At 27.7% G+C, this 131,244-nt stretch overlaps 4 protein-coding genes and 4 long non-coding RNA genes across 10 annotated transcripts; 3 read left to right on the forward strand and 5 right to left on the reverse strand.

Annotated features, from left to right (window-relative positions):
• Nucleotides 1–5,017: 5,017 nt before the first annotated feature.
• LOC135927257 (uncharacterized) lies at nt 5,018–9,998 on the forward strand. The gene is made up of 4 exons (XM_065463212.1): nt 5,018–5,143; nt 6,049–6,743; nt 9,247–9,407; nt 9,716–9,998. The coding sequence occupies exons 1-4, from the start codon at nt 5,030–5,032 to the stop codon at nt 9,820–9,822; spliced, it is 1,077 nt and encodes a 358-aa protein (XP_065319284.1). The 5' UTR covers nt 5,018–5,029; the 3' UTR covers nt 9,823–9,998.
• Nucleotides 9,999–36,364: 26,366 nt separating this feature from the next.
• On the forward strand, nt 36,365–69,172 carry LOC135925946 (periodic tryptophan protein 1 homolog). Of its 2 annotated transcripts, none has more exons than XM_065461541.1 (12): nt 36,365–36,481; nt 36,523–36,572; nt 36,615–36,849; nt 36,895–37,003; nt 53,351–53,542; nt 64,642–64,757; nt 65,070–65,213; nt 65,572–65,633; nt 67,847–67,994; nt 68,104–68,218; nt 68,372–68,740; nt 68,876–69,172. In XM_065461541.1, exons 1-12 carry the CDS (start codon nt 36,419–36,421, stop codon nt 69,010–69,012), a joined length of 1,740 nt encoding a protein of 579 aa, XP_065317613.1. In that variant the 5' UTR covers nt 36,365–36,418; the 3' UTR covers nt 69,013–69,172. The 2 variants fall into 2 exon arrangements, with proteins under 2 accessions (XP_065317613.1, XP_065317614.1); XM_065461542.1 differs by having other exon boundaries at nt 68,891–69,158.
• On the reverse strand, nt 41,483–41,916 carry LOC135927351 (uncharacterized). 2 transcript variants are annotated; one of them, XR_010572055.1, is made up of 3 exons: nt 41,865–41,916; nt 41,713–41,765; nt 41,483–41,669 (listed from the first exon to the last, which is right to left on the reverse strand). It is a non-coding gene; the product is annotated as an uncharacterized LOC135927351 (long non-coding RNA). The 2 variants fall into 2 exon arrangements; XR_010572056.1 differs by having other exon boundaries at nt 41,713–41,778.
• Nucleotides 42,336–42,822, reverse strand: LOC135925947 (uncharacterized). Its single transcript, XR_010571764.1, has 3 exons — nt 42,795–42,822; nt 42,637–42,747; nt 42,336–42,596 (listed from the first exon to the last, which is right to left on the reverse strand). It is a non-coding gene; the product is annotated as an uncharacterized LOC135925947 (long non-coding RNA).
• On the reverse strand, nt 49,850–50,163 carry LOC135925948 (uncharacterized). The gene is made up of 3 exons (XR_010571765.1): nt 50,101–50,163; nt 50,006–50,060; nt 49,850–49,963 (listed from the first exon to the last, which is right to left on the reverse strand). It is a non-coding gene; the product is annotated as an uncharacterized LOC135925948 (long non-coding RNA).
• A 468-nt stretch (nt 69,173–69,640) lies between the features above and the next one.
• LOC135926335 (uncharacterized) lies at nt 69,641–82,544 on the reverse strand. The gene is made up of 7 exons (XM_065462174.1): nt 82,436–82,544; nt 73,400–73,772; nt 72,994–73,124; nt 71,536–72,769; nt 70,754–70,868; nt 70,170–70,667; nt 69,641–70,005 (listed from the first exon to the last, which is right to left on the reverse strand). Exons 4-7 carry the CDS (start codon nt 72,226–72,228, stop codon nt 69,725–69,727), a joined length of 1,587 nt encoding a protein of 528 aa, XP_065318246.1. The 5' UTR covers nt 72,229–72,769; nt 72,994–73,124; nt 73,400–73,772; nt 82,436–82,544; the 3' UTR covers nt 69,641–69,724.
• An 11,357-nt stretch (nt 82,545–93,901) lies between these two features.
• Nucleotides 93,902–98,781, reverse strand: LOC135927342 (uncharacterized). The gene is made up of 4 exons (XR_010572049.1): nt 98,762–98,781; nt 97,566–97,625; nt 95,184–95,305; nt 93,902–94,112 (listed from the first exon to the last, which is right to left on the reverse strand). It is a non-coding gene; the product is annotated as an uncharacterized LOC135927342 (long non-coding RNA).
• Nucleotides 98,782–105,178: 6,397 nt separating this feature from the next.
• LOC135926442 (pyruvate kinase PKM-like) lies at nt 105,179–116,474 on the forward strand. The gene is made up of 12 exons (XM_065462326.1): nt 105,179–105,274; nt 105,477–105,630; nt 105,740–105,831; nt 106,054–106,176; nt 106,452–106,613; nt 109,757–109,918; nt 110,263–110,390; nt 110,843–110,993; nt 112,341–112,493; nt 114,128–114,294; nt 115,664–115,782; nt 115,993–116,474. The coding sequence occupies exons 1-12, from the start codon at nt 105,233–105,235 to the stop codon at nt 116,178–116,180; spliced, it is 1,641 nt and encodes a 546-aa protein (XP_065318398.1). The 5' UTR covers nt 105,179–105,232; the 3' UTR covers nt 116,181–116,474.
• Nucleotides 116,475–131,244: the final 14,770 nt, after the last annotated feature.

The following is a 131,244-nucleotide window of genomic DNA, read 5'->3' on the forward strand; positions in this document are numbered from 1 at the left end:
ATAGCAGCTCAAATTTGAAAGAAACTAGGATATTTTTCACCAGGTGCCTGAAGATTGAGCCGACATTTAGCCATTACCCAATATATATATGTCGAATATTTTTTTATCCAGTAATAATAATGTTATAAGAGTTATTACTTATTGAAATCAAACTTTTTTAAAATATTCAACAAAAATCAGGGATCACCAGAACCCTATGAATCTGTATCATTTTTAAAATGTAAGAGTAAAAGTATAAAAAAATTTTAGAATTTCTTAAAATAATAAACTTTATAAAAAAATTTATTAAAAATAAATAAAAAGATTGTCATTTTCTTTGCATTTTTCAAATTTTCAATTTTTGCCTCTATTTTATAGGTAAAATTTATTATAAATAAAAATTTAATATATTATTATAAATAATAATATAATAAGATGTGCTTATCTTGTTTTTAAATTCAATTTATTTTTAATTAAAATACTAGCAGTTATGTAAATATAAATATAAATTTTGTCAATAGTTAATTTAAATCAGTATATATCATGCCTTTCCTTCCTTGAAATACATATCAGATTTGCTTGGATATCTTAGAGGATATTTTGGAACATAAAATGTTTTTTATAGTAAAACATTTAATAAAATCAAGGACATGCAGAAATACCATTTGCACATCCCTGCTTTATTTTTTTTTTTAAATTTATACATCCAGCCAAGATTTTTTTTTTCAGGCCCAGCCCATATTTTTTTAAAATATATTTTTTAATTTTTATAGCTAATAATGACGATTTAAAATATTTGGTTTTAAAATATAAGGCCTGGCCAGGTATTTTTTTGAAAAATTTTCTGGCCTAGCCCGGATATATTTTAAAAATTAAAACTGCATATCTATTAAAGTATAAATTCATTTTATAATTTTTTGGTAAACAATGTTTTTGGAATATATATGACCTATGAACAAAAAATTTGTATCATTTTATTAATATTCGATTAATGTTACTTTATGCTTTTCAAACACTGAACCAAAATCTTTATTTGTTGAAGGGTTCACACCCCTGTTAAAAATTATTTTAACATAAAAATCTTTATTTATTTTATTAATTAAAAAGTAAAACGATTTCTAACTCAAAATACCCATTGATATTTAAATTATAGCAATTTAAAAAATATTAAGCTGGTCAAAATTGATACCTCACCAAGCATTCATCAGAAATAAAATAAATTTTGCATACATGTTTAACCTAAATTTTTAAAACTACTGAAAAATCCAGACTGATAAGGTTTTTTCTCTAGAATCTCAAATGTTCTCAAGGATTACATTATATAAGATTCAAATGGGGCTAATTGGTCACATCACATTCACTTGTTAAACTTTCATTCTGAATTCACTACATACATTTTTATAAATAATCCTAAATTAATATATGCTTTTTTTATAAAAAATATATATTTAATATTACAAAATAATTCGAAAGTTCTCACTTAACAAAGAGGGCCTAAAGAAGAAATTATTATTGTCACTCCATGATTACAAAAAAATTTTGTCAAATATCAAGTTGATTATCAAAAATGACGCCGATAGCACAGGGATCGATTATTTTGAAGCCTGCGGGTCATATTTCGAAACCTCGTCGCCACCTCCCTTAGGATCTAAGAGTTTTTAATCTATTGATTGATCATTACAAATATCTTTAAAGGATGAATAAGGTGAGGGGAAAGAAAGATTGAACTAAGAAAATCTATTTTAAATTATCATTTTTCTTATTCCCTTCCGGAGTTCACAGAATTCGTCACTTTAGAATGTAAAATTATTGGAACAAATTTTAAAGGAACGGGAAGGGGAGGCTAAAAAATTTAATGTATTCTAAGTTCCTAATTATTTTCATAAATTATAATATTTTAGTCATTCAGTAATCAGTATTCCGTTAATTTTGACCAATCAATATAAATGTGAGCGAATGAGAGCTTGATAAATTATGCCAAAATTGTTCTTATTTATTATTATTAATTCATATTATAAAAATTTTTAGGCCTAAAAAATTCTAAGATCACTCAAAACGATCATCTGGTAAACAATGTACTGAAAAATTGCTTGAAGTACCACATCGAATCCGAGCAAAAATATAAACGCAAGTAAATGACGTTTCGTACCTTTGCCTTGATAAGCAATTTTTAAAGAAACTATTTGTATAATATGAGTAAACGAATCAATATAAATGAATGGTTGAGTATAGGCTTATAAAAACATATGTGAATTTGTTTATAATGCCATCTATCGTATTTAAACAATGCTTGTGTTGAGCTACATGATACTACAAACAAAATAGAGTGAATGAAACAAGGCACGAGTGGAATATAACAGCTGATCGAAATTTTTTAAGATTTTTTTATAATGAGACCAATATTTATTCATTAATATTGATAATTCTTGTATTATCATGATGATTGGAATCGAAGATAAAAATAATATTAATAAAGAAATATTGATCTCATTAAAAGATTTTTATAAGTCGATCAGCTGTTAAGTCGCATTGCATTTTTTATAACCGTTATCTTAACCCGGATTTTTGTAGTTTCTCCCATCCAACATACATTTTATTGGAAGACTAAGTCTGCAATTGAATAAATCAGTTTATTGGAAGAATTAATTTCCTATTCGAATTAGAGGTGGGCTTGGGCCTAACTTTTTATTCACGACCCGTTCGCTCATGCTTACACTAAAATAAATTCACGCCGGGTCGGCCCACCCACTTACGAAATGCAAATTTTCATGGATTTTTTTTAAAAATATAATTTTGCTTTATTTATTTCCATAATTTTACATGAAATATAATCGTCTTAAACATCCTCGCGCGAATAAAGAATTTATTAATCAAGTTACATTTATAAATCAAAATCTTAAATTAAAAGTTTAAAAATGCCAATATTTTATTTTAGTTGCGTTCATTTTTCCTCTAGTAAACGATTATTGGCTATAGAAAATAATCGTCGTTCACTGGAAGCCGAACTGGCTGGGACTGACAACATTTTATTGCTTAAAGGAAAAGATCGAAATTTAATATATTTTTAAAACTTTAATAGTAATAATTTATAAAATTTGTGATCTCGTTTTGAATTTAGGAAAAAAAATACGGTTATAGAATGTAAAGAAGGCTGTCAGATTTTTAAAATTTTCCATGATTCATGCAAAATTTTTGATCACGCCCAGCGATGATTTTTTAGAAAAGTCAGTCGCGCTCAATCACCGTTCCAAATGAAATTTATTCACAGTTACAGCGTGACCCTATGGGTCACGGTGATTTTTACAGCCCGCGCCAAACTCTAATTTAAATTAATGGCGAAAAAAAAAATTAAAATTTTTGTTACAAATAACTTCATGATCGTGCTTTTATATTATTGAATAAACCAACATAACAATTTATACTAAAGTTTGGGCTCTGTGTCCTTAGAAAAAACCGAAATTATGGAAACCGCCAAACGAGAAATAGAACTTTTAAAGACTAAAAATACTAGCGTTTTGGCCGAATTGACTGACGTTACTGAGGCCTTGGCTAGACTGAAAATGCGATACGACGAAAGCAAGAAGGAGTGGGATCGGAAGTATTCACTTAAACGTTTTATTTAAATTGAAATCAGGGTTCGGGGGGATTCCTTATGAAAACTCGGGCCGGGCCTTTTATTCTTATTTATCCTTTTACTATCCATGTTTGATGATTTTTATTTTGAGCTGTAATACTTATTAATCGCACCTTCTTTATTATGATGTAATAATTAACATTTCTATCTTCTTTTTTATGCCTTTCTGCTATAAAGGATAAATGCTTTGAATCAAGAGCTCAATTCTAAATCCAAGACCCACAGGGAAGTCAGCAATCTCTTGGACAACTATTTCCTTAAGCAAAAAAAGCCTATCCCAACCGATTTTGAGACGCCACCCCAATTCTTCCTACCCCGAATGTCTCAGTCCAAAAATGAAAGCTTATTTTACAATATAAGCAGTACGCCAGAGCAAAAAGTAGAACGATTGATTCAACACTTACGATCGACAGAAAATATGAACCAAGATTTGAAGGAAAAAAAAGAAGGATTAAGTCTAGAACTCGGTAGGGCTTCTGGCCTATTGGAATCCATAATTCTCAATTACTATCACCCACCTAGCGCCACCAATGGGCCAAACATAATTTCTAGCGATAATGAAACCTCTTCTTCCCGCGATTTAAACGAATCACTCTGTTCTCAATGCAGTACTGGAGAGGCGAAGAACAAATCTGGAAAATCTCAATTTCCTAAGACTGATTCTAAGTTCGACGATTTCAATCCATCTAGCATATCAACCCCGAATGGTTCTTATATTATTTCCACTGGTAATTGGCTTAAATCACCAAAAAAAATTTCCGATTTTAACCTACCCACAGCTAAGGAAGAGGATCCGGGTGGCAAAGCTGACGATTCCGGTAAATTTTCCCGTTTACTGAAGAAGGCGCCCATGATTGATAAGATAACAGCTCTTTCCAGGATAATGGATGCTTTGATCAATGATGTAAGGAACACCAAACTAGATGCCAAGGTTTAATATTTAAATATATTTATTTTATCTCTCCAAATTATTGATTAGGAAGAAGTGCTCTCTCCAAATTATTGCTTAGGAAGAAGTGCTTTGATGAGGCGTTTGTCTTAGGGTTATGATATTTTAATTCTAAAAATAATCGAAAAATCACGTTATATCATGTTTACGATCGCTTGCATTTTTTTTTTGTTTTTACTTAAGTAAAGGAAATAATTGAAAATATTTACCGAAGACGATAACCTCTGTTACTATTATATTTCATTCATCGAAGATCAGTTTTTAATTTCTTTTTTAAAAAAATATTTTTTTAGGAAAAATTATCCAAATACAAATCAAATTTAGAACGACATTCGAAATCGCAGACGAATTATCGCGAGTTGAGCACGCGATATAAGACTCTCAAATCTTACCTAAACAATATGCAGCAGACTATAATACTGTTAGCGGAAGATTTTAAAAATCTTGGAATCAAATTTAATGTAAGAATGGATATCCTGAACCCCGAAAATATGCCCGAAGAAATTAAGGCCATATTTATTTTGCCTGACCCCGATCCTGATCGGAATTTTGTGGATAACACGAGTTATCGCCTTAGAGAGGTTAATAGAATTATTTATATATCATTATAAATACCTTCTTGGAATCTTTTATATAAATAGTAAATACTGATTTTGAGGCATATAATTAGTACTCACACTTTTAAGTTTCAAGAATCAAATCTAGAGTTGAAAAAAAACATATTTAGTTTTTTTTTTAAATAAAAAATTTATTACCACTGCAATCTCTATGGAAAATACAATCTACCAAAAATTATAATCATATTAAATATAATCTACCAATATTTTACTACAAATTTTTCTTATCACGATCATTTTATAATTGGTCATATTTTGTTAAATTGTGTTATTTTTTTTAAAAAATTTTTACTTTACTTTTTTAAAAAATTTGGCTAAATTTTTATCTTTTTTTTCTTTGAAAAAAAATCATTTATTTTTTATGCTCTTTTCAATGTTATTTGAAGTTACTAATAATTCATTATTTTCAAAATATATTTAATCTATAAGAAGCAAATATATATTTTAAATCTTTTTTTAAAAAATCCTAAATGAAAAATTAAAGCTGGATTCATAGTGGGACCCGATCCGGTACGATTAAACAGCTGATCGATTTTTAAAATCTGGTTATGAGATCAATTTTTTTTTCATTAAAATTAATCATTCTTAAATTATCATCATGAATGGAATTAAGATGAAATAATATCAATAAAAATTGTTTCATGATCAGATTTTAAAATTGATCAGCTGATAAATCGTGTTGGTTAGGATCACACTATGAATCCAGCTTAATAATGAATAGAAGTTACTTATTATATTTTCTGAGACTCTATTATGTTTACTTTCGAGGGTAAAAGAAATATTGCCGTTTATTACATTTTTCCCTCTTCATTGATATTCTTAATATATTGAATATTTTTTTTACGATATACGCTTAAATGTTTATCCAGCACCTTTCCGATTCCGATCTTTCGACCAATAAGAATAGCAAAACATGGGCCCTTAGCGAATCAAAATACCTTTACGGTAGGGAATCTGTAGAAAGGGGTAAAGGAATTACGCAGAATTCAAAGAGCATGCAAGTTTCTCAAAATAGTATAGACGGATCGTATGACATAGTAACTAAGACTAAGACGAGCGGATATCATTCCGACAGTTTTACATACCTTCCGCCACCGCCTCCGCCTTCTATACCTATATTGCCCCCATCTCTTCCACCTACATCCCCCCTCACCCTGAAGCCCAGTAAAAATAGTTTCGAAATAGGTACTAAAAAATACCACGAGGACGGATATGAATTAATTATAACAAACGCCGACCTTGAAGGGTATATTACTAACTCCATTGCTCCCAATAAAACTTCCGCTCATTCCCTTCCAAAATCGTCTGCTATTACTGCGTCTCAATGTTTGGCCGATTTTAGCGCCTCTCAAAAGGCTGCTTTTATCGATCGAAAATTATCACCGCTTTACCAGCCTATGGAAGACCATTATTTTGATAGCGATAAAACTCCGGACGGCTATTACTCAATCGATATAAAAAAATCGGCCGTTAAATTTTTTTCTCCCGTCACGATGTTCTCACCGCCTAACTCTCCAGTCAAGCAGGGTAGCAAGCCCACCGGGGTCCTACTTTCATTATATGAGTAATTATCAAAATAATATTTAATTTCAACATAAATAAAAAAATTAAAATAGGTACGAACACAAATTAAATTAAAGCAATTAATTATAAGTTGGTTAGAATATATGTATAAGATTGAATGTAAAAAGTATTATACTATACGTGAGTAGATTTATAATGACCTGGTTACAAATGTATATATCTTAGAATTGGACAAGATTAGCAGCTAATTTTTATGCATAAATATCGTGGAATATTGATAGAACATTTAAACTCGTTATAAGACAAAGGAGACGTTGTAATCGGCCTCTTCAAAATTGGTTCGAAATCGAATCGGCAAAAAATTGTCCAAACTGGTCCAAAAACATAGTCTAATTTCATTTACTGATGTGGGCCTCTCTTTATAATAATTTTGTTGATAACTTATTTTAAAGTTTTATTAACATCCCGCGATAGTTATGCGTTAAAAATTAATAGCCAATTACAATCATGTACCAATTCGGACATAAAAACATTTTTAAACAAGTCATTTCAATATATAAAAATATCCTTGCGGCCCATAAATATTTTGTATTAAAAAATTTATATTTCATTTATCTGTGCCCATATGAACCCTAAATAGGTAAATAGAACCATAGCTGTAAAATCAATGTGTAATATTTTTTTGTTCAAACTTTTTATTTTTTTTTAAAAAATTTACATATTATAAACTATATTAAATTTAAAAGGATAGCATTATTAAAAGTTTTCGGCTATCATAAGTTGACATGAATCTTTGAATAATTTAAAATTAAACCGGATTTCCTCAAAACATTTTTTTTTGTTTATTTGAAAATGACATTGAGATTGTGAATAGGGATTCTTTGACTTAGAAGTGAAAAGAAATTTGGTCTCATTTCCAAAAGAACGGGAAGCTGTTCTAATAATGGGGTGAATTTATTATTTACAGAAATGTGTGTATATTTTAAGCTTTTTTTCTTCTTTTTCTCAGAAATTTCAAGTCGATCATTATTGCTATGATAGGGGGCAAAAAAATCAATACAGATAAAGTCCCACATGGGATGAGTGCGAATGTTGTTAATGACTGAAGAATTAGGCTGTTGGAGTTATGTTGAAATATTAGCTCTATAGTGTGCTTTCTGAATAATTTTATATATATTATATCTTGATTATTGTTTTTTTAAATTAGATACAGAATTGAATGATACAATTGATAGGAGTAAAACAGTGCAGACCAAGGTCTCCGCATTTTGTGAAAAGAGTTATTTTTAACCATGTTTTCTGACAAAAAATTTTTTAGAAAATATACTCCAATATGGATTTGATTTTTAATTTCTTAATTTTGAAGAATATCTGGAAATAGGAATGATTCCTGATGATTTAAAGAATTTTGGAGATATTTAATAATTTTTTAGCATATAATAGGCCTAATCTTATTGGTAACAGGATATATATTTCGCCTTTGTCCTATTAGTAAATAGGTCTAGGATGAAAGAAGAGTATTTAGTTCTTGAATAAATTTGACAATTTTTATTATTTTATAAGTTTAGCTATGATAATATCGAGGATTTTATTCATTTCGTTTATGTGGCCTGAAAGTTAAGCTACACCCAAATACCAAACGTTCAAGTTAGGTTACATTTTAATATTCTGTATTATATTTATTGCTAAACAAAACAAAAGTCCTAGAGGATCGCCATGCTGGAGTCTCGCGCTGACAAAATTATGCATTTTTTTTGTAACGAAGTATTGGTGGTGTTCCATTTCTAGATTATATGTATATATTGGATTCTGGATACTTTTCAGGAAAACTGTTATTTGTTATGTCAAGCTTGATTAATAAATCATCTCATGGCAGATTCTCTAGAGTGATTCCAGCTGCATGGCTTGCAGTTTCTCACCCCCCTTAAATCTCCTCACCCAATTCCTAATTGGTTGGTTCCTAAAATATCAGATAAGGAATTTTTATTACAAATTATTTAAGAGGTAATCCTTCTGAATAAACCCCCTATAGATGGGCCAAATGCCCCTGATTTGGTTTATTTTTTTTCGCATAATATGACACCCGGCATTTGCTCCTTTGATGGACAGTATTCAGAAAAATTGAATCGAACTGGAGCTCAATTCAATGGTATAGTTTTTTTGGCTTTCATGCGAACTACTCAATTTTCCCTCTTGTTAATTACTGTTATAAAAAATTTGGGCACATTCCTTTTGTTTCTGGAAATCTAAGAGCTTCTATTACACAAAAACCTCGGATTTGGAGTGCTCTAATTGCCATTTGAGGAAAAATGAATAATTAAGTTAACTATATGTTATGACGATTATACTTTTATTTTAATTATTTTACATAAATACAAATATTTGTTAAATATCAGTATATTTTATTTAACTGTAGTTGAGAATTTTCTTTTTGTCTGTAGAAATCCCTGAATATAGCCTCTTCATGATATATTATTTTAAAGTTAACATTTTAAATCTACTTTTTGAATTTTATATTATTCTTTAAAAAAATGCATTTAAAGCCACACGGAGAAACATGGGTGCGATTGTTGCTTGAAATATCCGGAAATTAGAAAAATCTTAAATTTGAGTTATTTTGAGCAACCTAGCGATACCGAATGTATGAATCGTATGATATTAGATCAAAAGAAGGAAAAAAAAGAAAACGAAACTTCTAGATTAAGTTTTTAAAAAAATATATATATAATGAATATTTCATCAATCTAAAAAAAATATATATAAAATCAAAGATTTTGAGATATAAAACGCGTAAATTGAGTTCGATGAGAAAGAATAGAAATGACGAAAAAACAAGAAGATAATAATTGAATAAAATTCGATTGAAAAAAAGAAATAAAAAGATGAACAATAGTATATACGAGAAGATTTCATTCCTATCAAAATATTCTATCTTTTTTTTCTTTTTAGTTTTAAAAATATGTCTAAAAATATTTTTTGCTTGAAAAATAAATATATATCCTATTTTTACAGATGCTACACTTAACGATACCAAGCGAGGAAGCAAAATCAGAAGATACAGCGATATAGTGGAAGATATATTAGCACGACACATCAAAAATAGGCATAAAAGTGGATAAATCGAAGATTTTAATGTTTATATTCTTTAAATTATTTCCAATATTTTTTTTTATATAAACCTAATTTTATTAAAGAATATCTAATCATACTAACATCTATATTATAGTAGCCAACAAAATGCAATATATTTATAATTTATTAAATATAAATACTATTTATGAATTCCAGTCCAAGATGCCCCCTTAATGATTTATTTAAAATTGTGAATAATGATGAACTTTATATATTTTTTATAATGCAATACATTATTTATTTGGTTTTAAATGCGCGTGTGATTATCACTATTTGTGAAAAAAAAAATATTTACGATTTTATTGTGCTTGATTATTGAATAATGAAACCGTCTTCCAGACATTTATAATTTATTTTATTAGAAAAAGTATAGGATTTCCTATCTAAATAAAGTTTAATATATTGATGTTGTGTATTTTTATTTCAAAAAATTAATATAAGTAACATTCAAACGTGTAGCCGGCGCGGGTAATAGGGAGCCCCCAGATCCCGTAGCCAAAAAATTTACATTATTTATTAAATATTTGTCAAGAAACGTAAAGTCTTTCATTTTATTTAGACCATATTAAAGTGTATTTTAGAATTTAAATCTTAGTATGAAAAATTAATACTTATATATCTTACAAGAAATTCCATGGAAGCATTATATATTTTTCATATTAAAATAACAGAATATTTTGGGAAAAATACCAATAAATGAGAGAACATTTTCTACATTTCGGAATATAACACCTATCGTAAAAGTACGGAATCAAATAATCGATTGGATAGATTTGCTCTACTTATAAATAGAGACTTGATCCAGACTACAGCTCAACCTATTGACAAATTGGCGCAATCGCAAAGATGATTAAATTTCCATTTATAATGCTTAATAGTATCATTAATGAATGATCAGTGGCCCTTACACTCTCTGAACGAATGAAGCAGAATACCCACCTGAAAAGTACCCCCCCCCCCCCCCGAAAAAATGATAATTATTTTATGACCCCATAAATTTCAAAAATAGCATCAATTTTTAATATATAATATAAATAAAATGCAAAAAATATATGCTTTATAAATATTATTTTTAAATTAATAATTTAGATAAATTAGGGGAAGAGAAAGCGAAAGATTTTATAATTTCATCAATATTTAATAGTTTAAATAAATTTTTTTCCATTGATAATATGGTTAAATTATTGAGAAATGAATCTTTCATGGTCGAAGTCTTGTTTTAATTAATTTAATTTTACTCATGACTCTTTCGGCAGTACATGAGGTTGTAGGAATGGCTAATAAATATTTATATAAAATTATTAAATTAGGGAAAGCAGAAAAATTTAAAAGTAGACGATAAGGTAAAATAAATGAATAGTTTTTCCAATCTAAATCGTAAGTCCCTGAATTATCATATCAGAAGAAGCTAAATAATGTATTGGTAAAAATATTTTAAATAAATAAATTTACAATTCTCAGAATCTGATAAATCTTTAGATTCTTGAACCTCTAGGTTATCAGTATTCCCCATTTTGGTCATCTTATATATATTTCTAAACTTCTTCGAAAATTTGACTTGAATTTAAATTGTAAAATTCACAGATATCCTCGATATCTTCTTTAATAATTGATTTTTCTGCCACATTATTTGGCGTAAAAAATGATGTTTGATGTAAAAATTTCAGCTAATCATCATTAAATCTTTCGTTAAACTGCAATAATTAAATCGAGTGCAGCATAAAATAACCTATTTTAAAGCTAAAAAAATTCTATAATGGTGAAAGTATGTATACCTTTCCTTTTTGGATTGTAATGTTTGAAGTCTAGAATTTTCAAAATCAAAGTAGATTCCTTCAAAAAATCTTGTGCCTTTGAAAAAACATCCCAAAATTCAGTGTTATTATCTATTAGATTAAAAAATAATTAAAACAATAATTTATATTATACTTCTCAAATTAATCAAGCAATCTTTTGCCAATTGAATTTGATTTATTGCAAATAGTGATCTGCATCGGGCCTAATTTTCCAAGCCCGGCTTGGCCCGAAATTTTTTTTAAAAAAGTTTTACCGGCCCGGCCCGAACCCAAAAGTATTTTTTTAAAAATTTACCTACCCGGCCTGGCCCAAATTTATTTAAATATATAAATTAATTTTTATAATTACTCAAAATAAAAGACATATGTTATATGTCGTTTAGTTTCAATAAATAAAATCAAATATTTTTATTTTACATAAAAAATTCAATATAAAATTGATAAATTTAGATATATTTAAAAAAATTTCCAAGGTCCGATCCGACCCAGACCGAATTTTTTTTAGAAATATTCGGCCCGGCCCGGCCAGAATCCAATTATTTTAAATAGAGTTAGGCCCGAGCCCGACCCGAAGCCCGTTCGGGCCGGGCCGGACTCGGGCAGGGTACGGGCCGGGCCTAACTTTGCAAATCTCTAATTGCAAACCCTATATCTGGTTTGCAATTTTGTACAAGCCAAATTTGTTATCAACAATATTTTATCCAAAACACAAAGTGATAAGATAAAATCAAATGTTTCTATTTTAAAGACTATAACACTAGCCATAGTGGAAGTGGCAGGATCTTCAGAATCTTTTAAATTTGTTAAAGCTCAAGGCATCATAAAGTAGAAAAAAAATTTACAATAGCTTTATATGACGATAGCCATCTAAATAAAAAAAACATTTTAAATCTAAATAAATTAAGGTACTATTACCGAGTGGTATTCTTGATGCGTAGAAATCGTTGCGATTTTTTCAGATCATTACACTGACATTTTTTGAGTACCTCATATCTTTTTACACCATTAAAATAGATATAAATCTCATCTAGTATCCCTAGAACATGAAGTTCTTTAATTGATTGGCATAATTGAACAATGATTAAATTTAATCGATGACAATAACACCAAATAAAAGCTGCCTTTAGCGCCTCTGCTCTAATCAAGGCCTTGATTCTTCCACTCATGTTTGAGGCACCATCATAACTTTTCCAAACTAGAAATTCAAGGGGGAAATATATCGAGCCAGGTTTGGATATTATATTATGCTTAATATCGAGACTTGTGGTATTTCCCGATCAATATATGTCAATCAGACTTTCAACAGGCTTCGACGTCTCACTATTTTCAACATATCTTACTATCAAAGCTATTGCTTCTGATTTCGAAACATCATATGTTTCATCAACTATGACGGAAAACCACCTGTTAAATGTAATCTGGTGGGGGGGGGTCTTATTATTACATTTATAAACCAGAAATCACTTGATCATGATGGATGTAACAAAACAGTAAAAGAATTAAATAATAAAAAAAAATTTTCACTCAAATTTACTGAAGCAGTTGCTTCGAACCCCCCCCCCCCCGTTGTAGGGGCCACTGTGAATGATAGTGTCCTGGCTGGATATATTTTTGATAATTATATCTCTTTAGCCTAGGCTAAACAGTTTTTGAACTAGGACACCCTATTTTGGCTAGTTCTTGAGTGTTTGATGGCATAGCTTACTTTTCGTATTGTTGATTTTTTTAAAGGTTTTCTCATACTTTTTAGGCTTGTTTAGTCGAAGCTACATAGTCGGCTGCTTAGTAATAAGTCGAACCAGAACACACCTATAGAACATTTTAAGGTTCAAAACTGTTATAATTTATATAATTTTTAGATTTATTATTTTATGTCTGTAAAAATATGTACAAGAAAAATACGCCATGTAATTTTTTAAAGAAAAATTCATAATCTCTTTTCTTGTGTATTGAGTGCTACAGTTTACAGAGTGTTTTTTTTGGAAAACCTCTTTGTTCTTGCATACTCCAACATTGTTTTTAACCAAAGGATCTGCTAGGCTTTTAGCGTTTTTTGGAGGGTTCGGGGTTCAAAAATTTGAAATTGTTTTTTTATACATTTTATCACTCAAATCCGGGGTAATATGGGACCGGGGCAGGTTCTAATCTATTTTTGGAAAATCGACCACTATAACATATTTTTGGACATAATTTACTCTGCAAAACTTTTGAAATAAGGTACAAACCCCTATTTTCCTGGTATAGATATAATTATTTTAATTTGAATTAATAAAAAGAAAAAAATATTGTATATAATTATATCAATGATTTCACTCACAAAACTTAAAATAATTAATTTAGGGATATGAAATTGATTGGGATGCGGGATCTCTTAATTTAATTCATCTGGAGAACAATTTTTAACGCTAAATCATCTGTTTTGTCCGTAAATGTATTCCAACATGTATAGAGTACCCGCACTGCAGTTTTGCTTAGGACTGTCGAATTAATTTTTATTTAATATCCGTTTTTATGTAGTTTTTTTCATATTGAAATTTTAAAAAAATACACTAAAATTTATAGTGAAAGTTGTCTGAAATATTTATAGCGCAAGGTTAGACATGTTGAAAATACATTTCAGGTGAAATTAGATTTTCCAAATCTGAAAATCGCTTCAGTTAAATGATATAAAATTGAGAGATTACGAATCCCAATGTATTCCATATACTAATACAAAATATAGTGAGTGTATTATGACATCTGTAACCAGTTATATTTGCAAAATTTGTTATAAGATATGGATTATAGAACTTAAGACCTTGGGTAATTTTTGTTCTGGCCAATACTAAACTAAAATTATTTTCGATAATCATTCATCAATTCTTTTTTTTCTATATAGTAATTTTGAGTGCTAGGAATGAATCTGAGACAAAATAATTTGAGTTTATTTGTATTACGGAAAATTTTTCCCCAAAGCGTTTAATAAAAGGAATCAATAATTTTACAAGCCTTTGTAGGGTAGTTCAATTGGTAACCTTTAGACAATCAAACTTATTTTTAGTATTAGCAACAAAACCTGTCAATTTCTAAGGCTTTTTAAAAGAATTTTGCCAAAATTGTTAATTAGGAGTTTAGATATTTGAATTTCATTTTTTTTATAGGGAGGCTTATTTTAAGTTGAAAAGGTTTGAAATCACACCTTATAAATTTTTGCTATACCGATTTATTCTGCTTCTTCTAGAAAATAGAATAATTCTCCATTTTACATTTTATATGGAAAGTTATATATTTTGATTTCTCACTTCCACCCTTACCCCCTTTCTCAAATTATAATTTATAACTCTAGAAATGCAGTTTATATAAATTAATCATTTTTGAAGTTTGAATTTTAAATTTAATTCGTGAAAATTATAATGATAGGATATGCAATTACCTTAATTGATGAGTGTTTTAAAATGAAAAATTATCATATACCTACTTAACTAACAGAAGATTCAAAATCAGACTTGATTGGCAAGCTAATTATAATAAAATTTATATAGAATAAATATTTTACAAATTATTTAACTTACTTCATTACAATATTAATGAATAATAATAAGTAAAGGTGAGAGGATTTTTGTCTCCGAATCCCCTTAAATAAGAATTAAATTTTATAAAATTTTTTATTTGACTATAAGATAATTAATTTTTCATTTTGAATAAAATAAGTTAATAATTTACCATCGGGAATTTTATTTACAATATAGTTTTAAAATGCCTAATTAGTGTTAATCTATTGAGCTATTTCTTGTCACATCGTTTTTTCGTAAATAAGGCTTTTATTCGCATAAGCGTGATAACAGTAAAAAAAACGAATTAAATGGGGGAAAATATCACTTTGGACAATATTCTCAAGTGTATATCCATCATATTATGATATAACCTCTGCTTTTTCTTTTTTTTCCTCTAAAATAAAACGGCAATCAGACGATAAAATATAATTTAAAAAAATTATTTCAAAACTTTTTTTTCTTCAAAAAATATGATTCTCGCATTTATACATTATGCGTTCAAGTTCGATTTCGAAAATTTCAATAATAAATTTGTTTATTTTTTTTAGAAAATCCTAGATAGGCCTATAAAATTAGCAATTAATGTAAATTGGCTATGGTAGATACCCATTGAGAAGCCTAAATGACTTTCGCATATTAAGGTGCCTTACGCATGCACACTTTTCGTTCATTTAATGTATGTAAGAAATCAGTGTTGGTTAGTAGTAATCTCATTGGTCGAACGACATAATATACAATAACCGTAAACATTAAATTACACATTTATTAATTTTTATAACGAACATTACAATTTTTTTAAGGATTTTTTTCAAAATCATGATTATTTAAAAGAAACTTTAATGTTAAAGATACCATGCAAAATCTAATACCCCTTTTGGTGAGTATATTTATTTTATTAGATGGTGTCTCACAACATTTTACCTGTTATTCTTAAAGGTTCCAACAAACATGATTTTGACCTGTATTAATAGATGATTTCTGGCATCATTTTAAATAACCTTCTATTAAAGAGAATAAGTCCACTTTTACCGGTCATAACTATACTAATTGATTGCTTAAATTATGCCATTGTTCATTACTCAATGATTGTACACCACCAGGTTATAACGAGATGCCTAATAGGGTTTGATTCTATAATTACTTCTATTTATGACATTTATATTGATATTACTAATATTGACTCTTAGCATTTAATTTAATGTTTAATATTACTTTTTTTCACTCACCATTTATGTCCTCGTCATTTTGGATTCACCACCATATGTTTCATGGCCATGTGTGAATCACAGCCATTTGCTCTTTTCAACTATTTAGGATTCATAAAAATTTGTAATTCTCGTCATTTGTGACAGGCAAGCCAACTAGTATTGTATTATATTCTAGTTACCCTGCAATCACAGTTAGCGTGAATTTGCGGCGAAGTATAAATACACAGCATATATATTTTTAATTTTAAAAAAAATGATCTCAAAATTGATATTAAATAAATGTTATGTGTGTATATTAATTTTGGCCTAATATATTGATAATAAATTTTCTTCTTTTTAAAAAGTGACAATTTATTGAAACTCCCGAGGGAATGCTTTGGCTAAATATACGGTGAGTCTGAATATAAATTTAGCAAAAAAAAGGTAACAAAAAAACAGAAGCCAAATAAATTCTAAATATACTTATTTACATATATTTACTTTTTTTAAATTTCTAAATTTTTTAAAATTATTAATAAGTTTATTAATATATTTTATTTTTAAAAAGTCCCAAAAAGCAAGAAAGGTAAAATTTAACTATTCAAATGATAATGATATTAACTTCTTCTAAGCATCTTTCACCCATCTCTCACTCTCGATAATAATGATTGGTTGTTTAATAAATAGTAGAGAGAACACCCAATATATAGTAAAAGGTATGAATTCATGTAATTAAAATTAAATTGGATATAATTCTGTTGATACTTAATATTTTTAATTTTATTTAAAATCTTAAGTGAAATCATTTTTTTTAAAATCGAAATAGAAATAATTGTATTTTTTTTGAAGGGTGTTGAGGAGGGGGGAGGGGTGTGTTGTTGGACAAAATAGTTTATTAGCATAAAGGGATATAAAAACCCTGATAAATTTACGAATTATAATGTAATGTTAGGTGAAATGTTGTCACTCAAAAACGTCACATTTTATACCTTTTTACCAATAGATAACAAAATTAAATTATAAAAAAAACTAAATGAGAGTTACCCTCCTACCTTATCGATCTTCTATTATATCAATTTTCAATCACCTATCTAAATTTTAAAAAAATTTAAAACTTAATTATCCAATTTTCTTGAGCTAAATTTGGTTTATTCTTAAAATTACATTATTTAATAATAAAAATCATAAATAAAAAATTACATAATAATATTATTTTCCCCAGGTAATAATAACAATATGTTATAATATTTTATATAAGTCAATCATTTAAATTTTTTTTTATTATCTTTATAAATGAGAAAGATCATTTAATTACTAAAATCAATATATATAAAATATAGAATGATACATTATCGCGAATAAATATAATTTTCCTAAAATGTTTCATATAAATTTTAATTGGGTATCAAGGATGAATACCGGTTTATTATATTATACCTGTCATATTTAATTTATAATTAGTGTATTTGTATAAAATTTATATTTTAAATGTAAGGTTTAAAGAGAAAAAAAAATTGTAAATTGTTTTCTTAAAAATAAAATCTTTTTTTTTATTATAATCTAAGCGAGATGGACAGTTGATAAAAATTTATATTAATAATGTGATTGGTAGTAAAAAAATATATAAATAACATATCGATTTTGGAATTGAGCTAAAAATTTCAGTTCTAAATCTTTTCTTTTTTAAAAAAGAGTGGCTTTGGCTCCTAAAAACTTCTTTTTTTTAATGGTTCTAATACTGATTCTTTAATTTGACGGGTTTCAGAGGATTCGAAAATTCTCAAATTCTGTCAATATGCATAAAAAAAAGAATTTAAAGAAAAATAATAAACGCTTTAATGAATTTCACAATCTTTTTAAACAAAATAAATTATGTATTCTATAATTGTAAGCAGTATTTCTGGTTTCTAATTTAAAATGACTTCTGGCTCCAGTTCCTATAAAAAATTTTTTAAGAAGGTGGTTCCTGTTTAGCTTATATATGAATACAAGAGTCTAAGTCTATTTTATTTTATATTTTTTTCTATTCTTTTCCTTCCTATTCTTCTATTTTATTTTTTTGCTTTTCTTTCTTACAATTAAAACCTTAAAAGGCTATATATTTGAAATTTTTTAAAATTTTATTTATTAGCGATTTAGAAAATGAAGACGTTAAATAAAAAATACGCTTGCAAAAATATTCAAGTGATGCATTATACTATTTAATTTTTATAAATTATTTTTTCCAATCGAGTATATAAGGTACTCAGGTGTTAAAATTAAAAATATATAAATTTATTTATTTTATCAATTTTTAATTCAATTACATTTTTGTTATGGTGATAATTTATGAAATATATTATTATATAATTAACTTTTAAAACTCCAATATTAATAATGATATAATAGTATGAGCGGATAGTTTAAAAAAAAATCTAAATAATGTTATAAAATTAATGCTAGATTGGGTTATTTAAATAAAATGGTTAATTAATTTTTTATGTCAATTATTATTATAAAATAATGGGAGAAGAAGGGAATATAGTAAAAATTGGTTTAATTAATGATATATAATTATATTATTTGTTAGATGAATATTGTGTAGTGGGGATGGATTGATTCGATTCAGAGTCCAATACTTAATAGAACGTCGATTGGAACTAATTTATGAACAGAAACGCATTTGCTTTATAAGCTAGTGTTGTGTAAATAATTATTATTCAAAAATATGAACAATATTATTTCGACCCAAAATTTAAAAAATTACTAATTGTATTTTTTTTCTTAATCTTAATTATCCTTTTTATTTTAATTTTTAAATAAAAAGAGGGCACCATGATTTCCTCATATATTTTCTTAAGCATGAGTTCTAGGCTAGAACCTAATATGAGCGCTTTTATTTTAGTTTTGTCATTAACTTTTAAATATTTCTTTAAATTATCGCATACGTTTAATCACTATTATTTATTTTCCCATCCTAGCATGATAAGATATAAATGAATGAATAAATGAATGAATGAATGAATGAATGAAAGAAAGAAAGAAAGAAAGAAAGAAAGAAAGAAAGAAAGAAAGAAAGAAAGAAAGAAAGAAAGAAAGAAAGAAAGAAAGAAAGAAAGAAAGAAAGAAAGAAAGAAAGAAAGAAAGAAAGAAAGAAAGAAAGAAAGAAAGAAAGAAAGAAAGAAAGAAAGAAAGAAAGAAAGAAAGAAAGAAAGAAAGAAAGAAAGAAAGAAAGAAAGAAAGAAAGAAAGAAAGAAAGAAAGAAAGAAAGAAAGAAAGAAAGAAAGAAAGAAAGAAAGAAAGAAAGAAAGAAAGAAAGAAAGAAAGAAAGAAAGAAAGAAAGAAAGAAAGAAAGAAAGAAAGAAAGAAAGAAAGAAAGAAAGAAAGAAAGAAAGAAAGAAAGAAAGAAAGAAAGAAAGAAAGATTTTATTATTGGGGATTCGCATATCTTAAATCACCGGGTAAGATATTTCTATTACATTTAAATTTTAAAAATATATATAATAAAAAATTATCAGATAAATTTCAAAAGTGCGACAGTGACACTTAAAATTATAACTTATATTTTTAAATATTTTAATAATATTATTAGTATTGTAATAGTTAATTTGACTTATAAATAAATTATTTTTCAACCTGTTAACTCTTCATAGGTTGCCTCACATAATTAATTATATACCTTTTATATTATTATCAGACTTAAATAGATTAATTTGTATAATATCTATATAAAGATAGTGTTCTTTTGTTGGAGAAAGAGAGAGAGAGAGAACATTAAAATAATTATATTACAAATTGAAAAATCTAAATTAAATTGATATTATAATATTAATATGTTCAAACATATATAAACATTTTTAATAGTTCTAAATTCAACAACTTAATCTTATTATAGTATAATATTTAATATTTACACTTTATTATTATTATATTAAATTTTATTGTAATAGATTATAGATTATAATTCATTTGCAAAATTTAATGAATTTCAAAATATAATCTCTTTATTTAATTTAAATCCTTATAGTATATTAAAAAATATCGCGTATGTAAAAGATCTGATGGTTAAAAACTTTTTTAAAAAATCTAAATGAAGTTAGCGCTGTTTTTAGGCCTATATATTAATAAATAGTTTAACTAATTAATCGCTTTTTTAAAAAATTCCATTTTTAATTTTTATATTAAATTTTTATCAATGAGTAGTTTATCAATTTATAGGCCGTTTTTTAATCAAAATCATATTTCAAGATCGAGCTTGAATTTTTACTAGCCAGGCTTGCCCGCTGGCGGGCAGAGCCGGATCGAAAATAACTCTATTAAAATTTACTGAACGGGTTTAGTTAGTTAAAATTATATTAGAAAAAGGAATTTTTTCAAATTTAATATATAAAATTTATTCTAACAACACTTTGAGTCTCCTTTTTGCAATTTAATAGTATTCTTCTGATCAAATATCAAAATAATCTTTGATTGACGCAATTCTCATAGTTTTATAGAATAATAATAATTATCTTTATAAATTTATTTAATTTTTTCTTTTTCAATTTTTTTTATCTTTGTGTCCTATAAAATTAAAATTTATTTTTACGTTTTTTTTTAATAAAAAAAAAATATACAATCCTGTAAAATTGACAAAATCATATAAAGTACACATACACTAATCAGTTAAAATGATTATATAGTAATATCAAGCTAAATCCACACCTTTTAAATCAAAATGTGTCAATAAATTTTTAAAAAAAATGATTTTTAATAATTAAAAAAAATATATTTTTTTTGATAAGGTGATAATTATAAAAATTAAAATTGATACTATATTTTAAAGTTATAATAATACCTATATAATTAGCGAATTTGAACCGTTAATGAGATTTTTTTTAAAAATCGTTATCCACTTAACATTTTAAATTTTTGTTGTAATTTAAAAAATATATATATATTAAATTTGCTAAAATATACTTGTAATTTTTTTTTTAAAGTGTGCGAAATAGATATATATATACCTAATAATATTAAATTAATAAACTAGAAGGAAAAAATAATATTTATAAAAACATATTTTTTAAACAAAATTATTTTTTAAATGCGATTATAAAAGGTTTATAGAACACTTATAAAATTAAAATCACTTAATTTCGTCATAGCTAATTATATCAACAAAAATATATCTAATTTAAATCTTTTTTTAAAAAAAATAATTTTTTTTTGTTGTGCCAAAGCTATTTTTAAGAATGAATAATGAAATCGTGGATAGCTATAATTTGGCAAATTACTTATGTTCTACAGAAAATTCCTTTAAGCCCCAAGCTTCCACTAATTTTAAGATCGAGAATTTATTAGCTCCTATAAAGGCTAGCAATCTAAAAAATAATTTTACCATTTTAGAAAAGAAGGGGGATAAAAGGAAATCATCATTGAACAACAGTGACTTTCAAAATTATTATAAAAATTCATCCAAACTCCTTAAAACTTATGAAAATTCGACGATCAAAGACAAGATCATTAGAACTGGCTGGCTAAAAATGGGGGTTAGATTTAATGAATTAGCGCCATTAAAACGTTCCTACTCTGTATCAGATCTAAGAATTAATGTTAGCTCTTTAAACAATATTTATTCCTCAAATGCTATCAATGATGTGCCTACGAAAGAGAATATTCCCCCCAATAACACCAGTTCTTGCGATAATTCTTCTAATAATGATTCAAACAGCGTCAAGACAAATAATGTTGCAATCGATAATAATGTATTATTAGAAAATGACTGTTCGATGCGAAATATGATGACTTATCTCGAAGAACAACTTTGTTCCAAGACAGAGAGCAACGTTATAACCGCCCAAGAGATGCGAGGTTTTTATCCTGAGCTTCTTTAATAAAATATATAATATAGTTCAGATTTTTTATAAGATATAGAGTAGAATGGGGTTAGTCGAACCGATTTTTACAAAATTGGCTAGAGCTCCTGGTTTTTTTAGATATAAAAAATAATATATGATTAGATACCTAAAACTATATTCTATAAAAGAATGCCTTATAAAAAAATTTAAGAATATAATCATTTTTTTTTAAATTTTATTTTTTGTAAGTAAAAATTTTGTTCAACAAGCCCCAAAGGGGGTCACTTCAAGGGGCATCCTAAACCAATAAGATTTTGAAATTTTTTTTATTACTAACTGCCATAATTGACTAGTATGGTTTAGCAAACCCGCTAGCTCTAAATTGAGAGATCATGATTGAAATAATATCTAGATATAATAAATAATCATAAAACTTTACCAAATTATAGAAGAGTGTTTATGTTTATACTTTGCAATAAAATTTAATCTACATATAAATTATTATATATTAAGATTCTGTCATATAAAAATCTTTTGAAAATTTCATCAAAATATTAATTCTTTAATAAAATTTTTAATAATTAATTATCTCAAAAGATTTTTTGTCTATATATGTAAACTAATAGAAACTATTTTATGATAAAATTTTTACCTTCTGGTGTATTTAATTTTAAAATGAGGGTTTGCCAAACCCCGGGGTTTACCTAACCCCAGTCTCCCCTACTATCTTTTAAACAATAACGTTTTTTTTATAAAGGTAAGAAGTGTAGGTATATAATTATATAATATAACAGGCAATTTTGGAAATCAGTCAGTATCAGGGGTGTCCGCAGAAATTTTTCCAGGGTGGAATATTATTTATTTCAAGTGATTTTTAAAATTGAAAAATCTGATTTGATAAGAAATATATTCCAGGATAGAGTAACTACCCTACCCTGTGAATTTTTAAAACAATTTTTGTCATTACAGTTCCTGTATTTTATAATTTGTATGAAAAATTAAGATAAATTAAGCCAAGTTCCAAAGTTAGAGGCGAAATTATTTTGAAATTTGCAGTGTTGGTAACTCTCTTCACGCCAAAATACATTTCGGCTCAAATCAGATATTTGAAATCTCTTATAATTTATTATAAATTGATAGATTTCCCGAATCCCCATGAATTCCAAATCATCATGCAACTAGTGTTATATAAGTTGATCTATAATTATTCAAATAAAAATCTTGATTCAATCATTGTCATTTCAAAAATAAATCCGTTTCACCACTGAAATGTATGGTTGTCACCACTGCAAGACTACGTAAGTAAGCAATTTCAAAATATGTTTGTTAAATGGGTTAATCTATAAGCCAGCTATCATCTCCCAAAAAATCGTGTCTCAATAACCAATAAAAATTAGTTGTTTTTTTTTATCAAATAACAACCAAATATTTAAAAAGAAAAATAAACAACTCATCAAAACCTCGTAACTGATATTTTTTTTTCAAATGCTATCAAATTTTTAACATTATTAGAGCCTTTTTGTGTATACATTATAATAAAAAAAATTTAATCAAGGGAGGGGGGTGGGTTGAGAAGCGGTACTTCTTTTTTTGTAAGTTTAAATTCGGGAGCGCTTTCAAAAAAAAACTTACTTGCGGAAGAGGAAAGTTTTATTTTGAAATAGTATGAGCGGAAGCTAGTTTCTTTTGAAATGGTAAGCGCAGGAGCTGGCTCATTTTAAAAAGGGGCGTTAGCAACTCTGTCTTTACCAATATGAGTTCCAGAATTATCATTTTTAAATATTTTTTTTCATAACAGGAAACTAATATCCTAAAAGATATAAAATCAAATTTAAATGAAATTTGAAAAATATCGATAATTTTTTACGTGGTCACCGAATAGCCTTATACTTTTTACCGAAATATCATATTTGTAGTTTTTTCATCCACAAAAATTCATAAAGGCAATACTGCTTGGTTTCCAAACTTTCCTATAACATAATATATATTTTATATCATGATATCTTATCATATTATTATACTTAATAAACATATATAGTAATAATTATTATAAATGTTTTAAAAAATTTATTATTCCTTTTATATAGATCCTCATACACACATCGTCGCGAAAAAGCCAATAAGAAATGGTAACTTAACCGATGACATAGTAAAAGTACAGTACGATAAAATTCACAATTTCATCTGCCAGCACCACCCTTATCTATACAGCGAATTTCAAAGTCCATTAGATCCAGACGTAACCCCTGATAAAGTTTATAATCATATTAAGGATATATTTAGGAGCAATTATTCAAAGCAACTTACAGCGGATATGTGTAAGAAGATTATTAGCAACGATTATAATATAGCTCCCAAAAAAAATTTCCAACATTGTCCTAGGGATATTCAAAATTTGCACAACTTCTTCAACCTCAATAAAACGAGAGGACCTAAAAAGAATCTCCTTAATAAATGTATGAAGGATTTGGATAACCTCCAGACCATACCAATAAAACAGATGTTCAAAAAATCTTTAGAGAATAATGTCGAAACGTCAAGAAGGTTCCAGAAAGCAGTCACAGATCCTTACATTTTAAATTACTTGGATGAATGTTACTCCTACCTCGATCTAGAAATGCCCAACATAGAAAATGAGAAATTTAATTCTAATATCAAATTTCGCAAGGAATCAAATCTCAACGATTTTACGAATTGCAAACCGCAGTCGGAAACAGAGGGAGACAAGAAGATGGGATTGGACATAGAAAGTGTTGAAGAGGATTTGATTGAAGGTAAAAAGAAAAAATCTAGGACAGTATTCTCTAGGAATCAAATTCATTACCTGGAAAGCGCTTTCAACGACAAGCATTATTTATCGAGTACCGAAAGGAATTTACTGTCAAAATCTCTAAATTTATCGGAGACTCAAATTAAAATATGGTTCCAGAATAGGCGTAACAAAATTAAAAGGCTACAGATTTTGACGGGGAGTAGTATGCTCTCAACCTACTCTCCTATTCAAACCAATTATTCTGATGGACTAACATTTGATAAATTGAAAAGTGTGTTACTGGGGAAAGACTTACAAAGAAGTAAGACATTTCGTCAAGAAAAAGGTATTGTAAACAATCAACAATGTCTATGGCAGGAAGAAATATATAAGCAATATTCCCCAATCACATCCATTGATGATAATAATTACAGAATCCCAAACCCTAAAAGATGCCCTAATATAGAACCAATGATATTAGCTAGTAATAACCTTACGTCTCCCCAGGAGGAGAGTTATAACTCTTCTAGATCTTATAACGAAGCACCTTCTTTACAGAACGTGTATAAAACTCTAGCAGTGTCGATTCCACCTTCAAATACCGTGACAATGGCTCGGGTCGTTGATTATTATCGTTATTTATTTTCAAAATAATTTTTTTTTTTTAAATTTCTATTTAAATTAATTTTTCATGGTAAATCAGTCAAATCATATTAATATATATTGTGAATCATAAATGGTTATAAACTCCTTTAAATTTTATTCCATCGTAAAATAAAATTAAAGAAAACAAGGCCATTTTCACCAGTTAAAAATAAATAATTGTCAAATACACTCTAAAATCTTAGATCGGTTTTGAAGTCCAAAGTTATTTCTCTGACCAATATCTGGAAGAGTATCTTTCAAATCAATAAGTATAATTTCGGTATAATTTCTCTGAGTGCAACGATTACATGTTTATTTCTCTAGAACGACTCCTATTAGGCTTGAGTGGACTTCTCGTATTTTTAGTAATTTATTATTTCCTTCGCCAGTAGCTCATTCATGAGCTGCCTCTTTTCTACATGACCACTGAGAGATTATTAATATTTTTAAAAATGGCACATTATAATCAAATTATAAATATTTTTTTTGTATGATGAATTCTGATGTTAGTTTTATTTTTAATGTTTATTTAATAAATGTATGAAAATATTCTGTCTCTAGAATTTTAGTTATCACAAAACCAAAGAAATTTTAATTAGATTTTATAATATTAAAAAACAATTTTTTTTTCATCGCTATAAATAAAAAAAAAATAAAAAACAATCATGAAAGATAATCTAAAATTTCTAAATTATTTATTTATACAATTATATAATCAAGAGGGAAATGAGTTAATAAGAAAATGGAAATTTAATTTAAATTTATATCTTTAAAATTTATTCATTTAAAATTGATATTGATATAATTTTAAAAAGAAATGATAAAACACTAAAATATTAAAACAGCTATATAAAAATATGTAAAAATTTATAAAATGACTAAATAAAAATTTATAATTAAAGTATCGAAGACTATGAAAAGTGCTTAATTTTATAATGAAAATGTACCTAAAAAGCAAGTATAATTGTGTTTAAAAATTTCCAAATAAAGTTTTTGCTTAAGAAATAAAAATTCGCGGTTTTCATTTGTTATGCTAAAAAATTTTCGAGATAAAGTTTTTAAAAAAATATATGTAGACTGTGAAAAATTGCCGTTAGTTGAAATGACTATTGGCTGAAATATAAAGTTATTTAATTTTGAATATTTATTGATTTTTTTAATTTCCCCACAAGTAAGAGGGTATGTGTTAATTGATAAAGGAAAAGAATGACTTGGATTGCAAACCTCGACGAAGATATCTGGCCTTTGGGTCCTCTGTTTAGATCGAATTTATACGTCGGCTTGAGGAAAAAAGTTGTGAGAGTGATCATAGACTGGGAAACAAATAATATTGATATACATATCCGCGTATTTAGTTTATTTCAATTTTTCAGTAGCTAATAAATCTTGGTTTAAGTTTGATGAAACAAAAGAGTAGATGCAACAAAGATCCCAAGCTAGGCACTTGCCATCTTCTATGTAAAAGAAAGAAATCGGTTATCTGTTGTAGGAAAAAGGGTTTCATCGTTAAAAGAATCTCAGAAGGTATTCACAGTACAGAAGAATATAGAAACTTACAATTTATATATATATTTATAACCATAAAAAAAATGGAGTGTTTTTAATGCATAAATGTACAAATAGAAACCTACATAAAAATTTTTATTGAATGACCATATGATTATAAAAATAATAGCTAATTCTATTAATAGTTATATGATTTTTCTTAAATATTATATAAAATAATTATCTCTATTTAAGCTTTATTGAATTAGTTTTTAAAGTGAATCAGCTGTAATAACGCTGAGTTAAATAACGCAACATGATAATGAGTTTACTATAAATGCAGCATTTTCATTTTTAAAATTTTTTTTTTTTTAAATTTTAATTTAAAATATTCATGTCTTTATATCGAACCCGATTGTTGGATACAATGTATCACGTGCCCAACACCAAAATAAACTATTACATTTCAATCACAAATATTAATAAATAAAGGAATAATCTGGAGAGTTTAATATGATTTACTATAAAAAACAACGTTTAACCATGATCCCTACTAGCACATTACTTGAACTTTTTATGTATATTTTGTCTGAATATATTTTATATCAGTATCCTATTTATTATGCTTTTATCTAATTATGGCTATAATAAGATTATCTGATGCAGACCCCCCCCCCTCACCTCAGTCCCCAATCAGATAGACCTGGAGCCTACTTGTCGAATAATTTAGGCATAAAATTAATTTGCGCATAATTTTACAATCATGTTTAATTGGCGCTTAAATAATTCTTCTTTAAAGTTAAACTTAGAATATAACTAATTAAGTATGAAGGAATATTTAGGCATCCCCTCAGAATTTTATGTTGAAGATTATATATGGATTTGAAAATGGTTAAAAATGTCCTATCGCCATATAATAGGGAGTTAAAACAGGTTAAATTTTTTATACACTTCGATTTCTTTGTGAATAGCTAAGAATTATTTTCTTTGGCCTATATATATCTTTAATAATTCTTTATTATTTAAGAAAATGAAAATTGTAATTCTCAACAATTTTAAGTTAGTTATTTACGTCCATCTTAGATATCTTGTTTGAAAATTCTTTGAACAGAACAATGAATTAAGTTAATTTTACAATAGTCTCTCATGTCAATAATTTATTTCCATAAGAAGAGCTCGGGTGAAATTGGTGGAATGGAATATAAATTACTTATAAGCATCACTCAGGATTGGGAAAAATGTTCATATCTCAGTTTGGCAGTTATATCATTTTTCTACCTAATAAAATATAAAAATAGTGCCCATTTGTGTAATTCACCCTTTTTGATGTTATTAATTAAATCAACTTATGATTGTTGCAAAATCATTATCAACAAAAAAACAATAACTCAAAAAACCAATTATAAAAAAAACAATAAAAAGTCTAATATTAATAAATATCAAATATTTCTATGATATTTTATTCAAAGAAGTGTTGAAAATATTATGTCATCTAATTGGACCTATTTACCCTTCAACATATTTATGGAGGAGCACGAGCTGGGGTCTGAAGAATACAAAGATTACGATATAAATCCTTCTGATTTAGTTATATATGATCATATCCATAATCACGTGATTAATGTTGAACATTGGCTGATTGGATCCATAATATTATTCGCGATGCTCATTGCTCTCCTGCTGCTAGTACTTCTGCACATGGCTGTCAATCATCAAATCGAAAAATATAGAAGGCGGTACCCGGATATGGATGAATTTTGAAATTTTCTTAATATACTTTTCTCTTTTTTTTGCGTTAATGGTTTTTTGATTGGCAATAAAATAAAATATTATATAAATAATATGAATTCCTAACTATATAATAAATTGAAGGTCGCTCCCCCTTTTTTTGATTTGTCTTGTTTTAAATTTAGGAATATGAAAATGATTAGCACTTGCAACTAAAGTATAAAAGTTCAGTGTTAAGGTTCCAAGAAGAAAAAATTATAAAAATGTAGATTCAATTTAGGTTAAGACATTGAATTTATAAAGATTTAGGTTCAGTTCATTAATATTCTTTATCGAGAGTTATTAAAGGTTCAGTAAATATAATTTTTTTATATAGATTTTAATCTTATTTAATTATGAATATAGGGAAATAAGAACAAAACACAGTTTAAAGCTAACTCAAAATTTCTTTGATAATTTTTATTTGCATGTAAAATGATTACAGCGTATAATTGAAATTTCAGTTAATGTATCTTTGTCCAACTTTGTTCACTGTGGCAATAGAATATATTTCAATCGAAAATTCATTTGACCGAAACCTATTTTGATGGGATAGACATACCTATTGTTGCTCCCAGATAGAATTCGGGTTTCTTTTATTTTATTCTCAAAATGAAAGAATATCTGAATTTTTAATAATCCATTTGATAGCGTTAAAATAAATTGTGGCACTTATTAATCGTTTTTTTTTGCATTATGTAACATATTTTAATTTTTGTTATTTTTTTTTAATTGTTAAGAATTCAAAATCGTCTATGGGGTCAGAGTAATTATTTTGACTTAAATTGAGAAGGAAGTGTGTCTATTATTATACATTCATCATCAAATATTTCTACATACCAAGTTTGTATAAGGAGTTTTATATCCCCATTATTTTCTATATCTGATAATAATATTTTATATCGAAGATCAAGATATAGACACACTGAATTCATCATTTTTTTGTTTATCTCCCTTGAAATTATGGAAGAATTAGTAAAATGGGAAATGTAATAATTTTTTTAAATTTCAATCAGACATCTTTAGAGAGATGAAAAGAAACTATTCAAAATATTTTTTTTAAACGATTCTAATTGCTGTATATATTTTTATTCTTATTCTTATAATTATAAATTATTAATACTTTTTAAAAAAATGCATAATAGATAATAGTTTAAAATAAAGAGAACTAAAATAAAAACGCCTAGAGAAAAATTAACAATAAAAAAAAATTATGGATTTTTATAAATATTTATTATTTATATAAAAAACCTACATGAACCTGTTGGTCATAAAGGCTTGTAAACATTCGGTTATCTCCTTTAATTTGTTAAAAGCGGTTTAAATTTATAAAAATATTATATGTAGATTTGGTTCGGCTATCGTGGTTCGCTTTGATACATTGCTTGCAGCATCCATAATGAAATTGCAAGCATGATAAATTTTAATATAAATTGCTGGACCCACAAGTGATGCCAGCGCATTTATTTATATAACTATGTTATAGTTTCTAAACTAATTAAACAATTTAATTAACATCTTAAACCTTCAAATAGTATATTGAGAAGGGGATTTGGAGAGATCTACATTTCATAATTAATATTGTCCCATATCAAGGGGAGTGACTATTGTGTGGCTTTCGATTAGCATAAACTGATTTGGGAAGTTTTAGGTTCCCCCATTGAAAGTTTTAGACCCGATTACAAAATAATAATTTTTGGTTTTCACAGTAAAATTGTTTTTAACACTATACTCATTATTTAAAAGTTGAGCAGTGTGGGAGGGGGGGGGGTGAAGAGCAGTGACCCCTACAACGGGGGGGTCCGAAGCAATGCTTCTATAAATTTCTATGGGGGTACTTTTTTTTTTTTAAATTTTTTTAATTTTTTATTTTAAAATTTTTTAAAAAAAATTTTTTTATTTTATTTTTTTTTAAATTTTTATGGTCGATGTTTAGCAAATTAGTTTGTTATCCGATATTTCTTATCATAAAATTATTTTTCCACTTTCAAGATTTGGCAAATTAGTTTGTTATCCGATATTTCTTATCATAAAATTATTTTTCCACTTTCAAGATTTGGCGCAAAATTAAAATTTTATCAAAGGGAATAGTAAAAATTTAAATATTAAATCTTATATATAATCATTTATAATTTTTAGATCATTGTCAAAATATGCCCAAAAATATTAACCAAAAAAAATATAAATGCTTATCTCGCAATCAAGCCTTCTGGAGGAACAGGCAACAAGATGGCAATATGATGAGCCTTATTAAACTTATTGCAGATTCTGAGCCTGTTCTTAAAATGTATATACAAGATAATGAAGAAAGAAGAAGTGAGAAAAAAATTAAGGGATTAAAATCTAAATTATATTCAAATCTGTTATCATATAATAACATAAATATTCTTATTGAAACCATGAAAAATATGGTTATAAAAAAAATTCAAAAGGAGATTGAATTCAACAGGTGCTTCAATTATAGTTGATGGCACATATGATGTATCGAAATCAGAAGCAATAGCTTTGATAGTGAGATATGTTGAAAATAGCGAGACACCTAAGCCCGTTGAAAGGCTGATAGACATTTATTGTACGAGAAATACAACGGGCCTCGATATTAAAAAGAATATAATATCCAAGCTTGGCTCCATGAATCTACCCCTCGAATTCCTAGTGGGGCAAAGCTATGATGGCGCCTCAAACATGAGTGGAAGAATTAATGGAGTGCAGGCTTCGATTAGAGCGGAGGCGCCAAAGGCAGCTTTAATTTGGTGCTATTATCATCGATTAAATTTAATAGTTGTTCAATTATGCCAATCAGTAAAAGAGCTGCGAAATGTCTTGGGAATATTAGACGAAATTTACGTATATTTTAATGGTGTTAAAAGATATGAAGTACTCAAAACATGTCAGAGTGATTTACTGACAAAATCACATAGATTTTTACGCATCAAGAATACCACTCGGTAATATTATCTTAATTGTTTCGATATATAATGTTTATTTTATATTTATAGAAGCTGGCTAACATCATATAAGGCGATTGTAATTTTTTTCCTACTTTATGATGCTTTGAGGGCAGCTTTGGCAAATTTAAAGGATTCTGAAGATCCTGCCACTTCCACTATGGCTAGTGCTATAGTCTATAGAATAGAAACATTTTATTTTATTTTATCACTATGTGTTTTGGATAAAATATTGTTGATAACAAGCTTGGCTTGTACAAAATTGCAAACCATTTCGAAGGATATAGGGTTCGCAATAAATCAAATTCAATTGGTAAAAGATTGCCTGATTAATATGAGAAGTATAATTTAAATTATTATCTTTTATTATTTTATAATCCTAAAATAGATAATAACACTGAATTTTTGGATGTCTTTTCAAAGGCCCAAGATTTTTTGAAGAAGAGAAATTTACCTTTTGATTTTGAAAGTTCAAGACTTCAAGCATTACAATCCAAAAAGGAGAGATATATATATACTTTCATCATTAAATATAATATTTTATTTTAGCTTTAAAATCAGTGTGTTTTATGCTGCACTTGATTTAATTATTATGCAGTTTAGTGAAAGATTTAACGATGAATCGATAAAATTTTTGAGTCAAACATCATTTTTTACCCCAAAGGGAATGGCGGAAAAGGCAATTGTTAAAGATGATATCAAGGATATCTGTGAATTTTATCAATTAAATACAAGTCAAGTTTTTGAGGAAATGTTGATGTTTAGAAATATTTATAAAATGGCTAAAACGGGGGACATAATTATTACTCGTGACCTAGAGGTTAAAGAAGATTTGTCAGATTCTGAGAATTGTAAATTTATTTAATTAAAATATTTTTACTAATACATTATTTAGCTTCTTCTGATGATGATAATAATTCTGAGATGAATGATTCAGACTGGAAAAACTATTCATTTATTTTACCTTATCATCTGCTTATAAATTTTTCTGCTTTCCCTAACAATTTTATATAAATATTTATTAACTATTCCTACTACATCATGTACTGCCGAAAGGGTCATGAGTAAAATTAAACTAATTAAAACAAGACTTCGTAGTGTCATGAAAGATCCATTTCTTAATAATTTAACCATTTTATCAATGGAAAATAATTTATTTAAACATTTAAATATTGATAAAATTATAAATTCTTTTGCTTTCTCTTCCCCTAATTTATCTAAATTATTAATTTAAAAATAATATTTTTAAAGCATATATTTTTTACATTATATTTATATTATAATAAATATTGATGCAATAAAAATTATTTTTGAAATTTATTGGTGTCAAAAAATAATTTACAATGGGGGGGGGGGGGTACTTTAGGGGGGTATTCTGCTTCTATCCCTCAAAAAGTGTAGGGGTCACTGGTGAGGAGGTTGAGTGAGAAAGGTTTATTAGTTAAAAATGATATTTACAAAATGGTATGCATGCCTCTTATAGTATTTCTTAAAATTATTGTCTATTGACAAAGTGTGCATAGTCACTCCAAGACAGAAAATTTGTTGTAGGAAAACCTTCTTTTAAATTGACCCTCTACCCTCCTTAGAAAATTTTCATTCACCGCCTTCGCCCGTAATATTCTTCCATCAACTATACTATAACAACCCCATGAAAAAATTTATAATAAGCCACCATATATAACCTCAGAAAAATTCCAATTACCATTAAAATTAAAATAATTATCTATTAATAAATTTTTTTTCAAATAGTGTTATCTAATTTACCCTATTCCTCTTTGGATTCCTACCCCCTATTCTCTTCAAGAAAATTAAAGGCAAATTGCTCCTATCCCTTTATGTAGACGTCGAGTCTACCTGTGAGAACAATAAGTCATATATCCTTACTCCTCTCTAACCTATTCGCCCTATCCTATCAATTTATCTTCTATTCCCTTAAAAGGAGGTTCCTAATTCCCGTTTAGATATATAGAAAAGAATATCCCCTAACCCTTCCTCCAGGGATATTTTGTAAAATTTAAAAAATCAAAATTCTAAATGTAAGATAAAATTTAGCAGAATTGTTTTATTAAAATAAAATAATATATTATGTGCTATGGCAAAGACAAACATAAGAGACTACATGAATGGGGGGGGAGGGGAGGGGGAGGTGACATTTATTTTCACATATCTTTAGTACACAGTGGAGTAGATAGGAATTTTTTTAGAGGAGGTCTATACATGTAAAAGACTGGGGGGCTTCGCCTCCCAGACCCCCTTTAACGGGCCTTCGGCCCTTTTGCTCGCCCTTCGGCCGCTATTTGCTCTGACATCTTCTATAATATATAATAAATATATTTTTTAAATGCATCAATAATATGTTTTTATAATTTAGTAGATTATTCTCAATGACTTTATTATAATACTAACCAGAATAATTTCAATAGTAATATAATATCCTTCCACAAACATCAAAACCAGAAAAATAAAAATATTAATGGTATTTATTTAATATAAAGTCACTTTTAAGTCTTTTGAACGTATAATATAGAAAAATAATTTTGCTCTGGGAGAAGTCCAAACCCGAAAACCACCCCCGTAGCTACTCCACTGTTCGTACATGCTCTTAGTGGACATGGATTGGTTAAATTAAAGGAGGGGGAGGGCTAGACGTGTTGACTATTAGTATAACAATGTCTGCATGTCCTTAAACAATTTATACTGGCAACGAAAGTTAAAAATTTGTAAGTTGCTATTAACTGTCGTGTTATCTCTTTTTAATAATTTTTTCTGCTTTGTAATTAAATGATAACTTAAATTTTGGATTTGATTTTAATAAATTTTAAAAATTTTATAATATTCGGTTTCCTATGTTAAGCCATATGAATTAAATGAATACTGAATACACCATTATCGAGGAATATGCTTAAATTTATGTATGACCTAGGCCATGTTGTGACTGATCTTTTGTACTGTACTGTAGGTTATTTAGCCGTTCCCTTCATTTATTCTTATAAAGAATCTCTTTACAGAGCAAGTGAATTCTTTTTAAACCAATTTAATGTATAATGCATATTTTTTAAAAAAAATTAATCAATGAACCAAGACTTTATCTGCTGTCTCTTTAAATATAAAATTTGTGTCTAATATTATTGTTGTAATATATAATCCATTTAAGAAAAGAAATAGTAATTCATATGATATTAAACCATCCACCTTATGCGAGATTATAATATTAGGCAGATATTATTTTACTTAAAAACATTAATATAAAAATACAAACAAACATAAAGTTAAAAATAAATTTCAACATTTTCAAGAAACAATTTAAGATTTTTTTTAGCACTATTCAACTAGAATAAATATGTTTAGCTTTGAACCCTGATATTTAATGTGTTTTTTAAAATATTAGATAGCGTTGTAATTTATTCTTATATATGAAATAAATTTGATATTTCTGAGTAGCGTCGATGGATTATTCAGTTCAATGTGTGTTAGAGGTCTGCATTGGGCGATGTTTGGGCCCGCCAGCTTAGGCGGGAAAAAAAATTTTAAGAACGGGCAAGCGGGCGGGTTATAAAAAAATTTAAAGTATGGGCGGGTTAAGAGATTTAAGCAATGGGCGGATGGGCAAAAAATTAAAATCATTTAGTAAATATTAATAACAAATGGTTCTTATGAACTTTTTGGGTATTATATATTAAAATGCCCCTATTTGGTATCATAAAAACTCTTTTGTATTATTAAAATTTCCTGGTGGGCTATCAAGATTAGTAAAAAAAATATTGGCAATTCCTGCAACTAATGCTTCTTCTGAATGAGAATTTAACATTCTGGAAGGTTTTTAGAACAAAGAAGAACGTGCTTGAATCCAGAAAATGTCGATTCATTATTATTTTTGTATTATTACATATAATATCTTTATATTTATATTTTTTCATAAGTATTTTATTTGATCAAATTATTCATAATTTAAATTGAATATTTTTTTATGCTTAATATAGTAATTTCCATAATTAAACTTCTTGTAGAGGTGCAATGCTGAAATATTTTTATAAGATGCTTAAAAAATTAAAACAATGGGCATAATTAAATTTTATAATAGCGAGCTTGGGCTAAAATTTTTTTTATAAATAATGTATGGGCGAATAAAATTTTTTAGACTAATGGGCGTGAGAATAAGAAATTTTAGACTAATGGGCAGTCTGACGTGTATATTTTTTTAAAAAACTATGGGCGGGCTGGGTGGGCGGGTTAAAATTTTTTAAAATATTGAATGGTGCAGACTTCTAGTTTTTGTATCACAATCCAATAGTTTTGGGTTTAAATCCAACAAGGATCTTTTCTAAAGCCGGCTAGGTGGTTCCATTAGGTGATAATATACAGAATATCGGAAGCGACCACGTAATTCCATAATATAAGTCTTATATAGATTTGATGAATCCATATTATTTTATTCTATTTGCAAAAAATTGAAAATATAATTTTTTTTCATCAAATCTCTAAACACCTATATTAATAAATAAGTGGGTCTTATTATATTTTAACATAGTTTGATCCCTTTTAGCAAGTGGCTACATGGCGACCAACGTCATAAAGCATTGCCCATTTTATTACTTGAAAAAAAATTGCCCACCTTAAAGTTCGGTCAGTTTTTTAAAATTTTTAATTTTTTATGAGCCTAGTTTCTTGCCTATCTTGGGTTCCAAGAGGATATGCAGCAGCAAGATCTCAAAGAGTAAATATATTTTTTAAATATTTATTTATCCTACTTATTAGATAAAATTAGACGAGACCGAATTAAAAGCTCTTTTTAATAATGAGACAAAGTAAAGTTTATTATCATTTTTTAAAATTTAATCTATATATAGTGAAAGTGAAATTGCCACTAATAGTAACGTTGATAGATGTTTAGAAAGTGAAGTAGATAATATATATGGTTTAAATTCATATGAGGAGGATGCTGATAAATCTGAAGAAAATTTTGGCAAAGAATTTGTTAATCTCTCTAAAATATCGTGTTATCATTCTAACAAATTAGACCCATACATTAACCATAAAAAAGATATAGGAGGAACAAAAAAACAAACACATAAATTAGAAGATGTAATTTTATACACTAAATCTCATTTAATTTCATAATAATTTAAGTCTGATTTAGATTCTGATGAGCTAGATGATTGGCTAATCAAACCTGATGATAATTTATTGTCTTGTGGTGTTATAAGTGCTGATGGCAAAGGCTCTATAGAGACATATAGTATATAATATATATTAAAATTTTAGTTAAAAAATTAAATAAAAGATTTCCCTTTTTTATTAATATAGATTTATATTATTTAAAAATATATATTGTTGACACTAAAGCTGTATGGCTGCATGCCCATAAAAATGGGGAAAATAGAAAAATTTTATGTACCCCCATTTATGATGCAAATAGAATTTATGTTGGTAAATAGAAAAACATATATAACTTCATATATGGTGCAAATAGAAATTAAATAGAAAAATATAAACTTTTTATAACCTCATCTATGGTACAAATATTATGGGGGTAAATAGGAAAATATAAAATTCTTATAACATCATGTATGGTGCAAATAATGGGGGTAGATAGAAAAATATAAGCTTATAACTTAATCTATGGTGCAAATAGAATTAATGAGGGTAAATGAAAAAATATAAACTTCTTAACCTCATATATGGTGGAATTTATGAAGTTAAGTAGGAAAATATGAACTTTCATCCATGGTACAAATAGAATATATGAGGGTAAATAGAAACTTAAATAAAAACTTATAACTTATCCATGGTGTAATTAGAATTAACTAATATTCCTATCTTAAGAATACCCTATATTAAATAAATGTTATAAAATTATCAATAATTATGTCTAACAGCCATTTTTATTTTGTAACAAAAACAAAAATTTAAAACTTTAAATAATTTCAACATTTTGGTTTAAAATAAAAACAAAAATCAATCACATTGTGTAAATACAGTTAGCGACAGGTAATACAAAACCAAATTTTTCCCCGAGGTTTTTAAAATATTTCACAGCAAAAATGGTACCAATTAAGACACATCACACATGACTGATAAACCTTTATTTAACATAATATGAACATCCATGGCATAGCCATGGTTCTGCTAGGATATTTTTATATAAATTCTTAAGTTTTTTCCAAGCATCCAGTGTAAAATGGGTTTTCAGGATATTGATATCGGCATCTTTATCGACAGCAAAACGACAAACACAACACGACATTAAACAACAGAGCAGCTAATGTGTCGTAGACATAGAATTCATAGTAGTTGCAACACGCATATTTTTATTTTTTTTTAAAAATGGTATCTATTATAACTTTAAAATTAATCCTATTATATCGTTATATGAAAAGAAGGAGAAAAAATAACTTGAATGTTAGAAAAGAAGAGGAAGGAGAGTTCTCAGTACTTTTCCCAAAACTTATAACAATCCTGAAAAGTTTTACAATTATATGAGATTAACCAAAGTATATATTTTATTGTATAATTTTAATTTTTTATTTAGAAAACCTTTTATTATATTTTAACCCATATTAAATCAAAACAAATGGTAAAAAAACAAATTTTATTAAAAATCCCACATCAGTAGAAGAAAAATTGATGATCACACTAAGGTTTATACAGAGTTGTTAAAAGCTATAAAAGTAGCGTGCTACCGCTATTGCTATTTGTTAAAAAAGTAGCGCGCTACCGCTATCGCTATTTGTCAAAAAAAGTAGCTCGCTATTAGCTATTATTTTTTAAAAGTAGCTTTAGCTACTTTTTATAAAAAATTTACAAACAAATTTTTTATTTTTTGCTTATAATGTTATTGTATAGTAAATATATGAAAATCAACATTTATAAATATTAAAATATAGTTAGTTTTGATTATAAAAAAATTTATGTAATAAAAATAAATATTTATGGTAATTTGTTGCAATTTAATAATAAAATCATTTCAATATTATCATCTCCAAGTCTAGAGTGATGATCAGAAAGTATAAGTTTTGCCTTATTAAATAATCTCTCGACACTAGCACTTGAGGGTAAGGGCGTATTTAATCTTATATACATATTTTTAATATAAGATAGATTATCAATAATTTTATTTGCAAGTACATCGTATGCCTGGCATCCTATTTTCATTTTGAGGGCTAATGCCACAGATCTTCTTTTTAAAGTTCTAGGGAATAGCCAATGGCCTGTGATTCCCACATAAGCTCAAAAATTATAATCAGATCAATTTATAAATATAAATAAGTTTTTACCTTCTGTTATGTGTTCAATTATCTCCGGTGGTACATATATATGATATCTCTGATAACTCTACTATTAGTGTCTGGCGGCATAAAATTGTTGTACCAGGGGATAGAGTTTTAATCATCATTACAAATGATGGATTATCAACTAAGGACATTGACTGAACTGTATAAATTATAAAATCAACAATAACTTTATTAGCCTATTTCTGAGAAATATTGTCATTTACATTATTAATTTGGTTTGAATTGAATTAGTCTTTTTGGATGTAGAGTCGCCTATACATTTAGATGTTTCTCCATTTCCTTAAAACTTATGAACAGTCTTATAAAATAAATATTATTAGAATGTAAAAATGACAATTTTCCTTTAGGTGTTTCTTGAGGTTATAGCTACTGGATTGATTTGAGGAAATATTTATTTTTACATTTTAAACAAATAAATTTGAAACCAGTTTTGGTTATATATTTATTTTAAAAAAATTTCATATCTAGGGTAGGAAAATTTGTATTATAGCTATTAAGAACATTTTCTTCCCTGGTATCTTCCATTTCATTAATATCATTGTCTGAATCACTTGCAACAATTTGGATATCCATAGGCGATGACATTTTAATTAACACGTGATTTAGGTTTATAATACAAATGAAAATATAAATTACAAATTGAAATTATATTTTAATTTCAAAATTAAATAATAAATTATAAAAATTTTACACTTACCTTCATTATATTTTTTAAAAGTAGCGAAGTAGCGGCTACTTGGCTACTTTCAAAAGAAGTAGCGCACTAAAAAATTAAATAATTACAAAAAAAGTAGCCGCTATTAGCTATAGCTACCAAAAAAGTTCGCTATAGCGCGCTACTTTAACAACTCTGGGTTTATATTATTTATTTTATTTTATATAATCAAAATTGCTTAGATATTTGGGAACAGGATGTAACTATCCAAGTTAGCCTATTCATATAAAATGGGATTATAGAAAATTCAAAAAATACTTATTTCAACATGTACTGTAATATTTGAAGTATTAGAAAATATCCATTTGAAACCACCTAATTTAAATGACTTCTAAATAATTGCGGATCAATTTGAGAAGTCTTGGAACTTTCTAAATTGTGTTGGAGTCATTGATGGTAAACACATTGAGATTAAAAATCTTTCTAATTCTGGGAGCTTATATTACAACAAAAAACATTATTTCTCCATGATACTACAAGCATTAGTAGATAGTAAAGGTAGATTTATAGTAATTGCTGTAGGCAGTTATAGCAGTGAATCAGATGGAGGTGTGTACTCAAATTCTTTGTTATCAAAAATGATTGAGAATGGAGACTTAGATATTCCACCACCAAAAAACCTACCAAATACAAGTATCATTCTGTCACATATTTTTGTGGATGATGATACTTACCCGTTAAAATATTATATTATGAAACCTTATAAAGGTAATGATAAAACAATATATTTTTTTAAGGCTAAAGAAAAGAACAATTTAAAGTTTTTACATATAAAAAAAAAGTAAGAAAATAAATTTTTTAAGGTTATTAAATTTTAAAGGTTATATTATTCATTTTATTTTTACATATTTAACAGGTAAGTTAACAAATATTCAAGAAAATTATAATTATTGCCTTTCAAGGGCCAGAAGAATGGTGGAATGCACCTTTGTCATATTGGCATCTAAATGGCCTATTCTTAATCGAGCCTTGGATAGAAAACAGATCTCCACCTCAAGGATACTCAAGATTCTAAACAAAATAATTATTTATGGAATCTCAATCTATAAAAAACCCCTCAAAGGTTTCTATATTTCTGAATATTTTTAAAATAAATTATCATGGCAATTATAGCTTTATAATTTAATAAATTTTAAAAATATTACTCTATTTTTTTTATATTGATTTGTAATTATTTAATAAAAGAAAGTTTATTTATTATATGTGTCTTAAATATGATTAAAATAATATAAAAGCCCTCCAATGAAATAATAACAATGCAATATAATATTTTTTTATTTTTCTTGGTCACTGTCAAAATTGAAGAGTATTTCAAAATAATTTTAATAAGCTTTTTATTTCCCCTTTCTGATCATCTTTTGCAAGTGTTTGCTCAAGCATGACATTGATCCAAGAATTTGTAGATAATCTTCTTTCTTTCATTTTTCCTATTTCAAGTATTTGCTCAAATAGATTTAGTTTAAAATAATAAAAATATTTACAAATTCAAATTACCATGATCAATATCCTTCTTTTTAATTAATTATTTGCAAGATAAATTTGATCCTATACTAGTTGAGGTGATGTTAAATATATATAATATTATTTATATAAAATATGATTACAATCATTCCTTAAAATTGTAGCTTCTCCACTTGTCTCTATGCAGGAAATTTCAATGGCTATGTGTTAATAAAATCTTAACAAATATTAGTATATTTACCATCTTCATATTGATAATTTTCATTACCATTCATTGGCTCATACATTGCTCTAGCAATATTTGCTTCATCAATTTTAGATATAACAGAATTTGTTTTTTTCAAATTGGTATACTGAATCCCTGGCTCTATAGTTTTTATGTTCCCTCATAAATCAATCTCATAGATTTTTCCATGCAGATTTGGCCATCTCTACTGCAAAAGAAAAATATCTCAAATTAATATACTCTTTAATTACTTGTCTCAATATTGTTTTCAGCTGATGGTATCTGATGGAGTTGATCAAATCTTCTTTAATGATTTTCTAAAAAAATTATTAACTTAATATTTATTTATATTCTAATATATATATATATAATTTATTATTTTAATAGCGTTTCAAAAATTTACTTGTTAATTTTCTTTTTCGGCCGTATTGTAGTTATGTCGCTCTGATTTGTAAAATGCGACAAATTTGGCGGGAATGTCGTGTCGCGTCGCAAAAGCCACTATGAATAGTCATTGGTAATTACATATATTTGTATTTTATCTATGTTTGTGCAAACCTCTACAAAAAGATTTGAGAGATGAAAGAAAAAACTTATTAAAATTATTTTTGATTTATTGTTAAATTATGAAAGTGATCATGAATCAAAAATATTATATTGCATTGTTATTATTTCTTTGAAGAGCCTTTATATTATTTTAATCATATTTAAGAAATAAATAAACTTTCTTTTTATTAAATAATTACAAATCAATATAAAAAAATTAGGGTAATATTTTTAAAATTTATTAAATTATAAAGCTATAATTGCCATGATAATTTATTTCTATAAAAATATTCAGAAAAGGCATCTCTAAATCTTTAGAAACCTTTGAGGGGTTTTTTATAGATTGAGGATTCCATAAATAATTATTTTGTTTATGATCTTGAGTATTCTTGGGTGGAGATCTATGTTTTCTTTATTAATAACCAAATTGTGTAATAGTGCATAAGTTTTTATAATTGTTTCGCTATTGGTGATATTAGTATCCCTCGATTAAGAATACACCATTTAGTTGCCAATATACCAAAGGTGCATTCCACCATTCTTCTGGCCCTTGAAAGGCGATGGATAGTTACATCCTGTTCCCTAATATCTAAGCAATTTTGATTATTTAAAATAAAATTAAAATAAACTTATCATCAATTTTTCTTCTACTGATGTAGGATGGATTATTTATAAGTTTTGGGAATAGTAATGAGAATTCTCCTTCCTCTTCTTTTCTAACATTCAGAATATATTTTCTCCTTTTCATATAAGGATATTAGAAATAATTTAAAAGTTGTTTAGATACCTTTTTTAAAAAAAATAAAATATGCTTGTAGCAACTGTCATAAATGATACCCATTTTAGTAGAAATATCAATCAATTTTATAAATATATAAATATATTAGTTTTTAATTAACCAAATGTCAGTCATTTCTGACAAAGATTTTTGTTTATATTTTTTTTTGAACAAAGAAACACTTTTTTTTTTATGACTTTTCGATTTTTATATTTTTGTGACTTTTAAATTTTTGATAACCTTTTTTTTATGGTAATAAAACCTTTTTAAATTATGATAATATTTTGCGCCTTTAATTTTTTACCTTTGTAATTTGATATAGTTTTATTTAATAAAGATATAGATCCGAAGATTAGTTTGCCTAGCATTTAATTTGATAGTTTGCATTCTGAGTTTAGCTTTATAGTAGAATTTAGTCTTAGTAATTTTTCTGATATAATTAATATTTGAACCTCTTGTTTCCTCGTTATTTTCGGTTTTTTGTCATTGGTGACCGAGACCACCAGGATTGTTTAGATTCCAGGGTTATTCGGTATTTCAAGGTAAAGAAAAAATATTTTATTTTATATTTTGTATCTCACCTCAGAACACAACGCAATCACATTTTTGTTTAAATTTTTTAAAAATTGAACAAGGCCGTTTTAAGGTAATATAAATTTTTCATATAATGAGATGGGCTTTATATTTAATTTTGATATTGAGCCTAGCGTATTTGATAAAATTTCGGAGTATCCGAGTATTACTTATCAAAGTTTGTATCAAATGGTTGATAAATTTGATGTAAATAATGCCGTAGTGACAATTTTATTGTTGGTTCTACTGTACGTGTTATATATTACAATAAAATTTTTGTTTGGAAAATGTACTCTGGGCGCGACTAGAGTATATGGTAATTGGAAAATAGACACTCCGGTGTCGGCTGATTGTTGGAAAAAGATTTCGGTCTTGGAAAGTAGTTTAAATGGAATTTTAAATGAAATCAAGAACGGCAGACCTGAAAAGGTGGAAATGATGAAAGATAATAACGATGATCGTTTGGATAGTGTGGAGAGATCTATAGTTATCCTCCAGGAATTGAAAGAATTAAAAGACATGATTAAGATTATATATCAGGATATGAATACGTTGGTTATGGCTAATAGTAATAGTAATAAAGGCCAAGTGCGTGGTCCGACATGGACAGATGGAAAAAATATTTCCATTGAAAAAAATGGCTTTTCAGGTCATAAGAAAATTTTTGAAGATTTGAAATGTACCCGTTGTGGGTATGTGGGTCACAAGGTAGAGACCTGCGTAGTCAAAGAACAAAATTTTCGTGAAGGTTTTCCGTTAAAGAGATTGGCATCAGAAAATTTTAATGTTAGAAAAATTTCTGGTACTAACACGAATAAATTTGATGTTTTACGACCGAATTATGGCAAATCCCGTTTGTGTTTTAAATGTAACAAACCGGGACATGTAGCCATAAACTGTATCAAAAATTGACTATATGATTGCAAATGTAATCATATAGTAGGTAGGAGATCGGGATGGAAAAAAAATAATAAAGTAAATAACCATGATAATAACCGAAATTTTTTAATTTATGATGATAAAAATAATAAAGATTCTAATGAATTTAAATGGGAGAAATATCCTTTGGGTATTGTTAAATATTCCGATGAAAGGAATATGAATATTTTCAGATGGGAAAAATATCCCAGTTATATAAAAAAAAACAATATGAATATTGTTAAGGAACCACTAAATTCCGAGTTGAATTTATGTTCAAATGAGAATTCTCATGAAACTGATGTTTCAGATGAGATTAATATTGATCCGTCAATTAAAACATATGATATTTTAATGACTGAAAGATTAGTCGAACCTCGTCCTTGTCCAAGAGTTATCGTAAGAGTTGACTCTAGGGATATTGACATGTTGTTCGACACAGGGGCTAGCATTTCTATAATGTCTCGAAGAAATTATTTTAAGTATTGGCCTAAAGGTAAGCTTGAGAAAGAATCTATGTGCGTCAGACAATTTGATGGGTCTGAGATAATAGTTTTGGGAAAAACTAAATTGGGCGTAATTCTTCATGATACCACATTTTTCCTAGATTTATGGGTAGTAAAGAAAGATGTGGAAACCATCATGGGGTGGGATTGGATTGTTCAGTTAGGTCCTTTCAGTAATTATTGGAATATTTTTGCCCTACATAATGGTTCGGTCATAATTAACCCGAAGGACCAAAATATTGCTTATAACGCTCTAAAAAATATCTGTGAAATAGAAGGGAAGGATTTAACCATAAAACAAAATGATTCAACCCATAATTCTGATTGGTATGTAAAGTCCACGGAATTAATGGTTGAAAACAACATTAGCATTGATAAAACCCCAGTGGTGGCTATTGGTATTCCTGAATTACATAAAATGAGTGAAAATATATCTCGTTTAATGAAGAAGTATGAAATAATTTTCGAAGACAAATTAGGTTGTCTTAATGATTATCAAGTAGATATAAAATTAAGGGAAGGATTTGCACCTATTTTCCTAGCGTGTCGTCGAGTCCCTTTTGAATGGAAAAAGGAAATTGACGAAGAATTGGATCAATGGGTTAAAGATGGTATCATTGTTCCAGTGGAATATAGTGTATGGGCAACCCCGTTGGTACCGGTTAAGAAATCAAATGGTAAATTGAGACTCTGTGCTGATTTCAGAGTAACCGTTAATCGATGGGTAGTAGAGGTTAAATATCCTTTACCCCGAATTGAGGAAATTTTGGCCCAGTTGAAGGGAGCGAAATATTTTTCAAAGGTTGATTTTTCGTCCGCCTATTTACAATTACCTTTGAGGGAGGAGATTCGTAAATTATTGACGATCACGACTCCCAAAGGGCTGTTCGCTTTTTGTAGATTACCATTTGGGTTAAGTGTGTCAGCGCCTATTTTTCAGCGAACCATGGCGTCCGTTTTCCAGGGACTAGAGGGTGTATTTTATTACATGGATGATGTGCTAATTACAGGGATAACGCCTGAGCAGCATAACCATCGTCTGGAGGAAGTTTTTAAAAGAATTCAGGGTAAAGGCTTGAGAGCCAGCAAAGAGAAAAGCCTTTTGGGTGTAATGGAGGTCGAATATTTAGGCCATCAAATAAATGGGATTGAGGTGAAGCCATTGCAAAAAAATTTGAAAAATATATTAAATTTAAAGCAGCCCAATAATAAGGCTGAAGTGCAGTCCTTTTTGGGTATGGTAAATTACTATCATCGTTTTATAGAGGATTTTGCGAAGGTAGCTGCCCCGTTATATGAGTTATTAAAAAAAGGCGTTCATTTCGATTGGAAAGTAGAGCAACAAGAAGCATTTGAAATTTTAAAGGGAAAAATTGGGGAAGAGCCAATTTTAGTCTGTTTCAACAATGATTTAGAAATTATTTTAGCGGTTGATGCCTCCAACAAAGGTGTTGGAGGAGCCTTATTACATGTAATTGATGCTGTGGAAAGACCCATCCTTTTTTTTTCCCGAGTTTTTAGGGATGTCGAAACGAGATATTCGGTGATTGAACAGGAGGCCTTGGCCGTGATTTTCGGTTTGACGAAATGCCGTGAATATTTGATTGGTAAAAAATTTGAAATTTTTACTGACCATAAGCCATTAATCCACCTATTCCGAAAGGATAATAGGGAGTTAATGCTATCTCCCCGGTTACAACGTTGGTTGTTATTAGTGGGAAGTTTTAACGTGGAAGTTAGATATCGTCGGGGCAAAGAGAATCATTTGCCGGATATTTTGTCCAGGTTGGGTTCTGACTGTGCAGACCCGGAAATAAATAGTAGTATAAGTGATAGAGAGAAGGCCTTAGTGCGTTCTCTGTCTTATATTTTAAAAGGGGGTCCTACCAATTGGGAGGATTTGAAAGCCAATACTGTGAATGACAAAGTGCTAGGTCAGATAAAATTAAGTCTAACAGGAGATAAACCTTGGAAAAACAAATATGATGCATATAAAAAAATACAGAAAGAATTATCAATTGTTGATGATTGTATTATGAGGGGAAACAGGGCCGTAATTCCTTATAAATTACGGAGTAAAATTATGAAATTATTGCACGCCGGTCATCAAGGTCGAGACAAGATGAAGTCTTGGGCTCGAGAATATGTATGGTGGCCTGGTATGGGCAAAGATATTGAACGGATTACCAGGAAATGCGTTCCTTGTAATGCATGTGCTCCTATGCCCCGTAAAGAGGTAGGGCAGGTTTGGCCTAAATCAAAGAAACCTTGGGAACGTATCCACATCGATTTCTTTGATCTTGATAAAAAGACATATTTTTTAGTGGTAGACTCATATTCTAAATGGATAGAATATGCATTAGTACATGGATACACCACAAAAATTGTTGTGAAAAAATTAAGAGAATTATATGCTCGGTTCGGTTTTCCGGACAAAATAGTGTCTGACGGGGGTCCCGCCTTTGTCAGCGAAGATTTTAAACAGTTTTGTGTTGAGTCACAGACAAAACACATTCTAGCTCCACCATATCATCCCAGCTCGAATGGACAGGCTGAGAGGATGGTAGCCATTGTTAAAAATTGGATCAAAAAGGCTGGAGCCCATAAAGAGGAGGCTTACATGTCTCAATTATATTACCTCAATTCTCGTAATCGAGAGGGAGTTACGCCTGTCGAGTTATTTTTAGGTAGGCGAACACGGGGTCCTTTGGATTTCTTAAAACCAAAGAAGAAGACTATTACCTCAATGGAAGTAAAATTAGGGGTAAGGTTTGCCGTGGGACAAAAGGTTTGGGCCCGATTGTTCGACAATCGAGCAACCAAATGGGAAAAGGGTCGGGTCATATTGAACCGGGGTTCGAAATTAAGTGAAATTTTGTTAATAACAGGGGTGACCGTGGTTCGGCATCACGATCATATGAGATTGGGATAAATAAGAAGCGTCTTATTTGTTTGGGGTACATATGGGTTCGGTTTCCGAATATATTTAGTCATATTGAAAATAGTTCAATATAGACAGGTTGTTGGTCATTTTCAGTTAAAAGCATATTTCAATTTAGATGAGTTTAATAAAATCGGGTTCTTAATATATTTGGTCATATTAAAAATAGGTCCATATAGACAAGTTTAATAAATTTATCAACATGGTAATGATATGGAAAGTTTTTTTCGGTTTGGTTCGTTAAGGAATGTCTTTGTCTGTTTTGTCAAATGAAGATTTGTGTTAATGTTGTCTTGTATTAAATAAAGTTTGATTTTCAAAGTAATGAAAACATGTTTGTATATTGTCCGTTATTAAATGAATAGAAAGTTTTTTTTCTTTTGTGTAAGGAAAAATTGTGTTAATGTTGTCTTGTATTAAATAAAGTTTGATTTTCAAAGTAATGAAAACATGTGTGTATATTGTCCGTTATTAAATGAATAGCAAGTTTTTTTTGTGTAAGGAAAAATTGTGTTAATGTTATCTGGTATTAAATAAAGTTTGGTTTTCAAAGTAATGAAATAATGTTTTTATCTTTCATTAGATTAATAGAAAGTTTTTTTTTTAAAATGTAATGAAAAGATGTTTATCTTTTATTAGAATAATAGAAAGTTTAGTTTTTTTTTTCTGTTAGTTTTAGGATGGCAAAATTTTTTCCTCACTTATTTTTATTGGGGGATTCGCGTGAATAAGTTAGAAAGTATGTTATTTGTTTCAATTGACGCTCCCACCAAGGGATATTATAATAATATTATTGAGAGGAATATTTTTTTTTGTTTTGATACAATATGCTTGCGCCGTAAATCGTGAGTATAAAAATAGTTTTTTTTTATTAAACATAAAATTTTTTTTTAAAAAATAAGTTAAAGTAAATTAGTTTTATATTAAAAATTTAAAATTTTGTAAATTAATTTTATATTAAAAATTTAAAATTTTTTTTTAAAAAAAAAAGAGGTTAAAGTAAATTAACTTTATATTAAAAATTTAAAATAAATCTCCCGTTGCAGCTGATATCCACATATTCCGGACGATAAGATAAATGGAAACTACCAGTCGATTAGTGGATCTAGGGTCCTGCTACATTCAAATTACCCTGATCCCCAAGAATACCGGTATGACAATACCAGCCACGATGGTACTAGATAATTCGATGATGTCTGGAGGTCCCCGTATCAAGAAATGTTTCCATTGTCGAAGCAATGATCATATTCGAAGCCAGTGCCCAAGCTTAGGAAGAGACGGGCGATCGCCTCTAGCCCCTATCAATGACAACACTATTGGGCAATCAACCAGGCAATATCGAAGGAGAGGGGAGGACTCTACGCGGGAGACAGCTCCATGCGCTCCCATACGACAAGCGCCGTCAGCCAACAGGGGTGCCCTGAATGGTACCTCCAGCGGAAGTTCCAGCAGCACGTCAAACCCCCCCATTGACAACATTCTCCCGCGAACGGTCGATAACATTCAAGGACCTACGCCGACGACGTCAGCTTTTTCTGCGGAAGCTACACGTATAGATGACATGGACTTGTGGGAGAATCAGTTACTCTCCTGAAGGCTCCACAAAAGGTCCGCTGCACCCAGACACCTTTTATATTATATTTTTTTTGTTATTTGGCGTGCCACAGCCCATAAAGGGGTGGCATGTCATAAATGATACCCATTTTAGTAGAAATATCAATCAATTTTATAAATATATAAATATATTAGTTTTTAATTAACCAAATGTCAGTCATTTCTGACAAAGATTTTTGTTTATATTTTTTTTTTGAACAAAGAAACACTTTTTTTTTTATGACTTTTCGATTTTTATATTTTTGTGACTTTTAAATTTTTGATAACCTTTTTTTTATGGTAATAAAACCTTTTTAAATTATGATAATATTTTGCGCCTTTAATTTTTTACCTTTGTAATTTGATATAGTTTTATTTAATAAAGATATAGATCCGAAGATTAGTTTGCCTAGCATTTAATTTGATAGTTTGCATTCTGAGTTTAGCTTTATAGTAGAATTTAGTCTTAGTAATTTTTCTGATATAATTAATATTTGAACCTCCTGTTTCCTCGTTATTTTCGGTTTTTTGTCAGCAACCACTATGAATGCTATGTGGCTTACGACACATCAGCTGCTTTGTCGTTTAATGTCATGTTGTGTTTGTCGTGTCGATCTCTACTGTGAATGGACCCTTAGGCTTCATTTCTGATAAAAATTTATAAATATTTTATAAAAATAATTCACTGCCTAGAGTATTAGCAATATATGGTATATTTTGAGAACTCTTGTAAAATCCGATTATCTATATAAAAATATATCCAATAAAAAATAAATATAAAAACTTGAATTTATTTTATCCTTTAATAAGAAATCAATACATTCTTTCTGCGAATTTTGTGGTTTTGCTATTAAATAAAATAGAAAATAATTTTACAAAATAAAATACCAAATACTATATCCTTACTTTCTATAATTTTAACAATTTCTTTTCTCTAAATTTTTCTTGCCAAGCATTACATGGAAATTAATTCATTACTGTTTTATATTTTTTTTCAAAGTCCATTGAATTTACAATATCTGACAAATCTTTACAAAAACTGTTTAAGGTTGAAAATTTTGTAATAATCTTTTAAAATTTTTGATTTTGATTCATTAAATCGGCACTCAGGGGGACAAATCCCCCCCCCCCCCAAAGCCAAAAAATGCAGATGCCGGATTGTAAAAATGAGGCACAGACATACGGAATCTAATCACCCATTCTTTTTTGATATTATGCTAATTTGTATCATAATATTTTTGAACAAATGGAAGGTTCAAATTAATAAGATTTGGTTTGTTATATTCCATACCAGAAGTGCATATATTAATTTTTATAAAATATTCAAAACTTATATGAATATGACATCCTCTCCTGTTATATTTCTTTTGGTGGTAGTTATTTCTCTCCTAAAGCTGCACATAACATGATATATGCAAATCTGTATGTTAGCTTTAGGAAAACTTTCAAATAAGGCCTACCTATTTGCATCCTTATCCCCTATAATGACATTAATTTGGCCTAGATCATTATATTTTTTAAGGATATCACAACAACTTTTTATACAGTAATAGGTTTTCCCTCTAACAAGCCACAAAGCAGATTGATTGCCCATGTCTGTCTCTAACAAGTAGGATAAAAAGTGCCATTCCTATAAGAATAAATTATATTAAAATTTTAGCATTACATTAAATTTTATATTAATATTTTACATTACATTAAAATTTATTATAAAGGAAAAATGCCATATAATATCACTATATTAAAAATTTTTAATTAAAATAATATATAATTTATTTTACCTTTCCTACATATATATATTAAAATAACTTAAATATTATTATTATTTTCCTAGATTATTGAGTTTGTATGTTGCATCAATAAATACAACTTCAGAATAGCATTTTAGATTGTGGGACATATTAGCATCTTGGTAAAATATGCCCATCAGTTAATTGTTTTCCTCTATTATTTCAACTATGCTCCCTTTTTCTGTTTTAATTCATCACTCACACTAAGATGTATATTAGTTTATGGCTTGTTAAGGTTATTCTCTATTTTGTGAATACTTCTCTAGGTTATCATTTGACCTGTTACAAAATGACTTCCTGAATTTTGACTTTACTACCTTTTATATAAAAATTGCTCAACAAATTGTTTTTTAGTTGGTGACAATTTCCTCTGCTTTGGTAAAACATTTGTAATGTTTTTTCATCTAGATATATTAAAATATATAATTATATTAATATAATGAATCTAACCTAGCTCTTGGTTTGTGTGATTTTCATCAAATTCGCATATAGCTAAATGGTATCCTGTAGCTTTTACTTTTACTAGAAGTATCACTAATTTAAACATACACTCTTTAGTAAGGCTAGATATTTTTTCTAATGCTCAGAGATTTTTTACTAATATAAGTTGTCCGTTTATATTTGAATTGTGTCATCTGCTTCTTAGTGTAAAATGGTTTGAGTAGATCAGACTTATAGATGACAATATTGGTAAAATTTTATTTTTCATAAGTTGATACAGCTTTATTTAAATCAACTATTGAGTAAAACTTGGCATTTACCTACAAATAAAATATAAAAAAAGGATGAAAGATATTGGATTTATTATTAAATTTGATTGTCATCAATAAATTAACTGTCAAAAAATCGTATATAATATATATATTTTTTACCTTGATACTTTCGGATTCTGTAATATTTTACAATTTTTTCACCGAGCAGCAAGCATCATATTGTTCTGCTTTAAGATTTAAATTTAAAGATTATGTATGTGCAATCGATTCCCTTAACCACTGCCACAAATTACCTGCTATTTGCCGACCAGGATGAAAAGACTGGGAAGACATAAAAAATCGGATCTTACAGTTATAGGCTTATCAATAAAAAATCGGATCTTACAGTTATAGGCTTATCAAGAAAAATTCAGAGAAAAAAATTTGTTAAAATTATAGTATTTGGTATTTTATTTTATATAAAATTATTTTCACTATTTTATTTAATAGCAAAACCACAAATTGGCAGAAAGAATTTATTAATTAATTATTATAGAATAAAATAAATTCAAGTTTTTATATTTATTTTTTATTGGATTTATTTTTATATATTATCGGATTTTACGAGAGTCCTCTAAAAAAATACCAATTATAATAATCTTGGCAGTAATACATTTTTATAAAATGTTTATATATTTTTATCAGAAATGAAACCTAAGGCTTATGTCTCACTCATAGAAATGGAAAAATCTGTGTAGATTTTAAACAAAGTATGTATATTAAACGCAATAGAGAAAATTGGAAACAATATATTAGCTTGCAATGATGATATACTAGTTAAAACAACAATCAATATGCTATGCCTAGAAAATAAAGATGTAGATATCGATATCCTGAAAACCTATTTTATACTGGAGGCTTGGAAAAACTTCAAAATTTTTATAAAAATATACTCATGGCTATGCCATGGATGTAATATATTGTTAAATAATGATTTATCAGTCATGTGCGATATGTGTCTTGATTGGTACTATTTTTTCACTATGAAAATATTTAAAAAAACCTCGGAAAAAATTTTGGTTTTGTATTAAATGTCGCTAACTATATTTACGCAATGTGATTGAATTTTATTTTAAACCTAAATGTTGAAATTATTTAATGTTTTAAATTTTTGTTTTTTGTTATATTCGATATAAAAATGGCTGTAATTATAATTGATGTTTTTATAAATTATTTATAAAATATAAGGTATTCTTAATATAGGAATATTAGTTAATTCTATTTATGCCCATAAATTCTATTTGCCCCATGATATAAGTTTTTATTTTTCTAATTACCCCAATAAATTCTATCTGCAGCATAGATGAAGTTATAAGTTTATATTTTTCTAATTACCAATGAATTCTATTTGTACCATAGATAAGGATATAAGTTTATTTTCTATTTACCCCATTTTTGTGGGCATGTAGCAAGAGCCATTTTGCTATAAATATTTAGACATAAATGATGTATTTCTTAATAAAAATAATTTAAAATTTTACATAATTGCTAGTCTATAATAGATCAGAAGACTCTTTTTATATCCATCATGATACAATGCTCCCTTATTTGCCACTTTCATGTGAGTGGTTTTCTTTTGACATCCAGTTATCTAATTCCCCTAATGACCAAATCAATCATCGACATGAAAATAATGATGATAATGCAGAAAATGAATCTGTCTCTACAATAAATTACAGTGGAGGTTATTGAATTTTTCTTTTAACACTTTAAAAATATATAACCTTAAATTAAATTATTATTTTATTTTGAAATTGACCCTTGAAAATTTTTGAAATATTTTTTGGCCTGGTGTTTAATTATTTTGCTTGGCGTGGTCAAATAATTTTATATTAGTTGTCCAGCCTAGCTTGTAATAATTTTAGGGAACTCGTCATATATTATAGCATTTTAATCTTTAAAAAAATTTGCAAAATAATGGTCTGGCCCGTAAAAATATTTTGCAAAAAGCTGTCTTGACCTTGGCCAACCTTTTCTTTGCTAGGCCTTTTTGTTATTTACTCAATCATACAAAGCATTTGTTTTGTTAGCACCAAGGTTTTGGAACATGGACCAAAATTCCAGTTTGAATATCTTTTTTAAAAAATTTCCCTGGAGCTCTGGTATACTAATTTTTAAGGCCGATCTGATATGATATATCACTAATCTCATTTTGTTTGTTATACTTCTTTTTATCTAATATATTTTGATTTTTATTATATAACATAAGGCATTTAAATAATATATATCAAATTTTAATTAAATTATCATTTAGGCTTATATATTCACTTATATTTAGATCATTTATATATATATATATATATAGTAAGATCGTTATAATATTTTTTATTACAAATGTTTTTCTATCCCATTTAGTCTATACATGATCAATATTAATTTTTAGAATTTTTTTAAAATGATTTATTAAGTTTTAAAATTATATATATTCTTTTAAAAATAAATTATGTATTTTATTATATTTTTAATACTTTCAATTATTTAGTTAGTTTTTTTAAAAAAATATCACTTCACATAGACGAGCAGAAAGCCTGCCAGAATGACGGGAGATCAGAATTTTATCCTTAATGTGATTTTTGAATCCGAATATCCACTTTATTTGATGATGGATAAACCAGCCTAAATCAAAAAAATAAAGGGGAAATTTCTGATTTATCCACCATCATATAAAGGAGTTCTAAAAAAATGATTTCCCATCATTATCACCAGAGCTCTCGCTAGTCAGTATTGCTGTTCGCCCCCCCCCTCACTGTTTGAAGGTGGGAGACGGATTTTAGGGGAGCAAAGAAAAGAAAAAAAGAATGAGTAAAAGAAGGAAGAAATATAAAAAAGAGACAAAGATATGAAATATAATAATTGTTTATACTTTTAGACTTGACGAATATAGAGTTTTGACGCACATACATTTGTACCCATATAAAAAGAGAAAATAATATAATAAAATTTATAATATCAAAAATTTTAGCTGTTTCAAATATTTTCAAAATTATATCAACATGTTGCCTTTTATTTGATGATGATGTAGTCTTTTCTTTGCCTAAAATATATCTCTGTTGAAAGCATAATATAGAATTTACTGTTATGGATGGTGAAGATGTTTTCTTTTATTTGATGATGATGTTGTAGTCTTTTCTTTTCCCAAAGTAAAAGTGTGTCATATCTGAAATTTTAATATAAGGGTGTTAAATTTTAAATATAAAAAATATTTTGTAAAAATAAAAACCTTACTAATTTGTAGCGGCAGAATTTAAAACGTCCTGATATACGACATTGAGAGTAAATATTTTAGTATCATTCAAATGTATGCCCTGGTTTTATGTAGGTAATATTTTAATTTTCATATTTTTTTTAATCTGCAACGTGTTAGAGCGATATAGAGCTGAACATGGGAAAACACAGGTTCAGGGGAAAAAAAGGCCTATATTGTCGAATGTTTGACCTTGACTTTTGTTTATAGTGATAACAATAGCAGGAATAATAGGAAATTGGCGTATTTGAATATGAAAGGCAACCGGGAATCGCTTGGGGATAGATCAACTGACAATGAATGAAAAACTCCAGAAATTCTCAGCGATTATCCGTTTCCTTTTATAGAATCAGCGCTATAATATATCTTAGAATTTCCTGGTAGTTTTTGATGATTTCGTTAAATGAATTTAGGGCTATGTTATTTTTAGCGGTTAATATAATTTTTTTAGAAATATGTTAATGACAGATATTTGTATTGCGTTTCAATATATTGAATTGATTAATAAATTTTCTAATAATTAATTTGGGATTTCAATAGAATCTGGAGGGAGTAAAGGATTGTAAACATTTGATAAATACTCTCCAACATTCAAAAGCCAAGAATTATACTCAACATCTTTAGGGGATAATCGCATATTTTCACTCAGGTGGACAACTTTTAAATAAACTAATAAATCAGAAGACTTAAGACACGATTCAATAATATCTGCTTTTGAACTGTTGGAACTGTGTTTGATTATATCTTTAAGTAATCTATCGATACAGCATAAAGCGTATTTAGTCATCATTGTGGCTTCGCCGATAATAATTAATTTGGCGCTTTTAATGACATTGGTTTCAGGGGAATGAAGACTCATGCGAGATACAGGGTTACCAACAATCGGAATAGATAATTTAAATTCACTATGTATCGTTCTACCTCCATTTAAAAGAATAGCGCAATGTCTGTTTTTGCAAACGGTAAAACTATTTGGTTGCGTCCTCTTATATAGCACATTAGGTTATTATACAAAAAATGTTTTTCCCGAACCACCGTGACCATCAATATAAAATACAAAGCTGATCAAAATCATATTTTCAATAGAGAACGATTAAATCAAAAGATGATTTTTGTAAAAATTTTTTTAGAAATTAGTACCATTGCCTCAGATGCCTCAAGATCAATATTATAAATATCTGAGCTATTATAGTAGGTAAAATACCACTCAATAATTTATAATATTGTTTCTCAATAATCTCACCGATTATGATTATAACTTATAATTTCTCAATAATCAATTTTATAAATAAGCAACATCAAAGATTTTATTATTTCATATTTTACATCAAGACAAAGACAATAAAAATTCTTCTTCCACAAAGACAATAATTAATTTCTCCACAAGGAAAAAACCAATCTTTTTTAAATTTCTTTGATTGACATTTTGTATATAAAATTATATATATGTATAAATACATATAACGTGAAAGTTAACTGACATTTCATATATAAATTATATATATATATATGTATAAATATATAACTTAAACATACAAATTCACAACACGCCCACCCTTCAAAAACCACATGTTACATTATCCAAAAATATTTTTCAATTTAATTTATAATATTCAATTCATGTTCATATAATCTTTCCCCTTCATTTCAATTCTCATCATTTATTGGATATCATTTTGCCATAATCTTTTCAATCCTTTCATTTGAGTCATAGCTCTTGGTCATCATTATTCTCCCACTTCTCCATATTTATCTTCCAACAAGTCAGGTGTTAATAAGACATAATGATAAATATTTCATCAAAAATTAATAGTCAAAATATATACCATCACTAAATATAATTTCTTTTCATATATATAATCAATGCGATATTTTGTCTCAATAAAAATTTGAATTTTTCCAAAAAAATTGTTTAAAGTAATCTAACAAAAATATGATTTTAAAGACATAATCATAAATAAGTACATAAAATCTCTATAAATATAATTTTGCTACATATATATCACTAATGTAAGACTTTATCTCAATAAAATTTTATAAAATTTTCATTTTTTTTTTTTAAACAATAAGATGTAATATCTTTAGATCAATCATTGACATTGGTAAACATAAAAATACATGATTTGTGTGACATAAACATAATACAAATATATTCTAATACAATTTAAAATTTTAATTTATACAAACAAAAATATAAAAATATTGTAAAATTTCATAATATTGATAATATCTTCTTTTCTTCCAACATTTAATTACTCTAAATGTTTAATTCCCACTGAATTCTAAATATATTCTCTATATTTTATTTTTTTTTAACCATTATATTTAACAATATTTTTTACTTCACATGTTAATATGCCTCAAATATATTCCCTATATTTAACAATATTTTTTACTTCACATGTTAATATGCCTCAAATATATTCCCTATATTTAACAATATTTTTTACTTCACATGTTAATATGCCTTAAATATATTCCCTATATTTATCAACAAAAATTACATACTTAATATTTAATACATATTAAATTTCCCATTAAAATATTATTCCCAAATATTTAACATATTATCCTGTATTCATTAATATTATCCCAATAAATTATATTAATTAATATTTGAACTAAAAGAATGAAATTTCCCATTAACATATTATTCCCAAATATTTAACATATTATCCTGTATTCATTAATATTATCCCAATAAATTGTATTAATTAATATTTGAACTAAAAGAATGAACCAACTCATATGCCCACTTTTTTTTAAAAAAAAAACCCAAATTGTATATACATATTTGATATATATTTTTTAAATTCTTTCAATACATTCATATTACCATTTAAATTTTCCACAAAAATTTACATGTACTAATTTCATTAAATAACATTCAAATTACCATTTAAATTTTTCACAAAAAATTTACATGGACTCATTCCAATAAGTAACATTCATATTACCATTTAAATTTTCCACAAAAAATTTACATGGACTCATTCCAATAAGTACCCCACTCTTTTACCATTATATTTCCATTTAAGAAATTTTAATTAATGAAATTAATATTCATACCTAAATTCATTTCAGAATTTAAAGGTCTCTGAATCTCATTTATTTCTTTATTAAAAATCTCTTCCAACAAGACAATAAAAATAATCTCATATAAATATACCTTATTTCTTAATCATAAATATCTCATATTTATATTTTTAAAAAAATATCAAAATATTAACACAATTTTCACCCTCCTTATATATATATTTTGCATTCTAATAAGTTCATAATAATATCATATAAATACTAAAATTATTCAAATTAATTAATATTTTACACTAATATTATTTATTCATATTTAATCAATAAAATATCTCTCATTGCGTTGTGTATTACAATTAAAAAAAATTCTTACCAGTATATCCATAATAGTTGAACATCATCCAATTCCATTTAATTCAAATGATACTTTAACATAACATTTGCCATCAACTTTCGGTGTCTCATCCTGGTCACGGCACCAATAAAATACCACTCAATAATTTATAATATTGTTTCTCAATAATCTCACCGATTATGATTATAACTTATAATTTCTCAATAATCAATTTTATAAATAAGCAACATCAAAGATTTTATTATTTCATATTTTACATCAAGACAAAGACAATAAAAATTCTTCTTCCACAAAGACAATAATTAATTTCTCCACAAGGAAAAAACCAATCTTTTTTAAATTTCTTTGATTGACATTTTGTATATAAAATTATATATATGTATAAATACATATAACGTGAAAGTTAACTGACATTTCATATATAAATTATATATATATATGTATAAATATATAACTTAAACGTACAAATTCACAACAGTAGGAACAGGCAAATTAAAATTACAACAACGGAAACCATCGTCACGCAAAACTTTTTCTATATCTGATAAGGCCATGTTAATTGCAACAGAATCTGTATGGGTATGTGCGAAATATTCTATCTAAATTTTTAGCAGAAATTATTTGGATTTTCTTGCTAACATAAAATACCAATAAAGGCAAAAGATTGAAGCAACTATATGGGCATTGAAAATGTTGACGCTTCTTTCATAAATGTTTCCCACTCCTTGTCATCGACCAATAAATTTCTTTTAAAAGCCGCCACTTTAAAAGTATTTAATATAACTCTATTTACACTTCTCAAATATTCAAAACATAAGAGAAGTCTCTTGCCTGATTTAGGATCAACAGCATACATCCTTGAAATTATATTATTTAGTCTTTGTCTTGGTTTCCACTTATTAGCGCTTAAAATATAATAATATGGTATAGTGACATATAAATATTGGCGGGCATTAGCATCATTTTTATTTAGTTTAAACCAGACAGTTAATGTAATATTTCTGCTAGCAGATTTTTCTAATGCCTGACATTCTTATCCTTCCATAAAATATACTGGTTGATGAAATGGCAAGTGTATTGTTAAACGAATGATACCATGAGATCGATCAGCATTCGCTTTTCTAATAATTTCCACATGGCCTCACATGCACTTACATATCGGGCATTTGTATGCATTCTAATTTCATCATGAGATTGAAGCGAATTATTTTAAGATCTATATTAGCGCAGTCGTATCCTTTGTAAACGTACTTAAAAATATATTTGACGGATTTTATTGATATACATGTTTCAACATTTATGTGTGCATTAAATTTTAATATTAGGTATTTGTTATAAGGGATGACGTATCTATTATCGAATTACTTACCTCCGACATGAATAAAACCCTTATCTCTACGTTGATAAAACGGATATCCATTCGCATTGTGTTGAGTATCTTTTTGAAAATCTTTCGGAAATTTTTTATACAAAACCATTTTCCATTCTTGGTGAGTGAGGATTCAAAATACCAGTGGGTCCATGTATCATAAAGCGAGTTACAATATCATATAATCGGGTTCTACATTTTTATCTGGGATATCAGCTCGAATAAAATTATCTATACATTCAGCTGTTTCTCTTTTATTATTTTCGCGTAATATAATGAGCAGATGAGCATGAGGTAATCCACTCTTTTGAAACTCTATGGTATAAACGTATGCCAAACATTTGCCAAATAAATCTTTTTTAATAATATCGTGTAATAATTCCAATTTTTAAATGAAAAACTCTGGCTAATAAAAGTTCTATATGAAGGGTTCTGGCCTTTATAAAGATTTTCTTTAATTTCAAATTGGGATTGCATGTAAATTTATGGCTTATCCAACTTAGAAACGATTGCCATAGCGTCATGATATCGTTCACGAATGTTTCTATAGGACCTGAAATGAAGAAAGCAAAATAATGGCTCTTCCTATAGGAAAATTAGTATTATATGCTTTTGAAATATGATCCATAAGATCTAAATAATCCTTTGCACGTAATTTTGATTGGTTTAATTTTGTATAATTTAAATTATTAGCTTCCACTTGGAGATAAGAATCAGCAACATATTGATATTATTAAAAAAGATTTATTTGGCAAATGTTTGGCATACGTTTATACCACAGAGTTTCAAAAGAGAGGATTAACTCATGCTCACCGGCTCATTATATTACGCGAAAATAATAAAAGCGAAACAGCTAAATGTAAAAATAATTTTGTTCGAGTTGAAATCCCGGATAAAAATGTCCAACCCCGATTATATGATATTGTAAGTCACTTTGTGATACATGGACCCTGTGGTATTTTGAATCCTCACTCACCATGCATGGGAAATGGTTCATGTACAAAAAAAATTCCGAAAGATTTTCAAAAAGATACTCAACACAATGCGAATGGATATCCATTTTATCAACGTAGAGATAAGGGTTATATTCACGTGGGAAGTAAGCCAGTCGATAATCGATAGGTCATCCCTTGTACAAATATCTATTATTAAAGTTTAATGCACACATAAATGTTGAAATATATACATAAATAAAATCCGGCAAATATATTTTTAAGTACGTTTACAAAGGATACGATTGCGCTTGTATAGATCTTAAAACTAATTCGCTTAAATCTCATGATGAAATTAGAATGCATACAAATGCCCGATATGTAAGTGCATGTGAGGAGGCCATTTGGAAATTATTAAAAAATCGAATGCATCATCGATCTCACTGTATGATTCGATTAGCAATACACTTGCCATTTCATCAACCGGTAGATTTTATAGAAGGACAATAACGTCAGGCATAGAAAAATCTGCTAGCAAAAATACTACATAAACTGCCTGATTTGAACTAAATAAAAATGATGTTAGTGCTAATAAGTGGAAACTAAGACAAAGACAAAATAATATAATCTAATAAGTGGAAACTAAGACAAAGACAAAATAATATAATTTCAAGGATGATGCTGTTGATCCTAAATCCTGCAAAATATTTTTCCTACGTTTATTACTACTTCATGTTGTTGGCGTCAGAAATTGAATATTTGAGAAGTTTAAATAGAGTTTTTTGAATGCTTTTAAAAATTCGGCTTTTAAAAGATTGGTTGATGACAAGGAGTGGGAAACACTTATGAAAGAAACGTCAACATTTTAATGTCCATACAGTTGTGTCAATCTTTTGCCTTTAATTGTATTTTTTGTTAGCATCCAAATAACCTCTGGGAAAAATTTAGATAGAATATACCGCACATACCCATACAGATTCTGTTGCAATTAATATGGCCTTATCAGATATAGAAAAAGTTATGCATGACCATGGTTTCCATTGTAGTAATTTTAATTTGCCTGTTCCTACTATAATAGCTCAGAATGATATTTTTAATATTGATCTTGAGACAGCTGAAGCAATGGAACTGATTTCTAAATTAAATTTTTTACAAAAACATCCTTTGATTTAATCGTTCAATCTATAGAAAATAATGATTTTGCTCATCTTTGTTTTTTATATTTACGCTGTATATACTTAAAGATATAATGCAAACACAGTTCCCATCGGTGGTCAAGTTATATTATTGGGCGACGATTTTTGGCAAATTTACCTGTCATTCCAAACAGTTCAAAAGCTGATATAATTGAATCGTGTCTTATGTCTTCTGATTATGTGTTTATTTAAAAGTTGTCCATCTGAATGAAAATATGCGGTTATCCTCTGAAGATGTTGAGTATAATTCTTGGCTTTTGAATGTTGGACAGTCTTTATCAAATGATTACAATCCTTTACTCCCTTCAGATTCTATTGAAATCCTAAATTAATTATTAGAAACTTTATTAATCAATTCAATATATTGAAACGCAATACAAATATCTGTGATTAACCTATTTCAAAAAAAATTATATTAACCACTAAAAATAACATAGCCCTAAATTCATTTAACGAAATCATCAAAAACTACCAGGAAATTCTAAGATATATTATAGCGCTGATTCTATAGAAACCGATAATCCTGAGAATTTACTTAGCCCATTAAATTTCTTCATTCTCAAATCCCATCAGCAATGCCTCCTTATATTTTAAATCTTAAAGTTGGGACAATAATAATGCTTCTTCGTAATATGAATCTCAGCAGAGGCTTATACGCAAGTACGCCTTCTTATCAAAAATTTACATGATAATTTCATAGATTCTGAAATATTAACAGGGACACATAATGGCCATCGCGTTTTTATTCCTCGAATTTATCTATCCCTAAGCGATTCCCGGTTGCCTTTTATATTTAAAAGACGCCAATTTCCTATTATTCTTACTATTGTTAACTATAAACAAAAGTTAAGGCCAAACATTCGACAAGTCCTTTTCTTCCTCAACTTGTGTTTTCACGTTGTCAGCTCTATGTCGCTCTAACACGTTGCAGATTTTTAAAAATATATGAAAATTAAAATTTAACCTACAAAGCACCAGGGCATACTTTTGATTGATAATAGAGTATTTACTCTTAATGTCATATATCAGGATGTATTAAATTCTGCAGCTACAAATTAATGAGGTTTTTATTTTTGCAAAAAAATTTATTTTATATTTACAATTTACGCCCTTATTAAATTTCAAATATGACATATTTTGGGCAAAGAAAAGAAGACATCTTCACCTTAAATTCTATATTATGCTTTCTTTACCCTTGTTAAAATTTCAGAGGCATGTTCTGGGCAAAGAAAAGACTACATCATCATCAAACAAAAGGGAACTTGGCGATATGATTATCAAAATTTTTGAAACCTAAAAATATTTGATATTATAAATTTTGTTATATTATTTTCTCCTATTATATGGTTACAAATACATGTGTCGAAACCCTATATTCGTTATGTCTTAAAGTATAAACAATTATTATATTTCATAAATCCGTCTCCCACCTTCACACTGTGGATGGGGAGCGAACAGCAATACTGACTAGCGAGAGCTCTGGTGACAATGATGGGGAATCATTTTTTTCAAACTCCTTTAATAATGGGGTTATTCGGATTCAACCATCATCAAATTAAGGATTAAATTCTGAACCCCCGTCATTCTGACGGGCTTTCTGCTCGTATATAGTAAAATCGTTATTATCTTTTTTTATTCCAAAATTCTTTCTTATGTAGAATTTATAATCCCATCTAGTCTTTACATGATCAATATTAATTTTTAGAATTATTTTAAAATGATTTAAGTTTTAAAATTATATGTATCTTTTAAAAATAAATTATGTATTTTATTATATTCTTAATATTATCAATTATTTTGTTAGTTTTAAAAAAAAATTATTTCAATTACTATAAAAGAATGTTCTTAATTTATGCATAGATATATTTTCTTAAATATTAATAAATTTAAAAAAAAAAATAAGATTTCTTTTTATCGTATCTATCGGTAAACATTTAATCGTATTGGCTGATAACTAATATTTTTAAATAGACAAAGAATTGGCCAGATATAATAGATCGGTGCATCCCTAGTTCATGGTTTTGGTTCCAACTTCTAGAAATAAAAAACATTCAAACAATAAATAAATTCTCATCGGGCCGGGCCGTATATTTGAAAATCAAATATTTCAAATCGCCATATTAGCTATAAAAATCAAAAATGAACAATATATTTTGAAAAATCCGGGCCGGCCGTGCAAATTGTACCTCTGCAGATCTCTGATATATATGTCATACTGTGATATGAAATGGGGATTTGGATCATTCATTGAGTGTGATTTTTAAAATTTAAAAATCTGATTTGACCGGAAATGCTTTGCATATATCAGAGTACCCGTGCTGTGAATTTTAATAATTTTGCCGTGACCTTTAAAACTTCTCTTAATCTGTATTGATTTTATGTACTTTTTCATATAAATTTTTAAAAAAATATTGCAAAAATTGTTTGAATTTTATAGGGTAGATAACTCTATGCATGTCAGAATAAATTTCCGGTTAAATATTGATTTCAAAAATCGCCCTGAATATATGATTTAGAATCTAGTTATTTCGGATCCCCATGGATTCCATATCCCAATACAATCACAAACTAAATTTTATTAATATGGTTATATCAAAAATATCTATCTTTTATGTACTCAACTCATATATAAATTTTACAATTTATCAAATCAGCTAATTACTTAGCAGTAGGAAATATGAAGTCGTTCATAGACATATGGGATCTGGATATAGATGGGGCTCTCGAACCTCATTTTACCCTTAAACATAAAGGTGGCAAGATTCAAAAGGTTATTTTCCCTTCTTTTTTAAAAAAAATAAATAATAAATTGGTTTAAAAATAAACTAAAATATTCGCCACGCAAAAGTATTAGCCCACAAATTAGTTGGGGTTTCTAAAAAGAACCCTACTATTTATAGTTAAGAAATTATTGGATAAAAACTTTAAAAAAGTTTTAATTATCAACATTTATTTAAGAAAATAAAAATTGAATAATTCTATGTTATGAAGAGCTAAGAACCAAGAAAGCCAAATTAAACTTTTATTAAAATATGAGCAGTACCTATATATCATATGTATTATTGTCTTTAAAAAAACGAAGAAAAAATATAAAGGAGTTTTATCCCTAGCTTGGAATAGAATGGCGACACAAATTTTGGCTTCCTGTACTTCTACCGGATATGTAAATCTATGGGATTTAAAAGAGGGACAAAAATTGCAGGATTACAAGTATCATACTGATAAAGTAAATAAAGGACACGTTATTTTTTTACAACTTTTTAAAAATTAAATCATTTGATTAACATTGTAAATGAAGGTGTTATTGAAATAAGCTTAATAATTCGAATGAATGAATGAATATTCCCTAAAGTACTTGAATACCATGGTACCTGTGTAGAGTTGAGAGAGAGTAATCCTTTTAATATTACCACCATATTGTTTAATGTTAGCCTTTATTCTTTAAATTCCTACTATTCGTACATTTTATTTCATAATGAAAATATTTTATTAGAATGTCTCTGGAATAAAGAAAATATGAAAAATTTCCAAATCATCAAATAATAATGTAATGTTTGTTTATTTTTTATAACTTAAATTTATAGGTAAATAGCATAGCCTGGCATCCGCAAGAATCCAACCTTTTACTCAGTGGATCATCAGATGGGTAAGAAATCAATTATTTTTTTTCGTGTTTACATTATTCATATTTATTCTTTATATGAATAGATTCTATGAATCAGACCCACGTGTAGGAATTTGTTATGGAGTGGGATGATTAAAAAAATTTTTTTCCTAGAAACAAAAACTGTAAATATATTCTAAAAAAAATACTGAACTAAATGATATAAAAATACTATTATAAATGATGGATAATAGGTTTTACGGATCCTTGATTTGTTAGGAAATTTGAGCGGCAAATTTCTAAGCCAATGTTCTGGCGAATATAGAAATATTCTTTAGGATCTCCTGGAGATAAGTTTTCTTTCTATCTCCTCCAGGAAGGAAAACACCTGGTGGCCGAAGTTTAAGATAACAAGAACGAATTTAATATGGTTTGGCTCTGTTTGTTTTTTTATTTCAGCCACCGAAATAGAGTTTTCATGGTTTATGGATTTCACGAATATGTCTATATGTATTCCCAAGCGAGATGGATACCCCTTACACATGGGAGTAAGAGTATACCATCTGTCCTACATCGAAAATATTGAGGCCTAGGGCTTGAGGGTGAGTATGTTGGCTCTTTTTATTTTGAATATTATAAGCTATGCTTAGGATGGTGGCCTTTAGAGAATCGGCAGTATAATGAATGGTGTCCATTTTTTTCAACTCTTATGTTGCAAAGAGAACAGTTGAAAGAAGAAACGATATTGCAACCAGTAAGAAAGACCAATTGATATTCTTAATTGTTCGGGAGATAGATGAAGACCGAGATTTTGGCTGGAGATAGCTTTAATCCACATAGCCACTTTCTGGCAAATCGAAAGTTAGTTAATCCTTCTGGTTGTAGGCTCGATAATATAATTACGAGGGAACGTTCAACCAAAGGAAAATCCCATCTTTCTGCAAACATAAAGAGGGTCGATTGAAGATTTATTGCCACCCCAGAGCTCGAGGGCAGAATACAGGTGTTTATCTGGAAGAATGCATGGGTCAGATATTAAGCAATCTTGGATTTATAAAAAATTTGATTTTCACATTTCTAAGTCAATATTCTGGCGCAGATATTTATTCAAGTCATTTCACTCTCGTTTTCAAAAATGCTATATAGTAGTCATTTTTAAAATTAAAAACGTTTGTAAATTATATTGGTAAAAATAATTATTATGAGGGTTAGGAAAATTTACAAAAAAAATGTATTTAATATAAATACAAATACGTTTAAAAAAATTAATTTATATAAGTACTAAGAACCAAAAAATTTAAAAAAAAAAGTGTTTATGTACAAATGCCTTTTAGTAATAGATTTAGTAATAATTTTTTTCACCTAAGGATATTTTTTATTAACCATTTTTTAAAAATTTTGTTAATAATATATCGAAAAATTTGCAACCAGACAATTTTAATATAATTAGTAATATAAACCGAACCATTAAAGCGGTATTAACGGTTATTATTTACCGAATAAACCGTTAAAAGACTGTGAACCGGGTTTCTTAATTTTTAATATTTTATCTCTTTTAAAAATGACTATTTTATGGTGCCCACCAGCTATCCAAATTAGCGTATAGCATTGCTCTTCAAACATATAATTCTCCTTATTTTAATTGCAACCGCCGGCTCAATATTTTAATTTAGAGAATAGTGATAAAATTTTAAGAAAAAATATGCTTCTCTTTTTTATGAGTAATTTTAATACTCTTATATGCGAAAGGGTTCAAACCGAACGGAGATTATTTTTTCGAACTCTATCATGAACTGTTATTTTAGTCTTAACCTAATTCTGAACCGATATTCGTTATAGAAGGATCCCTGAGGAATAAAAAAACATGATAAACAATTTTAAATAGTTCTCTGTTCTTTATACTTTATTATTGATTTTGGAAGATCCATCTAAATATGGTTAAATAAAGTATTTCATTTTCAGTATGAAATTCATTTAAATAAAATAGAATGAACCATATAAGATCTTGATTCTATTCTCTAACTCGCATCGCACAATTTTAATGATATAAATTATGGATTATACTATTATATAACCTAATACAATCTAAAATACAAATACTCTTTAAAAATTATTCAAATAAATATTAAAATTCGAAATACAAATATTCGCGATACTACCCAACCCTGATTAATACATAATATTATTTACCTTTTGCAACCTTCTATTTTTATAACGCATCAAAATATAATATATATTACCATTTTCTCTTTTAGGAATGCGGTATTAATGGATTGCAGGGTCGATTATTCATGTCAAGAAAATATCATAAAGAGCAATAATGAATCCTGTTACCCCATTTGGAAAGTAGGAAAGGAAATCGAAAATGTGGCTTGGAATGATCATGAGCCCTATCAATTCTTAGTTTTTCCTTTTTTAAATTTATGAATTATTTACCTTTTTTAAAAAACTTTTTCCATTTATTTCTCATTTTTTTTATTTCTTTGTTTAAAAAAAAATTATGTAAAATCAGTTGGCATGCAACGATGGATACGTGATTTGTTACGATTGCAGGAATGTTGGGAAGAACCAAAAAAATTTGTACATCTTAAAAATTGTGGAAGAAAGCTCACCTAACATCGAACAAAGTTTTCACTGTTTTTTTATAGTAAAATAGATTAACTTTCTTTTCATCTTTTATAGTTCTTATATTTTGATAAATCATTGAATGAAAAACTAAATAATGAATGTTTTAATTTATGATTAAGTTTTTATAAAAAAAACTAAATGAATTGTCCAAGGTTCATCCATAGTCGTCAACTGGCCCAGGTTATTAACTTGTCACAGTTCCGAAAATCTTATTAAAATTTGGGACATCAAGGACGCTAATACCGACAAAGGCCCTTCCCTTTTATCCCGAAATAAAATCGGAACCAAAAATGTTCACGCGATCAAGCTTTTACCTCTCGAGCAATACGATTACCACAATCTTGAATCGGACGTTGAAATTGGCGACAATAAAAATAAAGCCGATGACGAAAATGAATACGTATTAGCCTTAGCATCCTTGGGTACCACCAAGCCTCAAATCAAAAAGCTTTCGAATATTACATCTTCCCCTGGCATATCAATCGCATCGCTACACTCTAATGATACCACTATAGCAAATGGTATAATTTTTCAATAAATTTTTAACTAAATTATAAATTTTGGAAATTTTAAAGAAGGAATTTTTAAAAGAATCTTGTAAGGCTTTGCATTTATAACCTCAACATATTTTTTGCTATCAGTTTTGTTTAAAAAAGATTTTATGAAACTAGAGAACGTCGCCATAAAAGACAAGAAAAAACCCACATTCCAGAAAAGCGAATCCCGAAAAACTGGTCTATCAACCGAAAATAAAATCAAGAAAAAAAAGAAAAAGCGAAAAGCGAAAACATAAAGAAACTTAAATCATAATAATAATATAGAAAAAAAAACGATATTTTTGTTTTTAATAAAGTTCTTATTCGAATGTACAATGCGATCAAAATATTTATATTATAATGAATTAAATAACCGATTTATATTATAGCGAAGTAAATGATCATTTTCGCTCATTTTAAGTTTATTTTGAATTATAATAAATAGGCAGTTAATTAAAGTTTTTATAATTATATATATATATTATCTTCAACTTAACACAGGTAGGTCATTTTACATATCTGCAGCTGGTTGTAAATTATAGAAAGGGAAGGGATAAAAATTAAAATGAGGAGTAAACGAATGAAAAAAAACTAGATAAAATAAGAATTATTAATTAAATAAATATATTTATGTGAATTAAAAAAAACTTTTCTATAAATTATAATTTTTTAGGTTATAATTTAAAGGCATACTATTCTTTTTTTTTAAAAAAAAGGTGATGGATATCTATTTTTGAAATCTTTAGCAAAAAAAAATCCTTTATTTTATAAATTATTAAGGTCGAATCAAATTCAGGATGAATTTATTTATCAAATTTTAATATAAGTGATATTGTTTAAAGTAAAATATATATAAAGATTGCTATCTGAATTTATGAGGTTTAATTGGTTATTAAACACAAAAGGATAAGAAAGTGTCTCAATTAGTCCTTCATAAACACTTCGAAGACTTTGCCCTTCCACTATCCTTCAAATCAAGTCATGCCATTTTGAAACCGGATCTCTAAGCTTTTTAATTATTTCTTCCCAATGTTCCCTACTCGTGGTATTACCTTTTGGGCCTAGAATAACGGAACCAACCGTAAATTTCCTAAAAAGTTGAACCTTGTTTTCAGGATCTAGGGCTACCAAGCACGCGAAGAGTGTAGCGCGCCTCTGTTCATCCGGGTTGAGCAAGAAAAGCATGGTAGGTGTAGGCACACCATCATTGATGGTTTCCTTCTTTTTAATCTTTTTAGTTAAATCTTTGCCTACCGCAAGAATACGTTTAAAAAAAATTTATTAAAATTTAGAAGTATAAAAATTGTATAAATTTAATTAATATATGTTATTACTATTTATCTTAGGAAGAAGAAACATTATACCTCTGGGTGAAATTTTATTTTTTTAAAATATAAAATATGTTAAAATATACTTTCAACAATCTCTGAACGGTAGGCGAAGTCCTTCAATATCGGGCCATTCGAGTAGCCTTGGTCTCCCAGGCCCTCTTCGTTATCTGAAGATGACGAGTATTCCCGAAACTGAAAATTGGGCATGAGAAAGTATTTATTGGTGTTAACTGTAGATCCCTCGTGATTTTCTGGGTCGTCGCAGTCTAGGCTTGATTTTGTATCCGTCCTCAAGATTCCCACCAAGTTATCATCGTCGATTTCCTCGCTGCCAAATTCTTTAGAATTTTGCATTTTTTCCTTATCTTTGTCACCCGATTTTAAAAAAATATTTTTTTTGTTTCGATTAGATATGGACGAAGGAGGGCTATTGGAAATATTGGCACTGTTTAAAACTTTTTCCTTGGATCCATCCTTAACCACCTGGTACATCAGTATTTGAGGGATTATATGATAAGTTGGAGTCTTCTTGATGTTTACCAGTTTGCGGTCTAAGCAGAGTGACACCTTGATATATAAACCTTGAGAAAACAGATTATATTTAAGTTTAACCCAGCCCTTAACAAAAAAATTTTTTATAATGTATATTATTAATTCTTATCAAAACCTTGAATATTTTGCGCGAAGAATGGGAATCGAATGTTTCTAATTTTATCGAAATTTATTTGCAGACGTCCGGATGTTGGTAAGTACCGTAGAGTTATCAAAATTTGACCTTTTGGCTATATTATATATTGCAAATTATTGTAATTTTATATATATAATTAATTAAGCATTTAAGATTAAGAGGAAAAATAGTCTATACATTGTAACTCTTCTACCTGTTATGTGATATCCTTTCAGTAGTCTAGCAAGAGAATCCTGAGATTTCAAGTAGGGACAGGGCAAGCAGGAGTTTAAGTATGTATTTTAAAATTTTTATACGCTATCTTTTTGTTAATATCCCTTAATAAATTTTTATCTCCGATGACTATAATATTATTTTAAAAAATATTAGAGAAATTTTTTTGATATATATTCAAAAACTTATTTTACTTATTTCTTAGTAGTAGTATAAAAAGATGGGAAATATGGAAAACGTTTCCTATATGAAATAAAGTTTTATTAACATCATCGAGCCATTATCCAAATTAACATCAACTAACTTATTTTTAGGGCTGAGATTGGGCCCAACCTAAAATTTTTAATTGAAAAATATAAATGAAATCGCATTAAATAAAATTAATAATTGTTTGTCCTTCTCGCATAATTAAATATTATTTTATTTTAACCAAAATAAATTAGCACGCCATTTGCTATTAAGCCAAATCTCTGCTCAAATTAAAATAAAAAAGTTAGCCAGAGCCCGGCCCATTTTTTGCTAAAGAATTTTAGAGATTTAAATATAACCTTGGTGCGCGAACTTAGCTTCTTAGTTAATGTTATTGGGTTGTTAAACTGGTCGGGTGTAAAAACGGAACTCATATTAATTTTGCAATCTTTAACGTTAGCATCCATTTTTCCTGTACCCTGTTTAATACTATCGTTACGCATTTGTGGTGACGCTACCGATGTCCATTTAAGTTTCAATGGGTACTTAAAATTTTTACTCAACAGTTGGCCTAAGTTCACGATAATCTCCCCATTTTCGTTAAGTCCCCCTATTTTGGTTTTGGCAAACAGGATCAACCTAAACACGCAATGATCCAATCTGGCTTGAACAGTTTGTTCTAGCCATTCGCTACCTTCTTTCCACAATAATTCATCATCTTTTAGGCTGTTCCTAATATCATTATCCGCTGAATTCAAAATATTAAGCATCTTTTGAGCATTGGCTACCTTATTCACATCTTTAGTTATTTCCATCAATGGGAAATGATAAGCCACGCATTCGTCAAATACAGTAGGTGTACTATCACTTTTACAATTATGCATATTGGTTAGGAAAAAATGGCGTGAAAATATTTGATTTGGGGACGCTTTTTTGCCACATGTGTTGATTTCATCTGATTGGCTGCCTTGATCCCGATCTATGGTTGGATGGTCGTAAGATACGTGCACATGGTCATGTGACTCATAGTAGACTCTTTTGAGGATTGCCATAAGGTCTGACCTATATTTTGGCGGGTGAACATTTTCTAACAAGGTTAAATGGTGAAAGACTCGATGACGGCATTTCTGCGAATGAAACCATCTTTTTTTTATGACTGGTTGAATTTGTTACTGATAAGGTTCCATCTGTAACATTAGTCGTAGCATCTAGATCATCGTAAGAGTTGCGCTTGTAGAGTTTAAGTTTGTCTTCTATAGAAATTAATACAGCAGTTTTCATTGGACTTGAAAAAAAACGATTTGTTATATCCCAACATTTCCTAACTGTTATATTTAGAAATAAACCGGTATTAGGCCATTTATCCAGGTTCGATTCTAGTTCGAGGATTAAGTTGGGAACATCCATTTGAATCGTGAATTGAGCATAACCCCTGAAAAAGCTTCCCCTTTGATATTTGCGCTTAAAACAAGATTCATCATTATGGATTTTTTCTTTAATTCCTTTGTTCCATAATGCCTCGAAGGGCTTAGTCAAGCATTCCTTTAACTTACTATTGCTAAATTTCAGTTTCGAATCCGCCTTTAAAGGAATCTGTTACGAAAATTATTTTATCATTTAAAATGTTTTTTTTTATTAGTATAAATGAAAATTAGCAAGAAAATATAATGAAAAATTTATATACTATACTTAAAATTTTTTTTTTATAAAAAAAATATATACTTATAATAGAATTTTAATAGAGCCATATAGCCGCTGATGGTTACATGGAAAATTTTAGAAGTTATTATTGAGAATAAATATCCATAAAACTTTACTTTTTCTAAATCTTCCAGAGAACTATTAGTACTGGAAAATTCTAATTCATCCCCTTTTGCCCTCTTCCTTCCATTACGATTTAACCAGGATTTATCACTAGCAATTCCAGCAGAAATCATTGGATATTTTTCTCGAATAAATATTTAATATATAAATGTAATCATTTAAAATGGCATTTATTTTTCATATTTTTTCAGGATGTATATAATAAACCTATTTTTTTTGCTCCAAAAAAATATATGTTAAAATTATATTTGTATTATTCCCCCTTAAATTCCGTATTAAAAAAACTGAAAATGACTTAAATATTAATTTATTTTCAACCTCCACCCCCCCCCCCCCCCCCCCAAAAAAAAATAAACTTTACAAATTATATAAATACAATCTATAAATAAATTATAATACTTTTTTTTCCTAAGCTATCAATCGAATCATAACTCCCCTTTTTTCTTCTACATTTCGCAAAGGCTACAATCAACAAATACAATATAAACAGAGATATAACGCATATCACTACTACAGATGCTACGATGATATAAAGGTTAGATGGGGTGGTCACTGATGTCGCCGACTTAGAGGTGTAGATTAGAAGAATGAATAACATTTAAAAACATAAGATTCCTTCCAAATGAAGAGCTTATTTTAATAATATTATTTTATTTTTTATCCCAAATTAGATGTTTTCTTCATGACGTTAGCTGGTAAAGCAAGTAGAAAACTCCGATGTCTTATGGGTGAAAGTTTTTCATTGCTGGTTTGATGGGTGCCTAAATGTAGCCTGTGATTTAAGATAATAAAATGGATTATTATGTAAATTAGTAAGTCTATTGACTAAGATTGGAGGGATGGGGTATCCGATGACACAGGAACTCTCACATAAAATTGGTCAAATATTTTAAAAATCTGTTTCTTAGTCTAGTTTTAAATTCGACAAATATCTTATTTTTCATCTTTGCGGGCTGTACATAGATGGGTTGGGTTAATAGGTATTTATTTATATAAAAATTGATAGATTTGAAAAGCCAAGTAAATTATATAGTAAACTGGTAAGTATTGGTAGTGGCTCAATATTGGCGAATCGGCTCAATCTTCAGGCGCTTGCTGGAGAAAATTAGTTAACATTAATGTGTTTTAATTTATATTCATTTCTTTCAAATTTGAGCTGCTATCTTTTTAAGAAAACCTCAGAGGCCAAAGTGTTAGTTTTCGGCTAAAACTTGTTTTATCCGATTTTTTGACCGGCTAAAAAATGACTTAAACGGCTAAAAATATAGTAATTACCCAACAGGTAAGGTAAAAAGAGTGATTTATTAAATTTGCGGTATCTTCTTTATATTCATTACCACTAGAAACTAAATAATATAAAAATTGTATTATAATAAATTTACAATTATGCAAATTACATTATATTGATAGTTAATTGTTTCGAAATTTAATTTCTTCGCTCTAAAACTCATAAAAGGAAAAGCTTTCCAATTATATTTTTTTGTAAATGTCTTTTCATACAATCCTTCACAGCAACACAAGTTTCGCTAGTTGCATACTCAATATTAGCAAATAAGTTTAAAATCATAATAAATATTATCCTGTGGTAGATTTGTTTTACTAATATTGCCCTTTGACATTGTTGTAGCACTACTTGTCCACCATACAACCAGAAATAATTTACAAATCATTTAAAAAAATATCTACCTTAGCTCATGGCTGAGGTTAGCTTTTTTACAGCTCTCACTAATACTTTTACATAATTTGAAAAATATGTAATTGTATTTAAAGAAAAGTTAAAAGTTAAAAAATAATTAGGATTAGGAGGGGGGAGGAGGGAGGAGGGGGGATGTTAGTATGTAAATTTTTATTCCTAATGAGATTATTATATCATACCCCCATTTTAGGAAAAGAACGAGATAAAATTAAATTTTAAATTTCATCTATTTTAAATAATTGAAATATATTATATTTAGAGACATTAAAGGAACTTTCCGGACACGTTCTGGGAATAAGAACTTTGAGGAAATTATGGAACGCGGAATGGATTGAGAACGTTCATTCTGGCAAAGATTCCTTTGCTCTCCATTACAAAATTATTAGTCATTATGACTTTCCAATTCCCAATTTTTCCCACCGATCAGATCGAAAATGTTTTCAAAAACTGATCCTTTTTTTTAAAAAAATCGTTCATTTTTATATAAATATGGTTAAATATGGTTGCAGGAATAAAACATAGTTTTTTATGCAATTGATTCATTATTTTTTTAAAAAAATGAGTCGATTTTTAAATGATATCGGATCGATCTCCCGATTTTTATCTAAAGTGACCAATATCTCTGCCGATTTGATATATCGGATAGCTCTAAATAGAAATTTTCATGAATTGTGGAACGGAATGGAAAAGCTGCCAAATTAATTCGAATATTAACTCTTCATATTATCATTTATATGAATGGTTAAATTACTCCCTTAATTCTAGCCCTCCCTGCTTTTCTGTCAATCACCATATCTATTCATTAGGGTTAAGCTACGTAAATCTTATACAACATCATTTCATTTTTTTTATTTTAGTGCCCTCATCTAAGTTTAACTCCAACATAGCTAATTCTTTTCAAATATAGCATGACGTACTTTTCTTTTTCTTAGCCTGAATTAGAGTGATCATCAACGTTTTAAGTGACTTACTTTTTCGCAAGTTGCTAACTTACCCAGCAAACATTAATTACTCTCATTTTGGTTATAATTATAACCTTTATCTCTGCTTTTAACGCAGCCTCTTTAAAAATTTTAAAGAACTCGTCAAAGAGGCAAGTATGCATTAATTAGAACCTACACACGCAGTTACTATAAATTCAATTAAGAGTATCATTCAGACTCTGAATTTAAAAGCATAGAAGCAATCTATAAAATATGCCAGAGAACAAAGACTTTTTGCAGATATTGGCGTAAAAAGAAAGAACATATATTTCAGATAAACTGTATTAAAATATTATTTTTTAAAAAATAATATGATCGATATGAATTTGTCAATCAAATAAAATGAAATACACATTTTACCTAAGATTCTATTTGAAGGAATAAAAAGTAACTGTTGAAAAAAAAAATTAAAATTATAAAGATAAAGATAATAGGGTAAAAAAAAATTCTTTCTTTCTTTCTTACTTAAACTCTATCTCAATTTATAATTTATGAAATTGATTTTTTTTTAAAATTGTATTACATGTCTTTTTATATTATTTAACAAAAAAATTCAAAATTTTTGATTAAATTTGAAAAATATAATTAAAATCAAACGTCCTTGATGTCCTTATATATTATTTTTTAAACCTAAAGATAAAAGAAATAAAGAATATGCAATTTTTGGACCATTTATATCAGACAAATTAACATTTTCATTAAAAAATTATTAATCAAATTTTTCTTTCTTTTTTGAAAATTAATAATTATATAATCAAACCGTTAAAGTGAAACCTGTGTGGTGATTTATGGTCAAATTAAGGAGATACCCATATAAAGTATAGTTACAATTAAAGAAATTTGTATTATTTAAGATAGTTTGACTGGAGTTAAACACGATCATATAAATGAATAATTTTTATTATTAGTAATACCAAAATTTACATGGTTAAATAACTAAGATATGTTTTTTTTATCCATATCTAGATAAAAAAAAATATTCATATGTAAAGATTACCATCAAAAGCTAATTTGGTTCAAGGGTAAAGGGTTTGACAACATTTATTTTTCATTTTAAATATTAAAAGTAAAATTCTAATTCAATATAAGATAAATATATAAAGGATCATGCAAAAAAAAATATATTAATTTATTGAAAAATCAAGTCAGTTTGGTTTTGGGAACTCTACCTCTCTTTTTTTGGCCAGCTAGTATTAGTTTAGCCAGAGCTTGGAAACGTTACCCTCGAAACTGAGACAAATCTAGGAATGGAACTAGGACCAACAACTAGGTATGTGAACTCAAACCAGGGTTCCAAAAACAAGGACCGATTTATGGAAAACCCATAGAATCCGGGGTAACATAGACACTGGGCGGGTTCAGACCTCTTTTGAGAAATCGGGTCTGATGAGTTCCACTTATAAAAATTGCACGCTAAATTGGGTTTAAAGTTTCTGAACCATTATTTTGGTTCACCTGCCGAACACTCTTTTAAAATTTATAAAATCGAAACCAGAAGATATTATAAAATTTTTAAGGAACCAAAATTGTTTTAAAATTATTTGTGATTCATTTTTAACAAATGATTAATATTATCATTTTCATTATTGCATATTGCATATTTTAATTTATTTATAACTAGTGCTATAAAACATTTTTTTCAAAAGCGAACGCGTTTTGCGTTAATCGTTCATTGACAAAAATCGAACGTGTTCACGTTCGTTCAAAACTTTATTAATAAATATTTTTCAAAAATTTTATTTAATATTTAATTTATACGATATATATTAGTCATGTCTAAAATTAAGAGTTAAAACCGAATAAAAAAATTATTTTATTTATTAAAAAAAATTTCTTATTAATTTTTAACATATAAAATCTTTTATATATCATATAAAAAATTAAATTATTTATAAAATATATAAATTTATATTACTTTAAATTGTGCACAACTATTAAAATTTAAAACCTTAAAGATAATAGCAAAATTTCAAATAATCACACTAAAAATAAATTTTAAAAGATATTAATTATCCATTTATATAAAATATAATATTTAACAATTTTTTACTTTATGAATCTATTCTATTATAAATCATAATAACTTTATAAGCCTATGAAATACAACAGTCTAAAAAAATTATTAACAGGATACTTATAGTTATAATATAATAATATTGCAATCAAGTATCTCTTTAAATTAGAACTTGAAGATTTTGAAACTCATTTGGTTAGGATAGAATTAGTTTATTGAATATATAATGTTACTGTAAAGTATTTATTACATTTGGGCCATGATAATCTTAATATAAAATATAATTAATAATATTCAAATTAATAAACTATACTATGAAATAGTGGCTGGTTAAAAAAATTCAAATGTGATAATGGAAACAGCTGATTAAAAAATCACCCTTTTTTCTTAAAAAATTTGGACAAATATATTTTTAAAAAAACGAACTTCCTTCACGAGAATACAACATTATTTATAACCTATTACACAATCCTTATACTAATCGATTTATTTCGATAAATCTCATTTTAAAAATGATGAAAAGGGATCGAAATGTTTTAATTTTACGATCGAAATTGCCAGCTTCACTAGCCCCCCCCCCCCCCCCCAGTAAAATTTATAATTGGAAAAAAAACAATTTCAAATAAATCTTGTTTTATTGAAAAAAACTGTGCAAAATTTTACCATCTCAAAGAGTTATACAATCTTATATAATACTCCTAATTATAAAAAATCATATATTTAGAAAAATAATCTTAACCTCTACCACCCCCTCCCCCAATTTTTCTCGTAGGACAAAAAGTATGAAACCGCTTATATTTTGAGAGCCTAGTTAATTTTATGAATAACCCCAAAATATAACAGATTTCTTTGATATCTTTGAATATTTAAAAAAAACAATAATTGGTCACAATATTATTAAATTTTGAATAAAAAAAAACAAACAGTTGATTAAAATACATGGAAATTTTGATTATAGATGGCAGAAAGGTTTGAACATCTATTAACAAAGTCTCGAGGTCTGCATAATATTATTTTGGCTAAAAGCATAAATTAAAATGGAAGAATCTAGTTGTTTAACAACACTAGTTAATAAGTTAGAATCCTCACACCCCTCCATATGGTCTTGATGTAGTTAATAAAAAAAATGAACAGGTTTGATGGGAAATAAACAAATTCCCTAAGAAATTTAGAAGCAATGACTCTTACTAAAATCGTAAACGTAGATTTTTTGAATGAAAATTTTATTGATTCAAAATTGAAATTTAAGAAATATTTTAAAATAAAATTTTCACTTAATTTTTTTTATGGCTATAATTAAATTATATTATCCAAAAATAATATTATATATATATAACATTCTTTTTCCCATTTTTTTTTTTCAAAAAAAAATTAATTATTACTAGGGATAATTTTAAAAATTTACTAATTTTTACCGTGGTTATAATTAAATGACCCCAATATATTATCAAGATGTGTTGAATTGTATATTGTAAAAATATCGATTTTCTAAGAAGAAAAAAAGAAAGAAAAGGAAAAAAGAAAATAAAATAAAATAAAAGAAAAGAAAAGAAAAAGAAAAAGAAAAAGAAAGAAAAGAAAGAAAGAAAGAAAAGAAAAGAAAAGAAAAGAAAGAAAAGAAAAGAAAAGAAAAGAAAAGAAAAGAAAAGAAAAGAAAAGAAAAGAAAGAAAGAAAAGAAAAGAAAGAAAGAAAGAAAAGAAAAGAAAAGAAAAGAAAAGAAAAGAAAAGAAAAGAAAAGAAAAGAAAGAAAAGAAAAGAAAAGAAAAGAAAAGAAAAGAAAGAAAAGAAAAGAAAAGAAAAGAAAAGAAAGAAAAGAAAGAAAAGAAAAGAAAAGAAAAGAAAAGAAAAGAAAAGAAAAGAAAGAAAAGAAAAGAAAAGAAAAGAAAAGAATAAGAAAATATACATATAAAGATAAAAATATTTAATAACAGTATTTTATTTGGTTTGAACCAGTTATTCTGTTGGCATTTATTATAAAAAGAATTGCCAATTTATTTTATTATTTCTCCCAAAAAAGACTGTAGAAATATAAAAATTTTGATTTAAAAAAAATGATATATCGTTTTTATAATACTAAAGGTGAGTAAAGTATATAATATTATCATTCATTACATTACAAATTAGGGAAAGTTTTTTTTTATTCTTATAAATTATTAAACCTAATTGCCAAGAAATGTCTATGACTTACTTAATTGTCTCTAATAACTTGAATTTCTAAAATAAATTCAACTGTTCTGAGGGTTTTTAATTTTTCCTATTTGTTATAACTCATGTTCAACTAAAATCATGGGTCAAAAATTGTAGTATGCGACGCACTCTTTATAAGGAATGTGGTAATAAACTTGATTTAAAATTCATAGCATTACATTTATGAACATAAGCGGACAAGAATTTATAGCACGCTATTTAAAAATGGCTGCTTTACAATAATAGGTGTATTTTTAAGTCATGGCTAAGATATAGTTAGATCATGCTGAGTTGGAAATCTTTAATTTAATTTTAGTGTTATATTTGCAAGATTTAAAAAAAATATATATTTAAAAACAATCAATGGCGTAAAGTGGTTGTTGAAAGCCTCTCCATGGAATTGCAATCTTCTCCATGGAAAATATGATTAGGTAAAATTTTATGTGTTTCATAAGACTTTTTATATTGATGTCTAAAAATAAAATTGCACTAATTTCTTTAAAATTTATAAAACCCCTTCCGTAATTTTTAACTTCTATTCCTACTAAAATAATCATGTCAGAAATTTATTCTTCTATTTAAAAAGTACGTAAGATGCTATAATTTAATTTATATGGAATCGGCGTTTGACCTTTTATATTTCCAAGTGTATTCTCATAGTATTAGTATTATCTAACTAAATAACGGCGCTATCTTAGAGCGCTCCAAGAGTAAAGAATCATCTGGTTAATTAATTCATTGTTGATATCCCATTGTCCAAAGATACTACAAGTCTATTTGACTACTTTTATGATATTGCTATTAAATATAAAAGTATCAAAGTTACAGCCAGAGATATCGAGTTTAGTATTTTAAAATACTCTAAAAAGTAATAATGAAAATAAATTTTTTTTATTATAATTGCTATAGTATTTTTATATTTTTAGTATCTTAAATCTTGATACCAATTTTAGAATTTTTTTTTATTCTGCTAATAGTTTTTCTATTTATAAGGATTGTGAATTATTAAACTAGAGTGTATACCAGTTAAGCCTTACATATTGGTCTAAACTTTAGAATTAATGCTAATAAAAGTTTGACAAACTTTATAAATTAAAATTTAAAACTAAGCCCATTGATAAAATTTTCAAGATATATGGCTTCAATTGCATTTTAATTGTACGGCTGGCCAAAATTTTATAGTATATTCCTCTGTTCCATAATGTATTGATTAAAGTACATATGGAAACTAAGGATGTACTAAATATTGGGATAAATTTTGGAATTTGCTTCCAATTGACATATTTTGACAGGATAAATAAAAATAATCATGGAAATGGATATAGAAAAATCTGATTCCTGAAATTCTTAGGTAAAAGTGAAATATTCGTGCAGTACAACGAGCTTTAAAGCGACGAAAGGTAGGATTAATATTCCGAACACAAGACCCCTGATCTAAATCCAATAGATTATCAAATGTAAAACTAATTAAAGACTTTAGTACCTTTTAGATATTTAGCCAAACTTTATAAAGTATGGCCATTATATTTGCAAGAAAAAATCAATTTACCTTTCTATCAGTGGAAGATGAGATTTTTAGGTATATAAAAGGACCGATTCAACATATATATTTAGTTCATTATATTTATAAATTTTAATTATTCCATAAATATATTTTTTTACTCGATATTGGTTTCTTTATTAGAATAAGCAGATTAATATAAAAATAGAATATAGGAAAAAGGATAAGGGATTTTAAAAAGAGGATATCTAAAAATAAAGATTTAAAAAAGGCGGACATCCAGCTAAGTCCAACATAATGGGAACTCATCTAACCCTTTTTTGAAAAAAATAAACATTGAGGGTCTTGAGTTATTTTTTGCCAAATTTGAACATTTTTTATCTTAATTTTCTTTTAAAAAAACGACTCCAATAAAGTTTTAATAATTTTGATATGTAAAAAAAGAAAGCTATAAAACTATCGAGGATATATTAAATAATCAGAGCCTTGTGGGTGCGAAATTTTTGAATTATGTTCCTCCTCCCATTGAAATTCCCCTTTTCCATTCTCAGCGAAAAAAAATAACAAATTATATTTAAAAATTAATTTTAAATTGGTCATTTATGGTTTTCACAATAATTTATTAAATTAATTCACTTTATGCTGGATATTCCTTATCTATAATTGATAATCCTAAGGTAATTTAAAACCACTATGGGGTGTAGAATAAATATTAGCGAATATTATTAAAAGTAAGATAACTCGCCCAAAATCCTACCCCAAAAGTTTGGTAAGAATGAAGGAAGAAGTTTCATAATTTCCCCCTTGGTAAAATCTTGGTTACACCTATGTAGTCTACTATTAGTCTTAATAGTAGTGAGAAGTGGAGCAGACGGGATCAGACAAAAATGGGGAAATTTAACTGGGCTCAAAATTTCTGCCTCTGCAGCTGCTAAATATATATAAATTCTCTTTAAAAAAATTTACCTCCCCACTCTCAAGGCTACCCCTTTTAAAAAACAATTTCGTGTTTATTTAATTAAAAAAAATACATATATTATTAACTATTTTTACTGCAAAAATTAAGAATATATTATGAATTTGTTCCGAAACGATTTTAGATCTTGAAAAAGGAAATAATATGCCGATTAAACGTAATTTTATATTTATTAGATAAGGCATTATATTATTAAATTTTAAAATGTTAGTTTTAAAAATATAATTTTGTCTAAATTTTCTACCTTTTTTAAGGTTATTTTTTATATTTATATTTATGTATTTTTTTTTCCAATAAATAAAAATAACGATTTTCTAAGTAAAACTTCCAGCTGATTAAATAATTTCATTACACTCTAAAAAAAATTTTGATTTCACAGGTATATTAATAGAAAAATATTTATTTTATATATAGATCAATGCCATATTTAATTAAGTAGAGAACGGCGGGGGAGGGGGGTTAAGAATAATCAATCATTAATGGGTTAGTTAAATCTTAGTTTTAAATATTTATTTTTAAATGGATGGACACTATAATAGATAATATAATAAGTTATTTAGTCATGAGATATATTTTAAAATAAATATTAATTTCTGAAATATTGAAATTGGTTCCAAATATCTTATCCAATTTTTATCATGTATAGTATTTTTATTTATCACAAAATATGTCAACAAAAAATTTAAATACGAAATAAAATTCCAAATTAAATAATATAAAGGTGAAATTTAGTGTAAAATAATAAGAATAGGAAGAAAAAGTGAATCTAGCGAAGGTCTTGTGGAGAGAAGGCTGCCATTAAAACTTTGAAAATTTGCTTTAAGGATATAATGAAGCTTGAGCCCATGCTGTTTCATTGAAATTTGAATTCAAAATATTTTTGGTTAGTATTCTTTTTTCATAAATACTGAGAGGGATAGGATATATAAAGATAGGCACTGAGCCCAGAACATAATGTATAATATATTAAACAAGAAGGAAGAATAATTTATGCGAGAGTAGCAAATCAAGAAGGTCACCAAACCTAAGAAGGATATCAAGAGTAGAATGGAGGAAGGCATTGATTGCCATTATTCCGCCTACTGGGGAAGATGTGTTAGCTTCTCCTTGGAGGTAATTTTGAAATTGTGTGGATTTTGATCGGAGGAGTTTACCTGCACAAATTCTGATTTTTTGGGGTTGAGAGACCAACAGCGCATCTCATTTCCTTGATAATATGTACAGCCTTATAATTTTCCAATTGTTGTCCACTAATGATTCTGTCATTAATATAACAAACGTGGAGTGAAAGTGAGCATTCTGAATTAATGGTTAGAATTATATTATTGATTGAACAATATAAAAGGGATCCTGATCACCTCGTTGTTGACCTCGACTGAGAGTATTTTTTGAGAGTTGAATTACAAATTTGATAGAAATTGGTAGCAAGAATAGATAAATTTGGTGTAGCATGGGAATGATGAGCTCGCTGAATGCAAGAATGAGTTGCGGGATGTACGCATTAACAAAATCAATTTTGATAAGTGTTTCATTTGTGGGATTTTAGGTTTCTGTAAGACTATAAGTCTGGCTCCAAAAAGAATGGGGAGACAAAGCTGGAAACATTACCATATAAGATTCTGTTACACAAGTTTTTTAACAAAATAAACGATTTATATATGTCAGATGCAATATGTTTTTCCAGGCAATGTGTTATTATTTCAACTTTGAATCATTTTTAAGCCACTTTTTTAAATTTAAAAATGGGATTTTACCAGAAATCAAATTTTTCTTACAATTTATAAGATAGACGTATAAACATGCTGAAACAGATTTCCTCTAAAATCATATTTTTAAATTTTAAAAAAGCACTTCAAAAATTAATTTAAAGTTGAAAAAATGACACATTGCTGGAATAATATATCAATTAAAACTACGTTTTCCATAAGGCTAGTAGAATTATCTAATTAAAATTCGACTAATAATTATTAACAGTATAACTTAAAACTACTATACCTTCTTTAAAGAAATTTTCCCTCTGAGGTATGTAAACATCCTACTAAAGCAACTATATCCAGAGCACGTAGTACTCTTAAGTTTTTTTATCGGGATGGGTAAATAAAAAACTAAAATACTAGAGTAATCTAAAATGTGCGCTAAGACCTCCTTTCGTAATAATTGGTTTAATTGTATTTGTAACATAATTTATCTCCAAAACCTCTAATTTATTATTATCATAAGCACCAAGCTCTTTACAAGCCGTTACTTTTGGCCGTCTAACTCGTATAAATTTGTTTTATATTAATTGATACTTGAGCCGTATAATCTTACGATGGACTTACTTTGGGCCAGGTTGGTAGTATTAAGCTAAATTTAAGCTATTATTTTCCATAACATTTATTTGAGATTTGTTGAGGGGAGGGGAGGGGGGCTATAAAGAATCCGAAATTTTAGCATATTTTACAAGGGTATATCAAGGTTGAGCAAATCCCTTTATGTGGATGGTCACATTTAAAATATCTATTTTTTATAAAATATTTTCCATTTAAGTTATCATCATAATAATAGATGTTTCTGTTAAGGCTTTGATTGTTGTACAAATTTCAACTTTAATCTTTTTAAACTGCTTAAATTTATTAATTCCTACTTGAACTACTCGCTTCAACCTAGTATTTTTCCAGGGCCAGGACAAAGCGCATCATCTTAATATTTATGAGCATTTTCTGCGTAATTGGTTAGGAGGTAGTTGTCCAAAGCTAGTATATTAATCTCATAGCCACGATGATAGCTTCCTCAAAATTTAAACTCCAGTCATAATTTTAATCCGTTAGCGTAACTGGAGAGCATCTGAATCTAGTAATTTTTCTTTAGCTTACTAACGTTTCCGTGTCTTTGATTATATTCTCTTTTTTTTTATCAGCCACATTCTCTTACCATTATAAATAAATAATATTTTACGTGTTCGTTATTGTTTACAATTCCATACATTCAATATATTTTGGTTTAACATGGCATTAGGAACTTTATATAATTTTTAAAAATGAAAATTTGAAATTAAAAATGATAAAAAAATTTTGAAACACAAAATATTTAATAGCGAATATAATATTGTTAAAAAAATATTATAGAATTAAACATTATATGATGATTTAAAAAATTAATCAAAATATAGTTCATAAATGAAAATGTAATTTTTTTTCAAATACTCCAATTTTTCAATTATTTGTTCTTTATTGAGAATTAATTCTCGATGTATATTAAGTTATTCCATTCAATCGGTTTCAAGATATCTTACTTTTGAGATAGGATTTTCCGTAATGCAGAAAAGGTATACTTTCATTTGTGTTTGTATGAATAGGTATTGTTGCCAAAATATACGATTCATATATTTGGAAAAAACTTCAAAATATATTTTAAAATATGCAATGTTATGTTGTGTTTCTTGGAAAATTATTTACTAAAATTAATCTTTCATACCAAGATTTAAATTTCGAAATAAATTGCCTGTAGATGCATTTATATCCTCTTATTAAAATTTAGCTAAATATTTGATTTTTTCATGTCAAGATTTAATATATTCTCAGATGGCTTTTTTGGCAAGTATTTTGCAAATTAGATAAAACCGTTTGATCAATCACATTCATTCCTTTAGTCAAAAATATATTCTAAAGTAGAAAACGGTTATCTCATAGTATTCTCAATTAATCCACAGAGATTTTTTAGGTACAAGTCGAAACTTATCTCAAAATCACATAATTTTGCTTTCCCCTCAATGATCATATTAATCTAGTAATTGGCCAATTCGATATTAACTTTTAATTTTCCAAGTTGTCATATATAATCATATTCAAGATTCTCATAACCTCAGAATCCATATAATTTTTTTTTGAAAAAATTGCACAAAATTGTTGTATAATAAAATTATTTATTAATACATTCCAATGCAAGCAAAAAAAAACTGACATCTTGAATCTAGTGTAGCACCCTCAGATGAAATATTTAAGTCAGGCCATTCTGATATTTTTCCAAGGGCACTTCTTGATCAAAACATGCTTACATCTTGATAACGAAGGCTACAACTTGTTGGATAAGCTTGTTGCGTCTTTTTCTTCTTATAGACAAGAAGTTTCAGAAATAATTTTATTCATAAAATTCCGCTTCTTTATCTGATTCATCTAGAAATGTTGCCTATTCATAGCAATAAGTAGATATAAATAAAAGAGAATTTATTTGGTTAATATATCTTATATACATCAATGTTTAGGGTTTAAAAAGAAGTAATTATACTTTAAATTTTCGTGGGATAAAATATTGATACACAAGGAAGAAATATATAAATTTTACTCCGTGCTAAAATTAAAAATAGAATATAACCTATATGAAATAGAATAATTTTGCAATTCACAATTAATGAAAATTTAATCTGCTACTTTTTTGGGCACATACTCTATGTGATAGTTATAATATTCAAAATTTTGTAAATATAGTCTTATCGGCATTTATATGAAGGAGAAAAAATTGGACGCAACATACCTGAGTTTTATCTTCTGAATATCAATTATTTATGACATAATCATTCGTATTTTTTTTGGTCTGGTTGGGGTTTAAATCCCAAACCACCTATGACACCGTTGAATACGATTCTAAAAAAATCAGATATTTCGTAAATATTAAAAATTTGTTAAAAATCTGGGACACAGAAAAATAGTCGTAAATTTGATAAACCTCTTCGAAATTTATACTTATATATATATACTTTTTTTATTGTTTGTTAAGATGCATTAAACTGCTAGTTTCCATAAACTTCTGTAAAAAAAAAGGTGTATTACATTAGAAACTTTTTAGCACTTATCATAGAATCCTACATAAATTTGGCTAAATTTATTTATTACTTTGATTGTTTAATCGAAGGAGAAAGGGGAAAAAAATATAAATTTTAATTTCTCTATTATTTTTTTGCAACATTTTTATTATATATATATAAATGTTTATTTTAGAAACATTGTTTATGTCATAGATTTTTCATTTTATTTAAGATGTCCTATCCTTCCCACGATAATATAATTATATTTAATTAGCTCTATGATAGAATTTAATCAATTTAAATCTCAGGATTTGACAATTAATAATGGCCTTTAAGAGTATTATTTTTTAAAAAAGAAGCAAACGGTTCTTAAAAAGTCGATAATTTTTTTTTAAAAAATAAACATTATCAATGTCACTAAGAGTTCTTTATTAATGATCAAAAATGCTTGCTTTAATAAAATATAAAAATAATAATATTGATTTTTTTAATTTTAAAACGTTACCACGTCAAAACCTTACTCTTTCGTAAGCAATAACGTCTTACCCCTCATTCACAGTTAACGCGTATTAGCGGCGGAGTATATAAAATATGCTTGTATTTTTGTATTCACGCCGCGAATTCGTGTTAACATTACAGAAATTACTATTCTTTTTTTTTTGCTGATACCGATTTCGACATCATAATTTCGATATTATCAGTTATCGAGTTCGATATCTGTTACTTTATAAATTAAAATTAAAATAACAATCTTTTTTTTTTAAAAACTTCAAATTCATCAATTTTAATATATTTTTATAAATAATAAATTTTAAGATAAAATTAAATATTATATTTCTTATTTATTTCCTTTTCTTCTTCTTTTTCTTTCCTTCTAATGTTGTAGATACAACGCTGAGCTAGCTATTCCTCTACGTAGTAATGCAAAATCGCAAATAACTCAATATTTTATCCAGAAAAATATTAAACAAGCCCAAACCTTTATGCTCATAGATGACACAAAGGTTTTAGTATCTATTAGTGAAATCTTGAGGCTTAAGCAAATTTCTATCACTAAAATATTGAGTTAACAGTTTTAAAATCGGCTCAAATGGAGCCATTTTACATCACTATTTGTACGCATATCATTTCGAAAAATTTTAACGTAGATTGGATTCTAATTCGAGTAAGGAAAATAGTTTACACCCCATAAACTTCTGATTTTTTTAAAAATTATTATTATGGTGAAGGACTTGGCTAATTTTAATTTAAAACTTTTATGCTTAGTAAGTAGTAAAGTTGAATGATTTGAAAATACTAATAATTTTTTTGAATTTTGAACAAGTCATTTTTTTTTAAATCATATAATCTTATTATGTTGAAACTATCTTGTTATGTTAAAAATATTTGGAGGAAAAATGATTAGAATATTAATAGGAAAGACGATTCTATAACTGACATTTTTAATTCTTCATTAAAAATTTTTTATGAACCATTGCGTGATCAGAGCTTATGGCTTTCCAGCCTCCCCATAATTTTTTTTTTACTTTACATCAAACTGGATACTAGAATGAGATTAATATGAAAAATTTATATTATGAGAGCTATTATCATATTTTATATACATTTCCGCGAATTCACGTCAACTGTGAATGCAGGGTGTAACAGTTCAATGTTATTTATCCGTCTATGTGGAAAACAAGAAGGATTGGAGAAAATAAAACCAGGCTTTTCCCGGAGAATTTCAAAAATATATATTTAAATTACTTTAGGATAGTGTAGTTAAACGGCTCGTTTTGACCCGATTTTTAAAAACGGCTAACTCAATATTTTAGCCATAAAAATATTGCCTTAGCCTCAAGATTTCGAGTCTAGACCTTTGTTCCTTCTATGAGCAAATCTTCAGGGTTCGGTAATATTTTTCTGGATGAAGTATTGAGTTAACCGTTTTTAAAAATCGGCTCAAAACGAGCCGTTTAACAACACTACTTCGAGGGAAGGATTTTGATGATTCTTAAATTTAAATTTCAACGTTTAATGAGTTAGAAGAAAAACTATCGATCTGCATTTTTTCAGAAGAGGAGCAACTCTTTTTAATATTATTATTATTATTATTATTATTATTATTATTTTATTTTATTGAATAATAAAAAAGGTCTAAAAAAACTATAGACTGCGGCATCGGCGTATTTCTAATTAGGATTCTAGGGTCAAAGGTTGGACATTTTTAGTTTAACACCTTATTGCACATGAAAAGTATAAATTAGCTTCAGCCATTGTTTTAACTGGTAATTTATACAATTATATAAGTTATAAATAATATTTCTATAATTATTTATATTATAGATCGGAAAAAGTGGACCCGGCCTTTAACTTCTATTCTTTAAAAATAAAAAGGGTTCGAGCAGGGACGGGCCTTGGAATTTTTGAAATATATCTAAATTTATCAATTTTATGTTGGATCATATTTATATCGATCAAAAAAGGTGCCAATGATTATGTAAAATAAAAATATTTAATTTTATTTGTAGAAACTAGACGCCATATGACATATATCTTTATTTTGGGTTAAGGATTATTTCAAACTCGAAAAAGTCAAATCATACACCAATAAACATAACGTCAAAAAACGCCAAAGAAACTCTGATCACAATCTAGTACACGATGCGGTAACATGGCTTTAGGCATACAAAAGGAAACAGTACACGAAATACAAATCACTATGGTACTCTGCAAAACTATAAAGGATGTGATGGAATTAAATATTAATATGAAACAATTTATAAAACTAAATATCAAAAAATTATTTCGCATCAAAGAGAGATATTTCAAATGAGAGCTCACAATCCAAAATTTCGTTCAATTAAAGCACAAATAATATTATTATCAAATACATCTCTAGTAGATTTAACTTACTAAGACAAATTAATTTATTTAAATTCTTGTTTTTCGTGGGCAAAAGCGCTATATATCACGTATCACATATTTTGGGTTTAACAATTTTTAAGAAAAAATTAATTTCTATATATTTAGATAAAACTTTCTTAAAAAAATTTGGACTGGGCTTATTATTGATGAGATCGTTATTTAAAATGGTTAAAATAAAATTTAACATAACTTTATTGGACATATTAGCTATTTTGACATATATTTGTTACTTTTAATTATTGTCTAATCAATACAATTAAGGGAATATAAATTAATTATCAAAAATAAGGTAGAATTTGTCCATTTTAATCAAATTGTGGATTCCAAATATTCCTTACCTTTGCACTTATTTTTGAATTTTTTATTCCATATAACACAGCGTATTTATGTTTCCCCAAAATATCTTTTTATATGGTGTGGAGGTTAATATTATAAAATTCTCTTTTTGCAGATAATGATATATATTTTATTTTTTTTTTTATGTTTACAATAAATTTCTTATACTACTGTTTGGAATAAATTATTAACATGCTTTTATATAAATGTATATATACAAGTAATTTATATGGTAAAATTAATAAAGGTAAAAAAAATATAAATATATAATTTGCGAAAGAGGGTAAGGGATAAAAGAATGGAAACTAGGAAAGAGAAGGGAGAGAGAGAGCATAGACATAGGAGATTATTCAATGGAAGAGATGAAACTTAGGTAGTTAGAGCGAATGATGGCGGTAGCAAATCTTTGTCGTAAGAAAAGGGACTCTTTAGGCTGATCGGTTTTTTCCCGAATCCGTTTGCCTAATTCTTTAAAAAAACTTAGAACTTTGCTACCGAAGGTGGTAAGAGTAGAGCAGGCGATAGGTATGAATAAGAAAGAGGGGTATATGGAACTATATTTGATAGTTTTACGAGTTTCTGCTAGAGCGAGGGCATCGACGTTGTGGTTGGATGGTGCATTTGGGTCTATGCAGGTGAAGTCCCAGACTAGTAGCTGGCCCCTTGACCAAGGAATCAAGGACATTCCATCAGGACGTTTTCCGTCGGATCTAAAAATGCCGGTCGGTTCAAGTCTTGATGGAATGCCTGCGGATTTGAGAGCGCGCAATATGATGTCATTGCAATTGGTGTGCCGTGGAAAACGGCCTCGGCAAAAGCGGCAATGGAGGCAATGTCTGCCCTTGCGATCGACGCTGGTTTCGCAGTGTTTGCATTGGTATGGTAGAACAATTTCGCAATTGAGCCGTAATCCAATGGCAAATCTTAGCTCGTCAGCGGTCAGCAATAAGTCGAGGTTGTTGGAGGGTATAGTTTCCAGAAACTCGTAACCCGATCCTTGGTTTAATTGGTGAAAGACTGTGAGATCGTCGTCATGAAGGCTCGATTTTAGGTAAGCGACGGAGCCTTCGTTGAGTGGAGTATCCCAGTCTCTCTGTAAACAGGAGGAGGGTCGAGGAGTGTTTGGGACAACGGAATTGTCCCAAATGGTCTGGGCTTCAGCTAATAATGGGTCAGGAAAGTGAGAAAGCTGGCTAATGTGTGAGTCAGATGAGAGGCGGGAGGCGATGAATCCACTGATGGAAAGAGTTAAAGGTGAGCGTAAGCCGATGCCCCCGAGCTTGCATGGAAGTGATGCTTGTAGCCATGAATTATGGTTGAAGCGAAGATTAAGGATCTCTTCGGCAAGAGATTTGACGGAAGTTTCAAATGATTTTAGTGAGTCGGGAAATTTAAAGATTGAGGTGGATCGAAGAGCGTAAAGAATTTTAGGAATGTAGTAAAAGTTTTTGAGGAGAAAAAAAGCTTGATGGCGAGGGAGAAATTTAGAGATGTTTTTGAAATGAAGTAAGCTAGATGACGCGTTAGAGAAGAAGTGATTAATGGATTGCAAGCCACCGACAGGTGAGCCGAGATGAGTGAGGGATGATAGCTCGGTTGTAAGGAAGTTATGGGTGAATGGGATGGAACAATGAAGTGGACAGATCTCGGTTTTTTGTTCGTTAAGTGAAAGTCCAATTGCGGCGGAATGTGTATTAATGATGGCGAGGGCCTTGGCGACCTCGTGAGGGGAGCCGCAGAACATTCCGTCGTCGATGTACCAAGTGTGGAGTGGAAGATTGCAGTTGGTAGAAATGTTTTTGACCATTTCGTTGATTCCAATGCAGAAAAGTATCGAGCCTAGAGGATCGCCTTGCTGGATCCCTTCAGATGATGAAAGTAAGTAGTTGTTGAATTGGAGATGAGATGGCTTGGAATAGCAGGAGTGGAAAAATTGGGAGAAGGTGGGAAATGAGTGGTATATTTGTGGAAGAAAGTGGGAACGGCGAATGGAGTTGAAGGCGTTAGAAAAATCAATTTTGACGAGGATTTCGTCGCTAGGGTTGGTTTGGAGATGGATGCGAGTAACGTGTGTGGCTATTTCGCAACCTCCCTGGATGCCAATACCGAGTTGATGGGGTGCTAAAATTAAGGCTGCGTTGTCCTTAATTTTGGAAGCTATGAGTTTAGCAACGAGGCGACGGAATACGGTCCCGATTGCTATCGGCCGGATGTCCTTGTTCGGCTTTTCGAGTGCGATTAATTTAGCGCCGAACAGGAGTGGCCTGATGGATTCGGGAACAGGTCCATGTGCAATTTTGTTGCAGAATGTTGTTAGATTCTGTAAAATAGGGACCTGGCTGACTATGAGGGGGGATGTAAGGTCCTGGAGGAAGATGGGGCGAAGCCCATCATACCCGGGCGAGGAGTCGTGATGAAAGGATAGGATACTTTTGCGCACCTCGACGGGGGTGAAATTAGTAGGAAATATGTTGGGCGGAGGAGGAGGTATGAGGTCACCTCCAGGAGGGTGCTTAAGTTTAAGTTTGTTGTAGCTCTCCTCATTACTGGTTGCAATTGAGTCGTCAGATGCTAGTAAGCGGAGAGCAGATTTGATGTTTAGATTGTTTATTTTGTTAGAAATTATCTTAGCCTTTAATTGGAGGCTGGAAAGTTTTTTAGAATTATGAGGAGAAAAAGTGGATATGAGGGTGAGGGGGTGTATGGTTGCGTCTTTAATTTGTTGGGTTAAAGATTTGATGAATCTCAGGATTGGGAGGTTGGAGAGTCGTGAAAGAAAATGAAAAAAGTTTGAGCCAATGATCTAGAGAGGAAAAGTTATTTAATAGTGAATGAAGACAGGTAGAGAGAGCTTTGGCTACTTGTTTTCTAGAGCCTTTGGGAATTCTAGAAATAATGGGAGGTTTGTCGGATTTTAGAAAGTTAATGATGTCGACGTGAGTGGTAGGTGGGAGGGAAATGAATGTGTCTGATGTGGTTGGTATGTGGGCGTTATGTGTCCTAGTTAAGCTTTAAACTTCAAATAAATTTTATTTTATAGCTAAGACTATAAAGAACTTGTGTAGAAATGAGGATAAATATTTTTTTCAGTCAAAATATACTTAATATTTATTTGCATAATTTTTGAGCAAAAAAAAACTGTTTTTTGACAAAATATGTCAAACCATGAATATCTCCCAAAAGATGAATAGAGGTAAAAAGTTATGTATAAAAATTTCCAAAATCAAATTTAAAGTTTGTATGCTCAAGGTTTAAAAATTCGCGTTAACATAGTTACCCCATCAATCACTTTACCCCGGTCTCCTCGAAAGAGATTATTTTTTAACGAATTTTTTAGAATTATAAAACATTAAACAAAGGCATAAGGCTAACTATTAAATACTCGTAGTGTCAATATCATGGTCAACATTTAAATCCGGTTTTTATAAAATATTTATGAAATCTCTTTATTTTATTAGTCAAAAATAGAAATACATATTTATAATTAATGTTAATTATTGATGTTTCGTTAGTCAAAATCACTTTTAATCCCAAAAATTAAATTGAATAATCATAAAAATTGCAATTAAAAATAAGGAATTGTATCATTGCATTGATTATTCTACATACAAAACATTTTCACCCAATTTCCTTTCATCTGCTTTAACGATTACATAAGTATGGACGCTTTTAGATTTCTGTGCTAATATTTCGGAAACAACTCCCTTACATTGAATGTATTTTCTTAACTATAATATGATGAAATAGATTTTAAAAAATAAATAAATAAAAGAAGAGTTGAAAGCAAATAGATTCAAATATTTGATATGGCAAATTTCAGTGAGAAATACTATTTTTACTAGGTAAAAAAAATTACAACAAAAATAAAATGGCGATTAAATAAAATCCTCAATATTTTTTGATGAGTATATTTTTTTAAAAATTTTTTACATGTATAAAATTAATATTTAATTAGTCAGAGACCTTCATGGGCATTAATTTTTTGATCAGGCCCGGCTAAAGTCCTGCACGTTATATTAATAAAACAGTTGCTAACTTATTATTTTTCTGCTTCTAATAATAATAAATTTCAGTATTGCAAACAAAGTGATTGCCTAAATACAATTAAATATTGTATATTTTCATTAAATACAATAAGGATAAGGGCTTGGGAAATATTTTTGAAACTTATTATGGATTAGGGCCGGACCTGGGAATTTTTTTTAATATTAAATATGGGTCGGGTCAGGATCAAAATTTTTTTTTACTAGGGGCCTGGGCCAGGCTGGATTAAAAAAAAATCCCATGAGGTTCTTTGCACTGGATAGCGAATTACAAAGATTTTATCACTATTTCCCCCAAAAATTATTGGCAATTTAAATGAAGCTTATTCCTAATTTTTTTTATAAATTTATGCTGGTTGGAAACCGATTTCTAGGTAGTTTTTAAAGAGGATGAAGCGGGGATTTTTATTTTTAAAAAGAAATAGTATGCTAGAAAATGCAGCATGAATGAACATCGATTATCTAATCTGTCATTGATTTCAAATGAAAATTTCTTTTTTTTATATCGAACAATAACTTTTATAAAGCAAAATAAAAAAACACAATTGACTCTCTATTAGTAAACTTGGTCACTGGTAAATAAATTTACATTCTACTTCATAAAAATGCAAATTTTATAAATCTTAGAATGGGTAAGGGGACAAACATATCATTAAGATTTATCTCCAACCTTTCACAAATTGTAAGATATAATTTTATAATAATCATTTTACTTATTATATATATTTAGTTATATTTGTTATTATCAAATATTACTTCTTTCCCATCTGAATTAAATTGAATGCATATGATGTTTTCAACTTCAATCTTTTCCTGAATAGCTATTTTACAATAAGCCATTGGAACGTGAGACCCATTAACTTCTGTCAATTTACCTTCTTTTTTTTCAAAATACTACGATTAACAAATTTTGTAAGTAATGATATATCACATCTTTTAAATATAATTGATAGTAAAAAATAAAAAAAATAACTTATAAGATATTATCAATATTATATCATTCCATTTTATTTGTCCGCCGTAGAAGCGTCAATAAAAGCCGGAAAAGCATTGCTTCCCTCTTAATATTAACCTAAAAAAAAATTATCAAATAAAAGGAAACGAATATAATCTTAATAACATTAAAAGTTAATATTATACCGGAAAAAATATTTTTTTGCTACATTAATATTTTTACTTATATATATAATATATATAATTTATAACTATCTTTAACTAGCTTAAAAAAAATACATTCAGGAATGAAATTGAAAATTTCGTCTTTTAAGAGTTTAAAAAAAAATAAACTCCATTTCTCCCAATATTTAGAAGAACAAAAAAAATCTTAAAATCAGGATATTTTTCAAAAAATAATTTGTGATTTTCCATTATTAAAAAAATTTATATGCATTAAAAATAAACGAAAGATAATTTTCATTTTTTTAAAATAAATAAATAAGAAAATCATAAGAAATTGTGTTGCGTTGTTAAAAAGCCAAATTTGGGTAGATATTAAAAAAGGAAAAGGATTAAGATTTTAGCCAAAATGATATTATGTAATCCTGGAGATTCTTCTCATAGATGGAAGAAAGATTTAGGACTCTATTTGCCAAATCTCGAGGCTTTTATTATATTATTTTGCAGAGTTCTTAAAGGATAGATCCTGTATCTAGATATAAAAATGTGGTATCTGTATCTAGATAGATTTTTGATTAAATATCTGTATCTAGATATTATTTTAGACGTTGTATCTTTATCTAGATCCATTTAAAAAGTATCTTTTAACAACTCTGTTATTTTGGCTGAAATCTTAATATCGGGTCGTTTTTTAAAATGTTGTCGTGTAATAATTTTATATCTTTAAAAAAAATGAGCATTGAAAGGGCCGCAAATAGAAATTTTTGTATTTTTAAAAAGAATAATTAAAATAAATTGTATTTATTAAAAAAATATATTTAAAGAATTATCCTTTGAGGTATGAAAAAAATTGATTATAAATAAAGGAAGACCAACAACAACTGTAAATGCAGAGCGGGATAAATAACACAAACTATTCCATTTTAATTTACTATTTCGTAAAAATAAGAGTTAAAAAAAAGAGATGCCTTTTAGCGGCCTATTTCTATTTCTAAAAATGTAAAAATATGAAACGCAAATAAGTTGGCACAGTCAGGTCTTAATGCATTGGGAGAAACAAAAATCAAACTTGAACGCGGCCTAAATTTATTTGGTTTATTCAAATTATCGCCTAAATTTTATCTCATACATTTTATTGTCTAAATTTGATCACAGCAATATTCTGACTTTACATTAACATAATCATATTCATGTGAGATTTTTCTCAAGGTGACTTTTTTTTAAAAAAATACATATATTAGAGAGATATCGAAAAATCGTTATGCGTTTCACAATTGGTCATATGGCGCGCAAGCGCAAATATTAAATTTATTTTTATTTATTTTTTTTTTGAAGCGCTAATTTTTAAATTATTTAAATCACAAAATCATTCTAATAACAAATAGCATTCTTAAGAGGATCTAGGAGTAATTTATTTATCATTCACACGCATAACAAATATGAACTTATACAATAAGTTAAATTAATATATTAATAAAGTTCAAATTGAAATTTAAATATAAGAAAATCAATAAAATTTACAATTTGAAGAGATACACGCGCTTATTAAAAGTTGCAAATTAAATTATACAAACATAAACACAAATTTAAACCAATCTCTAAAATGGCTTCCGTAGTTGAGTATTATTTATATCTTGATGGTAAGCATTTATATCCTTATGGGTAGAGCAAAGATTAAAAGGAAAACACATATAACATATTTTTTTAAATTGCTAGAATATTGCAACTTTTATCTTTTGATTTACTTGCCGTCCGCTTCAAAAATATTAGCAGCAATTTTAGATTTGCAAAAAATGATTTTTGTAAATATATCGCTTCAATCAAATACACAGGTGGCCATTTTTAAATTTTAAACTATAAAATAAATCCTCCGCAAACTGACTCTTAACAAAATTTTAGGTCTGCTGCCTTCAAAAAATAAATATAGGAGCCAAGCACCATTTTGTCCCTTCCCTAACGCTGCAACACCTATGGAATTGGTAAGATATATTATTTAAAAAAAATATAATTATGGATTCATACTATCATTGAGCCATCCAATTCTTTCAATACTCTGAGCGAAAATACTGGCATAGTCTAATTCTTTATAATAATAAAATATAATAATTTTATTAATAATAATAATGAAATTCTATTTTAATTCTAAGTATATTAAAATATTTTAAATTTTATTTAATTTTTTATTATATGTTTCGGAAATCTAACTTATTTATAAATCTTTTAGTTTAAATTTAGAGAAATTTAGCATATCTTAATTCGTCGTAATATTCTTTTTGGCAGAGATAGATTTAGTATGCCGCCTCAATTTGTCAGGAGGTGGGAGAGGAGTGGGGGGGGGTTGATATATGTCACAAAATATGCTATGAGATAATTCAATTTTTATATTTTATTATATTAATTTAAATTAAGATTAATTAACATTCTTAGTTAATTCCTACTCTCTGACCTATTTATAAAAATCAAAAACTTGATTCAAAACATTGGTGCATTATATTGGCGAAACTATTTGAGGAACAAATTGATTTTATGACAATTTTGTTCTTCATCATAAACAATATCAGCAATTAAATATAAAAAAAAATTTAGTATAAATTTTAATCATTTTCCCTTAATATTCTAACAATCGGCATCAGAGAAAACAATGAATTAGATTTAAGCCTAAGAATGAAGGGCAAAGTTTCGGAGCATAAAGCAAATGGTCTTAACCTTCTATTAATGTTAAGTGCTTAATTTGTGGGCATTGGTGTTTCAAACAGAACTCAATCATCAGGTTCAGCCCTTTGTGAGTTAAAGGCTCCAGTTATGTTATATTAAATCACTTACCCACTAAATCCTGGAATAAGTTTTGGGATTAATGGTATGTGCCGACAACTACACACTTCCATTAAAAGGCTTATTTGGAAAGGAAGAAAGAAATTATATGAAAAATATAAAATATTATTTCAAGTAAGTTTACAGTATATCAAAAAAAATATGCTTCACTGAAAGGTATTATAAATATAACTTAAATTGTTTTACAATAGAGGACATGCCCCCCCCTCCCGGGATGCAGAGACGACGTCTATGTTCTCATTGATTTAAAAGAGTATTCAAGAAATGAAATATTGTTTTTAAAAAAAACTAAATGTGAGGAGTATATATTTTAATTAAATTTGATATTCATTTACATGATTTAACTTAAATAAAACAACATAAAAAATTAAATGAAGATATATTACCTTCCTCGGTTGGAACTTTGGCTAAAATTGATTAAATATTATTTTTTTAAAAACCTAAATGTGAGGAGTTTATTTTAATTTAATTTGATATTCATTTACCTGAGTTAAGTTAAATAAAACAACATAAAAATATTGAATGAAGATATATTACCATGGCTTACGCTGACTAAAATTGGTAAAAAACAAAATTAAAGTAAAAATGATATATTAGTTTAACTTGACTATCTTTTACTTGTCACAAAGAATACATAAGAGATTAAGGTGATAAATCCGATATAATTTAACATCATATATATTTAATAGGTTCAAAATAAAAAAAATGTTTAGAAAATAAATTTGAGTTCTTTAAGATAAAATTATAATGAATTTATTACACGTGTAGATAAACTATAGGTATAAATAAAAAAACAAATTTTAACACCTAGACACATTTTTTTTTGTTAAAACAAAAACATATTTTAGACTAAATTGAATGGAAATTTTTAATATAATATTTTTAAATAAAATATATAAATTATTTAACGAACCCATATTTTAGATTGAAAACAAATTTAATTATTATTTTTTTGTTTAGTTTCTTATTTTCGTATTCAAATATCTTCATTTTAAATATTTGAAATAGCATGAATATTATTCATATTAATGATCTGCATCGGGCCTAATTTTTCAAGCCCGGCCCGGCCCCGAAATTTTTTTTAAAAAAGTTTTGCCGGCCCGGCCCGAACCCGAATTTTTTTAAAAAATTTTTCAGGCCCGGTTCGGCCCGAACCCAATTATTTTAAATAGAATTAGGGCCCGGGCCGGGCCTAAGCCTTTGCAGATCTCTAATTCATATCAATAAAAAAATATTCAAAAAATAACATTTTTAAATTTTAAGATTTTCATAATAAAACTAAAATGCCAGGAATATTTAAGTAGGAGGGCAAAAAGCTAAAAATATTTGTATACTATAGTAAATTAGAAAATTAACGCCATTTATTGGGTATTTATTGCTTATGTCATTATGTTTTTGCATATATATGTTATTATATATCTATAAATTGTGTTAATTATTTTGGCGTTTTTTTGCATTTGTGATATTGTTTCATTCCACATGATCTTTTCGACATTTCGCATGCTTTCCTGGGTCATTTTGAGTGATTTTCTGTAATTATAATATTTTAATTATAGAATTTTGAAATTTTTTCCTTGCTTTCATATTTTTGGTCTCCTTGCATTACTTTCTGTCATTTAGCGTGGTTTAGTAATTATTTTTTTTGCGTATTTTTTGAATTGTTTAGTTAAGTTTTGCATGATTTTTCCGGATAAACTATAGATACAACTTCCAAATTATGAATAAATATTAATTGTCATCCTAAAAAATATAATATCATTATAGGCTAAAATATGATAGATTTACGATAAATGCTTAGTTACAATCTCCTTGGAAATTATTTTTTCTGACTGAATACTAACATTATGACTGTAATAGAAATTTTAAAGGGAGAAAAATAATGAAAAACAAAAATATTTAAAATATCATCATGCCAACTCCAAAATGAAGGCTTAAAATTATATTAATTTTTTTTAAAATATAATTCTTAATTATATAAAATAATTTTGCGATTTCCAAATTTCACTTAAAAGAATTTAAATAAAATAGAAATATATAGAAATATTGCATTCGGAATAATATAAATTTGCATCGAAAAAAATATATAAAATAACACAATAAAATATTTATTAAATTTGGACTTAATAAATTTTATTTGACTTAAGAGTTGGTTTCCAAATGGTGTGCTAGCTTTTCTCCATTGATAAGCTTTCCCTAGAATATTATCTGTAATAACCAATTAACTTTAACAACACTAATAATTTGGTATATTGCATTAAATTTCTAGTCACTGATTCCTCAATATTAAGCCATATTTTTCAAAAAAAACACGAGGCCAAAGTAAAAAAAATCTCAGTTAAAACCTAGGTTTAGCCGTTTTTTGGACTGCTAAAAATATGCAAAAACTGTTAAAAAAATAGAGCAATTACTCATTAACTATAAAGGAGAAAAGGATATATTGAAGGTATTCATTGTAAATAAAAAAATTGTGATTATCACAAATCCATAATGCCTATTGATATGGTTGGTAATGGATAAAAATTTGGCAGATTTATATTTAAATTTTTTTGTGTGGAGATATAATATATTGTAACGCTAAATATTCTACAAAAATTTGAATTCTTTTTTTTTTAGACCAGGTTGAAAGTGTATTTATAAGTACTAACCCTCTCACGATCTAATTTGACATTATCAATGTATATGTTATATTATATTACCTTTGTAAACTAGTTTCATCGTTGTTTTTATTTTAATGTGTGCATTTTTATATAATTTAATAGCAATAGGGTATGAAAATCAACTCAACCAATACTCTATATTACTCAATACGATGTTTATTCCAAAAGCGTAGACATAATTTCCAACTGCCTCTTTATGAAGACTGTTAGACATCCATTATACATCAAGTACCTTTGCAGTCTTTCAGCAATTGAATGCTCAATTCAGACACTAATTGATCCAAAGTCTTTTAATTTTTGTTTGACTACCTACAATTATTAATTAAATTTGACATAAAAATACAAATGCTAAATTAATTTGATTAACCCGTACAAGAATGCCCCGGGTAAAATGATATTAGACCAATATATTCTCGAACAAATAAACATCGGACAAAAATAGCCAAATTTTTTAATTTTTTTTTATTGTAATTAATTTCATCACTTATTGAACCCTTTTCTGAAGCTAGACAGCGCAAGGAGCAGGTAAATAAACTAAGGGTTAGAGAGATGGTAGATAGTAGTGTTATTAAACGGCTCGATTTGACCTATTTTAAATTAAGATTTTAGTCAAGATAATAAAACTCAAGTCCTGGAGATTTCCATAATAGATGTTCAAATCTTCCTGTCATCTATGAGTATTAGCCTTAATGGGCCTGGCCGGCCCGAGGCCCGCATGTCCATACCCGGCCCATTATCATATTTTCTAGCAGGTCTGAGCCGGGCCTGGGTTTCTAAAAAAAATTTTAATGGGCTTGGGCTGGGTTTGGCTGGGCTTGGGCCTAAAAATATTAAATTTAAATTTAGATTATTTAAAAAAATTACTTATTTAATAAAATATTGCCTTTTTTTCTTCTAATATTAATAAATTTCAGTATTGTAAACATAATGATTACCCAAATATATTTAAATATTGTTAATTTTCATTAAATAAAAAAAAGTAAAATATTTATATATGGGCTTGGGAAATTTTTGTGGAACTTATTATGGACTTGGGCCGGAATTGGAAATTATTTTTAATATTGGCCGGGCTTAGGCCAAAAAAAATTTTTTACTGCTGGCCTGGTCCGGGCTTGGTCAAAAAATTAAGGCCTATGAAGGTCTCTAATTAGGGCCAAGTTTTAATATACTAGTGTTTTAAATTTAAAAATGAAATTAATTGGCTTTAACATCCTATGGTTCAAACGTATACAACCGGTACACCAAAAATATTTACTAGAGTAATTAGTATTTCTTTTTAATATTCTAATACAGAAAGTCATTAACTCTGAGAAAAGAATAGTTAAAAAAAAATTTCTGGTGGAACAGAAAATAGCAGCCACAACTTTTATCATACACAGAAGTCTTATTACATCTTTATTGAATTTTTATTTTAATTTAACATGCTTACTAACCCATTTACTTCAAAAAATAATATCAAAAAAATAATAATTTACTATAACATTATAAAATATGAAGATTTTTGAAGATCGTTGATCTAATATATTTTTAAATAAAAGATCTTCAAAGATTGCTTAAAATTTTTCTAAAATAAAAGATCTTCAAATTTTACGATCTTCAAAGAAGATTCTTGAAGATTGTTGCTCAAAATTTTTTGATTTTTTGTACAACTCTGCTTATAACTCTTTTACAATAAGAAAAACATAATTTCTTTCCGTAAAAGATAATAGCAATTGTCAAATTATAGCCAGGATTTTGGCAGAGAGGAGTCTATTAGATGAGTTTTTCACTATATAATTTATTAGAAGTTTTAGGTCAACCTTTTTGCCTATATTTAAAATAATTTTGGTTTCTCACTTTTTTCATAAAAATGTTTTTTTCCTAAAAATTTCAATTATACTTGTTATTTTAAAAAGTTATTATCTTTAACTAATTATTCTTTCAAGTTCTCCTTTGAAGATATATTGTGTGCTTTTTTAGGGGTGAGGGGGGTTTGGAGGGATTTTAGCTTAAAATGATAATTACGGTAATAGGCAAATTTCCTAGGAGAGTATTTCCCCTTGTCCAACTCCCTGTCAACGCTTATCTATTAAAAATTAAGGTCTTAGACTGTGTCCTAGATTGGGTTAATACTTATCTTTCAAGTATAGACTAAATAACCAAAAAAGCAAGAGAAAAAAAAAGAAAGAAAGACAAAGAAAAAACAGCAACAAAAACAAAAATAAACGATAAAAACTAGAATAAAATACGACAACCAAATATTAAAATGCACCAACATTGGGAGTCCGCGATTAAATACCATTTAGCCTATACTTAAAAGCAATAAAGTATCCAAATTAAGCCGACTTAGGACACGGCCCTAGAAAGGAAAAAATAAATATGTAAAATATTCGCTGTTACTCTCTTATATTAACATTTATGAAAATATCATGCATTCATTTAAATTAGTTTATAAACAGATAAATGTCCAAATTTCTCTCTAACATTACTTCAAATGACAACTTTTTACTATATCCAAATGTCTTAAAACTATTTTTCTAATTCCAAAGACGTGATGTTTAACTTGGCAATAAAATATTGTATTTTTTTTTGATAATTTTTTGTTTTTCTTGTAACGTAAAAATAATTACACTTTCTATTGCTTATTATACCTAAAGATTTTAGAGAACTTTTTTTTAAAACTAAAAACTTTTAATGGACTCAAAACAGAGTCTTTGATACTTTTAAAATATTTATCCCTTGTAAGAGTAAAATAATAATGGCAGTGCATTTTTTATAATTATCCGTGTTGATTAAATATTAAGGGAAGTAACATTTTACTAGCTTATAATTTCTTTTAACAAAAATTTTAAAATATAATATTATCTGAAATATTTTCACATTTTTTTCCCCAGCAGACATGATGGGTTGGTATATGTCATGAGGCCTATTATATTTGGGTTGGTTGTTGTTTATGACTCAATGGATAGTTCGGTTTTAGGTTGCATTTTTGAGCCCAAGCCTTTGTCAGTTTACTGTCAAGCTAAACAGACCCAGAAAATTAATATCGTAAATCCCCCCACCCTCCTTAAAATTAGATCCTCCTGCCTGTAGTATAAATATATCTTTTTTTAACTATCTTTTTTTATTTAATATTTCTTTTGATAATCATAGCATATATATTATAGAAGATTTGATTTAATATATTATATAATATATCTTTAATCTTCAAAAATTCATAAATTAAAGCTGTTTATAAACTTCATTTATAGTAAGAAATGCATTTTTAAATGTCGTTAAAAGCAAATCAGCTGGACCCGCCCTTTTGGTAACACATATAATAATTATTCTCATGTTAAAGACTACTATTTAAATTGATAACTTTCTTCCTTATTATCTCGATGCCGGTAATTCTTTAATAAAGTTTACATCAGATATAGGAATAATATAAAATATTTTAATCGTGATATATGAGCCCTTTCGTCAAAGTTCAACAAAGTCACTAGGTATTCCTCACCTCCATCTAACTGGAATAAATTAGATTAAATTGGAAGAAAAATTAAAAATAAGGAGCCCTCTACACATTTGTGGGCAAGCTGCATATACATATCAATCCAAAAACTATGATTTAAACATTTATAGGAAGATAAAATTTAGGCAAAGCAAAAGCCTATACTCGATAATTACATATTACATAATTACTTTATGAGATAAGAGAGTTAAATAAGTAAATTCCGTTGGTATATGTTAGCATCAGTATCTACATGAGCGGGGGTGGGGGGGGGGGGTAGGAACAGTTTGCATCCTAATATCTATAAAGGGGTAGGGGGTAGGTGGTAGTGGGTTGGGGTAGGCATTATGGGGGGTAGGCTATAATAATCTAGAAAATTTTCCATTACCATTTTAAATTATCTATGGATAACATTTTGGTATTTTTAGGGGGGTAGATATATATTTTTGAGGGGGGTTTGCATCCAGTGAATATACTGTCATGTAGACGCTGGTTAGCATTGAATAAATTTAAAGTCTTGTTATCATGTGGGCCATCTAAGATATAATTAATTAATAACTTTTTAATCTTGCTATTCCATTGACATTCCCAATTCCAATATATTTAAAATTTTGACTTATAAAATTTAAAATCTAATTGAAAAAAATAAATATTGGGAACCAACTTGTCATACATTTGGCATCTAACCTATTTAAAATTTTAAATTTTATAATCCACCTTAAAATAACCTTATGGACTTGTTAAACAAAGGAATTGAATTCATAAAGCACAGCGTAAACTTTACATAATTTAATTAATAACTATAATATAATAAACTCTTTATATAATTTTAAATTTTGTATCAACCAATACAATATATGGTTATTAGTACATTTAGATGATAAATTTTTAAAATAAATTTTTTCACTTAGAAATATTTTATTGAGTCATATTTATCACTATTTTATGTATAATATTTTAATCTTAATTTACCAGGATGCTAAGAAATGTGATAAATGTAAATGCGATAAAAATAAGTGTGGTTGCTGTGATAATCATGATGTGGTAACTAGGTTGCAACATATGTGTAGTTTGGACATCAGACATCCACCCAGTATTATAAGAAAAACTTCTGTCATTTGCACTATAGGTATAATTTTGTCTATAATCATAATGCAATTTTATTAATAAATATTCATTTAGATCTTATTTTTTTGCCAAACTTTCAATCTTATATTTTAATTACTACAATAAATTAGGCCCTGCCTGTAAAGATTTAGAGATGTTAAAAAAGATGATCAAATCAGGAATGAATGTAGCTCGAATGAATTTCTCTCATGGCACACATGAGGTAGAACATTATTGGTTTTATTTGTATATATGTATAGAGGTTACCTATTCAATAAAATATATCTATTATCTAGAATTAAAAAAAGATAGATGTATAGGTATAGAATTTAATCAAATAATTGAAAAGAATTAGATTAGAAAGTAAAGATACTTTTATAATAAACAGAAAATATGGATAATACACATTTTTGATTAATTAAATGATTATTTATTGACTATTTAGTATCATGCTGGGACAATAAAGCTTGTAAGGGAGGCTATTGCCTCCTTCGATCCCCCAGCTCCTGTAGCCATTGCCCTTGACACAAAAGGACCAGAAATTCGAACTGGGATGGCATCTGGAGGGGTTTAATTTAATTTTATCTTTAATTTCTTTTGTTTTTTAGGCCAAATTTATTTATATAAGGGTGGGAACAAAAGTATTATATTTAAAGGTCATGGCATGATTATAATTTTGAAGAAAGAATAGAAGTGGATGCTTATTTGTTTTTTTTTAGAAAATTGCAAAAGATTAGGGTTTTATAATTAAATAAATATGTAATATGATGAATGAATCAGTAAATTAAAGTATCAATAAGGTGATTTTTAATATATTATTAAAATAAGCATTTTTAAATATAGGAAATAGTATTGGTAGCTGGTGACCCTATCAAAATCAGCACAGACAAAGCTCATTTTGAAAATGGCACTAAAGATCAAATCTACATGGATTATGTAAATTTGCCCAAAGTGATCTCTCCTGACCACAAGATTTTTATTGATGATGGACTGCTCTCTCTAAAGGTTGGTATATTATTTTATCAATAAAAAATAGTTATATTTTCTAAAAAAAATAAGGAATAAAAGAATAACAAATGGGATTCCAAATTTAGGGTAAAAATTGTTTTTATCTAATCTGATTAGTCATTGTTAGCATTATGGATTGATTTTTCAAAAGTATAAAATCTACTAGGCATGTACACAGTAGGAGGGGCAGGGGGTAAATCATTTCCCAAAGTCAAAAAATCCAGATGCCAGCTAATAAAAATTCAAAAATACTACTGATTCCTTCCTTTTGTCGCATATATTTCAACTTTCATTTATTTATCACATTCACAGCAGATTACACTACTAATTTATCTTATGAATTAATATGATTTCAATTTCCCTTGGTATTATTACAACTAGTCTGTTAAGATGGCCTAGACCATTAAATTTTTTCACATACATTTTTGAATATATAAGCTTGCTTCATTATAAATAATTATATTGGGAATACAATTATAAATTAGTTTTCTTAATTTTTGAATAAATTTTGACAGTAGCATGAGCCAAAAATGTTAAAATAAAATTTACTTATCTTACAAAATTTTGAGTGGACCCATCTTGTTAAAATAGTTTTTTGTTGCATTATAGTGTGCACAAATTGAACGTTGCAATGCAGCATTTCAAAAAGCAAACAATGCATTTTAAATGCATTTGTTCAAATTGAGCACATTTCCGTTTTTCATTTTAAATAATTTTTTAAAAGACAAACTTGCTTGCGTTTTTTGAAACTTTTTAAATTTTGAAATGATAAAATTCTTCTAAAATAATTATTATTAAATGATATAACAATATTTTTAGGACATGGAACGATGAAATTGCCGAAAGGTTTGCAGAAATGCCAAACTCATTTTCATGAGAAACTTCAAGTATCAGCTGAATAAGGAGAAAATAGGAAAATCTACTTAATTAAATATTCATGTTATTTATTTTATTGGTAAGTTGATAATAACTACTTGGAAAATAAAGAGTAGGGCTGTGCCAATCCTCAAATTCTGTTCTGATGTTACTACAAAGCCTATCCAATATTGATCCAAAATTTATATTGATTTTACTTACCATCTATATTTGAATAAATTCCACAAAATATTTTACTATTCTTAAAAAATTATTTATTCTCAAAAAGTTAATTACCTTGTATAAAATATTAGAAATGTTAATTTTCAAGTGGAACTCAACAACAAAAAAACCTAAAGTACTGAATGAATTTAATAGGTTAATAAATGTTTTGGAAGAAAGCCCATCTGGGATGTTGTAAAGCTAATTTATATTTTAGTTAGGCATTTTTTGAATAGCCTTGTAGAGGAGGCTGAATCCTTAAGCTATGAGAAGCAATTTCTGTTTAAAACAAAGGTTATGAAATATTTATATTATCTCAAGACAAATGATATATCATCACAACCTGACAATGATTCTCCATTAGACATTTTTAATAGCATTATATAAATTATTTAATTTTTATAAAACTGTATTGTATGTATTTTGTATATTTTTAATAAATGATGTTTTAAGATATTAGAATTGATATTATTTTAAGTTTGAGGTTCATTCCTCAAGATTTTAAATAGCTCAAGAGGCTACACCTAGAATAGTGTCCATATTAAGATTTAATATATTAAATAAATTTTTCTTAATATTCAATCTATTTTATATCATTTAATAACATAATTGTCTATAACACAATTTAGTATAAGATATTTTCATAAATAAATTTAATAAAATATAAATATAAAAATTTAATAATTTATAAAATTTTTATATTTGTCTCTAATAATTTTTGATTCCATTGAAGTAGAATTATTTTGTCTGCTAGGTAAGAAAAGTCTTGTAGTGAGGTTTATCATTGTATCTAATTTGGATGATTACATAAAGCAGGCAGATCAAGTCTATGGTTCACCAACTATTAATATATTTTTAAGATATAATAAAATTAATATAAATCTACCATCATTCTGCTTTCCAGATGCTCCCATATCTATATAAATAAATTTCCTATTAATGTCTGTTAGGGCTAACAAGTTAATTGAAAATCTATGCTTGCAGTTAAAAAATTGTGAGCCACTATTAAGAGGGCTCTTGATATAGATGTTTTTCTATAGCCCCAAAACAATTTGGAAATCCTGATTGAAGCAGGAATTCCTGGGAAAACTAATGATAAGTAAATATTAAACTTGATTTATTATAATAAATTTATTCTTTCCCAATCATTTTTATTAGGCTTAGGCATGTGAATATGTACAGCAGCATTTCAAATTTCTGTGCACACTGATTTCACAATTTAAGCTGTACAGGATTTTTAAATCCTTGAGCTATAAGCAAGATGTGCAAATTATACACCATAAATACCTATTATATAAATAATTAATAATGAATTAAATTTATTTTACCTCATCTTGTATAATTATAAAATTGAGAATGTGTTAAATCTCCTTTATTATTAATATATTCAGAAAAAAGATTTCTTTTAACATATATTTGAGATGTCTTGCTCCTTTTTCTTTATATTTTTAAGGAAATATAAGGCAAGTAATTTTTTTTGTTTTAAATTTAAAGGGTTCATATTAAAATTAAACTTAACGCATCAATTTAAACAAGGCTGCGTTTACGTTTTTATATATGCGTTTTGAAACGCTGCGTTGTAACGTTCAATTTGTGCACACTATTATAGTGATAACTGTATTTCCTACTAATTCAAATACATTAATTTTAAAAACCATTTTTATTTCCATCTGTTTATTGTTTTTCTATTTGAAATTGCCATGACTAGCTTAGAAAATTATTAAATAAGCATAAAATTTATAATATTCAACTTGATCATATTATATCATCCTTGTGTTTAATTTTAAGCATAATACTAAATCGAACTTTATATAATAGTAAGTAAATCCTCATTTAATAACCCTTGCATCAAAAAACTATTGATTAAAACAGTAATATTATTGACTACACTAAATCACATTGCTTTATTATTAATATTTTTTAGAAGTTTATTTATGTTATGGTAATGGTAAATTATTATGTAACATGAATATAAAATCTTCATTTTAAAAAATATAATTTAGTGTTATTTTGAATTTTTGGTTATTTTAAGTATACGATTATATATTTACTATGAAATTAAGGTTGTGAAAGTGCACCCTGATAAAGGCACAGTGGAATGTGTTGTAGAGAATGGAGGCAAATTGGGAAGTCAAAAGGGGGTAAATCTTCCCGGAGTACCAGTGGACTTGCCTGCAGTTTCTGAAAGGGATAAACTAGATTTATTATTTGGTGTTCAAAATAAGGTGAATTCAAAACCCATGTAGAAATATTTCATAATTAGAAAAACGAGGAGAAGGAAAAAAGATATATAGACGAATAGGAAATTATCTGAAAAATTAATTAGAACAACTTTGATATCTTATCTTATTTACAAAAAAAAATTTATTTTGAAAGACTTGATTTTTATTTGGGATTTACAGTTGTAGTAATTTTTTAATATGCTAGTTGTTAAATAATGCTATATAAAATATAAATAGTTAAACTCTTTCTTTAAAAAAATATATTATAATGGTTTTAGATATTCTTTTTATTAATATATTGTATGTCTATTAATATATTATATATATACATATTTGCACAAATTCAGGTGGATATGATATTCGCTAGCTTCATAAGGGACGCCCAAGGTGTGAATGATATAAGAGCTGTAATGGGAGATAGTGGAAGAGATATCAAAATTATTCCCAAGATTGAAAACCATCAAGGAATTTTTAAGTATATACATCATATTTATAAATAGGAAAATGTTAGTATTGTAACTATTAAAACTAGTTACATTTAAAACTAGTAACTAATATATTATAGATTACAAAAAAATTTAAACAATATTTATGTGGCATATTTTCTTTTCCGTTGCAATTATTTTGTATAAATTGTATTTTCATTTAAAATTCCTTTGATTAAAATTCTTAAAAATATTATTTATAAACACTTGTAAAACTAATTATTTTCGAAATTTAATTTTTTAAAATAATGTAACTAGTTGCACTTTTAAGGGGTAAATAGTGATAAGTTACTTTTAACAGCACAAGGAAATATTGATTTAAAAAATATATATTTCTTGGAATTAAGATTGAAAAACTATCCTACTGTTTTTCAAGTTTTTTTTTGACGTTTATTTTGAAAAATCTCAAATCAAATATATCTTATTTTCAAAAAAATTATAGCATAGACGAGATCATTGCTGCATCAGATGGTATAATGGTGGCAAGGGGGGATATGGGTATCGAAATTCCACCCGAAAAGGTGTTTTTAGCTCAAAAGATGATAATAGGGAAATGCAATATTGCTGGAAAGCCTAGTATTTGTGCTACTCAGGTAAATCAATCAATGAATAATCGTGTTGTATAAATTAGAGACCTGCAAGTTTGAAACCTGTAGAAAGGGCCAAAAAGGGGTGTGATTATAAAAATTCAGGGCTAAAATTAGAAATATTTGCTGGGCTGATTTATTTAGGCCTTGTCCTGATTCGACTTATTTTTAAATTATATAGATTCGACTAAGCAGCCTTAAAAAGTTAGGCAATTTCGTTTTTAATTATCCCACAAAATTTTTGAAACAGGCCTAAAAATGATCGTAAATATAAATCGGAAACTTGGACCAGAAATATCCCACAGCAGGCTTGAAAATGCATTTTTTTTATCAACAAAATTTTGACCTCTACAGGTCTCTGAGAATAGACAGATAAATAAGTGAGAGATTTATTTACTCTGCACCAATATTAAACTTAGGATCAGGCCCGAAATTTACAGTTTCTTAAAAATATATCGGGCCAATATTTTCAAAAACACTGATCTGATACTTTTACTGTTTATTGGTGATTATTACATGTCTTATATTGTGAATATGAAATCTTTGGGGAATGTGGAATCTCAAAATTAATTAAAAGGGATCCAAATCCATATTTGATTTGTAGTGTTTAAAAATGAAATTAAAATCGAATTATTAAAGGATGGAGCATATGATTTATATATATACTTTTAGATTGGCGATGCATTAATTAAAAGTGTCTATACATAGGAGTCAGCTGTAGCGCCATTTTGTAGTTTGTATTTCGACTAAATATTTTTATTTATCATTATATGAATGCATATTGATATCATTTGATCGACGTATAAACCACAAAATGACGCTACAGCTGACTCCTATGCATGGACACTTTAAAATGCATTTAATGAATAAATTGTCAATCTAGTTTATTTATATCATTGGGGAAGAGTAGCTAAAAAAAATATGTTGTTATATTAACTGCAACAAGCAAAAGGTTTTGAAAAAAAAGGATCTAACGAGATCACATTCAGTAAGTTTGTTAAACGAATCGGTATAGCCCGTTTTTAAATAGGACAGCTAATATTCGCTCCTTTTTATCTATTTGCGGAATTTTGTAGGTATAGGGTAATAATATTTTCGTAAAAATCTTGATTTCGCTGTTTTTGAGGCGTTTAACAACACCTCATTTGCCCAAATTTTAAATAAGATTAACTTTCAGAGAATAAACAAAATACACTTAATCCATTTGTGAAAGGTAGCTCGGGTTTATTTTTTATGAACATTTATTGGATCAGGTTTATTGTAATATCGGAATATAATGGATCGGAATACTGAATAATAATCGTAACAGCCCTACCCTCTAGTATTATATTAAGAAATAAATTTTGTTATTAGATGCTTGAAAGCATGGTCAACAATCCTCGCCCTACCCGTGCCGAGGTTAGCGATGTAGCGAACGCGGTTCTAGATGGTGCTGATTGTACAATGTTATCGGGCGAGTCGGCCAAGGGTAAATACCCTCTCCAAACTTTACAAATGATGTGCCAGGTATTTTCCTTCTTATTTATATATATGCTATTTATAAACTTTACTCTTCCCATTTATTCACATTCTAAACAACCCTTTCAAATGTTGGTTAAGTTATTCTAATGATCTGAGAGAGGCGGGAGTGCTAAATAGCCTCTGTTATCAATCTTATTTAATTTATATTATAAAAAACGTTCGCATTCCTAAAAAAATTAACTATAAGGGTTTGGGGAGGGGCACAAGAGCCAACCCTTAAGATATATTCCCCTTTTTTGTTGTGATCATTAAGCGGTTTTTGGAGTTTATTTTTACGATCGGATGCCCTTTCTGACATCAATTATATAGCTTTTACATCTCATTGAGGAAAACGGTGATCATATTTAATCCGACCGCAGGAAACCCTTTAAACATTCATTATCTGGCCGGGGACGTTGCCTCTCCCACACCACGTTTAATATAAATATTTGAAATGGGAAAAATTTACCTTTTTATTTACCCCTCCACCACCCACACACACCCGAATATTCGTCAAGTTGGCCAGGATTTTTAAAAATATTTACAAAGTCAACACAGCTGACATATTTAATTCAAAAATAAATTTAAATATTTAAAAAAAAACACTGTTTTGGATTAGATGTGATATGAACTCGTTATTCTTATTCTAATACCAATATTATTAAAAGCTGTTACCCCTTTCCGTAATAACCTTGTTTACACTTTTTCCCTCTATAAATAAAATAAAAACTAATCCCGACTTAATAATTTATTATAGTTTTATATGTTTGGTAATAGAGCTTGTCTTAAAGCGTTTTATCAAAATACAATGGCGGTACCTAGTTTCGTTAAAAGGCTCGATTTAGCCCATTTTAAATAAAGATTTTAGCCAAACTTATTACGCAAACCTCGAGATTTTGTTAAACGATCTTCAAACCTTTCCGCCATCTATTAGCGAAATCTCCAGAATTGCTTTATATATTTTTTTAGCTAGAATATTGGGTTAGCTGTTTTTAAAAATCGAGCCGTAGCTTTACCTTTGGCCTTGGATCAAAAAAAAATTTTTTTAACGAGATAACAAATGTAAACATTTTTTGAATTTTAATATGTATGCAAAACAATAAACAAATAACAAATATTTTTTTAAAAAAAAAAATTTTAAAAGCACAAATTTTTTTGAATAGCAGAGACCTTTCAGCCATATTTTAATTTTTATTAAATATACCCATGCTGGGCCTAAATTTTTTTTTATTAAAAATACCCCTAACTGTCCTAGAAAATTTTTTGAATCCGAATATTATAAATCGCCATTCTATAAAAATTAAAAATAGATAAAATATAATTTAAAAAAAATTTGAGCCAGGCCCTGCAAATGTTACCTCTGTGGCTCTCTGTTCGATAGTAAGTGTTTTTGTATTATAAATTATTTCTTGCTCTTATTTGTGAATGAAATTTTTTTTTTTAAATGACCAAAAATTTTAAAAATGATCTTTTTTAGGTATAAAAAAATTTTCAGAGGGCTTAGGCCTCTGTGCTTCCCCCCGGTGATGCCACTATATCGATATATTTTACTTGAAAAGTTTGCCTTAATCTTTCCTTAATTTACAATTCCTCTCGATTCCTTTTATAATAGATGGTCTAAACTATTTTTTCTTCTGCAGATAAACAAGGAAGCCGAAGCAGCAGTATTTCACAAACAAAAATTCCAGGATTTGGTGAGCCAATGCAAAGTACCCACTGAAACGACGGAATGCGTCGCTATCGGAGCCGTAGAGGCCTCTTTCAAGGCTAACGCCAAAGCTATCATAGTGCTTACTACGTCTGGAAAGTAATTCAATAAATTTTCTCTCTTCTTACTCTTACTATTTTATATTATCAATCGTTTGGGAGGTATGAGAGGGTTGACATCATAGGAAGTTGGATTCAAGAGGATAATCATGAGCCCCCTCTTTAAAATGTTGCTACCCTTTACAAATTTGGAAAAGTGGAAATTTGACATAGGTTAGTTTCATTTCCAAACTCTGTTAAAAGAATATTTTAAAAAATTTCACAATTAATTAACCCTCTAAAATGAATAACGCAACATTTAAATAATATATTTTATAAATCACTTTGTTCCTTTAAATCTTAAAAAATGGTTTCCTCTTCCTGTATCTCGCTTTCCAAAGGGTTTCAGGTTCAAAACTCAACTTTTATTCTTCTATTATATTCATACTCCAGAAGTTTTTTTTCTTCCGATGTAGTTATAAATGAACCCACATTTAAATGCGTTAAAATAATGTTATATTATAAGCCTTACCTCTCATTTACAGTTAGTGCGAATTTGTGGCGAAGAATACAAAAATACAGCATGTCGCCAATTCGCGCATAAGGGGTTATATTCTTTGTGTAATAAGTTAAATCTTCAAATTGATATTATGTAAAATCCTATTTTTTTAATGCTTTGGTATCTGGGAATTTCGGTACAAAACCAATTTATTAAACAATTGCTAATAACATTGTTTTTATTAATATTGAGATCTGCAAAGTTCAGCCCATTCAAAATATCCAAAAATCTGATCTCCCGGGTCTGACAATTTATACATAATAATCAGGCAGGGTCTCATAAATTTTTGATATCTTTTTTTGATTTGCTAGCTAATATTTTGATTAATACTATTAGATAAATTATGCTTATTTCTTTGTATTTTACAAACTCTCTAGCTAAAATATTAAATCTATAAAATATTATAGTCACAAAAAATTTTATTTTTGATTTGACCCAATTACAAATACACAATGCAGATATCAAACGAATTGATTTTGTAAAACCGTTTGTTGTAAAAAAAAAATAGATTGGCATAGAGGAGAGATATAGGAGCCTTAATTGACATTGAGAGGGGGGGAGGGGAATTAGATATGGAGATTAAAAATATAATGGCCGAAAAATTTAACAGAGCTGGGCCACATTTTTCAAAGAATTTAAAGAGCTCGGCCTGACTTTTTCGTAAAATTTAACGAACCGAGCCTGACCTTTCGTAAAATTTAAGGAACCGGGCTTGACTTTTCGTAAGATTTAACGAGCCGGGCCTTACTTTTCGTAAAATTTTAATGAGCCGGGCAGGTTTTACGAATATTTTAACGGGCCAGGCTTTACAGATCTCTAATATTTATGTATATATTTTTTGAAATCTCTACTTATCCCGTTTTTAACACAGGAGTGCACAACTGATATCAAAATACAGACCAAAATGTCCTATTTACGCAGTTACCAGGGTATGGAGTGTGGCCGCAAATCTCAATCTCTACTGCGGTGTTATACCAGTTTTCTGTCCAAGTAATTAATTAATCAATCTTTTTTTAAACTTCTGAGAGAGGTATGATATTTCCTGGAGAGAGGTATGAGTAAAGATAGATACTTGAACTAGAATGTTTTGAGAAACAAAGGAAGAAGGCGTGAATGTGTAGATAAATAATTTACAAAATATATTTTCTCTCTTTTAAAACGAAATAAAAACTATTACAAATAATAATATTTACAACCCAGCTAAAAAGGAAGGCGACTGGATGAAGGACGTTGATTGCAGAGTGAAAATGGCCATAGATAAGGCTAAATGTCAAGAAGACGAAGAACACAGACATATCTTGAAGGCTGGGGACACCGTTATTGTAGTCACTGGCTGGCAAGCTGGCTCTGGCTTTACCAATACCATGAGACTCGTCAAGGTCCCTTAAAGAATGCCCCAGGATTTTCGATCAATTCAATTACAATTTGTCAAACAATTAAATTACTTTTTTTCCCTTAAATTAAGAGACTTATTTAAAATTTCTTCCATCGTTCTAGTCATAAATTACGTGAAATTTAACTCTATTATCGAATTTATTAATTTCGTGATCCTGTTTAAATAGTATCTTATAAATATTAATAAGGTAAAAAAGTTTCATATTTTACATTAACTGTTTTTTTTAAAATAAATTATATTCAAAATTTTAGTCCTTATTTTGTGTGATAAAACTTTTGTGCCAATATTTTTTTTGTTATCATATAAATTATTTGATTTATATTATTATATATGATAGAAAATTATCAAATTATTTGTTCAATAGCTTTTCTATTACTTAAAATATTCATTGTGTCATAATTATTTATATGTCTAAAATAATCAATTTTATTCAAATCTTTATCCACATTGTATAAAATATGAATGGATTACGCAAATATAAAATTTAAAGGGGGAAACAATGTAAAATCACCGTTTAAAAGAATGACTAACTGCCTTTTTTTAAAAGAAAAAGAAAGCTATCTGGACCAATATAACGAAAAAAATTATTCGATTCTTATTTTAGGAATGGGATGCGGAAAATAATTTTCAGAAAAATCCTCTGGAAAATAAATCCTGGTAATTCGATTTAAAAAATATAAAGTGGAAAATAATTTTCTGAAAGAAAAGTTCCTGTAATAATTTTTTTTAAATATCATTAATAACCCCGCCGCCAACAAAATGAAAATATTTCCTAAAATATTAATTCAGTATATACTATTTAAGTTGCATTTTTTTAGAATTTAGCAAATTGATAAAATTAAATATAAATATGTTATAGTATGATTTCTAGTGAAGATGGAATAAAGAAAAATAAAAATGCCATAATTATTTTTAAACTATATGATGAAAATAAGTTAATATATAAATATCATTTTTGTATATTATGAATGAAAACAAGGGGGGTGAGGCGTCTTCTCTTCTCCTGTAGAGTTTTTGACAGCGGTTTTCTTTATATTCAAAAATATTATAAAGAAGTTTAATGGATGGATATCTTGGTCAGAAAATAATTAAACTTATTAAAATGTATATTTTTTATTTAATCTAAAAAATCTATTTTAAAGAAGATGGTTAAATTGATCAAATTTTACCTAAAAATTCTTTTATATATAATTAAATCTTTTATAATTTCTAAATATAACAGATCTCTCAAGTTGAAATCACAATTTATATTACAGATTTTTACTCCAAAAATTTCTGAAGATTTTTTTTCAAAAGCTATACAGTTTTAAATTTAACAAACAATAATTAGCGATATTAAAAAACACATCGCGAATTTATTATATAAAATTCATATTCGCATGCTCAGCAAACACCATATAGAGAATTTATTATAGCAGAACTTTTACCAATATCTATTTAGAGCTAATACATAATAGCAAAACTTTTATCGCTAATAGATACAGAGCTTTCGATTAAAAGAAAAGGTCCCAATCGAAAAAAAAGAAGTGTCAATCATAAACGGAAAAGGTCTGAAGGAAAAAATCCGATCAATAAATTGAAAGTTTCAAACAAAATAGGAAAAAATCCCATCAAAAAATTAAATGTGTCAATCCAAAAGGGAAAAGGCTTTGGAAAAAGTCCGATTAAAAAAAAGGAAAAAGTTCAATCAGAGAAGGAAAAGTGTCAGTGATGTCCAAGAATCGTCAATCCGGATCATGTGGTTTTCTGAGATTGTGTTAAATTCTAGAACGATTGCTGGTGTTATGGATTTTATATATTGATTATTATGATGTTATCGGAATATATATGATTAATATTATTGGTATAAATGGTTTATTTGTTTGTAATAAGGAATTATATGGATCCTAGTGATTCCTTATTTATATGCTACATATAGTAAAAAATAAAAATTTATACTAATAAAATTCCCCTTCTATTAATTATGGAATATAGGTCTCAATATTTCCAAAATAATTCTCAGATATTTCTGTTTCTCCATGGTCTATAAAACGAAATAATTCCTCGTTATTAAGATTTTGCTTCTGACAAATTCTTCCATTAAAAAAAAAACATTTTAAATAGGATTATGATAAGGGCTATACAGTGGTAAATTTTATTGTATGCCCTCTCCTTTCAACCGTTTCTCTAATTATATGATTATGATGAAATTTTATCCACCACAAAAACTGAAATGATAATTAATTGAAATCAAATCTATCGTAAGAAATATATTAGGGTGATTTATTTTGTCACTTTAGTATTTTCTAATTTTGTTTGAGATAATTATAATGTTAAATACAGGGACGAGAACCCTAACCCTCAATATTTCGCTGAACCCAACCAAACCCTTTTTTAAATTTTAGAGTTCAGGGTTCAACCTTCTTTTTTTTTAATTTTAAAAAATTTATTTAAAAAAAACATTTTGATCATTTTTGTTATATTTAGTAAATTTTTAATTGTATTGTAGTAATTATAATTATGATGATAAATTATTTTTATGGTCTCCAAACCCTGAACTATCTGAACCCGAACGGGTTCAGAGATTTTTCACGAGCCCAAACTCGAACCCATTTTTTTAGAAGGAGGATTCTCATCCCTTGTGAAATAAATAAGAATTACTAATGAACTCCTACATCGGTTCTTTGTTTGGTTTTAAGAATAAAGACCGTATTTAGATTCAGTATTTGTAATTAGGCGCTGATTCGGTTCACTCCTATACATTCCGGATCTTTATAATGTTTTTATAATTAAGCTGATTTTATAAAAATAAATTTAAATTAAACAGCCCCCTACCTCCTCTCTCTTTTCCAATCATTTGGTATTATTAAATGGTGAAAATTAACCGGACAGATGATTCTAACTGCTAAACAATAAAAAAAAATCGGCTGCATTTATACCGAGTCGGCTGACTAAGTAATTTTCATTTGATTTCTAAACTCAATCTGAATGCAGGCGAGTCTATCTCATCTCTTTAAACAATTTACAAATATAAAGAACTCTATGAAATATAAAGAAGAAGCTACTTATTGGTAAGAGATGAAAAAAATTCTTCATAGATTTTTTTTTGAAATATGAGATAATTTTTTATAAAAAAGTTCAAATTATAAATCCATTAAATTGATGATATTAAAATCATGTAAAAAAAATTCAAATTATAAAGCCATTAAATTTATGATATTAAAATCATGGTGACATACTTAGTCATCAAGATATTGAGCTCTATGTAAGACAAAAATTAGCAATAACTAACATATATAAACAGTAACGTTTCTAAGTAATTTTTTCTTCATTTTTAGCTTATTTTTTTTCATCATCTCTTCTATTTGCTGTTCATTCTTCGATTTCTTCCTTTATCTATATTTTCTTTTTTTAACAAAGAAAATTAAAAAGCCACAAATAATAATGGCTAAAAACTTCTAACAAGGTGAGTGAGGACACGAGGTAAAATAAGTTTTATCAATTTAGTTTGATGATTATTCTAAGGCCAATTCAACAATTTTGAATATGATCTTTTTTTTATATATAAATATCTATTTAATAATTTACAAGAATATAATTTTTTAAAACGTTTAAATTAAAATCATATAAATTGTCATAATTTGACTGATAAAAAGTCAGTTAAGTAACTGTTATAAATGTTAGGCAAATTTATTATATTTTTAAATATATTAAATTTTGAAATTTTAAAAATATTATAACTTTTGAAAAAGAAAATATCATTTAAAAAAGACAAAATAATTTTAAGTCTCACAAAAAAATTTTCTTTTTAAATAAGGGAATTTAAAATATAAATATCTTTATAATTCTCAAATTTTTATTTATCGCCACATGGTAAAAATATTATTTATGAAAATTTAACAGATATAGATATCTAAAAAAAAAGATTTAGAGAAAGATTCTCTAGAAAAAAAGAAAGATTTTTTTAAACTTATAGAAATGAGGAAAGTGAATATATCGATTTTCCCACTACAATTTCTAATTTGCATGAAATACTCTCTGGATAATTCTTTCGCAAGCTACATAAGACTCTTAAAGCCCATATCAGTACGTTACACAACACCATCCCATTACTTGAATCCAGTTGATGCCTTACTAGATAGATCTAACCCGTTCGCGGGCACCAACAGTAAAAACTGGTTCAACTATGATATTGGTTATATTGAAATGACGACAGAAATTTCCATTGGCACGTCTAACAAAATATATCGAAAGAGGGAAGAGGTATCAAAAGGTTCAAAAATTATTTGGCCTACTTTCGGTGGAAATAGAGACTATGATTTTGGTACAAAATCTTCAAAAGTGAATCCAGATATGAGTAGCAGGGGAGTATATTCAGCTATAGAAGCGAATCCAGTAATATCAGTAAACCCACCTCCTATGAGAAGGAATCCATTCATATCAATGAATACTCCTATGAAAGGTAATCTAGTAGTAATGAACCATCCTACGAAAGTGAAACCATCGAAAATAAAACCAATAAATAAGGTCAATGCTATGCAAGCCAGATTATTCAGGAGACCTTAATTTGACTGAAAATATCTTTATCTTAGTCCAGGGCGCCAGTTAAAAGCATTTATACATTTTAAAAAAATTTATATAAGTTTTACATTTTTTGTGAAAATGCTTACTAAAATTTTATTTCTGTAATATATTATTATTATAAACTAATTTATTAAACGTCTCAGTAATATATTACACAATTTTACAATAAATTTAGTGAACCAAGATTGCTTTTAAAAATATTATATATTAAATTTTGTTATACTGCAATAGGTTCATATATTTATTAATATTTAAATGGACAAAAATAAACTATTAAAAATAAGATAAATAGGAATAATTTTTTAATTTTTGGTAAAAAAAAATCAAATATATTAAAGAGTTTTTGTAATTTACATTTTAAGGAGGCAGTGCTTTAAAGCAGTTTGCAAAAAATTACTAGTCTAGAGCAAAATCAGAAAGTATAAATTAATAGCACTCGAGGGCAATGCATTAAATTGAATATAAAGGATTTTCAATAGTTGTATTTATTTCAAAAAATTCATCAGTTGCCCTTTGGATTCAGTTAAAATTAATATATGACCGCGACGTATCGCGATAATTTTCTACTTTCTAAATTAGTAACGAGCTACCGCTATAGCTATTTTTAAAAAAATTTAGCATGCTAGAGTAGCTCATACTTGTAGTGCGTTACTTCAACTACACCTCTTTAAAGTAACATCTCATTTTCAACTGAAAAAGATAAAAATAAAATATACATTTTAGGATTTTTTTTTTAAAATAAAAATTTATTTTACATGTATTAATTATAATACTAATTTTTATTATTAGATATTCTATTCCCCATCGTTCTTTTATTTTAATGAAGATAGCATGCCGGCAATCATATCTACTTCATTCCATGTAGTGCAGCTTGATCCGATTTTCTATAACCAATTAGTATAGCTAGACGTTCTTCAAGCTCAAGAATATCAGAGCTTTCCAGATTCCCATTTAATAACACAATCATTATCCTCTGGACTAAAGCAGTCAGTATCACTAATATTAATCATATAAAAATATAATGCATAAAGATTGCCAATACCATATACCATATTTTCTTCTTCATTGTGTAAAACATGACTCATTTTGAATTTGAAAGAAATAAACTAAAATAAGAATAAATAATAATATTTTTAATATAATAAACGTAAAATATTACACAGATACAGTAAAAAAAATGTATCTAGTTATCTTCCCTAAAAAATAAATATGACCAAATTAAGTTAAATGCCAATTGCAATAAGTGAAAATATGAAGTTCCTAGTTAAGAAGAATACTCAATATCAATAATATCGTGAGGGAAGGAACGGGTGGCTATTGACGACATATTTTATTCTACAAATTGTAAATGGTTTGATTTTAAAAGTTATGCATCTTATAAAAAAATCTAAGAAATATTGATTTATTAACAAAATTTCTCAAATCTCTCTTTTAATTTTGGAAAAAAATATTCGCCCTGAAAATACTTTATTAGGCCAGATCCTATTCAACTCCTTTAACGCTGCAATGTTAAAAAATAAGGGATGAAATTTTTACTTAAAATTGCATGCATTTTAAACGTAGCTGTAAAGTGGCCAAAGTAAGTAGACATTTTCGGTTGTTTAAATTTAAATAACAATCCTTAGTTCATTGCTTTTTTTTTTCACAGATTCGCGCTTTGAACTACTTTATATATTTGAGATGGTATCATTTTCAGAGAGGAGTGAATGATTCGACCTATTAGTCTGTTTTCGATTTAATGCCAGACTGAAATTTTAATCTAATAAGTTTTCCTTATCTGAGAAGAGAAACAACTTTTAGAGATTCATATTTTTGGGGGAATAAATTTTATTAGATTCCAGGATGCACAGAAACATTGCTATGATAATTAAACACATACTAGAAAAAAGATAGGATATTGCTTAACCTGGGTACTTTTTTTCCTAAAAATTTAATTAATAATTATTCATCATTTTATTAATTGTATGAATGGGAGGGTAAGGGAAGGAGGCTGATTTGGGGCGAGTGGGGAGAAAACACGTCAATTTCTAATTACCTCCAAGGTATTACTATAAGAATTTCTCATTTAATTTAATAAGATAAAAAAAATATCTTGGGGTATCTTAAAAAAATTAATTTTTTCGATTATTAGGGCAAATTCAAATAAAGAACTTATTTAATTTATATTTTTTTTAAATATTGCATATACTTTTTAAATCATAATGTTAATGGTTTTTTTTTAAAAAAATAACCTTGACTTTATAGGTAATTAATTGCTTGAATTCTAGACTATCCTCCACTTAAGGGTTAGATTATTTACGGATGATTTATTGTATAAGGATAAAATAAGCAAGAATTATGACATTATGGAAGAATATGACTAGAGAATGTCAGCGAATCCGTTTTTTGGTTTGAGAATCAAGCCCTTCTTTCCATTCCGTACTTAAGTCAAGCTAAGATTCGGCTCACTCCTAGAATTTCCGCTGTATTTTTGTTTAAATTTAAATAAAAAATTAGGCACCCGCTCCCCAGTTGGTTATTATTAAATAGTGAAGGTTAACCTGACAGATTCAGACCGCTCAACAGTCTGAAAAATATTTTAAAGAAAAAATGTTAGATTGCAAATTAGATAAAGTTTAGTACCAAATTGGCTGACAAAGTAACTAGCTGATTAACTCGCTCTGAATGCAGTCGAGTATATCCCATATTTATATCTTTGCAATTAACAATTTACAAATATAAAGAGCTCTATGCAATATAATATAATGAAGAAGCTTCTTACTGGTAAAGAGAAAAAATATTCCTCACAAATTTTATTTTGAGTATAATTAAATAATTTTAGAGGATAAAAAAATCAAATTACAAAGCCAATAAAAATCTATAATGTTGGAAATCACTGGACAAACCTAGAGCTTATCAAGATATTGAGTTCTATATGTAGGATTAAAATTAGGAAATGATAAGCATGTAAACAATAAATTTTAAGCAATTCTTTTTCGTTTATCATTTTTTTTCCCACCATTTTTTCTTTTTCTCTTCTATTTTTTTTTCACTCTTTTTTTCTTTCCCTTTCTCTTCTAATTCTTTGATAAAAAAAAAATTAATACTGAATATCATAGTCACAAAAAATGGTTAAAAGCTTCTAACAAAAGTGAGTGAAGAGATAAAGTTAAAAATAAGTTTAATTTATTGTCAGTTTTGTTTGATGATTATTCTGATACCAATTCGACAATTTTGATGACTTATTTTTATATAAATGTCTATTTCCATAACTTACAAGATTTTTTTTTTAACGGTTCATAATAAAATCATAAAAATTGTCATAATTTGACTGATAAAAAGCCATTTGAAATAACTTTTATAAATGTCATGCAAATCACTTTCTCTCTTTTTTTAAAAAAAATAAATATTAAAACATGAAATTTTAAAAATAATTATAAGACTATGAAAAAATAAATGTTGTATAAAAGACAAAATAATTTTAGAAGATTATAAGTCTCACAAAATTATTCTTTCTTAAATAAAAGTATTTGAAAATATAGATTTATTTTTAAAATTTTAAAATATTTATTCATCGCTCTCTACATGGTAAGTAAGAATTTGATTGGAAATTTTACAGATTAAGAAACTTTAAAGAAAGCTTCATTAAAAAACAGGTTAGAAAAATAAATAAATTCTGAAAAAGAACGAGAATTCCCTCTTTGGATATCTGTTTTGAATTCTTTCTTGACTTGGTTCAATTGAATTAAGAACAAATTAGAATTATAGAATTGTAATGCTTATTCATAGATTATTATTTTTTTAAAAAACTTAGAAATGAGAAAGCTGAATGTATCGTTTTTATCACTACAGTTTCTAATTTTCATGAAATTCTCTTTGGATAATTCTTTAGCAGGCTACATAAGACTACTAAAGCCAATATCAGCACATTACACAACATCATCCGATTACGTTAATCCAATAGATGCCTTACTAAATAGATCTACCAACAATGGAAACTGGTTTAACTATGATATTGGTTACAATGAAATGACGACAGAAATTTTTAGGACGTCTGAAACAACTGAAGGACCTACTAAATCCAAATTATATAGAAATAGGAAAGATGTAGCAATGGGTTCAAATATTATTTGGCCTATTTTCGGTGGAGAAAATAGCTATGATTTTGGTACAAGAGCTTTAACGATAAATCCTGAGATGAGTAGTAGGGGAGCTCACCCAGTCATAGCTGTAATGAATCGTCCTATAAAAACAAATCCAGTCATGTCAGTAATGAATCTTCCTATGAAACCAAATCCTGTCATGTCAATGAATCGTCCTATGAAACCAAATCCTGTCATGTCAGTAATGAATCCTCCTATGAAACCAAATCCTGTCATGTCAATAATGAATCCTCCTATAAAACCAAATCCAGTCATGTCAGTAATGAATCTTCTTATAAAAGGGAATCCATCCGTACCGGTAATGAATGCTCCCATGAAAGGAAATCTAGTCAAATCAGTAACCAATCCTCCCATGAAAGTGAATCTCGTCAAATCATTAACAAAAGCTCCTATGAAAGTCAAACCAACGACGACTAAGATTCCTCTTAAGAAATCGATGAAACCATTGAGTAGGGTCAATGCTGCACAAGCGAGATTCTTCGGAATGCCTTCATTTAATTGAAAATACTTCATATTTATTAAATGGCCTCGTTCAGGGCATAGTTGAAGCATTTATACATTTCTTAAAAAAAATGTTTATCGATATTTTTTATTCAAAATTTATTCCTGTATACGTTTACTATTTTTTGTTAAAATGTCATAATAAAATGTTATTGCCGTATACGCATTACACCATTTTATAATATATTTAGTGAGCCAAAAGTAGAATAATTTTGTTTATCTATTTATTTTTAAATGGTCAAAAAAAAACTATTAAAATAAGATATATTTAATTCCCCTAAAGTTATGATTAAAGTGTAAATTTTGAATTTTGTGATAAATATCTCATCTAAATTGATTTTACTTAATATATACAATTAACACGACAAATAAATAAAATGTGAAATACTATATAAGGGAATAATTTTTCAATTTCTCGTTTAAAAGTAAATTAAATATATTTGCGTTAGAAATTTTGCGTTTTACATTTTAAAGGAGGCAGTGAGTGCTTCAAGTAATTTCTCATTTTTAACTGAAAAAGGTAAAAATATAAAAATTTTCGACAATTTAAATCATTTTATGATAATTGAATTTAATATTTTTAAAAAAATTTTATACTAATTTTTATCATTTTTTTGTAGATTTGATATTTTATTCTCCATTGTCATTAATTTTAAATAAAGATATTTTAGCATGTCGACAATCATAGCTACTCCATTCCATGTGCCGCAACTTGAACCAATTTCCCACAACCAAATCTTTCTCAACGAAGCTAAGGCCACATATGCCCAACTATCGACTCAGTTATTGCCTTTGATCAGTATAGCTAATAGCGTTCTTCATACTCAAGAAAATCTAAACTTTCCAAATTCCCATTTAATTACACAGCCATATTCCTTCAAGCATGAGATCAGGACAGTAAAAAGCGAAGAGATAGGTTCCATAAATCGTTGGAGAAAAGAGGAGTTCGGTTACCGAGCTCATGAGAGTTACATGCAATATATACACGAGATGGATCCTAGCGGATGGTTTGTAGCAGTCGATACTGACAACAATATCATAGGTTTGCTAATTCTGCTCAAATTTGGAGAGTATTTTTTTTTTAAATTTCAATCTTTAGAGTGTTTATTTCCAACTTCCGTTCTCATCTTATTTCTACATTTGGAAAAGGTAATATCTTTGGGATGAATCTAAACGAAGATTTAGCCTTCGGCGGGTTATACGCGGTTAAAAAACCTTACAGATGTCATGGTATAGGGGGCAAACTTTGGAATACTCGTCTACTTCACATTGGTAATCGAAATATGGGTATCGATTCGGTGCATACGCGTGTCGAAGCTAACAAAAAAGCGGGAATGAAGGTTTCTTTCCGACGTAAGAACATTTATAAAATTTAAATTTTATTCCCTATCATAGTTTAGACTATGAAATTTAGTTGATAAATGCGAAATAATTTGGAAGAAATAACTACGAATCATTTTAATTTATAGTGTCCAGATATTATGGCAGACTTACGATGGAAAGTTTGACCTGCTTTATAAATGCAGTTAATAATGGATCAGATTCAAAATGCCAATATATAATAATTAATGCGGCACAACCTGAGCCTGAAATGCAGTCTATCCTGGACAAATTGATCTATTATGACACTGAAATCAACAAGGGCTGTTGTAGAAAACTATTTTTGGACAAGACTATATTAACTAAAGACACGATTACATGCGTAGCATTAGAGAAAAACGTTGATTCGACTTCTATTGGTCAAGTCATAGGTTTACCGATTTAATTTTAGTTCAATTTATAAATACCATAATAATCATTAAATTTAAATTATATATGGGAACATACTCGTTGTCAAATATCGATAAAAATATTTATATTTAAAAAAAACAAACGAAGGTTATGGAATCTTAAGGCCTAGATTCGAAGGCTTAACTATAGGTCCCTTATATGCTGATACCCCGAATGTAGCTAATGGAATATTCGCGAAACTATTTTCTGGTTTACTATCAAATTTTATGGCGTATCAATCTCCGGCCACCGAAAATTGCTCAAATCTTTCGCCTTTATTCGATATGGTGGTCCTGGAGAGTGAACCAAATGATCCTTACCTAAAAAATGATAACACTTCAGAGTATACCTTGTTGAATGAGACCGGAGAGGAAAATAATCTAGCGCGCGCGAAATGTGTTAAAGATTTACTCAACACATTAAGCCTTAAGAGGGAATGCATTTTATATCGCATGTACACTAAAGAGGATATAAAGCTACCTCTGGCTAAAGTTTACGCAATTACTAGTTCAGAAGCCTTTTTGTTATAGCAAAATTTTTTTTTTGTTTTAAAAATTTCCATATTTACGTCTTTTTTTAAAAAATATTTATATACCAGTAGTAAAGCTTTCTTTTAAACAAATTTAGTTATTTTTTTAAAAAAATATTATTATATTTTATATTTCTATACGATGCAAAAAAATATATGTTTTAAAAATTAATAAATATTTATCATTTTTTAAAAAAAATATGTCAGGCAAAATTTATTATGAGCAATTTTTCATTATTGAGTCATTATGACCAAATAATTCAAAATTGTTCAACTATGTAACTTAAGGGTATTTGCAGTAATGTATAGTAGTAACGTGGAAAGTAACTAAAATAGTATTATTAATTTGTAATATAGGGATTTTGGATTTCACAAAAATTCTTGGGATTTTTTTATTGAGCGATTTTTATAAAGTAATCGGATAAAAATATTAATTTTCCACTAATTCTAAAATCGGAATGAAACGAATGTTTTTCAGGTTTCGAGAGTAATTAAAATTGTGAATCAAATTTACAAACTCTTCTAAATAATGAAGCTTGATGGAAAATAATTTTTTCCGGTCATGGGTTACTTTATTTGAATATTTACTGATATGATTATATAAAAAATAACATCAAATATAAAATAAAACCTTATTCTATAAAAACGGAGGTGGGACTACAAGTTCCCAAAAAACATGAATAATTATATTTTAAAATAGTAATTTGTAGATTTTGTAGAAAAAAATAATATTCTTTAGGTCTAAAGTAAGGGCTCTTATCTTGTCGCCTATATTTTTTAAAAATTTTAAAGTTCCGCTTGACATATGTCCAAGGGAAGAGATAACGATTGGTATAAAAATACAATTTGTTAATTTGGAATATTTAATTGATTTTTTTTCTCTGCTATATCAACCGGATTAGAATTTAAACTTGTTGGAAAAGAATATACGCATGTGAAGTCCAAAACTAAGGATTTTCCTAAAGACCAAGGCATGAAAATTAAGCCAACTGGTCTTAGGCCATCACCTAATGATAAATTAGTAGGCTCCAGGATGTTTGGTATTCGGGCTCTGGTAAGAGAACGGCTAATAGCTAAATTGATTGCTGCATGCCTTGCATGTCTGCCCTAACCATATATACAATTTAGACCATGTCTCCTTTGGAGTCAATTAATATTTTACATTTGATGTATTTATGTGATTGAACAATACCAGAAGAACCCGAAGAAAGAAATCTTAAACCTTTAGTTTTTTTTGACTAGTCAAATGACAGACTTTTTAACAAGGGATTATAAAGCTGTCCTAAAATAATATATGGGCTGGATAAGTAAGGTTATATTTATTTTTTTAAATATTGTATTTGCCTCATTTTGTAAGCCTAAATAATTTTAAAAAATAACCAATCAAATAATTTTTTAAACAGGCAGGAAAATTTTTTTTCAACCAATAAGCGTAATCTCCAAATTTCTAAAATGGAGGCAGGTGAGTGACCTAAACACTTTACATGAACTCTAGATATTATATCCAGTCTAAGGTTATTTTTAGTTGTATGAGGTAATAAAGTTTTTAAAGAAATGAAATAATGAGGATGCAACACGTAAGATTATTTTTAAAATATTTTTTTGAAATAGATATTTATCAGAGAAAGCTTTGGAAATTTTGCCATTTGCCATTTCATCACCCATGGATATACTTAGGTAGACAAATCTGGAATTTTGGACAGTGAGATATTTTCAGGGATAAAATGAATGTCATGGATAATTAATATTTTTATAGAACCCCCCCCCCTCCTCCATGAACGGATCAAACTCGGGTCAGTCGGATTTGAACAAACATTTTTTTCGGATTAGATTGGATTCGAACCTTGGATCTTAAAATTTATATCGGATCGGATTAAACTCGAGCCTAGATAAAATTTTATTTTCATTTCCTCCTAAATTTTAGGAATAAACCACAAAATATTATCCAAGCTATCTCCTGGTTTATCTTATTTCCAAAGAGCAGGCTATATAGCCTTGACTAAACAGTCTAAAAGTTTAAAAAAAATGAAAGATAAAAATACGAAATAAATGTCACCAATCACTTAACAAACCAAAATATAGAAGTCCTTAATCAAAAGCTGTGAAAGTATCAAAACTAAGTCTAACCAAGACACATCTTTGGAGGGTTTCGATAAAATATCGTATTATTTCAACGGTGCGTATAAAAAAATGCTTAAATAAAATTTCCTGAATAAAAATTAAATATTCGGACGAGAAAAACCTATTCAGATACAGGGGCCTTTTTCTAATATGAATGCTCACAGAGGGACAATCCAGTATAAAATTATTATTTAATCAAGCAGTAAAAAATGGGATTATGAGGATTTAAACAAATAATCGAACATTATTTTAATTTTTTAATTAAAGTAAGAAGGAAAGTTCGATCCGTAAAAATAGAGATTAAGTAAAAATAAAATTTGTTAAAATATATATGTTTCTTTATAACTTATAATGAAATTTGCTAGTCATAGAGAGCATTGAGCTCCGTAAAAATAGAAATTGTTAAGTAAAAATAAAATTTGTTAAAATATTTATGTTTCTCTATAACTAATAATAAAATTTGATAGTGATAGAGCATTGAGCGCTCTAAGAATAATGGCTTTTTGTAAATTTCTCAAAATTATCTACATAATAGCTTGTATATTTACAACGTGCAAGCTCTTGTCCTTACCCATCTCGTTCCTTTTTAAAATTCTAAATAGCTGTTCTGAAATGTAAAAAATAGAAATAAGTCCACATTTAGGTATATTTTAAAAATAGAATCACCTTAAATATAAAAATACATAATGGGGAAAACCCAAAAATGGTGTCCAGGCTTCATTTCTGAATAGAATTCGGACTAAAGAATAAAAATTAAGCGGAGTGTCCTTAAAGCTTTAAAAACAACATTAAATATTTTGAAATATCTTAATTAGTTTTGTTTAAATAAATTTTAAGCAATTTTTTTCATTGAAAATATCCAATATAACTTTCAAGTATTAAGTGGTGAATCCAGTTCAAAAAAATTGATATAATATAATTTTAACATACCATAAAAATGGCATTCAATTTGGCCTGCTATTTCATGATTCTTTAATGTAATAATCCATCTAGGGCTAATTTATTAATTAATGTTATTGACTCATCATTATAAGATACATAAAGGCAAAATAATCGATATTATAATAATATCAATTAAGGGATAGAATTCATTCTTTGAAGACTATTCATACATCATCTATAAAAGGAATCGATGGAGATGCTTCAAAGAGTCTTCTATGAAATGTCCCAAAATTTTAACATCAACCCTACAAAATAAACATCAGATAACAACGAATCATTAATCATCCAAATATAAAAGGTCTAGCAGCTAATTCATTCGTAATATGAAGAAGCGTCATAGAGATATCGCAAGGCCTCTTCAAATTTATCCTGAGTAAATTGAAAATTTAATATTATGATTAAATAATTTTTTTTTAAAATAATTGTAGAATTTCTAATTGACTTTCTTTATTGTAGAGAAGGGATTAAATTTTTTGATACTTTAATAA

This window comes from Gordionus sp. m RMFG-2023, chromosome 3 (assembly GCF_954871325.1).
Source record: "Gordionus sp. m RMFG-2023 chromosome 3, tfGorSpeb1-WG-v2, whole genome shotgun sequence".
NCBI classification, from domain to species: domain Eukaryota; kingdom Metazoa; phylum Nematomorpha; class Gordioida; order Chordodea; family Parachordodidae; genus Gordionus; species Gordionus sp. m RMFG-2023.

Bases quoted from the DNA above. Each gene is read 5' to 3' on its own strand.
- LOC135925946 (XM_065461541.1), top strand. From the start codon at position 36,419: ATGAGCCTAGTTTCTTGCCTATCTTGGGTTCCAAGAGGATATGCAGCA. The intron at 36,482-36,522 runs GTAAATATATTT...CCTACTTATTAG, and splicing joins CAGCAGCAAGATCTCAAAGA to ATAAAATTAGACGAGACCGA. The intron at 64,758-65,069 runs GTTATTTTCCCT...AAAAAAACGAAG, and splicing joins AAGGTGGCAAGATTCAAAAG to AAAAAATATAAAGGAGTTTT.
- LOC135926335 (XM_065462174.1), bottom strand. From the start codon at position 72,228: ATGGCAATCCTCAAAAGAGTCTACTATGAGTCACATGACCATGTGCAC. The intron at 70,869-71,535 runs GTTATATTTAAA...TATATAATATAG, and splicing joins AGCTAAGTTCGCGCACCAAG to CCAAAAGGTCAAATTTTGAT. The intron at 70,006-70,169 runs GTATATTTTAAC...TTCTTGCGGTAG, and splicing joins CCGTTCAGAGATTGTTGAAA to GCAAAGATTTAACTAAAAAG.
- LOC135927257 (XM_065463212.1), top strand. From the start codon at position 5,030: ATGGATATCCTGAACCCCGAAAATATGCCCGAAGAAATTAAGGCCATA. The intron at 6,744-9,246 runs GTAATTATCAAA...ATGCATTTAAAG, and splicing joins GTCCTACTTTCATTATATGA to CCACACGGAGAAACATGGGT. The intron at 9,408-9,715 runs GTTTTTAAAAAA...CTATTTTTACAG, and splicing joins AAACGAAACTTCTAGATTAA to ATGCTACACTTAACGATACC.
- LOC135926442 (XM_065462326.1), top strand. From the start codon at position 105,233: ATGGACTTGTTAAACAAAGGAATTGAATTCATAAAGCACAGC. The intron at 112,494-114,127 runs GTATTTTCCTTC...TTTCTTCTGCAG, and splicing joins CTTTACAAATGATGTGCCAG to ATAAACAAGGAAGCCGAAGC. The intron at 114,295-115,663 runs GTAATTCAATAA...TTTTTAACACAG, and splicing joins GTGCTTACTACGTCTGGAAA to GAGTGCACAACTGATATCAA.